The sequence below is a fragment of the Phycodurus eques genome, chromosome 20, assembly GCF_024500275.1.
Source record: "Phycodurus eques isolate BA_2022a chromosome 20, UOR_Pequ_1.1, whole genome shotgun sequence".
Taxonomy (NCBI): domain Eukaryota; kingdom Metazoa; phylum Chordata; class Actinopteri; order Syngnathiformes; family Syngnathidae; genus Phycodurus; species Phycodurus eques.
The window spans coordinates 13,669,035-13,792,106 of NC_084544.1; the positions used below are offsets into that span (position 1 = coordinate 13,669,035).

The 123,072-nt window shown below is 41.8% G+C and overlaps 9 protein-coding genes across 21 annotated transcripts; 5 read left to right on the plus strand and 4 right to left on the minus strand.

The window, feature by feature from the left end:
- The first annotated feature begins 16,217 nt into the window (after positions 1–16,217).
- Positions 16,218–35,327, plus strand: LOC133395513 (adhesion G protein-coupled receptor B1-like). The gene is made up of 31 exons (XM_061664473.1): positions 16,218–16,926; positions 18,200–18,349; positions 18,436–18,534; positions 18,625–18,789; positions 18,890–19,054; positions 19,533–19,697; positions 19,818–19,982; positions 20,068–20,169; positions 20,318–20,424; positions 20,519–20,713; positions 21,096–21,164; positions 22,827–22,935; positions 23,302–23,445; positions 23,551–23,620; positions 23,942–24,044; positions 24,440–24,483; positions 26,452–26,578; positions 29,516–29,619; positions 29,720–29,822; positions 29,908–30,058; positions 30,185–30,254; positions 31,718–31,784; positions 31,890–31,975; positions 32,321–32,492; positions 32,590–32,685; positions 32,780–32,819; positions 32,936–33,552; positions 33,652–33,687; positions 33,784–33,888; positions 34,132–34,182; positions 34,427–35,327. Exons 1-31 carry the CDS (start codon positions 16,218–16,220, stop codon positions 34,625–34,627), a joined length of 4,587 nt encoding a protein of 1,528 aa, XP_061520457.1. The 3' UTR covers positions 34,628–35,327.
- An 8,951-nt stretch (positions 35,328–44,278) lies between these two features.
- atp5if1a (ATP synthase inhibitory factor subunit 1a) lies at positions 44,279–48,886 on the plus strand. Its single transcript, XM_061665680.1, has 3 exons — positions 44,279–44,468; positions 48,446–48,558; positions 48,634–48,886. Exons 1-3 carry the CDS (start codon positions 44,397–44,399, stop codon positions 48,773–48,775), a joined length of 327 nt encoding a protein of 108 aa, XP_061521664.1. The 5' UTR covers positions 44,279–44,396; the 3' UTR covers positions 48,776–48,886.
- On the plus strand, positions 44,394–59,030 carry LOC133396170 (heterogeneous nuclear ribonucleoprotein R-like). Of its 8 annotated transcripts, XM_061665676.1 has the most exons (17): positions 48,985–49,285; positions 50,054–50,214; positions 50,283–50,401; positions 50,485–50,592; positions 50,678–50,791; positions 52,105–52,281; positions 52,580–52,715; positions 52,843–53,048; positions 53,685–53,834; positions 53,893–54,014; positions 54,103–54,638; positions 55,431–55,469; positions 57,034–57,094; positions 57,577–57,711; positions 57,852–57,915; positions 58,550–58,616; positions 58,736–59,030. In XM_061665676.1, the coding sequence occupies exons 2-13, from the start codon at positions 50,058–50,060 to the stop codon at positions 57,063–57,065; spliced, it is 1,896 nt and encodes a 631-aa protein (XP_061521660.1). In that variant the 5' UTR covers positions 48,985–49,285; positions 50,054–50,057; the 3' UTR covers positions 57,066–57,094; positions 57,577–57,711; positions 57,852–57,915; positions 58,550–58,616; positions 58,736–59,030. The 8 variants fall into 8 exon arrangements, with proteins under 8 accessions (XP_061521654.1, XP_061521660.1, XP_061521658.1 ...); XM_061665674.1 differs by having other exon boundaries at positions 57,852–58,616; XM_061665675.1 differs by having other exon boundaries at positions 58,550–59,030.
- Positions 59,031–59,125: 95 nt separating this feature from the next.
- dnajc8 (DnaJ (Hsp40) homolog, subfamily C, member 8) lies at positions 59,126–64,173 on the plus strand. The gene is made up of 9 exons (XM_061665678.1): positions 59,126–59,706; positions 60,106–60,207; positions 60,301–60,357; positions 60,451–60,517; positions 60,622–60,716; positions 61,710–61,781; positions 61,870–61,961; positions 62,042–62,117; positions 62,206–64,173. Exons 1-9 carry the CDS (start codon positions 59,632–59,634, stop codon positions 62,323–62,325), a joined length of 756 nt encoding a protein of 251 aa, XP_061521662.1. The 5' UTR covers positions 59,126–59,631; the 3' UTR covers positions 62,326–64,173.
- Positions 62,112–66,896, minus strand: si:ch211-81a5.8 (uncharacterized protein LOC560648 homolog). Its single transcript, XM_061665679.1, has 4 exons — positions 66,797–66,896; positions 66,435–66,699; positions 64,884–64,971; positions 62,112–62,849 (listed from the first exon to the last, which is right to left on the minus strand). Exons 2-4 carry the CDS (start codon positions 66,650–66,652, stop codon positions 62,709–62,711), a joined length of 447 nt encoding a protein of 148 aa, XP_061521663.1. The 5' UTR covers positions 66,653–66,699; positions 66,797–66,896; the 3' UTR covers positions 62,112–62,708.
- Positions 66,897–67,342: 446 nt separating this feature from the next.
- Positions 67,343–79,395, minus strand: clk2a (CDC-like kinase 2a). 2 transcript variants are annotated; one of them, XM_061665038.1, is made up of 14 exons: positions 79,155–79,395; positions 78,217–78,416; positions 76,655–76,946; positions 75,567–75,657; positions 74,732–74,798; positions 74,378–74,494; positions 73,812–73,978; positions 72,198–72,292; positions 71,290–71,419; positions 71,018–71,100; positions 70,268–70,347; positions 70,052–70,142; positions 67,635–69,952; positions 67,343–67,410 (listed from the first exon to the last, which is right to left on the minus strand). In XM_061665038.1, exons 2-13 carry the CDS (start codon positions 78,414–78,416, stop codon positions 69,764–69,766), a joined length of 1,602 nt encoding a protein of 533 aa, XP_061521022.1. In that variant the 5' UTR covers positions 79,155–79,395; the 3' UTR covers positions 67,343–67,410; positions 67,635–69,763. The 2 variants fall into 2 exon arrangements, with proteins under 2 accessions (XP_061521022.1, XP_061521023.1); XM_061665039.1 differs by lacking the exons at positions 75,567–75,657; positions 78,217–78,416; positions 79,155–79,395 and having other exon boundaries at positions 76,655–76,746.
- Positions 79,396–79,599: 204 nt separating this feature from the next.
- On the plus strand, positions 79,600–100,378 carry mcm3ap (minichromosome maintenance complex component 3 associated protein). Its single transcript, XM_061664863.1, has 29 exons — positions 79,600–79,676; positions 79,805–81,359; positions 84,599–84,846; positions 85,802–85,883; positions 86,384–86,513; positions 87,235–87,413; positions 87,506–87,645; positions 88,272–88,469; positions 88,685–88,953; positions 89,041–89,203; positions 90,694–90,851; positions 91,611–91,831; positions 92,817–93,055; positions 93,160–93,260; positions 93,422–93,553; positions 93,726–93,839; positions 93,983–94,135; positions 94,225–94,422; positions 94,536–94,604; positions 94,741–94,875; positions 95,341–95,494; positions 95,701–95,965; positions 96,107–96,204; positions 96,596–96,986; positions 97,494–97,790; positions 97,877–98,006; positions 98,297–98,482; positions 99,245–99,398; positions 99,588–100,378. Exons 2-29 carry the CDS (start codon positions 79,874–79,876, stop codon positions 99,753–99,755), a joined length of 6,258 nt encoding a protein of 2,085 aa, XP_061520847.1. The 5' UTR covers positions 79,600–79,676; positions 79,805–79,873; the 3' UTR covers positions 99,756–100,378.
- LOC133395722 (histone-lysine N-methyltransferase SETDB1-A-like) lies at positions 100,233–109,268 on the minus strand. 5 transcript variants are annotated; one of them, XR_009767275.1, is made up of 10 exons: positions 109,198–109,268; positions 107,833–108,007; positions 107,036–107,337; positions 106,163–106,912; positions 105,433–105,628; positions 105,287–105,360; positions 105,017–105,040; positions 101,210–101,400; positions 100,407–100,632; positions 100,233–100,253 (listed from the first exon to the last, which is right to left on the minus strand). XR_009767275.1 is itself a non-coding variant. In XM_061664864.1 (9 exons), the coding sequence occupies exons 2-9, from the start codon at positions 108,000–108,002 to the stop codon at positions 100,546–100,548; spliced, it is 1,794 nt and encodes a 597-aa protein (XP_061520848.1). In that variant the 5' UTR covers positions 108,003–108,007; positions 109,198–109,268; the 3' UTR covers positions 100,345–100,545. The 5 variants fall into 5 exon arrangements, 4 of the variants coding, with proteins under 4 accessions (XP_061520848.1, XP_061520849.1, XP_061520850.1 ...); XM_061664864.1 differs by lacking the exon at positions 100,233–100,253 and having other exon boundaries at positions 100,345–100,632; XM_061664865.1 differs by lacking the exons at positions 100,233–100,253; positions 109,198–109,268 and adding an exon at positions 109,020–109,103 and having other exon boundaries at positions 100,345–100,632.
- A 737-nt stretch (positions 109,269–110,005) lies between these two features.
- On the minus strand, positions 110,006–121,306 carry LOC133395371 (histone-lysine N-methyltransferase SETDB1-B-like). Its single transcript, XM_061664173.1, has 8 exons — positions 121,062–121,306; positions 119,674–119,760; positions 119,225–119,515; positions 116,601–116,768; positions 114,526–114,727; positions 113,276–113,349; positions 111,554–111,744; positions 110,006–111,459 (listed from the first exon to the last, which is right to left on the minus strand). Exons 1-8 carry the CDS (start codon positions 121,123–121,125, stop codon positions 111,355–111,357), a joined length of 1,182 nt encoding a protein of 393 aa, XP_061520157.1. The 5' UTR covers positions 121,126–121,306; the 3' UTR covers positions 110,006–111,354.
- Positions 121,307–123,072: the final 1,766 nt, after the last annotated feature.

Consider the following 123,072-nt stretch of genomic DNA (forward strand, 5'->3'; position numbering starts at 1 on the left):
AACCACGTTAGTCCAGCGATCTATCTACTGCGGCCAGACTTAGACGTGGTCCCAGCAGGCGTAAGTTATTAGACTGACATCTGCCACCAAATTGTCACTTGGTTGGGCGCACCTTGTTGCACCGAAACGCCTAGCTTGTAGCAGCCTGGTCTGCCAAATTGGGAAAAACACTTGCCCAAAAATCGGGATACGCCAGGAATTCAGTTTTTTTTTAATTTGAACAGTAAAAGTGAGTTTAAACTGGTTCTTTGTGGTTGATTTCTTGTGGATGAATCTCGTCTTCATCCTGCTTGTTTTCCAGGCGGTACGTGGTATATGGATAAAGCTCCTTGTGGGGAGCTCAGAAGGTTTCAGGTTCGTTGTGTCATACATGACGAACACAAAGGACATCAGAGTAAATAGCAGGGAATAAGGTCGGTGACGTCCTTTCTAATTACATCGATAATGTTGAGTGGGAAGTCCTGCCATAATGAGCCATGATGATAAATGACTCAACCTTCATGGCACATTTCTTCCCGGAGGACCAAAATCTCTCTCTTACTGTGGTCCTTCGAGCCACTCGGTCCAATGCCCGTTATGGGTTCCCGTGGAGCTATGGGTCGTATATGACGTGTACAACGCCGTAGCAGGGTTGGTCAGCGACAGTTGGGTCTGAGCCCAGCGTAATGTGGGAGGAGGTGTGAGCTAATTCATCATTGAACTCCCCACTGCGGTTCTTCATCATCACACACTGCCTTGTGCGCCAGCCATCTTCGTCACAGGGTGTCTGAACAACATTTATTTTAGGCGCTGATAGATGAATATTTCCAGTCACAAGACACCCACAAATATAATCTACAAAAAGGAAGAGTCATTGTGCAATAAATACGTTTTTGACAATGGGGCCTTAAACCATCCCATTGTCTTCGCTAGGGTCGCGGTTGATCCAATCTGACTTCAGGTGAGTTATGGGGTAAATCCTGGACTGGTCACTAGTCAATCGTAGGGCACAGGTAGACAAAACACCACGTACACTCACATTAGCGCATTATGAAGCGCAAAGTACGACAACGAAGTCCCCGGACTGTTAACCAACTGAAGTTGTACGTCAAGAAAGAAGGGAAAGAATTCCACCCACAAAGCTTCAACAATTTGTGTACTCAATTCCCAAACTCTTACTGAGTGTTGTGAAAAGGAAAGGTGATGTAACACAAAGGTAAACATGCTCCTGTCCCAGATTTTTGGGATTGTGTTGTAGGCATCAAATTCAAAATGAGTGAATATTTGCAACAACAACAAAACAAGTATATCAGTTTGAACATGAAATATCTGAAATATCTAATATAGCTAAAGGATTTGCAAATCATTGTATTTTTAGCTATATTTTTACACAACATCACAACTTCATTGGAATTGGGGTTTGTACAATAAATAATGTAGACTATATTAAATACAATTATAACAAATGGCTCGAGACAGGTTAGTCATCATCATTATTTTATCGATGACACCGTTACCGTTACTGCCAAATTATTGTAACACAGTGCCGTACTTTAATTACTAGATGCAGGTCTCATATTAAACACATATAAACTAAACTGTCTAGAAGTATATCTGTCTTTACTAAAGCAAAGCAAGTACTGAACCACAAATCAATAAAAAAAAAAAAAAAAAAAAAAAAAGTATAATTCTTTGATTGGACCACATTTAGATTACTGTTTAGAGATTTGGGGGAAAACAAAACGTAACTTTATTAATTATGTGCACTATACTTCAAGAAACAGCCATGCAAATAATTCACAATGCTGGTTAGCTACTGTAGATCACACCAAATATTTATTTTTACACTGCATTTTACATGATCTGCTTGACTGAAAAACGGCACAACTAATTTACACAGTAAGAAATCCTTTCTCGGCACGCTGATTAAGCGGTAAAGAAAATGGATCGATGGATAGAATAATTTATTACCATGGTCACATGACACACACAAAGAAATTCTATTAAACCGTAAATCATTATGTATATGCATTTTGAACTGTAGTTCATGCAGTGAAATTATAGGTTGAGCGAAAACATAACACAAGCATCAAATAATTTAAAAAGAAATATAAAGATGTTATTTTTGAGAAGTACAAGTATCTGCTTCAAATGGGTTGTCATGTCACCTAAAGAAAAACGATGACTTTTTATGAAATTGTATTGATTCATTTTGAGACAAACAATGGAAGTAATTAGGTCAATATATTTTAGGGTTATGTACTATATATGTTCATATATATTCAAGTAACTCAACTGGCCCAAAAGGAGCTTTCCCCCAATGAGGTCTGTTTTGTTCTCATTATTTTCAAGATTCTGTTCTCACCTACTTTATTACAATACATTTAGTACCAATTTATGAAACCTACAAAAGAAAAGTGTCTCCAGCAGAGTGTCTTTTCAAGTTTACCATTAACCACAACAACAACAAATAAATCAGAATATATTCCAACAGCCTAAATGTGCTGAGAGTAATTTCTCGTCATTTCAGAGAAAGCATGCCGCCGCTTCCACTGATTGGAAACACTCAAACAATCATACCAAAATAGAGAGGAAATAACTTGTTCATGGTTTTTCTCAGGTTAAAATATATATATATAGACAATTTTTGCTCCTTTAAAATGCCTTAAAAAAACAAAAACAATTTTAAATGCAAAGGATTTCGACAGGGCTGTGATACAAAACCTATATTTATCATATATGGCCATCATGACCTGGAATATGTCACAAAAGGACATTTCGATTGTGTGGCAACTTGCGTGCCATACTCAGCCTGGCAGTTGTAACTAGTTTTGCAAAATAGTACATTTCATACTGTGGCGATTATGTATGAAATAAGAATTGTAATTCATTTAGGAGAAAGTAATAAGCCGGGAGCGACGTCTGCGTTACTTCCGGTTTATCGTCAAATTTGATTAGATTGTTAAAATCAAACTTATGTCTCTAAAAGGGCACCACGTCGGATTTTTCAAGTTTAACTTCAGGCGAAATGACGACAAACCTTTTTAAATCAGTCTCATGATCTGTAGGTTGCTACACTCTACGACATTTTGAGTCCTAGGTTACAGAGGTTTACTCAAATTCAGAACACACACAAAATACGACCACGAGTGGAATTTTATGGTATATTTCATGAAACACACAACTACAACTACAAACTACGATGCCGGCAGTTGCTCGTTGAGGCCCCGCCGACCGATCGTGGCTAGGAAAAGCGATCGGAGCCGCATGGTCGACTTCTTTGATCGAATACAATAATAATAAATAATAGTCATCTCAAACGCTCCCAACTTTGTACTCCCACGCATAGAATGATTATTTAAACTTTGGTCGTGGCGGATGGGTTGCTTATTGTTCAATACAACATTTTGTACTGTTTGATTTCAAATCATGAACAGCTTTCAAAATCATGGAGAGGAGCATGTCAACGTGAGAATGGGGACACAGACACCAAGGCCTACATTTGGAATAGTTCTACTTTGCAAGATATAGAAACGGACATTTTATCTTCTGTTAACAAACATCAGAGGCACGTCCACACGTTCTGGCGCTTGCAGTTCCTCTCAACGCCAGTGGGTGGAGTTTGTCTTCCCCGAACATGCGGTTCGGGAAGGGGTCTTTTGAAGACAGGAATCAAGATTTGACGGGAAGCTGCTATTTAAGTTAAGGTCCACTTGACATACACCAGGCATTGTCCTAGTCGCCGTCTCACAGCAGGGCAGCGTGGAGGAGTGGGAGTTCTCAGGTGGTCGCGAGTCTCTGTGACACCACAAAGTTATTTGCTGCATCCACTGAGTTACAAAATGTATGTTTTATATATACCAAATATTACTTCTATTAGTTTTATACAACCTCCGCATGCTTTATTTTTCTATGTTGTGACTACTAGCTCTTTTACAGCCATTTTGTGCGTCCTAGTTGTGAGTACTAGCTGTTTTTCGACAAAGATAAGCCGAGTGCAGCTGGACAAAGATAATTGTTTTGTTTTCCTTTGTTTCTCTCACTTCTGGATAACGGAGGTGATTGTTTTGCTTAGACTTCAGTAAGGGTTGACAACTCGGAAGACTTGTACCTTTTCCTCTCTTTGCCGAAAAGGACAACAAAAAAAAAAAAAAAAAAAAAAAAAAACCCACCAAAGAAAAACAATCGGACCGACGGCCAGTCCATCGCAGGGTGTGGACAAGCATTAACACTCCCATCGGTCATGAACGAACAGAGGATAGGACCCAAAAATGCACGACTCCAAAACAAATGGACAGCTTCAAAAAAAAGAGAGGTTTAATATACGGTCAGAGGTCAGTACACAGGCAGGCAATCCAAAAAAAGGCAACAGTATCCAAAAACATGAGGCAAAAAGGCGAGGTCGATAATCGGAACAGGGTCTAGTCTTACTGTGGGTCTTTGACGTGGAAACAAGGAATGCCGGAACGCGACGACAAGGTACAACGAACTGGCGACGAGAACGAATGAGACACGAGGTTAAATGCACGGGGTAATTAGGGTGAACGAGGCACAGGTGGTGAAGACGCTCTCTCAGGAGCAGCTGTGTGTGAAACAGGGGGAAGACAAAAACCGGAACACACACCCATGACACCATCACACCGTCGCCGGATGGGAAATAAACCAAAACTGCCTGCACGAATGTCGGGCGAGTGAATCGCCACGCCATCAGTGGAAGGAAACCTACCAAAGGCAAAGGTGACAACAGCACTATGTACTTGAGTATAAGTACAAATACTGAAAAAGTTCTGAGTTAACTCCTTTACTTAAATAAAAGTTAAATAAAAGTGTAGTACAGACACCCCGAAATGTACCACAAAATCGGCAAGATAAGGTGTTAAACCATGTAATATTTATGAGTACGTAACAAAATCTTAAAATTGTCCAGGGTCTCAAGTGGAACAATATAGGGGTAATATGATCAAACGTTCTCATCCTCCTCAAAGGTCTTGTTGCAGGATTTTGTACTAACTGCAGACATGGGAAGACCAGAAAGCAGCACATTACGCTAGTCAAGCCGAGCTGTAACAAATGCATGAATTATGGTCTCTACGTCACTAGCGGATAAAATGGGCTGGATCTTAGCGAAATTGAAAAGATGAAAAAAAACAATAAACGGTTCCTGTAATATTCTTGATGTGCTTTTGAAATAAAAAAGTTGAGTCAATTGTATTGTCAAGATTTTTTTGCTGAGTCCCTTTTAGCTAATGGTACTTTTATCAGAACTCGGAGTTGTGTCTTTAAACCAGTGCCTGTGTCGAACAGGGCTAATAATCAACATCTCCGTTTTCTCAATGTTAAGAAGCAAAAGGAGGGCATCTATTGACCCCGACGATGTAAGAAAACATTTTTTTTTTAAAAGTGGATTAAAACCCATCCATCCATTTGCCCGACTGCTTATCCTCACTAGGGTCGCAGGCGTGCTGGCTGGCGCCTATCCCGGCTGACTCCGGGTAAGAGGCGGGGTACACCCTGAACTGGTCGCCAGGCAATCGAAGGGCACATATAGACAAACAATCATTCGCACTCACGTTCACACCGACGGGCGATTGAGAGTCTCCAACCCATGCGCGTTTTGGGGATGTGGGAGGAAACCGGAGTGCCCGGAGAAAACCCGCGCAGGCACGGGGAGAACATGCAAACTCCACACAGGCGGGGGCCGGGGATTGAACCCGGGTCCTCGGAACTGTGGGGCTGACGCTCTAACCTTTTTTGTTTGTTATTGCACATCGAAATAAACCGAGCTTAATTGACTGCCACGGATCTTGTGTTTACATCACAAATGTTTTGATGACCTGACCGTTTTCACTGTTTGAGGCTATTTTCACCCAAGAAAATCATCCCATCAAATGAACATGGGTCAAGGAATATGCCAGTGAGTCTCTGGAAATAAAGTGTTGGCAATAACAGATTTGCTATCATCTTGTGCAATTGACATGATTGTTTTTGGTCCTGAAAATAGACAGGATAATAACTAAAACCCATTGGCATATTTGTCTGCTTTTTGACTCCAAGTAGCAATTCAATTTCCTTGTGAGCAGAATGACCTTACACAGACACTAATGGGTTCGCCCATCCTATGATAACAACTCAATTTGAACTCTTTTTAATAGCATTTAATTGTGAAACATTTGAACACATGCAGTATAGAGATGACTCCTAAACTCCCCGTAAGTAAAAACCCTAGAAAAATATGAGTTAGATAAGACGAGGAGCATGACTCAATCTTTTAAACAAACGAGTCTCACAAACACAAGATACCCATTGTATCATTCATGGATTCATTACAACACTTAGCAGTCAACAGTAAAAAGGGTTAAGACCTAACAAATACATCCAATCATTGCTGAACCAGCCAACTAACCCCTTCGAACAAATTATACTGCATTATCTGATGACAAAATGTGAACACACAATCACACCGTGGGGAAAATATTAGAATCTACAGTACAAAGCGCGGTGAAGCAGGTGGTCATCATGTCGAGCTCCCAATCGAGAGGAATATTGGCTCAGGCCTTTTTTTATGTGTAGTATGCATATTCTTTCCGCGGTTGTGTGTTGTCTCTCCAGGTACTCCCACATTTCAAAAACATGCATATTAGGTGAATTGAAGCCTCTCAATTGCCTTAACTCTGAATAGTATGAACGGTATAAAATGAATAAGTTAATAACGTCGATAAAATCTTCAAACGTTTGCCCTTTTTTTCCTTCACTGACTCAGCGAGAAGAGCGTCTCTGTCATTGCCATGGCAACCTCAGATCACCCACCGCAGCAGTCTAAAATGTTGGTGAACGAGGAGGGTTCATTTGCAGACCGGAAAACATAGACTATCCCAAATGTTATACAGGATTTCTAAAAACACTCTATAATTTTTGATGTCAATGTTGCTGCTATGGCAACACACTATCTCTTATGACCTATGCAGCGGTCCTTCCTTTGAAATCCTCTCTTATCATATTTCATTCGGGCACACCGCATCTCTAAAACTTGTCTAGGAGTCCAGAAAAGATTGGCTCAGATTATCTTGAACTATCCCTCAGTCACGCTGCCAATGGTTCACACCCCCTTTGAGCCCTTTAACCTAAGAACATCTTTTTTTTTTTTCTTTTTAAATGCAGCACGCAGTTCGGCATGTCTTGAATAATCTCGTGTTTGTTACGTCGCCACACGTTTCATTTCGAAAACATCTCCGCCAGACCATCTTTTGGCTAAACGTTTGTCGCTTGGATTGTCTTAAATGAGTCCTTGGTTCGTGTACGTCGCCATTGGCCGACACGCCCTCTCTTTATAGACTGTACTCAGTCAATAAGATTCCTCCCTAAGACCTTTTCTGTTCCGCCTGTATTGAATCATCTCTCAGTTATGCTGCCATAGACGTTTGCCACCCAAGACCTTCCTTTTGAGGTCGGGTCCTTGTAGTTGTAGCCTGTGTCTGTAATGCATATATACAAGCTATCGCGGCTTGTCTTGTATTATCTCAGTAATGCTATCATAGGCCTAGATACCATATCCAAAACCACTGTAAAACATATTCGTATTAGTATATATATTAGTATCCATCTGATTGTATAGTGTAGTCCTATACTTTGTAAGTTTAAAGATCATTATCAGTGTGTTATAGTGACTCTTGCTGCTAACCGATGAAGCATTTCTCCAGTCCATTGGTTCTATATTATGGATATTTGAACACAAGGAATTTGGCTAAGCCTACAGAGCCCCCAGGCAGTTGATGGGAATCTCTTCAATGCGCTACTGTGACTCAACGTTCTGCACGGTGGGCACAGGAAACAGCAGAAAGACAAATCAAAGTGGTTTGATGGTTGAAGATAAAGCTGAAGTGGAGTGTCCGCAATTGTTACATTAACTGAGGGCCGTGGGTGTAAGTATTGTTTTTATGTAAGCATCCACATAGAAAGAGGATGAAATAGTCACAGATCATCATTGACTTCCGTGTTTTTGTTTCAGCCGATTTCCATTGTCAGAGCAAATATCTGCCTCTCCAATTTCATTCGATTCCCTTCATTTTTGCCACTAGCACACTTCATTCTATGCCAGTAACAATTTTCTTGTCTTCCGTTGAAATGGTGGACATTCAATAAACTCCGCATTTTATGCAACTTTACAAAGCATCCTTCAATGAAAAATCAGTCAAGGATGACAGATTTTGAGGTCAATTGGAAGTGGGCAAAAATGAAAGTACATGCATTTTATATTTTCAAGGACGCCTTTTTTAAATATTGAAAATACTGTATCGTATAATATGCACAGGTTAGTTGTATGTTCAATAACCTATGTTAGGATTGGTCTCCGAGATCATTATGAATCTCATCAAAGTTGACCGAACTGCAAGCTGCAGATGCTCACATTAGCAATAGCAGTGTTCATATACAGTATTAGGTACCATTTAGTCAAAAAGGTCAGTGTCGTTAGGTATTAATAGAAATTCAACTGGAAAGGTGGAAGAGATCTCATCATGCTGTCTCCGATGTGCCTGTTCCTCTCCCCGGCACAGGTGCAGAAAAAGAGGTTTCCGGGCAGCCCATATATGGTTGGACAGCGATGAGGTGTGCAACAGATGAGTCATCCCTTAGACTCCCACACGCTCTGTCCTTGCATGTGTGCAAGACAAAGAAAGAGGGGGGAAACCAAGTGAGGCAGTGAAAGGATGAAAAATGAAAAGCCCTGCGAAAGCAGGAGAGAAAGCACGAGCAATGGCGCTCGCTGAATGACATCGTCACATTTACACAGAGGACGAGCCAGACCGCGTGTAGTGCAAAATGAATTTAAAACATTTTGCTCTCTTCAGATGCACCCCAGCAAAATACAAAGAGTCCACCAGAAACTGAAATCATTCACGCATTACGTGGTCAATTTTAATACGGAATTACCATATCATATCATATGCCCGTCTGACGTTATTGGGTGTGTGTTTGTTTAATGAATTGCATTACGAAATATGTGTTACTCCTCTACTCGCTCGTCTCGTCCTGACATCGTTTTGTTCTCTACGGACAGAATAAGAAGTCCTCTTGGACAATCGAACAGGAACCATATGAATCGCAGCTCTCGAGGCGAGCCCGGTGAAGGTTCGCTGTGGTTTTACACCTCCTGCTGTTCGTTCTTCGGGATTCACTGCGCTAATCATCATTTGGTAGCACCGTGTATGTCTTCCCTGCTCTCACATCACTTTCCTCTCAGGGAACCTGTTGTCGGGGAGGCCTCCTCAGCCACCGTCTGAAGAGAAAAAGCACTTACTGTTTAGTCAAGTCACACCACCTGCTCCATTAATTCCGAATCAGGAGGTGTTGTTGTTGTTCTTTTATTCAATTTCCAAAACAAGGGGGACAGTTGAGAACAGGATGCTGTTATTGTTGATGAAGCACAGGCAAGCATGCACTGCGTTTAGAGTGGACACGCTGTTCTTGGCCAAATTCTCATCATACACACATGAGCAAGAATAATGATGTGCCGGAACAATCTGCCCACAATCTTTGCAAACGTCCCCACTTCTGTCAGACAAAAAAAAAAAAAAAAAGCTTTGACTTCCATACTTTATTGATTATCAAAATAACTGTTCAGACCCCCCAGGGTGTTGAGTAGGCACCGCAATGGGTGTCCGAGCGATCAAAAGACTTTACAATGAGTTGATGAGACCTGAGAGACTGATTATGAGAGTCGGACTCATTCTATTAATACTCCCTGCTGAGTCTGGAAAAAAGGTTTTTGTAAGTATGAAAGGGACAGTCATTCATTTTTCATCTTTATGAAGACTTGAAAGGAGACATAGTAAGAATTGTTTTTTTTTTTAATGGTTTAAAACAGTTTCCAGATGTCTTAATAACTTTTCTGTGGCATGCTTTTGTCAAAATACTTCAGTGATCAAGAATGATCACACTCGAACACCAGATTTTTTTTTTTCTCTTGCTTAAAGTGGAAGTTTGACTGCTGCTCGAAAAATGTTTTGTTTTTTTGACAGTAGCCTCACTTCAATAAAATACTCGGAATAAATCGCGGGCGGTACGGCGCAGAGGGGACGGTCCTGTCTCATGCAAAGGAACCACGGAGAATTCCACTTTTCGTTACCCTGAACACCAAGGGAACTCTGAACCGCAAGTCTAAAAAAAGGCAAAGCGCACCCAAGCTCCCAAAAAGAGTGAAAGCATCCATTGTATTCTCACTCATGGAGGCGACGCGTCATCACCAAACTACATTTGTCATTTCATCCGCAGACCTACAGTATGTAGGGGGACAAATGTCTTCTTTATCACTTACAATTAGGGCGCCACATCCTCACGTTTTGCCCTTTGCCTTCACACGGGGCCACTTTATTTTGGAGCTGAAAAACCGGGGCAGTCAGTACTCAAAAATGACTTCCACATGTAGCCCTTCTCGAGCGAAAGGAGCTTAAGGCGTGAGAAGGCCCGAAAGTGCCAGCATGTGATGTGGCCATAAACACAGCAAAGCACAGCGCAGTTGGTTCTGAGAAGCCACGTTTTATACAATGCTTGCTTTGGGATTGTAAAGCCGGACTTTATCTGGGCTAATTTCAGCGTTGGCACAAACAAATCTGTACCGTCGTGTATGAGTTTGCTTGCACTTTGACCAGGATATTGACACTTTTTATGGGTCCCCCGCTGTTTGCTACCGTTATCATACCTGCCCTGTGTAAGCGATGTCCTGCGGAGGCCAAAACTTTTATGCTTGCATTTACTTTTATGGTCATTTGTTCATATAATTGTGTCTGCGGCAGCCCACGCCTAAATCTTAAATGAGCCGTGGACAACCGAAGGGTACTAAATGTTGAAGTTGTTTTTAATAGATTGCCCTTTATGGCTGCATTGTATAATGGTAGACACTTTTTGTGACTCCCACGTCACCTGCCCAGACCACCTCCAATTATTGGAAACCCAAACTACCCAACTAAAGGGTCATTTTTCCACTGGAACAAAAATGAATACCTCCCCCCAAATAAGCAACCTTGGGGAAAATATGATGCTACTAGGTAGCTGTAACTGCCTTTTACTACATCCACATTTCCACCAAGTTGTAGGTGACAGTTCATTTGGTTCACATGGGCACACAGTTTGCTGTGATTTGGTTCGTCGATGGCAGAGCAGCAAAGCAAATAGCTACATGAGCCCTGTAAATAGGGTGAAATTATAGCTATAGGGTGGAACTTGCCAGTCAATTGAGCAGAAAAGAAGACAAGAAGCACAAACATTGTTAAAACAGCTTAACCCACACGTCATTTTTAAAACGATGCCTTTGTTGTTGACCAATCAGTCATCGAGGACTTGTACAAATGAGCTCATTGGCTAAACTCTACGCCACCTTCGAATAAATGCTTGGTACTTTTTGCCGTTGAGTTAACACCCGGAGTATTAAAAAAACAACAACATACATTTGTATGTTATAAACAGCTCTCGATATGATGAAGTGATGTTGTACACGACTGTAAACTACTGTACTGTGATCGGCAATCAACCATTAAATTCATCAGGAAAACTCAATCAAAATGAAGCATCATTGAATTTGTTTTAAAAAAAAACGGGGTTAGTTCGTCCAGTTATCATATTTTATACCGCTCGTCGTCTTTCGCTGTCGTGAGCTGCAGCCTATCCCGGCTGACTTTGGTCAAAGGGCACGCGTACATTGACAACAATCAGCACTACATTGTTTTAACAGAGGACGAATGCCGTATATTTATATACTGTGCATCCCCATGTGGCGATGACACAATGACACTCCACCCCCGTTTTCTTCTTCGGGAATCTGTGGGAAAATACCGAGCGGGAAAATCGACTCACGCTTCTGTTTTAGACTTCCTGATTCACGCTGATCCGAAAAGTGATCCCTCTCTCACTGTTGAAACGGAGCCAACAGAACTTCAACAGGCAGACGCCCACATTAGGTGATTGCTTTTCACACCCAGAGAACCACCCGAGCTCGCCGACGTCACCGAAAGAAGAGGCAGGGACGGATGGCGAGGGACGCCTGTTCAGTGTGCGCGGGTGCGGTTGTGTGCGTTTTGAGACGGAGGCCCACAGGAGGAGTCTGTGCAGGGTAGCCTAACCTTTTTTTTTTTTTTTTTTTATTCTTTTGTTTTTCAAGTGGGCAGACACCATTTGAACTACTGGAACAGCCTGTACGCACACTGTATGTTTTGACATGCTGGAGTGGCAAAATAATTCACAGGAACAGTTCGATAAATATCCCATTTGACATGATGAGACATATTGAGGCTTACTTTCAAACAGACAAAAGTTGGAAAATATTAAACACAACCAACAACCAGCTTCAATTTAAAGGTTTTTACTCATGTGGGGTCTTCAACCTGCTTGCCCATTTAAGGACCGAACTGCTGCCATTTTAAATTGAAAAAAAAAAAATAATAATAATAATAATAATAATCATCATTCTCAAATTCTCTGAAAATAAAAGTCCTTTTAATTTACTTAATCGTACGTGGTAAAAATGTGTTAAACTAACATTATTTCATTATCTTCGAGGAAAAGAGGAAATGTTGTCAGTTGACCACATTTTAATCATGCGCGATCGAAAAGCAAGTACTTTTTTCAGTCGAAGAAGATATTTCCCTCATTGGTGATGTAGTTCGACAGAATATTGTCTCATAATAGCTCCAGTATATGCCTGAAATCAATGATTCCGAAACAACCGCGCCATGGCACATTAGTTAATATCCAATTTCAATGAATTATCCTGAAAATTCTTACATATTTATCGACTAACTATAGTATCCGTAATTCATTGATCTATGCCAGCGACGTATAGTGACAGAAAGAACAATGAAATGCTCTCAGAAGGTAAAAAATTAACCAGTGCACCCGTTGCCACGCAACAGAATAACAGTTTTGCGTTGAAAGATTTACACTGAGTAAGTGAATTGACATGAGACCACCATCCTTTCACGATGCAGAAAGTACTCCTTGCTACTTCTTTGTTTGGTGGTGTGCCAAACGTCTGCTCTGGTTCAATGAAGGTGGGGAAACATTGCTCAAAAGGATTATATATGTTGCCAGAAGTGATTTTTTTTGTTTTTTTGTTTTTTTTTATGCGAGAAGCACATTGGCTTCAGTCCAATAGCTTCATCCCCTCGCTGACAGATTGTCCTCATCCTCCTTCCGGTGCCTTTGGCTCTGCGTTGATATCTGCGTCGTTTGGTGTTCATAATCGCCTGTATCTATGCGCGCACGCCTCCCTCCTTCCCTCCCTCCCTCCCTCCCTCCCGCCTTCTCCATCATCATCGCATCCCCTCCCTGCCTGCGCACCTCGTGGCTCCGTGCGCAAACACGCTCACTCTCACACTTCCAGGCGCGCGCGCGCAAACCCTTCTCCCACGCACACTCCTCCCCTCCCCTCCCGTCTTGGTGCTGTCTCATTCACTTCATCCACGCACTGACTGCGACTGCAAGGGGCGGGGGGGGCGGGGTTGGATATATACGGCGAGGAGAAGGCCACACGCTACACTGAGACTGAACTCGCTTTCAGTGCCACAAGCAAGAAGACTCTAAAGCCGGGAGTACAAGTACCAACATTGATTCTGGAGCGCGGACAAGCGAGACTACACTCCGTTTGGTTCTCCGGACTGTCTACTGGAGCTCCATTACAAGTTGCAACGCGCGCTATACGCCAGTTTCTCTGGATATAGCTGCTGCACAAAGTTGGTAGTAAACTCTTTGGAGTTTGGTAAGAGTCGCCTTTAAATAATAGTAATAATAATAATAATAATAATAATTGCTTGTCGGCATAACGGACACTTAGGGCTTGACCCACTCGGGCCAGAAGTGGACCTGGCGCATCTTTTCTCTTTTTTTTTTTTTTTTTTTTTTTTTTTTTACTTACGTTGCAAAAACAAAAACAAAAGTTTTGGCCACAGCGCCGCAGTTCCGAAGACCTCACGTTTGAAGTTGAAGCGCACGGTAAGAAAGAAAACACTCTTCATCTTGATTTTGGACGCGTGTTTATCAGTGTTCCGTGCTGATAAGAGTATCGAGCGGGTTGTTCTGCAACTTCTGCTGCGTGTTGGAACGTTCCGTTTGCTGTCCATGGTGCTGAGACGTCACGCCAGTTCTCAGCTTCCGCGCGCTTAAGTGCTCGAAGGTTGACAGTGCAGAACTTTGCTGTGGCGTGCAAAGGTGTGTTGAAGCCCTTCGGAAACCAATCGTTTGGTTGCTGCAACTTTTCTTTGCCCCCGACGGACGGGTTTACCCCCCCCCCCCACCCCCCTGCACGCCACTGGAACTTTGCCGTGTATCCTCCACGCTGTTATCAAATATGGTGCATTTGATTGCTGGTGCACTAGTTTCACGTTTCTGACAAGTTGCTGGAACTTTCCATTCTGTCCGCATTGTCAGTTGGCTGTTGGGCGGGTTTGAGGTCATTTTGTTTTTGGTGGGGTGTTTTTTTTTTTTCTTCTCAAAACGTGAGTAATTTGAGTGTGACATTTGACCTATAATGACGGGTCTTTCCCGGGAAAAGGAGAGCGCCTCACAAAGAACAGGAGGAGATCAGAAGACATGCAGTGAATGCTTTGTTTATGTTCCTCGTACACGTGCTGCAAATGCAGCATCCAGGGATAAGAGGCTCAATGTCTGATGTTGCTTAAGGTAAAATACAGTACAGTTTTGCGGTCTCGTCAGCAACATAGTCATCCATTTGCAAGTACAGCATTGAAGAAAGATGAGAGCAAAGAAAAGAAATTGCTTATATATTTTTTTGCAATGCTGTTCAGCTTTCTCTTGCACTTCAATACTGTGAACTGCAGCATGAAGAGTGACCATGCTGCAGCAGTTCAGTTTTCAGGCCAAATTTCCAGAACCGCATCTCCATGACAACAGTCACCCGCTTACTCCCTTGACGATACTCGTTTTGCCGAAATTTCGCCCACAGCAACGAATGGTCAGGCGCAAGAGAAAAGGTCAGGAGGGAAAGTGGGCAACGTGCGTAGACGACAGCTGGACCTCCTTTCTTTTCACCGCGTGCTTCCTCCGATGCGCATTCATGGAGCTTCCGGTTGCTGAGAGGCGGGGGGAGATAGAGACAGAGAGACAGAGAGAGAGACAGAGGGATGAAGAGAGAGAGCGTCCTATACAAAGCAGATGTCTTTTGCTATGCTGCTCACAGAGTGGAAACCTTGGAGAGGGAGAAACACATGTGAGGAACTGAAGCCTGAAAAGTGCAGGTGTCGGTCTGAGTGAATGACACGGCAAACACCAAATCATATTGCGCTGTTGCTCTCTACGTTGTATATTCAGATATATTTATGACGGGCTCGCTCACCAGCCACAACCTATGAATTGTGAACCTGCTGAACTGAAATACACGACGGATGACTCAGCGGAGACAAATTGCAGTGAACGCGAGTGAGTGACGTTGCCGCGCAACCAGTCGAAGCGTCTCCTGTCCATTCAGCTCGGGCAGGTCAAGTAGAGATCTTGAAAGTGACTCTGCGCACTTTTTGCACAGTGCACGGTTGCATAGTCTTAAGAAAATGCAGTCTGCCTTAAGCATAGCTGCGAGATGTGTGAAAAGAAAATGAAAAGTTCATTCATCTGCACGCATTTGCATTATGATTCAGACTCGTGCGTGTATATATTCATCTCAGGTGCGCTTTGGCATGAAACTCATTAGTGATACCCGAGCAGGCATGCAATCAGTCTCTGACACGAGCTAATCATTTGTCTTGTTCATATAAGCCGTGCCTTGTGCAAAAATAAAGAAAGAAATCCAAATGCATCGAAGTGGCCGCCGTCGCTAGTGGTAATGCGTCGACGGACGTCAGACTGACGCAGATGCTTCACAGTTTAGTAGTGTGTGGGAGGAAAGACTAAGAGCTTGGTGACACCAGGCTTCTGTGAAGGGGCTGTAATTGCAGTTTCATCACAATTATCCTGCAGAGAACTAGCCGGTTTGGTTTCATTCACGCTATACTAAAGCACTATGATCCTATACAGAGGCAGGTAAAGTCTAACTTTTCTTAGTTGCATGTGTTGTGGTTGATTGTCCATATTTGAGAATTATAATCATCATTATAATCAACTATAATCAATTATAATCGTATTGTATACTGTACTTTCCCTCTGCAGCTCCCTCCTTGACATCGCAGGTTGCCTGACGCACGGAAACCTGCAAAAGACGAAGCAAACGGCGATTTAGATTCTCAGCCCGAGCTGAGCCAATGGCGTCGTCAGCTCTTTCCGGGCCCTGTGTGGCTCTTGTCCTCCTCTTCTTCGGTTTGACCTCCTGCACTCCTTCCAGCCCGCCCTCCGACCACTGCGCAGCCCTCGAACAGAGTCGCTTCTTCGGCGTGTTCTCGTCCACGACCAACCTGCCCTCTGCGCCGTGCTCCTGGACCCTGCAGAACCCCGACCCCCGCCGCTACACCGTCTACATGAAGATCACCAAACCGACCGATTCCTGCACTCCGAGGCAGATCAGAACCTTCCAGTTCGACTCTTTCATCGAGACGTCGCGTACCTACCTGGGCATGGAGAGCTATGATGAGGTAGTCAGGCTGTGTGACGCTTCAACCACCGTCACCTACATTGAATCCAGCAAGCAGTTCCTGCAGATCCGCAAGGTGGCCTCGAGTAACGGCCCGGAGATTGCGAATACACGGGACAAGAATGCCGTCAGCGAGTTCAAGGCTGAGTTTCTAGTTGTGGGGAAAAGGAACCCGAGTATGCCCGCCTGCCAGATGCTGTGCCAGTGGCTGGAGAAGTGCCTGTCTACGAGTACCCACGAGTATCCCTGTGGCATCATGAACACCCCTTGCCAGTGTTGGGAGACCCCAAAAAGAAAGCCGGGGAGCTGCTTCAGGGGTGGTGTCTACGTTGAGAAATGCGTTCCAGTGCCCAGAAACAACGAACAAAACGCTGAAATCATCAGTAAGTGTGGCACACGATTGTAAAACAAACAACATCTTCTCCAGTTGTTTTGTAATGTCGCCCGCAGGGCTCTACTGCTTGAAGCAGGTTATGTTCTGCCAGCTCCCCAGAACCTCCTTCTCACTCAGTGACCCTTTAATTTGTGTCTTGGAACTACTTTGTCAATGCTGATGATGACTGTCTGTAGCGCACAAGTTCAGGCAAGGGATGTGCACTCTGCTGCCACAAACTATTAAGAAGCAAATCGAAGGTGTTACAGGAGTGCACCTTAAGCCTAATCGAGTGAACTACCTGAAGCACACGCATCATTAACTGGCGGCTGTGTTGCAAGTCGAGCATGTTAACTTTGGTGCTCGGATGCGGCGGCTGTGGGCGCGTTTATGTCGGAGAAAAGGCGGAAAGGGGCACAAAGACCTCACAGTCAGCTGGCGGTGAAAATCGAAGCACACTTGCGGTTGGCGTAGCAACGCTGCTGTCGGCCCCTGCAGTGATTTGAAGCAATTTCAGGCCGAACAACTGTCAGCTTTGAGTGCTCAGACAAAAAGTGTCGTTAAACACAGTCTATGCGCTTCCGCTCTGAGGGAAGACATGACAGAATTGGTTGAGTCGTACGCTGTATGCATTGCATTTTTGCGATTCGATCATATCCACTCCCATGCACAACATTGAATACATCGCAAACTTGACGTGTGTTGACCTTCAAACTCTGCGGATACAAGAGCGTAAAGGATCCCAGCTACTCATGAAACCCACCACACTATTGTCTTTGTACAATTGTAATTACGGTAAAGACGTGCTTTGACATACAGTAGTTCCTACACTTTCACAAGTTCATACATATTCATTCATATCTCAGAACTAACAGCACTTACTTTGCTGTCCGCTGTTTGGATGAATGCCAAACGGTTGCCTCATCCTGGCACTTCAGCGGCATGAACGGGAACGACAGCTCGAGTGACGAAGAAGGTCCATTTGTAAAAGAACCAAGAAAGGAACTCTGAAGACACTAGAATGCATTGACGTTTATCCCAAAATGTAATTAACATCTTCAGAAAACATGGTGCAAATCATGTCTGACCTTTTGATGGCTAAAAACTGCCAAGCATTCATATACTCATATCAGTAAAAGTACTGGTAATTCATTTTCTAAAGGAAATTCAGTGGTTGTATGTCTTTGCCGTTGTTGATCAAAATATGACCCACATACAGTACAGTACACTGTACATACACGTTCCTGTAGATATCTACTCAATGGCTCCATTTTGCGCTGCAGAGGGCTGGGCTGGTTGGAGCCGTTGGTCCGTTTGCAGTCAGGAATGCGGGGGTGGCGTCCAGGTGCGCAGCCGAGCCTGTCAGCCCGATGACGCTGTATGCGAGGGCACCGTTGAGGAAGGGCGGGCATGCAACCCACGGCCCTGTATAGGTAATGCCACGTTGGATCGTTTCGCTGGGGCGTTTGGCTGTAGCTGGACTCCCCTTCAATCCAATAAACACTTTCTTCTTTTCCAGGCAATGAACGTAGCAAGAGCCAGGGTCTGAGGGCCATTGTTGGTATGGGGAGAGACCATGCCGACGATTTTAGCTTCGGAGGAGCTGCAACCCAAATCGGTAAAATAATCCTGGTTTAGTTTGCGCTTACTTTATGCTAGTTTGATTAGGTTTCCCAAAGTTTACCAACGGAACCGTGTTTTTGTTCAGCAACTACTAAGACAGACGAGTGGTCCCCTTGGAGCGCATGTTCAGTGACGTGCGGAGAAGGCTGGCAAAGCCGCACCCGTGTCTGCGCGACTTCCTCCTTCGCCACCCAGTGCACCGGCCCCCTGCGTGAAAACAGACCTTGCAACAACACGGCCGTCTGCCCAGGTGACTTCCTGATTCCCCCTATATGGCAACGCAGATGAGTGGGATTTCGTAATACTGCATATTGTGGCCGTTGCATGACGTTCATTTGTTCGACTCGCAGTTGATGGCACCTGGGACGAATGGACCCCGTGGAGCTTGTGTTCATCCACATGTGGTCGGGGTTACCGTGACCGCACCCGCACATGCAGGCTGCCCCAAAATGGAGGAGAGCCTTGCAAGGGCCCTTCAAGACAGAACAAGCTCTGCAACATTGCTGTATGCCCCGGTGAGTTGTTTGTGTCAATGTCCTCTTCCTGTTCCTGTTCCTGTTCCTGTTCCTGCTAGTAAAGATTACAAATCCCGGTGAATTTATCACACTGAATGAGGCACAACCGCAGATCCGAACTCTCTCCACAGTATTGATTGAACAATAGGCAATGCTTATAAAATTGTGGTTGAAGAACCACACTGCCTCAGGTTTGATCAGGTTTTCTTATTCAGGTGAAACATATGACAAACATCATAGGATTTGCACTACTGCCAAGTGCAACCACAATAATAAACATATTGCAAGTCGAATACATGTTCTCCTTAGATCGTACAGGCGTGGTGGTGCACAGTATAACAATTGACAGCAGTGAATTTAAAGGTATATAATCAATCAAAACTCTCAAGCGCACCCAAAGTTGGTGAGGTCAGCGAAGCATCAGCGCCAATTGTGTTGTCCTTGTTCTCACCAAACATGCTTCTGTGCTTCCATCTAGTGGACGGACACTGGAACGAGTGGTCGGTGTGGAGCCCTTGTTCTGCTTCTTGCTCCAACGGTACCATGCAGAGAACACGAGAATGCAACGGCCCATCCTACGGAGGCTCAGAGTGCCACGGGGGCTGGAAAGAAGTCATCAACTGCTTCCTGAAAGAGTGCCCTGGTAAAGAACACAAAATCAACGTTGTCTTTAGATTTGGCGTGAAAAAAAATATAGAGAGAGTTACATAACTCATAAGACATACGAATCCAGATTTCACAGTGTGTGCTACTGTCTGTTTAGTTGATGGGCGCTGGCATGCTTGGAGCTCGTGGGGCAGCTGCAGCAGGACTTGCGGTGGCGGCATCCAGCAGAGACAAAGAGTTTGTGAAGGGCCTTTCTTTGGTGGGGAGCCTTGCCCTGGTGAAAGAGGAGAGCAGAAGCGCTGCAATGAGAAGAGATGCCCCGGTTAGTCATGTAAATGTATTCCAAAATAAATAGCTCCCGGTCAAAGATCGTTTTAGACGCTAACGTGATTTGGGCAATCCTTTAGAGCCCCATGAGATTTGCCCTGAGCAGAACGACGGAGATGTTGTGTGGAAGAAAACTCCCGCTGGAGACATGGCTGCCATCTCGTGTCCGGCTGACACCGCAGGTACAGTGGCAGCAGACGGTCGGGTCGCCGCAAAACCTCAAAATCGAGGTTCTGTAGAGATACCAGTATGAGTCAAAAGAGTTTTTGTCGCGTTCGATTTAATCATATCTCTGTATATGTATTTACCTGTATGCTTTCTGTCACACAGGTCTGATTCTTCGCCGGTGCAGTCTTAATGCTGTCGGCCTCGCCACCTGGGAGAGCCCAACCTACATCAAGTGTGTCTCTAAGAACTATGAGAACATTCAGATGCTGGTAAGTTCCCCCCCAAAAAAAGGAGCCCCGTAGGAAATGACAGCTCCCAAAAGCAAAATCATCGCGGTGAACATTTCCACTCTCCGCCCTGTAGTCACGAGACTACAGCTCCAAAGCAAAGACGGCACAAAGCGTAGATGGCATCGCTGAGGCGATTTCACGTCTGAGGTTCTTAACCGACGAAGGCGCAACATTCAGCGGCGACCTCATGGCCGTCATGGAAATCCTCGAGAACATCACCGAGACGTACAAGGCGACGAGGCTGAGGCTCAGCAACGCGGATGTAGAGGTAATTCCCCCCCCCAAAAAAAAATGGCTTTGAAATTTTGTTTGCGGGGAAAATTGGGAGTCAGGCCCAACATCAGTGGCCTCAGATAACTACCGAATGTACACTTTACTTCACATCTGCCCTATACTAACAGCATTGCTTTTCACATTGCTGAAAAAAATTGGAACTACATTTAAATTGACAGTTTCCTTTAAAGCACACGTGATGCTGTGTGTGTCCTCCTTTTTTGTCTTTTTTTTTTGGACAGATGGTCCTATAAATGTCACAGAGCACTGTATATGTTTTATGTATCTGCGTCGAAAAAAGATTTTACTTGATGAAGCTGTCTTTGCTAGACAGCTTCTTATACATTGGTCTAAATTTATTTTTTATTTTTTTGCAGAACTATGTCCAGACCATCAGCAACCTGTTGAAAGAGGAACATCATGACAAATGGGAAGAGGCACAGCTGGTACGTGAGAAGAGGGTGTCTGACATTCTTTTTTTGGGGGGGGGGGGGGGGGGGGGGGGGTGTGATGGACATATTCAAAGGGTGTCAGCGTGAATGACAGTTTGGTGTGAAAAGAAGTCTGAGCTCATCAGAAGGCAACAAATTGCAACATCAGACGTGTTAACGACTTGAACACTTTCTTTAAACTTCTCAATCTGAAGGTGAAGGTTCACAACTTCCTTCTGCCTGCTCCTATTGAGCTATTCAATTGCTCCAGGCAAAATGGCTGCAGAAAAAAAAACAAACCCCAAACTGCATGACAAATCGGAATGGCGAGTGAAAGTAAACACTTGACGGTGAGCATGAGAGAGAGAGATTGACTCAGGGAAATACACAGCGCCCACCCGCCAATCTGTGACTTTTCCACGCCATCCTACAAAGCCGTGAGAGGCTGAGAGGGGACACAGACGGCACGCATCTCATAGAAACACACACCTTGCGCCCACGTCGCTGCGGTTTGTGCGTCAGAGACACGCAAGTCGGGGACAGCCCTCCCCTCTGCTAAGTGAGATGGTGAGGAAATTCTGTAGAGATACCAGTATGAGTCAACAGCCAGTCCATTTATGACTTTAAGGAAGTTCGGGTTGCCTAGCAGCAAGCAAGGCTTTCACTGCAGCGGGCGGACTTCGGCATAGAAAACACATAATGGATAGTTAGTCATGACGGAAAGTCTCCGCTTTCTTTTGACCATGTTCACATTTTGAAGCGATCGTTTTTCATTGTTCACGAAGTCATCACATTTTGTGCTCGGTTTTTCCCGACAGTGACAGACTTTGTCACGACTTATCCGGTCAAGGCATCCATAGAGGCGTCACAAGGATGCGCGGGAAAAAAATACTACAATCACCAAAATTGAAATACAAGTGGTCGTGAAAAGCGAGGCATGTTTTATTCCTCGAAAGTATCTTAAATATTGTTGTAAGCTGCTGTAACATTATGCACTGTTTCAACATTAGCACGACACTCACACGTAGAAAGGTTTTACTTTAAGAAAAAGAAAGAAAAAATAGACATGTATTGCACATGTTTGAAAACAAACAGTGTCAAAATGTATTGCACTTCCAAAAAAAAAGTTAGATACAACTGAACTGTATTTAACAAATGTACTGTACTGGATTCCCCTCAAAACGTAAACCACCGTAATATGATGCACAATTGAAACATTTAATTCAGTGAATCACTGCGTAATACTACAGCAAGCCAGTGTACTACTGGTACTAGTAGCACACGTTAAGAACCACTGCTATATTTCGTGCAGGATAACTTCACTTAAATAGCACGTCTGCCCTAAGGTCAAGAGGTTCTGTGTTTGAATCTCGGCTCAGGCCCTCCGGCGTGCGGTTTGCGTGTTCTTGTGTTTTTCACACTTCCTCACACATTGAAAAATGTGCGTGTTAGGTTCATCAAAGACTTGAAATTGCCCGTAGGTGTGACTGCTTGTTTGTCAAAATGCGCGCTGCAATTGACCACGACCGCTCCAGGACGTGCACCGCCTTTCTCGGCTCGTTCCAACAAGCAGTATTTATAAAAAAAAATAAAAAATAAAAAAAAATGAATGATGGTAGTCATCTGCAGTTATGTATCTATAGTTGTCATGATTCCCCTCCTGCATTTCTCATACAGATGGGTGCCAATGTTAAGGAATTCTTCCGTCTCGTCGAGGAGTCGGTGAACATGATCGGTATGCAAATGAGCGGCTTCCAGGACATTTACGAAGTCACCGAGAATTTAGGTGAGTCCCTAATTTCAACCGGCGGCGGCTCTTTCCCGCTCACGGCTTGTCAGGGTGATTTGTCCTCACGCCAGCTGCCGTCCGAGTGCGTCGAAACATCCCTTTGACAGTGTGTCACATCCATCGGTCAAATAAATGACTTGCTGTCTCCGAGCTTGTCTGCATCAGGCGTGAACGCGTATGACTTTGAGATGAAACAATCTGTCTGTCGGAATAACTGTAAACTTCACACTGTGAATCATCGCTCCGTGTGACTTTCGAGCTGTGGGAACCGAAACGTACTTGGCAGTTCTTCCTCATCATTCTTCATCCCAATACTGAAGTCGTCCTAAGTGTTGTGCAACTGGGCATCTGTTTCCGTTTCAGTGCTGAGCATCCATAAGCGGCCGACGACGACAAGCAACAACTTCACTTTCCCTGCTAAGGGCTGGAGGGGCATGTTAGACTGGGTCAGGACCGCTGAGGAGAAAATATCAGTTTCCAGAGATGCTTTGGCCATTGAGCACAGTGGTAAGATGCACATTAAAAAAAGAAAAAAAAAAAGATTATTTTCACAGATATTCCAACGTGAAGTAGGATAAGTCTGTTTTTAAGCAACCATTTTCTTCATTTCAGATGGAAATGATGCATTTGTGACTGGCATTGTCCTCTACAGAAACCTCACTTCCTTTCTTTCCTTTCAGAGGTAAAGCATTTTTCAATTTCATGTTTTTTGGGGGTTTTTTTTGTTTTTGTTTTGGTACATTTTAATGTAATTTCTATTCAAGACACAAGATGGCACTCACACTACTTCTTCCTCTGTATTAGCAGTTTATATTACACGATGGATGGATGGATGGATGGATGGATGGATGATGGATGGATGGACATTCTGTTTTGCCAAACATGGAGTTAGTTCGCCACTCCCAAAACAAAATGTCTTTGGGAAAGATGAGTTAAGATTTCAGAGTGGGTTACACATACAGTGGACGCATTATTGACTTGTATCTTTTTTGTCTTTTTGTAGCAACAGCACTCTGCTCAATTCAAAGGTAGTGACAGTGATCGTCAAGCCTACACCTGCCCTTTTGTCTTCTCCCGTCGAGATTGAGTTCCCGCATCTCCACAACGTAAGTCCGTGACAGTCGGCCAAACTCATAAAGCCTCGGAAAATATACCAGCTTCCCCTCAGGGTGTTTTCGCACCGCGCCGCACACGGAGCCTGACATTTTGTTGACATTTGCGTTGAAACTGTGACATTTGCTAATAATCTTGCCAGCTGAAACCTGCCACAATCACAGCCAAACCAGCTGGTCAGCTGGTGATGAGGAATCACAGTAATTGGCCCAATAATGAGCTTCTGTAACTGATAAGAAGATTATAGATGCATGCATATGTGGCGAGAAATGTGGGGAGGTGGACAGCGAGGTGTTGCTTCTCACACATGACATATCAAACGACACATTTCTTTTTGATGCAGAATTTCTCACAATGTTGTCTCTATCTGCCCCTCCCTTTTTTTTAGGGCACTATGAATGAGACATGCCTCTCGTGGGACGAAAGTGAAACGTAAGTTTTGACTTGTGTATTCCTTTTAGTGTCCAAATCATTACTCACACATCTATTTTCTCTCACGGGTGGCGATGTCACGGGCCCCAGCCTTCTTTTAGTCATGCATCTGTCACTGCATAGAACATTCATCCACCTCGAGACTCACCAGAGGGGGACTGAAAATGTTGTTTCATCCCTCTTTCATGGCACACAGGACAGAAAAATGTTGGCCTTTCCTTTCCAGCTCAAGCATCTTTTGACATGCTTGCTGTCAGGCAGATGCTTGCAGAAGGGTCGTTTAGTGTAGAGCTGGGCTGGTTCAGTTAGTCACATGTCCATCTGTACAATACACGGACGGCAATACTATGCGCATTCGTTTGCACACTGAACGTGAATGACACTTGAGAAAAACCCGATTCCCAGAGAATCTGTTTACTGGGAAGATAGAGGCGGTGCAAATGGAAGAGAGTGAAGCTGTGGCTCGGGGCCAACAGGGTCGGCGCCTCAAACAAAGTATGTGGAGCGCTGAGCTGACTGGAAGCGTTCCATTAGCTCCTCAAATGAACAAAGGCAAGATGCAACATTTTTAAATGAGCAAACACGTCCGTGCACGTTGAATAATGCAGACAACACGTTAATGCAGAGGTCAAACCCCCGAAAGACCACCCGTGACACTTTGTATTAGCTTTGACCTCCAAACTGATGCCCCATTGTATTCACATCAGATTCATCCTGATAGTTGCTTCTAACATTTTGGTTGATTTAATATATTATAGCACCAGAACAGCTCTTGGTGTGGTGCCATGCGGTGCAATTCTACACCAATGCAAACAATAAACAAAGTATAAATCATACTTTGCAGTGTCAATCCCAATTCAGCATTGTCATCTTTGATTTTAGAAAAAAAACAACAACTGTTTGATACACCTCTTGTATTAGATCTCCTTAGTGTCCGCTAGTGGTCATAATGTGTGTATATTGTACGGTTGCAACCGTACGAGCTTTTTTAAAGAATCGATTCATCTGTCGATTGAATCAGAGTTTTAAACAATAACTTCCATCCCTTTATTCAAAAAACAGCACATTATTTCAAATTTACATTGCAGTAAAAGCACAAACATAAATTGACCATAATTTAGTTACTGGTTTGGTCCGTAACATGTCAGAAAATAGGCAAAAATGTGGATTATTCCGTTGTAAAGTAAAAGCAGATGTTTGCGAATATCTTATTTTAGGTAAACACAGATAATAATCAGTTAGCTTTCATGGAGAACGACAGAAATGTGACAATATTTACCGTTGAAAGGCTGAAACTCTGAGGATTTGGACAATTTTAAGTTGAACATGATCGTTAAACGATGAATCGATTATCAAAATAGCTATTGATTAATTTGATAATCGATTAGGTGTCAATTAATCTATTAAATGTCGCACCTCTAGTATATTGTATTTTTGTGTTTGTTCTACTATTTACTACACAATTTACTATTATTTGGTTGATATTAATTGTATTTTCTTTATTTTTATTTTTTTCTATAGATGACCAAGCATTGTTTGGTTTTGTCTTTAGCTTTATGTTTCTATTCCAAAACAGTGTTTTTGGCCCACAGTGGCTCGGTATTGCCGGTAAAAAAATGATGACTTTAACAAAAGATGGTCCTCATGATATAAACATAGATGTTTTATGGAGACCCATCACGCCTGCTAATTAGAGGACGTGAAATAGTTTAGCACATAAATGCAAAAGTATCGCTAATGCACGCAAATGACCACCTTATATTCAATGATCGAATAGCTTTCAAATATAATTCTTGTCACTAAAAATGTAAAGCACATATGTCAAATGTGTCAATAGCGTTGAATCTGTGCCTCCAAATACATAATGAAGACGCATTTTTAATGAGCTGTGTCAGCTCTCAAAGCAGCCTGTCCTTCCCTCTCTTCTCCTCACACCGGTGGGTGCCTTTGCTCTCCTCCCCTGTGCAGATCCTCCCTGCTTGGATCGTGGTCTGCTCGGAGCTGCAGAGCCGTAGCCGTTCATTCATTCAGAACCAAATGCGTGTGTGACAGCCCCTCCACCTTCGCCATTTTAGCGCGCGTCAACTTCGACTCGGTAAGTCTTTGAAATCCGATCCCGCAAAAGCTTTTTGTCTCCTACTGTAAAGGTTTGGTGCTGTGTGCAAATGCGATGCAGCATGTACTTGTGGTTTTTCGAGCCATTTGTATCTCGCCTCTTTGTGTCGGTGCGGCAGTCACTAGTATGAAAATGAGATTTTAATATGAAAGAGGGCGGAAACTGATCATGTAAAGGCGTGAAAACATATCATCCCATTGCATGAGGTGCTCGGATTTTGTGTTCAGCATCTTTTGTACTACCATGAGTAGTCTTATTTGTTTGCATGATCATTTAGAATCAAAAAAAGATGTTTATAGATAGCTATAAATGACATACATGATTATTTTTGTAATCTCTATCTTTCTTGTTTTGCATGGAATCAATGCTGATGTGCTTTGTGTGCAAATAACCTCTGTGCTCACAGTGGTCTTTTTGTCACGCGCAAAAACAAACAAACAAACAAACAAATAAAATTACAACGTTATTTCCCCTGTAGACTGTGTTGCCCCAGAAGCTGCTCAAGCCAGTTGCCATGGTAATGGCTTCTGCAGCACAAACTGGGCCTGGGGGATTTTTCATAACTGAGAAGCTGGGGGCCAGAAAAAACACAGCCCCCCTTCCTTTGCCCCTCCTCTGACAGAGGAGTTGATCTGGCCATCTCTGCCATGCACCAATTGCTGCTTCTGACAGTAAACAAACAACAGTTAAATATTATTTTTTTTGCATCCTCATCAAAAATACACACTGGTTAAGAGCTGTTGACTGCAGTGTTTTTGTGCTGCCAGATCCATTCAGTGCCCGTCGTTTACATCCGAAATTTGAGTCTGCATTCGCTCTCTCTTGGCCACCTCAAACTCCTTCTTCTTGGCCTTAAGCTGTTGAAATAGGCAGTCTCACCAATCATCGGCCATTATCTCCAAAGTCTCAATTATGAACGCCGCCCCTCCCCGCATCGCCTTCTCTCCTTCTTCAGCCTCAGTGTGTCTGACAATGCCAAAGATGTGAACCAATGAGAGGCAGATGTCTGGTTATGCCTTGACGGCTCCCTTTCCTCTACCACCCACACTTGCCGCCGTCTACTCTTTAATGTGCACTGTGGACATTTGCAACAACATTGCCCTGCGAGCGTTATGAGAATACCAGCATGAGGCAGAGAGGGAGCGGGGATGCGGGAACAAAGCGAGACGTTGCAGTGTTTTAGCTCAATTTTGATGTTGTCCCATTTCAGTAGCTTTCGTACGATTCGATACAAAATGTTGGTCTAACAGAATTGCCCTTGTCCATTCTATCAAGCGGTTATTTCTGTTCCAAAAGAAAACATGTGATCCAGGCAAGGACAGACATAAGACATGCTTCATATTTAGGTCAAAGCCAGACACATATAGAGCAACCCAGATAGAGAGGCCTCGAGATTCGATGGGAGCTGATGCAAAAGATGCAAGGGTGGCACGCTGATATCGCCCATCTGTTTACTTGTAATGCTCCTGGGTTGAGTGAAATAAATTAGAAAGTAGATAACTAAAATAGAGATCCTTGAGTGCTGTTTCGTACCATCCACCCAAATTTGCAGACACAAGTGACCAAGGTATTAGAAAAGAACGTCACTTGCCATTTATGGGCTCTATAAATCCAATGAAGGCCAAAGCAATGTATACTTCTTCCCGCGATCCATTAGCTCATTTGATATCACATAACACATGACAGCAACAAATGTCAGCGCATTTCTGTCTCTCATGTTGCTTTTGTCATCACCCTAAATCATCTTTTCCTTTCAGTATACAATACTGATGTGATACTGTATTTCCTCCAGATAGCTTGATCAGTGCGTTGGATCAACTCAAGCCTTATTTATATTGAGAGCACTGTAGATGCAAGACGACAGCGATCTGCATCATAATCACGTCTGCTTGCCTGCAACCAGTAAAGATGCTAATAATTCAGTGGTACAGTGTTGAACTACAGCCACGCAAACCTCCACTGGCCTGTTGTGCACATCAAAACATGACTTCAGAACCATCCATCCATCCATCCATTTTCTGAGGCGCTTCTCCTCACTAGGGTCGCGGGCGCGCTGGAGCCTATCCCAGCTGTCATCGGGCAGGAGGCGGGGTACACCCTGAACTGGTTGCCAGCCAATCGCAGGACTTCAGAACCAGAGAGAGATTTTCTCACTCGTTTAGAAAATGGCAATTAATGGGAGTAATACCTCTGGTGGCTCAAAGACATTTGCTCCATTGCGATCACTAATCTACAGTTCAGTGAGCTGGGCAATCTGCCACCTCAAGGGTGTTGTGGCGCCGTTCAAAGGTGAAATTTGTGTATGCAACATCGCCGTTTGAGAGGAAACAATTGCTGCTCCACTTCTTCCACCAGAGGGGAGGAGTTTAAATCATGAGCTTGTCAATGCCACTGGCAACGGCAGGTGCTAAAATGCTGTCAGAGATGAGAATAGGGCAGGTGGTGACAGATTAATGCATTGCTGATAATGCTCCACCTGTTCACCCCTGCAGGGTTGAAGCTTGGCATAAACCCATTGTAGGGAAATGATAAGCAAACAGCTGAAGCGCAGAGGAAAGACAAGCTCAAGTTGTCTGTTAGAAGGTTGCTGCCTACAAGCTAATTGTTTAATGTGAACAATCTCTTTTCTTGGTGAAAGGGGATAACTGTGCTGTATCTTTGATTGAAAAGCTCATGCAGAAATGAAGTGTGCCCGACCATTTGTTTAATTTGCACCTTCATCTTTACGACATGTTCACCTTGAGGTCACCTTGTCCGAGCTGTGGCCCGATTGTGCCATTCAGATGTTTCCCTTCAGGGAGCCGTCTGCTGTTCCAGATAATGCACATCTGCAGGCTTCACTTGTATGCGTATGTGGATCTCAGTGCTGGTTTTGTGCATCTCTTAGAGGCCATGTCTTTTGTCTCCTCTCTACAGATCATGGACAAGGCGCTTCTCCCGTCCGTGACTCTCATAGTTGGCTGCGGGGTGTCTTCTCTCACCCTGCTCCTCCTCATCATCATCTACGTCTCCGTGTGGAAGTAAGTCAACCTATGAGCAAACTCTGAAAGGTCGTTGGCTCTCTCTCCTCTGTAGCCAAACTCACACATTTCTTTTCTCTTCTCTTCCAACTAACCCCAGGTATATCCGCTCTGAGCGCTCTGTTATCTTGATAAACTTCTGCCTGTCTATTATTTGCTCCAATGCGCTCATTCTCATTGGACAAACTCAGGCCCGCAATCAGGTTGGTGCTCCGCTCTTTTCCCAATTCCAAGGCTATCTAAAGCTCACTGCTTTGGGTAACAGCCATCTCCACTTCCCCCCTTCAGGTGGTGTGCACACTGGTAGCAGCTTTCCTGCACTTCTTTTTCCTTTCCTCTTTCTGCTGGGTGCTGACAGAAGCTTGGCAGTCCTACATGGCCGTCACTGGTCGTCTGCGCAACCGCATCATCCGCAAGCGCTTCTTGTGCTTGGGATGGGGTAAGCGCACCTGTCTTTCACTTCTTTCTTTTCTCTCTTTCTTTGCCTCATCTTGCTTGAATGCTTTTCAGTTTTTTGTCTTCATGAAATACTCTAACCCTTTTGGCAAATTGCTTATTTTTATAGGCCTCCCTGCATTGGTGGTGGCCGTGTCTGTGGGTTTCACAAAAGCCAAGGGATATGGCACCGTCAACTAGTAAGTCTTATGCTGCTTTTTTATACTTTCAAATTTGAACTTCTTTTTAAATTATGCCGACTTGAAGGCACTTGGGAGTTTTTGCCTATTGTTTGTAAATCACAAATTGTACAATCTTTAGAGCAGAGGTTCTCAATCATTTTACACCAAGTACCACATCAAAAAATACGTAGCTCTCCAAGTATCTCCGTCAGGACCAGTAGCGTGGTACTTGTAATACTAATAAGTTAATTTCATATTGTAAACCCCTGTAACGTGCATTCTGAACATTAGCTCTGCGGTTAAATGCTCAATCTCATCGAATACCAATGACCTATGGGGTCCCTCAAGGGTCAGTTTTTGTACCCCTCCTGTTCAGCCTGTATATGCTACCCTTGGGTCAAATTCTTCAGAACTTTAATCTTGACTATCATAGCTATGCAGATGACACACAGTTATATCTAGCAGTCTCTCCAGATGACTACAGTTCAATTGAGGTGTTGTGTCACTGTCTAAAACAGATGAAGAACTGGATGCACCAAAGGTTTCTTCAATTAAAACACAACAAAGCTGAGATAATTGTTGTTGCCAATAAAGAAAAGAGTATTCCTATTCGTAAATACCTGGAGTCACTCTCTTTAAAAACCAAAGACCAAGTCCGAAACCTTGGTGTTCTTATAGATTCCGACCTGACTTTCAACAGTCATATCAAATCCATTACTAAAACTGCCTTCTGCCATCTGAAGAACCTATCCAGAGTGAAGGCTTGCATGTGTCAAGCATACCAGGAGAAGCTCATCCATGCTTTTATCTCCAGTAGACTTGATTATTGTAATGGTCTTCTGACTGGACTGTTTAAAGAGCATTAAACAGCTGCAGCTCATTCAGAATGCTGCGCCTCGGGTTCTGAACAGAACAAAGACGTCAGAGCATATTACTCGAATTCTAAAGTCTTTACACTGGCTTCCAGTCAGCTTGAGAATAGATTTTAAAGTTCTGCTACTGGTCTATAAATCACTAAACGGTTTAAGTCCTGAACACATGAATGAAATGCTTATGGAATATAAACCCCGTAGGGCTCTGAGATCGACAGAGCAAAGCAAACATGGCGAAGCAACATTTAGCTATTATGCTGCACACAAATGGAATAAGTTGCCAACAGAATTGACGTCAGCCCCAAGTGTGCATGTTTTTAAGTCCGACATGAGTGTCGAGATGAGTAAGAAATGTACCTAAATTAATGTTTGAAAACAAACAGTTCTTAAAGATGAAATGCAAAGAAATAGAATTTAAAAGTTAAATACAACTGAACTGTTCATAGGTAGTGAGTCTTTGCATACCACTAAAGATAACCCATGTACCAGTACTAGTACTGCACTTTGCAAATCACCACTTTAGAGTCATTGACTTTGGAAGTTACACTCTATTTTGAAAACAAATGTGTTTGGTCAAGTATTAAAGTATGCTAAAAAAAATTTCTTTAGCTGTTGGCTCTCTCTTGAGGGCGGGCTCCTCTACTCCTTTGTTGGCCCGGCTGCAGCTGTTGTTTTGGTATGTATCTGATCAAATTACCAGATCTTAATCCATCCCAATGTGTGTTCTATTACTCCATGTAATTCCCATTATAACACTAACGCTCTCTTTTTTCCTAAACAGGTGAATATGGTCATTGGTATTCTGGTCTTTAACAAGCTCGTATCCAAGGACGGCATTACCGACGTGAAGCTGAAGGAGAGAGCTGGGTAGGTTCTATTGACCTTGCATTAAGGTTTTGTGCTTATCGCCCACATCAGTGCCATCACAGCTGTATTGATAATGTGTAGCGATGTCAAGGCCCTCAATCAAACTCCTGAAGGACATAAACTATATGGACAAAACTAAAACTTAATCAATTGGCAGTTGGCCTTAGTTCCAACTACATGCTAATTCTTCACCCTTCTATGTGGGAATAGTTTGGATCCCAGTGTATAAAACAAGGGTAATTTTGGACAAGGTAACTCCAAAAAGGCAAAAATAAAGGGTGACTTACGAAAACAAGTGTCTGTCAATAGTCATGCTGAAAATCTCTATCACCCCAACCCTTGCAGGGCATCACTGTGGAGCTCCTGTGTGGTTCTGCCTCTCTTGGCCCTCACGTGGATGTCTGCTGTACTGGCCATCACAGACCGCCGTTCTGCCCTCTTCCAAATCCTCTTTGCTGTTTTCGACTCCCTGGAAGGTTTCATCATTGTCATGGTCCACTGCATCCTCCGTAGAGAGGTGAGGGAGATTTGATAAAGTTCTTTCAATTAGTTTTGCTCATGTGCTTCTTCTGAGCTGTGGTTTTAATGCAATTTCCTGAATAATTCCTCTTTAGGTTCAGGAAGCTGTTAAGTGCAGAGTAGTTGACCGCAAGGATGACGGCAATGGAGATTCTGGAAGCTCACATCACAATGGCCACAACCAGTTTACGGTACATTTCTTTGCTTTATTAATGTATTGAAGACGTCCTGAATTTTCTCCCCTAATGAACATGTGCATTGATGGAATATCTATTCCCATTTCAGCAGTCGGATAATGAAAAGGATGGAGATTCATGCAGACAAGGTAAGCGTAAACATTTACATCCACTGTTTGCATTCAAATGCAAATGAAACAATGTTTCATTTGCATTTCATTTCATTATGAATGCCTTTCATTATGATTCTCATTTTTCTTCAAAGGAATGAGCGGCTCATCAGAAGAGAAGATGTCCCCCCCTCAAATGCCTCTTCCCATGGGCCCCAACTTCCACACCCTGCCATCCAACAAGACCCACATGCAAGCAGTTCCTGAATATTCCAGCCACACTCTCACCTTGAAGAGAGAGAAGAGCCGCCTGGGTGGGGGAGGCGACCCATCCTGTGGAAAACCCGTGTACGTGTGTGAGGGTGAGCTCTTCCAGCAGTTGGATGTTGATCTCGCTCGGGTTCAGGCAGAGGGCGGAGTCTCTGACGGCAGCGGTTACGTGCTCATGCCCAACACGACGTCCACCCTGAGATCCAAGCCCAAAGACGACCCGACGAAGTACACCATCAGCGTCGAACAACTACCGCAGGCCAGACTCATGCACCTAAGTGGCCCCTTTGCTGAGCCGCAAGCTGCCTTCGGGATCAAGCCAATTCCCTGCGACCAGGTCAGCGTGTCCTATTCCGAGAGGGACTCACCCATCCAAAACATCCACAACATGTCCAGCGAGTCTCACATCACTCACAGCAGCCTGGAGAATACCTTTGAGTCGATGAACTCGATGATGTCCAAAAGCGAGACCATCTCCACCTTGTCCATGAGCTCCTTGGAGGTAAGACTGAAATAATCAAATGGATTTATTTGAATTCCTATGTTTCTGACCTTCTAGTTTAACTAAACTAACCTGTCTTTGTTATATCTTATTTTGCAGCGACAAAAGTCCCGGTATGCTGAGCTTGACTTTGAGGTAACTATCAATCAAACGTTTTCAAACACCATCTTTATGATTATAATCCATTATTTAAATGTGAATTATTATTTTTTGTATAAATGTGTTCTATAGAAAATAATGCACACAAAGAAGCGTCACCAGAACATGTTCCAGGACCTGAACAGGAAGTTACATCATGCGGATAAAGACAGAGAGTCGCCAGCCTCTGACAGCAAGGTAACATACAGTATTATCCACTCTATATACTCATTACTCATCATCGTACCAAAATTAATTTCTAGTTAATATAGTGTAAGAAAAAATGGACTAAAAATATGGTATCAGAGGCAAGGTGAATGTTATTATGATAAAGGAGTTTGGTGGTGGAAAAATGCCCCTAAAAAGAGCAAAGGATATTTGTATTGAGTTACAGTTAACATGAGGTCATTTGGATTACATTTTCTTCCTTGCTTCCTACAGTCTGTGAGATGGAGCGTATCATCAGCAGGAAGTGACAAAACGAACCACAGCGTGAGTGTTTTTAATATAACCTCACAATTTCAAATTAACTACCTGTCAAGACAAGGCACACCATCAGATTGAGGATTACACTTGCCTCAAAGGAGGAATAGTTTCCTCCATAGACAAATTTCATTATTTGATAATCACCTCTGATGGAATGAAGCTCATTTCATTTTGATTAGATCAGACATTTCTCTCAGATGATGAGTGACACCGTTGCTTCACTGAGTCTCGTCCTATTGTTCTCCATCAGGACAAACAGCAGGGTCCCTTGGAGAGGCCATGGGAAGGGGTACGGGGCTTACCGCAGCAGTCTCCCCCCGCGTGGGTCCGCAAAGACTTGGAGCCTCTGGCTGCCTCACCGCTGGAGCTGCACTCTGTGGAGTGGGAGAAGAGCAGCACCCCCATCCCCCTGGTGGGTCAGGACATCATTGACCTGCAGACAGAAGTCTGAGGGCAAGGGGCTAGCAAGCAAGGCCGCGTTATTTTACCTCGGTTACCTTTTGGGCTTGGGCTCCTGTATTGGTAAAATACGAAAAAGTACGAAAGTTAGAAAGTGAGAAAGTAGGTCCGAGAATCAATGTCTTCAAATCCTCAGCCAGAGCAGGAAGAAGGGAGTGGGTGGGTTAAGATTGGAAGATAGAGTGGGGTGGTTTATTATCGTTGCCTCTCTGAGTGGACTTGGCTCGGGAGGTCAAGGGGCTGGCGGAGAGTTCCGGGGTCCAAATAGAGCAGAACTGGCTGTGGTTCCCTTAGTGTTCCTAAAACCTGGAGTTTAGATGGTGTGGCTCATGACATCTGCTGTGCTTCTTCTGACACTCAGCTCAACTTCAGAGACAAACAAAACAATATATTATGGGATCTCCTCCCTGCTTTTGGGGAGGAACAACCAGAACTCTTGGATGCTCCTCTTCCAGCCCAGTCCCCTTCCAAAATGGGATAGAGCAAAAGCAGCCCGGTTCATATTTGGAGTTTGATAGGCACAGATTTTGTTTCTTGTTCAATTTTATCCTTTCGATTGGTTTTCACACCTGGAAGTCTTTTTTTTTTTTTTTTTAAGCTCTTAAGACTGTTCTGTGATACATTATACTAAGATCTATTTAGGCTGTTTGTTAATGATTATTTTACAGTTATCATTACCACTGTTATCTTGTTTGAGCTATGTTTTTTCATTCCTTTCATAAAATGTCAGTGTATTTTTCTTTTTTTTTTTTTTTTTTACTGTGACCTACAACTTTAAGCTGAAAAAAGTGGAACACATCTGTAATGTGTTGTGATCCATTATGCTCTGCATTGGGACAAACCTACTGAGTGGTGATGGAGGTGGTTATGTGTGTGTTCCTGGTTTCTATTGCATTTTGCCTCGATACCAAAACACCAGCGCCACAATACAGACTCTGAACACGGAGCAGTACAATGTGGGAATTGCTGGGTGTGTGTTTGAAGAGAAAATGTGGATCCAAGGGTCACGGTGAGACCTTTCATCATCACCCATTTGTTTCTCAGCCTTGCAGGACTCTTTGGACAAAGCTGAGGCTCCTGGCACTGATGTGACAGTGCGGTCTCAGGGCGTCAAGCCTTCAACACATTTGTGTTTTAACCATCAGTGTGAAATGGTGCAATATGATGGGCGCTTGATGCTCAAGCAGGACTGATACTGTATTAGGATTTAAGCAGTTTTTTCTTACCGATGATTCCGATATTTTATACCATCTTCCTCATATTTACGGAGCATATAGACGCTTTATGAGAATATTGTATAACAAATCTGTTTTAGTAATTCAAGGAATTTATTGACTAGAGATTTGTTAGCATAAGACTCCATATTTGGAGGTGTCTGTGACAGGTAGATAATTGTACTTCTATAAATGCAAACAGTGTATAGAATGAATGAATATCTCTAAAAATGTGCTTCAGGATATTTGGTATTACTCTCCACTGTGTCGCGATGAGTAATGGAACCTCATGTCTACTGTAAAAGTGTTTTTGATAATAGAATTTTGTCACTTGTTGTCAGTAATTGTAACCTTCCGATTCTATTTGAGATTTTCTCATTTTTTGTACTACCCTCAGTCCAATTCATTCCTCAACAGACTTAACCATTTGTAATCTCTTGTCATGACTTAATTTTTGTTTTTATCCCTTCCCCTAAGTGTACATTTTTCACAGCACAAAATGAATGTTATTAAGTTTAATAAAAATACAGATATATTACATGAATGAGGTGTTATGTGGATTGTTAAAATCATAAAAGTTGAATCAGATTAGGCCTCTTAGTATAACAATTGACATGATTGTTTTGGATTGAAATGTGTTGCTGGAACAAAAGAGCGCCTATAAAAAAAGGATCGGCAAAAGGGAGACATTTTGTAGATGCACAGAGAAACTGATTTTGCATTTGTAATCTTTTTTTAATCACTTTCCTAAAGCCTCCAGGAATATTTCTATCTCTAAATATAGTCGTAATTTGTTGGTACCAAAAAAAGCAAGCTCTTGAGTTGATAAAAGAGCATCTTTCCTCTGTTCTATTTTCATCCTTTGCAAGGAGGCAAATCATGACAAAGGGAAACATATCTGTGATTCGAGATCAGGGGTTGACACCCGTAGGCTCCAGAGCCGCATGTGTCTCTTTCATCCTTCGGCTGTGGCTCTCTGTGTCTTTGCAAAATAAATCATGAGTATTCAATTTAAATTTGCTATTATAATAGTTGGTCTGCTTTTCAAACGTCACTCTGGATCTGAAGATGACGCTACTCTTGTATCATTCAAATAAAAAGGTTTTGGTCTTTTTCGTTGCTCGAAATATGCATCCAATGTACGACACCTGACGCCAAAATTTATGGAGCTAATCGACCCCTGTTCGGTAAACCATGGATAAATCCAGGAAAAGAAATGTTTCTGAAGAAAAACTAACTTTTAATGTTATGTACGATCAGGGGTGTCAAACTCATTTTTGTCCCAGGCCATATTGTCGTTATGGTTTCCCACAGAGGGCCATTATGACTGTGAACCCATATAGATCATTATTCGACTCATCAAATTATTACATACAGTATACACAACAACTTGATGGATAACTAGTTTTGAAATCAGAAGTCAATGATAATTAGTTTGTTCAAATATTGTTCAAGTTACTGTAAAAAAGTGGTTTGTATACATATACATATAAAGGGGGGAAATGCAGCATTATCCTCCCTTTAGATGTGAAAATGGTTTTGTGGCTCCCGGTGTTTTTTTTTTTGTTTGGTTGTTTTTTTTTCTGTTCTGTGGGAGACATTCCAAATGGATCTTTGTGCATTTGTAGTGCCGTGAAAAATTGTTGGCCCCCTTCTCAAATACTTATATTTTTGCACAGTTTCCCCACTTTAATGTTGAACATTATCAATTAACTGTAAATATCAGACACATATAACCCAAGAGAACTTAAAAAGCTGTTTTGAAATGGAGATTTCATTTATTAAGGTAAAAAAAAAAAAACTATTCAGTTACCTGGCCCTGTGTGTAAATGTAAAGGCCCCCTAGACCTAATAACTGATTGGGCCATCCTCAGCAGCAACAACTTTTCTAGAACCGCCCTCCTTCAGGATTTTTTGTTCAAGAGCAGAATTCAGGGTTCCATCAACCACAGCAAGTTGTCCAGGTACTGAAGGTGCTAAGCAGCCCAAGATCATCACACTACCACCACTATGTTTGTCTCTTGGTATGATGTTCTTTTTCTGAAATCTTCTTTTCCTTTCGGCTTGTCATCCTTTTCCATGTAAGCCTATCTCCTGCATCCTTCTACTCGAACACCAACTGCCCTCGTGTCTTCCCTCACGACATCCATCAACCTTCTCTTTGGTCTTCCTCTAGCTCTCTTGCCTGGCAACTCCATCCTCATCATCCTTCTACCAATATACTCACTATTTCTCCTCTGGACGTGTCCAAACCATCGTAGTCTGCTCTCTCCAACTTTGTCTCCAAAACATCGAACCTTGCCAGTCCCTCTGAAGAGCTCATTTCTAATTTTATCCAACCTGGTCACTCCGAGAGCGAACCTCAACATCTTCATTTCCGCCACCTCCAACTCTGCTTCCTGTTGTCTCTTCAGTGCCACTGTCTCTAATCCGTACATCATGGCTGGCCTCACCACTGTTTTATAAACTTTGCACTTCCTCCTAGCAGGGACTCTTCTTTCACGTAACACAACTGACACCTTCTCCACCCGTTCCAACCTGCTTGGACCCGTTTCTTCACTTCCTGACCACACTCACCATTGCTCTGGATGGTTGACCACAAGTATTTAAAGTCATCCACCCTTGCTATCGCTTCTCTGTAATCCACCTGCGGGCTTCTACCTCCGCTCTTGTAGGTCACCCCATGTTCCTGCCTCTTCTGGAAAGACGTGTTCACGACAGCCATTTGCATCCTTTTTGCAAAGTCTACCACCATCTGTCCCTCCAAGTTCCTTTCCTGGATGCCGTACTTACCCATCACTTCTTCATCACCCCTATTTCCTTCACCAACATGTCCATTCCAATCTGCACCAATCACGACTCTCTCTCTGTCTGGGATGCTCAGAACTACTTCGTCTAGCTCCTTCCAGAATTTCTCTTTCACCTCTAGGTCACATCCTACCTGAGGGGCATAGCCACTAATCACATTATACATAACACCCTCAATTTCAAGGTTCAGCCTCATCGCTCGATCTGATACTCTTGTCACCTCCAAGACATTTTTAGCCAACTATTTTTTTTAAATAACCCCGACTCCATTTCTCTTCCCATCTACACCATGATAAAATAATTTAAACCCTGCCCCTAAATTTCTAGCCTTACTGCCTTTCCACCTGGTCTCCTGGACACACAATATATCAACTTGTCTACTAATCAGAATCAGAATCATTTTTATTTGCCAAGTATGTCCAAAACACACAAGGATTTTTTCTCCAGTAGTTGGAGCCGCTCTAGTACAGCAACAGACAGTCCATTTACAGAGAACACCTTTGAGACATAAAGACATTGACAAAAACAATCACTGAGCAATAAAGGGTTGCTGGTTATCTGGTAATGCCGGGACCATTTTTTTTTTTTTTTTTTGGGACAATTGTCCTCTAGCACTTAGAGCAGTTTGAATAACTAATATAGCAATTCACCGGACATCATCATGTCAACCAACTCCCGAGATTTTCCTGTCATAGTCCCAACATACAAAGTCCCCACATTCAATTCTAGGCTCTGTGCTTTCCTCTTCTCTTTCTGCCAAAGAACCCGCTTTCCACCTCTTCTTCGACTTCATGACATGAACATGTGACCAGAAAACGAGAAGAACTAGAGAAATTGATGCAAATGAAAGTGTATCCCCGCAAGGAAGAAACAGATATAATCACTCAGGGCACAATCCTGCACTGCGCGATAACATCGTTTTCATTCACAATGAACGACTATCTCAGGGCAGAATCAGTAAGTGTGGTCGTTCACTGAGTGATGTCGCGCGTGTGTGTGTGTGTGTGTGTGTGTGCGCGAGTATACATAATGTACTTGTATAGCCTAAAAGGTCCTGTGCAGTGTTTATGTATATTTAATCTTTGTGATTTCTGCTAATATTCACACCAAAGGCATTCTCCACATTCTGCACCACCGCATGATAAGCACGACTCCTGGAGTCAGTTTTGTAGCATCATAATAAAGGTTCTTAAAATAAGCAATAAGTAATTGAGTGTACTTATTTTCTTCTTTAAAGTCGTCACTTGCAGATGAAACAGGCAGACAATAGCTGTCAGTGAGCTTGATGTCAAACTGACTGACAATTACACTGACAAATCAGCATGAGTACAAGGGACAATGTGGGAAAACAATTCTACTTTATTTTATGCACACTTATTTTAGGCACACTCCATACAGTTTTCCACAATCATGCAACCAGCCTAATTTGACATAGTTAAATACGCACATATTGTATACATACAGGTATGTGTGCAGGCTCTTTGCTGATGTCAAAGTGCCCAGCCCCAAATGTCTCATCACAATTCTGCACATCCATATTAAAGCATGCACATACATACCAAGTCCCAAGTCTTGCCCCAACCTCCACCCCCTTCCATACCCCCTAATGTGAAATGCAGTATCAATTAGCACCTTGCTGGCAGTAGCAGTGAGATCTTGGGTTGCTCTTAAATTAAGGCTGTTGCTATAGAAACAACAAATGCTGATGTTCACCCTTGATGAACGAGCAATGAAGACTTTACAGAGAGAGAAATTAATCTATTCATTTCTTACTTATTAAAAGCAAGTCCAAAGTCAGTTCAGGTTCGGGTCGCTGGTTGTCTGCCATGTTGTTCCATTTTATTTAATTGTATAACACATAAAGTGAACTAAAATAAGTCAACATTCCAAACTGTCATAAAAGTATGCAGAGAATGAAAATACTGTATTATAAAACTAAAATAAAGTAAAAGCACAGACCCTTTGAAGACACCCAGGTACGTGCTCAGGTACATTTTTGGGGGCAGGTGCTCAAGTAAAAAAAAAAAAAAAAAAAACAGGGCATCCATCACCAAAATTATTCATATGATTAAGAAAAAACTAGAGATGTAACAATTTGTTTTAACAACGATTCGATTCCTGTGATTGGCTCGCAACCTGTTCAGGGTGTACCCCGCCTCTCGCCCAAAGATAGCTGGGATAGGCTCCAGCACTCCCACGACCCTTGTAAGGATAAGCGGTACAGAAAATGGATGGATGGCTGGATCGATGTACGATTCGATTCGTATGACGATTCACAGTTGCCGATACGATTCAATGGCAACGTTTGGTTGATCTTGAATGATACAACACAAAACGAGTGGCTTGAAATCAATTCGGTAACTTTTTAGCCAAACATTCAACCTGTGTGACTGTGAAATAAATACCTGGATACTGGACAGCCCATTGGCTGCTTTGATCTAGCACAATCGGGTCGACTTCGTGCAGTGCTGGAGACTGGTCCAGAGATGCATGAGGTTGAGCCATGTGTAGCATTGGAAAGGACAGTGAAACTGTAACTGCAAAGGTTGACTGCGTGAGCTGTTAAGCGCTGCATTGGGAGAGAAGCAAAACAAAACAGTGACTTCCACTTTTCAGTTTTGCCTCAGCATGAGGCAAACTCAGACAGAAAAGCACTTGCAATGAATTTAACGCAATAACAAATGTTTGTTGTTATCATGTAAACATAAACAATGTGGGCTTTCTCACCCCCCCCCCCCCCCCCCCCCCCTAGCTCTGCCCCTCATCATCATGGTAACAAAAGCAGTTGTGGGGCCGTGGTGACCAGTGGCTCATTTGCATGAGACATGGGGTATTCTGATGAAAGCATTTCACAGACACATCATTAAGAAACCTGGGAACTGTTTTATAAATAGAATGTAATAATAGTCCCTGAGGATATAGTGGTTTACTAGTTGACTTCTCTGCAGGAGTGGGTTCGATTGTGGTTTCAATTCCTACTCAGTGAGGGTATGAATATGAGTGTGAATAGATGTCTGTCTCTATGTGCCAGCTGGAATAGGCTCCATCTTCCTGTGACCCTGAATAGGATAAGCAGTGTAGACAGTGGATGGATGCATATTATATCTCCTTGAAACAAATAATTCTAGAACAAACTATAGTATTGCAGTCCAGTAGAGAACGCAGTGTGTGTGTGTGTGTGTCTCCTATGTGGTGGAATGTTAATGTGTCATTATGTGTGTTCGCTAGAATGGTTTTATGGAAGGATAGTCAACTCACAGTTTTTCATACATAGTGCCAACTCATATTAGAATTTTCTTTCAGGGATGTTTCATGCGGCGGCACGGTGGACGACTGGTTAGAGCGTCAGCCTCACAGTTCTGAGGACCCGGGTTCAATCCCCGGCCCCGCCTGTGTGGAGTTTGCATGTTCTCCCCGTGTCTGCGTGGGTTTTCTCCGGGCACTCCGGTTTCCTCCCACATCCCAAAAACATGCATGAATTGGAGACTCTAAATTGCCCGTAGGCGTGACTGTGAGTGCGAATGGTTGTTTGTTTCTATGTGCCCTGCGATGGGCTGGCAACCAGTTCAGGGTGTACCCCGCCTCCTGCCCGATGACAGCTGGGATAGGCTCCAGCACGCCCGCGACCCGAGTGAGGAGAAGCGGCTCAGAACATGGATGGATGGATGGATGTTTCATGCAGAGCTAGGACCACACTACTCAAATATTTAAAGAGACCAAAGAAATCCCCAGTTAGTAACCCTTTGGCAACAATGACAACAAAAAGCCTGACTGAAGGAAATGTATCTTGATGGAGTATTTAGGGCATGTGATGTCAGGTTGGAGAGAGCTGATAGAACTGCTGGCAGCCTTCATGGCTGACTTATTTAGTGCAAAATAAGTGACTTTAATTACAGCCAACCTGCTCGGGAATCTGCTAAAAAAAAAAAAAAGGTATGCCAGATGTTCCTTGGCTAAAACGACCTTGTGCGTTCAGAAAACAAAGACTCTGCATGGACCCCGATAGCGGCACTGACGGTCACCATGGCAACATCCAGGCAACTCTGGGGGCTATTACAATAAGGGAATCGCAGCTCCAGCATTCTTGAAAGCATGTGAGCTGAATGCATGCGCAGAATAAAGGTCCTACATAATATCTTGCAGACTTTAAAAACAATTTCATTGACTATAGTAAGCAACCATCTACATGTAATAAATGTTTTGTAAATGTGCTCGACTATATATTGTAGGTATACAATACAATATATGCAGTAATTGTACTCTTCAATTCAGTTTCCATGACAAGCACATTGTTCCTTGGAATCCTTGAAATTTGTGACCATGCCCATCCCCAGAGGCATGAATACATTCCGCATTATATTTTGAACAATTATTCATACTGCACTGGTTTAGGTGTGGTGGTTATATACCCTGCATATTTTCTCTCTCTCTCTCTCTCTCTCTCTCTCTCTCTATATATATATATATATATATATATATATATATATATATATATATATAAAGGGTAATGTTCTCGAAATACAGTTAAACTGTGCCATGCAAGTGGAATGTGAATACATTAATACTTCCATTTAATGAGATCAATATGTAAATGGGTAGGATAACGTGATTAACAGAATGTTTTAGCAAGCAGAGGTTATGAAAAGGAATTCATAGAACGACATCTTGTTGTGTGCATGACCTTACTATGTCTTTGCACAGGTTAGTGCTGTTGCCAGGATACTATTTCCTATGGCAACACTTGAGCAGTTGAGGTGAAAGGACCCAGGTAACTGGCTGCTCTGCATCCAGTGCACTGGAAATCTGTGAATGACCATAAAATATCATGCACAAAACCCACACAACAAAAACAGTGTGGCAGCTGATGTTTTCCCTCACACGAATTTTTTTTTAAATCTGTTCGTATATCCTTAAAGCTACATTTTAACAATCAATATTTATTGAGGAATGCACTACCTACAGAAACAAAACAGTTCCTTGCATTATAAAGTACTACCACACAGTTTCTATTGGTAGTTTCTATAGCATGCGTTAGCATCAGTTTATGAGTTGCGTATATTAAATCAAGTACAGTAATTAGACAGAATGGCTTCTGTAATGATGAGGGAGTATCAAGTGAAACATTATTTCATCCTGCAGAAGGATTCATTTGTAAAGGAAAGATGGACCTATCATACTGTATGTGAATGGTATGTATCCCATAGTGAAAGAGTTGGATCCATCTTTATTGCTATACTGCCACCATTTGTTGCCGAACTGTAACTACCGTGCTCGCACAAACTGAATCAGAAAACCTCTAAAATGCGGAGTGGATCAGCAACACATGAGGTTCACCAGTCAAATAAATGCTGACCCTGTTTATGACCTTCTGTGTTTTTCCATCCACAGTGGTCATTACAAGAAATAATCCAAGGGCACTTCAGCACAACAGAAGCAAAGTTAAGTTATTTATTGATTATCTGCTTTTTTCCCTGTTTATATATATATGTGTGTATATAAAATACTTATTACTAATAATTCAATTGAAATTTCAGATTGGAGACTTGCTCTGGTGTTCAGGGTGAATACAAATATTGAAATACTGTTGCGTTTCTCATCCTGACCTGACGTTGGCAGTAACACGCCTGTTTCCGCCCAGATGCTCTTCAAAAATTTCCGCTTTTTGTGTCGAGAAGGGAGAACGGCCACGTAAAAACACCTGCTCCGGTGTGGCAAGGTCTCACCACAGCCTCGGGCAATATGGCTCGGCTTCTGTTAAGATTGAACGTGAGGGGCTGCGTCTCATCTCAAACGCGAATGGCATCTGATCAGGTAAACCGTGTTGGACTGTTGACGTAATGACACTGACGAGTGTTAGCATTAGCTTGCTAATGTTTTTTTTTTTTTTTTTTTTTGGGGAAATCCAACCTTGGAACTTTGCCTCAAAGTTCAACCGGAGGCACACATGTGTTGTTATTGCGATCTAAAGTGAGTTTACCCGTGCCAATCTAAAAGTATGACTTCGTGTTAGCATGGGATGTTCTGGCATGATGCCGACAAATACTACACGACGTTTTAACAGTTGACAAGTTCGAGTAAACATCAGTGCATGACCTAATGTGTGCAAATATAAACGCGTGTATACTTGCTTGGTTTGTTTAAAAAAAATACATTACATAACACTAAGGCGTAGCAGTAGTATTCTTATGACAAGAGTTTTTAAAAAAAGTATCAAGAAAGTAGTTGGATTATCTGTTTATAAGCATACAACCGTTGTGTTATAATTATTAGATTCGATATTGAGATTACAGTTTTGGCAATAACCCCAATACAAAAAAAAAAAAAGACAAGAAAACGATTATTGGCAGAGGCGCTTTTAAACTTTGAGCAGTGGAATCACGTGTCAATGTAATCTTGAATGTAACTGGTGTTATTTTATGATTTAATGTGGATTCAAGATGGAGTACACGAAGCACAATTGTCAATTCTACGGTTATGTAGTAGACGTGCAGAGAATTATTTTTTTCCCTGAATTGAACCACAGTGCACAGATAAAGGTGTGAAAGAGTTTGAGTGTGCACATATAAAGTTAGCAATGTGACATAGCAAGTCAGTCAACATACACAAGTCAGTCAACATCCTAAATCTGGTGGGAAGGGCTGCTTCAAACTGAGTACAACACACCAAGAATGTTGAAAATATGTTCATGGTTTCCGAACAAATGGTTTTTTTGGGTTTTTTTCTCTGCAAAAAAAAAAGGGCTTTTTGAGGAATGTTTTTGTGCAATAGAAAAAAAAAATATGAAAAAAAAATGCTTTCAAATTAGAGTAAAAGAGACCACTCATATGACTGCAATTATAAAATGGTACGATTGTTGCTTGAATGAGGTAGACGTCCAAATACACAAACACTGCAGCTGTGTTTGGAATCATTGACTCCCTACTCGAATCATTGTACAGTATTGTGATTTTTATATAGTGGACTATATAGTTCAACTATTGTCAGTCAAATAAAAAATTGTTTTCAAACACTACTTGGACACTCTGTTAATTACATCATTGTTGCTGCATAATTACAATGAACCGAACTAACATCAATTGGTGGACCTTTCGTAAAAAATTTAAAATTAGAACATTAGATTGTTTAAACTGTGTATTTAGCAAATCAATACAAACAAAGCTCTTCTTCCATCTGTGTTGTGGTGTTGCTCTACTTATATTAAAGATAATTGCACGCCACAACTCGTGAATTTGTCTTAGGTGGAAAATCAAACACCACAGAAACGGAACATATGTTTTGTTATCGCCAATATGCATTATGGGATACAGTACATTTGATTTTCAAGTGACCATCGTCGTCCACTACTTTTCAAGATGCATTCCAGGTTATGTCAAGGGCACTATGTAGGCGATACAGTGGATAGGGACCGACCGCAAATGGCCAGTTTCTGCAAAGTGCCTACAGTCTATTAACAGTTTAAACCATAAATATACCACAAACTATGATCCCAAAGTACTTTAATACCATTTCAAACACTAGTGTGCCCTTAAAAATACACCACACTATAAACAGCTCCCACAAACCACACTCTCTTTAGTCTTGTAATAGCGACCTGCATGGCGAATATATTTGCGATGTCTTCCCGACACTGACTTTTGTTCTTGTTGGTCCTGCTGCTATTATGTGCATCTTGAGTTCGATGCCTTCGCTGTCATATTTTGCATGAACGTGTTCAATCTAGAGGTGCAACATTTAATCAATTTAATCAAACCATTTTGATATTGATTAATCGTTCAGAGCAATTGTTTAATTTAAAATAGCCCAAATCCACTGATATCAGCCTTATAACAGTAAATGTTCTCTGATTTCTGTAGTCCTCCGTGAAAGCAGGCTAATTATCTTTGTGTTTAATCAAAATAAGACATTTGCAAACATCTGCCTTTACTTTGGAAAACAATGATGAATATTTTTCACTATTTTCTGACATGTTACGGACCAAACCAGTCACTGGATTATAATCAGTTTATGGAAAAAAATAGTAGTTTTTTTAATCTGTTAGGAAAATAATCGTTATTAGCAGCCATTGCATGAATAACCTGCAATTGATATGTAGTTGAACCTGAAGTAGCCTCAGAAGTGTATATCATTAAACTAATAGCCTTTGGCATTAATCAGTATCCGAGAAGTATCTGTTTTTAAAAACATTGGCGAGTACAACATCATTCACTCTCATGATATTGCTTGGTTGATGTTTATTTGATTGTTAAACAAAACCAAATAAACAACCATGACTGCTTAAATAGGAATCGGCAATAAAATTTAGTGCAACAGAATTTTTTATTTGATTAAACGATTGAATAATCAATAGAATAATCTTCTACAAATATTTGATAGTGGCAGCTACTGTGCATTAAGAACCTCTCGATTCGATTGGATTTGGATTTTTTTTTAGGTTGCAATTCGATTCGATAATGATTCTTTAGGTTTCAATTTGATTCAATATTGATTTAAATGCTCCAATATCAATTAATTAAGGATGAATAAACAAATAATAAAGACGACATTTTTAAATATTTATTTTTGATGCCATGTAAAAATAATTCGTATGTCATGTCACATTTTAAGCAATAAAACATCTTGAGTAAAAATGTGCACAACTTATTTGTGCACATGAAGTACAAAAGTAAAAAAAAAAAACATGAACGTTCTGTATATACACTGTAAAGGTAGATGCATGTAAACTTAAATGTTCACTTCCTCTTGGTAATTGTAATACAGATTTTACAAAATTGCACAATAACTTATTTGTGCACGTACAGTACAAAAGTAAAAAGATATACTCAGGACATTGAATCAATCGCAGCTGGACTGTTCTGGTTGTCTTCGAAACTGTGTAAGACAACCAGAGCACGGGATAACGATCGATTTAATGCTCTGAGAATGATATGACCTGGATAAATGAGAATATTCACAGGCATGTAAAAAACATGAAGACAGCTTTTTATTGAAAAAGTAAAGTGCATGTAGACTGAAACAATATGTCTTTATACTTGTTAGGCTTAGGCTTACTATTATTATTTGCAGCGTTGTTAAGTAATACCTGATTAAGTAGCATGTTTGCGGCATTGTGACAATTGCTGGTATTTTCTTCGTCAAACCCCATTCATTTATTGCCTTTTGTCAACAAGTTTGCTATATTGCTCCCTTGTGTGGCTTCCGTTGCAGGGCTTCAATCTACAGAATTCCCACTTGTTAGAAATGAAATGAGAAGCGATAGTTATGTACGGGCTAGTCGCTCCGGGAAGTCCAACCATCACATGTAAGTGCCTCTCTTTTTGCTAACTTAAACGACTCCAACCCGCTGTGATCTGTGTACAGCTTCTGGATGGCAACCTCTGACGTGTTTTCGTATTGATATTGCGTATCGTGGTTTGAGTGTCAACTGTCTTTTGTTCCGTATTTACAATGGAATCCAAAATGAACGTAAAAGTCAGATTGAAGTTGAAGTCTCGTTAAAGGCGTTTTGCTGTTGCTTGGTCGAGTGAAGCTTCCGTCCGTACAATGCCAAGCACATGTAGGGCGCCCCCCACTGGCCAGGAGGTGAATCGATACAGAGGATTTGCTGAATCGATATTGAATTGCAGGGGGAAGAATTGCAATGCATTGAGAAATCTTTAATCCCACCCCTAGTGACAGCCCTAGCAGCAGACGGCAAGCTTTTATTCACAACTCAAGGCAACGAGTCATTGCCAGTGAGTCTTCGTGTTCGTGCTGCAATAATATTTTTTTGGAAACAAATCTTATTCCAGCTTGGTGAGCTAGGCAAGGGAGCGGGGAAAGGTGGAGGTGGAGGAGGCTCAGTGAGGGAAGCAGGAGGTGCCTTTGGAAAACGGGAAGTAGCAGAAGAGGAGCGGTACTTCAGGTGAGACCCCGTATGTCGAATCCCTCTCCTGTGCTCTTCCGCCAGTCGTTTACAAAATTCCCCATCCAATCGTAGGCAAAAGGAGAAGGAGCAGATGGAAGCGCTGAGGAAGCACCACACAGGGGAGATTGAGCACCACAAAAAGGAGATTGAGCGCCTACAAAAGGAGATTGACCGTCATAAAGGCAAAATTAGAAGGCTCCAACATGATGACTGAGCCATCCATGGTATACGAGTCAAAGCAATGATAATTAGTGATTGATTTACCCAAGATTGTGATGAGACCTTTTTGAATACAAAACTACCAATAAAGTGAAACTGGATTAGAGGTGTTTTCTTATTTTCACAAAGTTATTTGGAATAACACTTGTTACATCTGAAGTATTGTGCTCTTTCATTGTCATATTATCACGCAGTTAACGCACCACTTTTTTTGTCTTTTGGTAGTTTATGGAACGTTGGCTTTTCAAATGAAGAGCAATGACGACAACGTATCCCTTCAGTAGGGGAAGAGGAACGCCCCTCCAAGTAGTTCATGTGGGTCTCGCGATATTTGCCCATGGTGGCGTTGTTCTCGCTCGCCGACGACGGGACTAGCTGTCTGGAAATTTATCTCGTTGGTTCGACGCAATAACATTTTTCTAACTGTTAGTTTTATCCCACCGCCAGACACGTTAGTTGTTTCACATTTCAAAGCGCACTGCTGTTTATTTCCGGAATCCAGCTGGTGAGTGTTGCTAACTATCTTTTAAGCCGCTTTTACGGCTCGTGTATGTTGGACATGTTGACGGTATTTATTAGCACGGCGCGGCCTTCATACTCCTTAGCTGCCTCGCTAGCTTAGCCTATAGGATCAAACGTCGACGTCTTTGAATAGCTCGATGCAATTCGCGTATCGTTCGAAGCAGCTGATGTTTGTGGCTGCAAGTCCTTGGGTATGATTTAAAATCGAGCTTTACTTAAATTTAGTAGTTAGCAAGTGCTAAGGAGGCGGGGGTGGGACGGTGGGTCTTCAGGAAAGAGACCGAAGTAGGGTAAATGCAGTACGGTAAAATACTGCAATGTTTACATCACTGTAATGAAACATACTTGTAAAAATCATTACAAATGTCACTTGGTTCCTTTCAAATGTCTATTAAACACAATTTCGTATTTATGAACCATGCTTAGCCTAGTCGCCACCGTGTTATAGGATAGAAGAGCCACAAAAGGACATTTTGTTTACATGGCTTCCATACAATACCCGTATTTGGAGACAACTAGCCATCGCAAACCTCGTAATGTTGCGTTTTGTTGATGTATTTGTTTATTATGAGAGACGTTTAGTCACAAAGCTCTCTTACAGTGTCTTGAAAATATTATTTCATAAATATTTTTGCATTGACTCGTGTTTTGGGATTCGATTATGGAAGTGTAATGATAATTGTGGCCAGTGAGTGCCTCCGTCGCAGCAAAACAGCCCTCACTGAAGAATCCTTAATTAACTTTGAATCAGGAAAATGGCTGCCGCTGAAGTGAACGGTAGTTCTGCCCTGCTGAAGGAGGAAGAAGAACCCATGGATGTTACAGGACCACTCACGGAGAACTACCAGACACTGATTAACGCGGGACTCTCACAGAATGTCGCTGAAAACCTAGATAACATCTTTCAGACAGGTGAGGGGCTGTCCTGGTATATAGCTTTTCTAAGTGTGACAAAATTAACTTTGCTATTGGAATTAAAGGCCTGGTAGCGTATGCTGAATTGGACGAGAGGGCCATCGACGCTCTCCGGGAGTTCAGTGAGGACGGAGCACTCGCTGTGCTGCAGCAGTTCAGAGAAAGTGACCTGTCTCATGTACAGGTAACAATCAAAATGGAGCCCCTTTAACATGCTGTTGTATTCCATATGAATGTGATTTGTTGAATGTCTCCTATTTCATACAGAATAAGAGCGCTTTTCTTTGTGGAGTGATGAAAACCTACCGACAGAGAGAGAAGCAAGGTAACAAAGTACAAGAGTCCACTAAAGGGCCAGATGAGACAAAAATAAAGGTATGGCAGTTCTCCTAAGTTTTTGTTGTAAAAATTTAGTTCTCATCACGTAATTGGGTTAATGTTTTGTTTGTTTGAATTTAAGGCACTTTTGGAGCAGACAGGATACACTTTGGATGTCACCACGGGGCAGAGGAAATATGGAGGCCCTCCACCTGAGGAGGTTTTCAAAGGATTACAACCAGGGATTGGGACAGAGGTAAACGTGTGAAATACCCTTTAACGTCCAAAAATTAAATCCCTGATGCTGGTCAATATCAGAACAATTGGTCCCATAGAAAATAGGTGATGATATTCATATTTAATGATAATGATATTTTATTTCCAGCATCAAACTGTTGCATCCGTAAACTTTTAACTGTAAAAAAAAAAAAAAAAAAGTAACATTTTTCTTAACATTATCGGACAAATGTCAAAATAATTTGCAACGATAAAACTCCGTGCCTTAACTCAAATTAATGTCACGCTGCTTACTTTATGTAAATTCTGGTGTATCATATTTGGGGCCAAACAAAAAAAGATGAAGCAAAAGCTCTGTATCTGTGTTCATATTTTTGTCACCCACGTTATGTGGCCTGGTCTGCTCAGGGATCATTTACCATACAGACTGTTAAAAAAGATGGCACGGTGGCAACAAGCCAGGTTTCTTCCACACAACGGACATACACAAACACACACCTTTTGTCATGCGTAGCTTTGGTTACCACCACACCATATAGACCTACTCCAAACATTATGAATAATTTATTTGGTGGTAATGGTTATTACTGCAGAATTTCAGGGGATACAATCTTTTTTTGTTGTTGATAATAGAACATATATGGCAAAATAGCTTTTACTATTAAACTTGTATTTCATAATTAAATCTTGTACATGTTCCATAGTAAATTGACTTTGTACTTTTATTTGTTTCTACAATGTCAATTGGCACTTAATACACTAAATGGCCAAAATGCAATAAGTGGGCTTTGTCAAAAAAGCAAAACAGAAGAGATGACGGACAGTTATGTTGTTAAACTCATTCTCATGTTGACTGTTTTGATATTTTCTGTTGGGCTAACTGGTTACCATCAATGTTTTTTTTTTTTTGGAATGTTTTCAGTATTCCAATAACCTTACAAAAGTGGGTAATTTTAAAATTAATGTGATTGGGGACCCCCCCCCCCCCAGCTAGTCATGATTATTGCAATCAGCTCTTGTGAGAGAGAAGTCCATTTGTGTGTCAAAGAGTCAGTGCGAGTTAATCCTTTTATGCACAATGAACTGAGCTCCTGTATGGTAGGTACCCTGTCATCTTGAACGGTAAATATGTTGATGTTTTGTGACAATATGCACAACAGTGTTTCCAACCCTGATGTTTTCAGACTTAGGAGGTGTTTTTCCCCCCGTAAATTGTAGTCAAATTTGTACGACAGGGGCATTCGACTTTAACGATTTAACAGTTGCTGTGTTTTCTTCAACATATTTATTGTTATACACATATTCAAACTAGTCTGTTTGTGTCATTGTTAGGTGTTTGTGGGAAAGATCCCGAGGGACTTGTACGAAGATGAGTTGGTGCCACTGTTTGAGTCTGCTGGACCCATCTGGGACCTCAGATTAATGATGGACCCGCTTTCTGGTCAGAATAGAGGTTACGCCTTCATCACATTCTGCAATAAGGATGACGCACAAAAAGCTGTGAAGCTTGTAAGTATTGCGATTGCATCCTGAACAAAATGCATCAACTTTGTAACAAGGACATAATCTGCAATGTTTGGGGCGTGTCTAACCATTTGGCACAGCGGTAGCTTCACTGGCCGAGATAGATGCAAGTGGGACTTAACACATTGTCCACATAGCAGTTATAGTCTTGATGCAATAGTAGTAGGTAATCTCTTTTGAATAGTATAGTGTATGTGAGTGTCACTCATTTCTTGACTTTTTTTTTTTTTTTTTTTTTTTTTTTTTTTTTTTCTCCTCTCCTCCTTTCTTTTTCGTGTTCCAGTGTGATAACTACGAAATCCGGCCTGGCAAGTATTTGGGAGTGTGCGTATCTGTTGCCAACAATCGCCTGTTTGTTGGCTCTATCCCAAAGAACAAGACTCGAGAAAGTATATTGGAAGACTTTGGCAAAGTTACAGGTCAGTTTCTAGGTTACAGATAAGGAGCACAAATAACAAGTAGTACAAATAATCCTTAATGAAATGTGATTTTGTTACCTTTTTAAAGACATTTTATTAAGAGTTATTTTTTAAATAAATCTTTCAGAGGGTCTCCAAGAAGTGATCTTGTACCACCAGCCAGATGATAAGAAGAAGAACCGAGGCTTCTGTTTCCTGGAGTACGAGGACCACAAGTCCGCCGCGCAGGCCCGTCGCCGCCTCATGAGTGGCAAGGTCAAAGTGTGGGGGAATCCAGTGACTGTGGAGTGGGCTGACCCTGTCGCTGAGCCAGACCCTGAAGTCATGGCGAAGGTTAGGAAGACCAAAATACATAGCAATAAATTGATGATAATAGTAAATATAGTAATTTTGTTTATTTGATAATTGAAATCGAATGTCCAATGGGTAGATGCATAGTGCTGGATAGATGGAGTAAGGAAGACAAAAAGAAAACTACAGCAGAATCGCTTAAGGTTCAACGCAAGGCGTTTGCAGAATTATTTTGCAAATCAGAGCTTTTTTCCCCCTGGAGAAAATTAAAATAGGGGAACAAAATGAATTCTGTTCGAGGGTCAAATTGATTAACTGTAAACACAGTAAGTAACATTTGGGGATTCTTAATTGTTATGCAAATGGAGAAGAATGAAGTAATTAAAAATTACTCAGTATACAGTACAAATGAACATACTGTAAATGAACAACTCATTTAAATAGACAAATTGCTCCATCTTGTGATCGAATTGGTTATTGTTTTTTTTTTGTTTTTTTTTTAAACTCTGATCGGCCCCAAAAATCCTGATCATGTAAAGCCTACCGACAACGGTAAAATGTATTCACCATGTGATGATGTGCAACAAACATGGACAGAGTAGGGACTATAAATTGCCTGACAAAGAAGAAATGGGCTCTAATTTGACTGTTGTTGTGACACAATTGTCTATGGTTCAGGTAAAAGTGCTCTTTGTAAGGAAGCTGGCCACTGCAGTGACAGAAGAGCTCCTTGAAAAGACCTTCTCTCAGTTTGGAAAGCTGGAGCGAGTGAAGAAATTGAAAGACTACGCTTTTGTTCATTTTGAAGAAAGGGATGCTGCTGTAAAGGTGAGTTAGATGTGCTTTACACACTATGTCCCACATGAACTCATTCAATTCTGAATAGGCTATGGATGAGATGAACGGGAAGGAGCTCGGCGGGGATGAAATCGAGATTGTCTTGGCCAAACCTCCAGATAAGAAGAGGAAAGAGCGGCAAGCAGCTCGGCAGACATCCAGGAGTGCTGGGTGAGTTCAAGAGGGGTGGGGGACAAGATGTCTGGTAACCTGCTTGACGTGTTCTCAAATTACAAGCTAACATTCTGTATCTTTGTAGGTATGACGACTACTATTACTACCCAGCTCCCCGCATGCCACCACCAGGGCGTGGCAGAGGTCGTGGTGGTCGTGGGGGCTATTCCTATCAAACAGATTACTATGGCTATGAAGACTATTACGATGACTACTATGGCTACGACTATCATGACTATCGTGGGGGCTACGAAGACCCTTACTACAGCTACGACGACGTATACAGCGGCAGGGGGCGTGGCAGCCGTCCCAGTAGGGGCGGGCCTCCGTCCAGGGCCCGCGGTGCGCCACCGACCCGAGGCAGGGGGAGCTACTCCCAGAGAGGGCCGCCCCTCGGAGCGCCGAGGGGTAGCCGAGGAGGGCGGGGGACCCCTTTCCAGCCCCAGAGGGGCCGCGGGCCTCGTGGGCCCCGGGGCAATCGCGGGGGGAATGTCGGAGGCAAGAGGAAGGCAGATGTGTTTAACCAGCCCGACTCCAAGCGTCGCCAGACCAACAACCAGCAGAACTGGGGGTCCCAGCCCATCGCCCAGCAGCCCCTGCAGCAAGGGGCCGACTATTCCGGTAACTATGGTTACAGTAATGACACCATGGAGTTTTCACAGGATTCTTATGGGCAACAGTGGAAGTAAAGACACCACAAGATTTTGGCTATATGATGGCAACAAAAAAATTGATTGGCCATATTTGTTGATTGACTTTTTATTCATTGCCCCTCATTAATTACAAATCTGTATGTCGTTAAAGAAAAACAATCCCCCAGAATTGGCTCGAGATGATTACAGGTACCTGGAAAGGCTGAAGAATGAAGGTTAAGTTGTGGTGAATAATTTATCCCCCCCAAAAAATTTAATCATGTATATTGTTACTTTTTCTTCCTGATTACCTAAAAGCCAACAGTGAACATTACCCAAAGTGGACATTCATTGTCAGTAGTCTGAGAAGACCCCCCCTCCCCCAAAAAAGAGACATTGCCTTGCAGGACATTTGTGTCCGTGTCCCTTCCCCTCCCCCTCTTGTACTCCCTTTATTTGTGCTTCTCCTGGCAAAAATACACCAGGCACGTAGGTGGCATGACAGAGCTGTAATAGAATACTTATTTGATTTGATTGAACTGAAGCTAACGACACTACACGCGGGAGTTGTGGCCACACAATCACATGCTCCTCTGGACGACATAGGAATGTCTATAATAATAACAAATAGTCTGAACAATTAAAGGCAGCTTTGTGGGTTGTTTGCTGTGTCTGTTGTCTACATGCCTGGTGTATTTTAAGCATCATAGTTGCTTAGGGACTTGCTTGTATATAAATGCTTATGGTTAGAGCTTCAGAATTCATTTTTCTTTTTGCAAAGGTGGAGAAAAGAATCCACAAAGGAGGAAATCGACATTTTGTAAGTGTATGCTTAGCGTTTCTAGAGAGCATCAAATTGTGATTTTTATTTTAATTGATACCATCATTTCCTGTTTTCTTTCAAATTGCCCAATAGAATTTGGTTTGGCTTACCTTAAGAGCCAATAGCAGTTTGTTCTCTGATGTTATTTGTATTTATAACTTCTACATCTGTTCCATTTCAATAAAACTCAGCTGAGAATCAATCAGTCAATTGTCAAATTCTCAAATTCAGTCTTTTTCATTCAACCACACGATTAAAGCTCAAGCTCAATTCTCACATTGGGATGAAGATCTTCTAATTCATTTGCCTCAAGGACAATCAGAAGGCTGCAATTGGTACCCGCTACCGGACAAGAAAACCGAATTGTGTTTGGATACAATTATTAAAGAGGATTTTTAACCCTTTATTACTGCAGTCAATCTTTGTGCTCATAATTATTGTCATAGCAGTACCAAATAATCTAAAGTCCCTCGTGTGTAGATGTACAGTGTATGATTTAATGACCTCAGCTGACTTCTTAAGATCTTACAATGATGTGGAATAGTGAGTTGCATTCGAAATGCTTGAATAATAAAAGGCCAAATCTACAACGGTTTTTCAGTGAAGGTATGGGAATACACTCACTTCCCAGTAAAAAATAAAAATAGGTGGACCTGTGCAATCTAATAAAGCGCCATCAAAATGTGCCTTTGAAGATGGAATTTAAGTTTACTTTTGTGCTTGTAGATTGCAATGTCGTACAACTGCACTGCATCAAGCAGAGAGCTGTTCCTAATATTTATTTAGCTGTAGCGTACAGGTACATCTCAATATATTTAAATATTGTGGAATAATTAATTTGGTGTTCAATTTGAAAAGAGCAAAACATTCAAAATGTAGTGATGTAATGATTTTTTTTAATACATAATTTTTAATTTTGTATTATTTTACAGCTAAGGACGACCCAAAATTCTCACCATCTCAAGGAATAAGCATTGGCCTTGTGAAAAGTATTTTCTTGTGCTTCATGAATCTGTAATATGAGTTTCACTTTTAGTTAATTGAGCTACTGAAATCAATTTTCTTTTCTACAATATTCCAATTTCTTCAGATGCACTTGTACGTGAGAGAGGCAAAATATTGGTCTGCTCTAATCTCATACATGGTGCGGTGCAGTTTTACAGCATTGCAAATGACAAAGATTGTTGGTGTTCGAAAACAGTCTTAGAAGGAAAATGTCAACATAATTCTCATAGAGGTCAAATGTCTTCTTCTCAACACTGTACATCTGTCCACATAACAGTATGTGGAAAGACCAAGCTTTGATAATGATGTAGCAGTTCACGCATTAAAATATCCATTGATTTGTGATCTATATTGATTGAATCTTCAAATGTGCATATCCGCTCCTCCGCTCCCTTTGAAGACACCAAGGATCTGACCACCCAAAAGGGTTAAAATTCTTCAAATTCACAGGTTCTTCAGAAACAATGCACTTGTGATTGTTTGCCTTTTGATTTCTGTAGTAGCCACCATTTGTCTTTTGTTTTACGTGACTGTCCTCTTATTCCAACCTGCCCAGGTGGAGGAGCATTGAGAGGGCGACGCCGCTAGAGCGAAGAACACCTGAACGGTACTCCAGGGTGAGCTCGCCTAGTCTCCCCTCTTGTACCTCATTGTGATTACTCGCCATCATTATGCTTTCTTACCCCCCTCCTCCTGTTTCCTTACTGCTGTCTTTCACTCTCTGAGGGTTTATTATTATTATTGGAATTGAGCGAGCCACCTGGGTGTTGCAAATCAGTGCAAATTCTCTTCCCGACCAATGAAAAGCTTTAAAAGCATTGAGAGACAAATGTCTTGTTTAAAGTGCATTTCTCCAGTATATGGTAAGCACCTGCAAATATCAGACTTATTTCAAATTAGATGTCCTTTTCCACTTAACCAGTAAATGGGGTGAGATGCATTTTCTCGTCCTTTTCCTATGAGGGAAGCTGTGTTAACTCAGCACTGCCTCCATTGTTCTTTCATGAGATGCTGCATTTGCTGGGTCTTCACTTCCGGGTACATAATGATTTGTATTTGCTTAATGTGAACTAAATGAGATGTTTTTGCATTTGCTCAGTTTTCACTAGGGATTCTCGATGACACTGACCTAAAATGCACTCCTCTTGAAACAATGGATGTGGCACACCCCGGTGATTTTACTGTTGCACGCCACAAGATGGCACAAGTGGGCTGTGCAAATTAAATCACTCAGGTAAGCTTGGAATGGATGGAGCCAGACTGAGCATATCTTGAAATTCTATCAATAATATAGTCAATTACCATCCAGTGTTCCTTTCAAAGAAAACAAAGTAACAGAATCATGTATTTTTTGTGTGTGCCTTTTGTCACCAGGCAATGGGAGCAAAACTCTTGGGATCGACATCAAGGAGTTTTTCCAAATGGAAGGAACTAATGGGTAATATGTAGTCTGGATTTAGACTGCAGGTCCAAGTGCCTAATTACAATGTGATGGCTATATCCAAGTGGCACACTCATAAAACAACCTGCAGGCGCAGATGTCCAAATTGCTGTTAAAACAAGAACAAACTGCACAAGGCATTGACAATACAAAAGGACAAATTCATTCAACAATACAAATAGTAAATGTTCCATATTTATTTCACATGGACTAACACACACACCCCTCCCCACCATACCCACTGATTTTAAGGGTAACTTTTACATTACTCTGCAAGTATTTTGCTTATTTAATAATGCAGATAGCTCTGGTTTGTTTTGACCATGTTTACTGGTCTGCTTTGGCTGCACTTTATTTACAGTCGGCATATTTTCCTCCAATGTTTTTAGGCAGACTTGGGTGTGTATGTCAGCGATCAGTGTATTTCGATGACATCAAGCCCGCAGTAAAGGTGTACATCCGATCTGTGCATTTACGCTGCATTGGCAGATATCCAATACGTAACAGTTTTTTTTAAATCCACATCTGGAAGTGGAGGAGACATCAGCTGTAAATCCAGTGTTGGGCATCGGCAGATGTGTTGATGTACATATTCATCTGGCAATTATTAACACGCCTGTTTCTTCTGTAGAGAAGGCTCTCCACAAGGTGCAAGAAAGTGTCATACCACACAATATATGCAACTAATGACGTACTGGGTAAGGAAAAAAATGCTATCATGCTGATAATGGTGAGCAGCATGGCTCTGTGTCACGCTGAATGAAATATTTTCCAAGAAAGCATCCATCCATTTTCTATACTGTTTGTCTTCATTTAGGGTCGCAGGTGAACTGTAGCCTATCCTAGCTGACTTTGGGCGACACCCTCAGCTGGTCGCCAGTGACGACCAGGAGTGCCATCCAAGCAGCCTCTGCAAAGTGCAGTCATTTTATTGTTACATATTAACATTTCTTATTGGATGAAGTCCATACATTTTACTCGCGTTCCCGTTCATTTTACTAGATCAAGCAAGGATTTTTTTCTTTTAAGTAGTAACTCTTTGTATTACTTCGCTCTCTTACAAGACTTTACTGCATATTTAAGTCAAAAATAAATTGGGCTTTTATTGTTAACCCTCGTGAAAAGGTCAGTTCACTTTTCTCCCCACACACCTACAAAACAACTTGGGGTCCAAATTTGTACAAAAGCAAAAGTCTTTCGCTAACGAATTTCACAGCTAATTTATGAAAAACACTTGCAGGCCATGAATAAATAAAAATAATAATAATCAAATTCGTGTGTGTACATCGATAGGGCGGGTTTACATTTGCTGACCAGCAGGAGGTGCTGTATGACAGCCATTCCAAGTATAATGGACCCTCTTAAGTATTTTATGTTTTCCGAAATTCAATTCAATTAATAATGCATTGTGCAATATCATGAACCACTGTCTGTATTAGCTAATGTGTATCGAAAACCGACAATTCGGCAACCTCGTTTGATGACTGAACATGCTGCAGCACACCATACACTGACTCCAACTCGTCCCATACTTAAGAATATGATGTAGGTGGTAATTAAAAAGCAGAGAGCAGCTCTTAATTTTTCGTGTGAGCGTGAGAGGTCCAAGGACGCTCCATACAAAAAGTAAAAATAACGTTAAATATGGCGCATGTGGGGCGTGAGCGACGTGATGACGTACGTGGTTAACGTCCGACGTCAATCGGGACGAAGATGGCGGCGAGCGGCGGCGGCGGCGAGCCTTCTCAGGCTGGGTCCGATGATTTATTTCAAAACTTTTACACGGAGGTATGGTGGAATGGAGTTGCCATTGTTGAATTTGTCGTCGTCTAAACAACACGAAGCATGTAGAGCTTTTGTGTTCATGGGTGCAGGCCGGCGGGGCCTCGCGCAAACGTGACTAAGCTAGCGACTAGCTAAACAGTGCTAACGATGGGGTAGTCTTCAGTTGTGAGTGTTTCTGCATCGCAAATGATAAGTAAGACTTGTGTACTGTTAGGTTTGCATGCGTATGTTCAGTCTAACGAAATGGTGCAGCGCCGCCTTGTTTGGGCACGTTTGATCATGACTCCGGTCACCGTTGACAACACAATGGATATTTTGGGAAAACGTTTTATATAGTTTGTTCTCTGGTGAGACTTAACGTTCTGTTGTGGCGTAAACGCATGTTTTAAATGTGTATTACAGGTGAAGCAGATCGAGAAAAGAGACTCTGTGTTAACCTCCAAGCAGCAGATCGATCGACTGCTCAGGCCTGGCTCGTCCTACTTTAATCTAAACCCCTTCGAGGTAGACATGCAACCTCGCTGACGGTCTCGTTTCTAATTACGTCCTTCACGCATTTTATTGTTCCAATTCCTAAATGTTAATTCGCGTATTTAGGTGCTGCAAATTGATCCGGATGCAACAGATGTCGAATTGAAGAAAAGGTTCAGAGCGGTAAGTAAAACACACGTTATTAAGTTTGTCGTATTTCATCAAGCTGCAGTATTCTATTTTCATCTTCCTTACTGCAACTCCCTTTATCACTAGTTATCCATTTTGGTCCATCCAGACAAAAATCAGGATGATGCAGACCGAGCACAGCAAGCATTTGAAGGTATGCGTTCTCAAAGTAAAACATTGTTTTCTGTTTCGCCATTACTGTGCCTGATATCAGTTACAACACTTGTACAGGTTTAAATTTGTTTGTGTTTATTGTAGCGGTGGACAAGGCGTACAAACTCCTTCAAGATCCAGACCAGAAGAAGAGGGCTTTAGATGTAATTCAGGCAGGAAGGGAATATGTGGAGCACATGGTAAGTGGCCACCCATACTAACCCAACATATGTCAGGAAGGGTTCTGCTGTGTACTTGGGCGACTGGCCTCCCAGTTCTGAGGACCGGGGTTCAATCCCCGGCCCCGCCTGTGTGGAGTTTGCATGTTCTCCCCGTCCGTGCCTGCGTGGGGTTTCTCCAGGCACTCCGGTTTCCTCCCACATCCCAAAAGCATGCATGCTAGGTTCATTGAAGACTCTGAATATCCCGTAGGTGTGAATGTGAGTGCGAATGGTTGTTTGCTTGTATGTGCCCTGCGATTGGCTGGCAACCAGTTCAGGGTGTACCCCGCCCGCCTCCTGCCCGATGATGGCTGGGATGGGATCCAGCACGCCCGTGACCCCAGTGAGGAGAAGCGGCTCAGAAAATGGATGGGATGGATAACTCTACCTCCCAGATGTTTAGTAAAAGGCATTTAAGAAAGTTTCACTTTGACCAGACAATTTGTAGCAGTAAGCATAATTCTGGTTGGATTATTGGACTACTCTTCTCGGTGTAATTGGTAGAATTCATTGATTCACATTTCATTCGGTTTCTTGACACATAACTGCCTTTGAGCATAGTCCACAAAGGTTTTAGTTGAGGGCTTTTGGAAGGCCTTTGCACAATTCCATTCGAAAACCAGTTTTGATGAGTCTTGCGTCATTATCCTGCAGCAACACCCAATTGTGTCAAAGTTTCAACCTTGCAGCTGTTGATTTGAGATGAATTTGAATAATTTGGCATGAACATTTTGCCTTTGACAAGACATTGAAGCTTCAGCGCCATTCATAAATCTATTTTGGCTGCTGTATGTATATATTTGAGCAAGTCTATAGTTTTGACCCTGACCCTGAAAGCTTGAAATGAATTCAAACTTAAACCCAATTCTTGTTTTTAGAAATCAGTTTAAAAAAAAAAAAAAAAATTCATGCCCATAATTGTGTGTACTACAATTGGATTTAGTTATCATGGTCATCCTTTTTCCACTACAGGTAAAAGAGAAAAAGAAACAGTTAAAGAAGGACGGGAAACCTCAACTCGTGGAAGAGGATGACCCTGAAGTTGTAAGTGCTGTCAAACTCTGCCTGTGTTTCAGTCAAACCTCTGTTTGTATGTAGTGGTCTAGAAGTAATGTCTTCTTTCTTCCACCAGTTCAGGCAAGCAGTGTATAAGCAGACCATGAAACTATTTGCAGAGCTTGCCATTAAGAGAAAGGAACGAGAAGCAAAGGATATGCATGAAAGGTAGGTCAGTGTCAGTGTTGCATGCTAGGGGGGGGGAAAAAACAAATTGAATATTCACAACTTGTTCCCTTCTCCTGCAGGAAACGGGCAAGAGAGGAAGAAATTGAAGCAGCAGAGAAAGCAAAGCGAGACAGAGAATGGCAGAAAAACTTCGAGGTAATTTTACTGTTTAATAGTATGTAGTTTAGTGCATGTTTTTGTTGTTGTTTAACCATTTTGGTAATCGTGTGATAACACTTCACAGGAAACAAGAGATGGCCGTGTGGACAGTTGGAGGACGTTCCAGGCTAAAGGCAAGAGCAAGGAGAAGAAGAACCGGTCCTTCCTCAAGCCCCCCAAAGTAAAGATGGAGCAGAGAGAATGATGTAAAAATGGGACTTGATTAACTTAAAACCTGATGTTTTCCATACCGTGTACCCCTTATACCCCCCCCCCTCATTCACACGTTCTTGGATTATACCTGCCTCATGTAAGTAAATAGTACAGCTTCCATATCTTAGGAAACAACCAAATGGTTGGTGACATTTTTTTTATATACATAAAATAAAAGTTGGTCTTAAGAAGCCAATCTTTTTTGTGGTGTCTATCACTGTATATGTCCACATTGGCAGCTACTTCACGATGCTGCATTTAATGTCATCTTGCTGCGGTTATTTTGGCATTTGTGTTTAAATAAATGACAAGCCATGTAAGTGGAACTTTTTGTCAGCTGGCTCCTTGTTGTCAGTAAAGGGGTCATTCAGTGGTTCACATGACGTTGCACTGGTCTCCCCCTGCTGCAGCAGATGTAGTCACACCTCCAATCACACCATCCAGACTGAGGCTCTGGAAGGCTCCAAAGAGAGAATCCTCCTTTTTCGTTGCTGGTTTTCTGGTCGTGGTTGTTTTCTATATGTAGAAGAGAAGATTATCAACAACGGACTGAAATAAAATGCACACAGCACCAAACGTAAGGAAATTTGTCTTTTTGGGGGGGTAACAATGCTACTTGGCAATTTATACTGTTGTTGAAAAGCCTATTATTGCCAGATTGTGGCTGTGTATGGTTAATCCAACACGCTACTGGGGGTCTTGATTGTTGAATTAGCAATGTTTTCAAACTTCAATCAAGTAAACAAGATTCAACAGATAAAAGCAAATTTTGCTCTTTCGGTATTGGCACAGAAGGTTTGCCAATTTTTTCTTATTTCTTAGACACAACCCACAAATGTGGCATTTAAACAGGCTAACCAAAAGCAAAGAAGCATTGTTACAACAACGAAATCTATAAAATTCAAATGTCTTTACTTTTTGTGCTGTTTACATAAACTACTCATAAGAAGTTAGGGACGCTTTCAGGTGAACCTAAACAGCACAATGACTTTAACAGGTCAACTTTATTTGAGCTTTAAACTTTTGAATGCACATCCATTTTGCACAACTTGCTGTTATCTTGTGAACAGCAACATTCACAACAGGTGTTTGATCCATGAGTGGCCCGATACATTTCCTGCTTCAATTAGAATTGGCATTTAAACACTCACCTAAACATCCAACATTGTCATCTTGTGTAAAACAAAAGACATCGTAGATGTTTAAAGTTCTTAGAGGTGCTTTGTGCCAGTCCAATTCTGCCATTTACTTGTTTCGCCTAATGTTGGAAGTATCTTGCGCATATACGGGATTGGGAAACTTATCAATACATACGGTCAGAACTGTAAGGACAGCACCAATTCTCATGCGTGTACACAGGATTCCACACACAGGCACAGGACTTTAAGACAAAAATCTGCACATGTGGGTGTAAAGCTCAGCTAGCACAGTACGCCATCCATCCAGACATTATCTGAGCCGCTTATCCTCACAAGGGTTGCGGGAGGGCTGGAGCCTATCCCAGCCGTCATCGGGCAGGAGGCGGGGTACACCCTGAACTGGTTGCCAGCCTATCGCAGGGCACATACAAACAAACAACCATTCGCACCTACTGGCAATTTAGAGTCCACAGTACGGTAAAAACACAAAATTCCCCGCACAGGTGCAGCACCTAATTTAAAAAAAGATATATCTACAGTGGTGGGAAATGCCAGAAAAGAATTAAAGGTCCCATTTCGCTTACACTTGTAAACAATTCCAGGCATAACATCAGTCCTACCAATCAGAGAGGAGTGCATTTTTGTATTCAAATAACATAATGTATTTGGCATGCAGTACTTCTGTATTCTCCCGCCCGGATGATGCTCAAAAATGAATTTGTGATTGATGTTTTTTAAGAATAAATTGTTTTGTGACCGGAACTTGCTCTACCTCCCATCTCCGTTTCTTGGACTTGGACAATTTTTCGGCTCCAAAAAACCTTTAGAATTCTTGATCTTACAAATCAAATGATTTATCCAGAAAACCCCATTTTTTTACCTAAATTTCATAGTCTTGAGGTGTTGGAACCGGAGGACGGGACCCTGATTCCATGTGGCCCTGCCTGTGGTCCCAGTTAGCCTGACCTCAGCGTTTTCCCGACATCAACGACACCAAACAATTAATCAAAAGTAACTCACCACTGTGAAGCCTCAAACAAGACTTTCTCAGAGGGAAGTGATCGCCGAGCTAAAACTGTCTAGCATTGTCATGAACAGAGACTGGAAGAGTCACAGAAAGGCATGGATGTGAACGTTTGTTGGAATTTTCATGGATCAAACACCTGTTGTACATTTTAAAATTCAGTTCCATATAAGAGAAGAGCAACTTGTGCAAAAAGTACTGAAACATTGAACAGTTGTACATTTGCATTGCAAAGTTTCAAATTAAGTTCACCTTCAAAAGGGTGCACCGATAGTGCATTTGAAGTTCATCTTAAAATTTCACAAGTCGAATATCCCAAACTTTTTTTTTTTCTTGGAGTAGTGTATATTTAAATTGCATTTTTCTAATTAAATAATGCCCACGCACCCTAGGCAGGCAGTGATGGCTCCTGAAGTAGGTTTTCCTGACAGACCGCTCCGCGTTCTTCTTGGCGAGCACGGCCTGTTGTCGTTTCCTTTGAGACAAACAGCGGCATTAGGTACAGCACGTGGCCAAGCAGATTATTCGTGTGAGCAAAGTCCTCGGTAAGCCAAGACTGTCTGGCCAAATGTTTCAGCAAAGTCACCAATATAAATAACCTTAAGCCAGTCGAAACTGCAACTCAGAAGGCTGGTGTGGCTGGTTAACACATCACAGCAACACCATCTTAATCCCATGAGACCATGGATGTACGCTGCCCCCTAGGGGTTATGACTATAGGAGCTATTTTGCAGATTTTAAAGCGATTTTTTTTTTTTTTTTTAACGTGTTTTTATAGTATACCGTACAGGCAAGTTGGAATCTAGTTGCACGCCTTTAGTGTAGTACCACGCTTGTACCACAACGTGAGGTCTACTGGTAGAGATGCAGCGTATTTAGGAGCAAGAAGAAGAGGCAGAGAAGGTTGGCAACTAGGCTCCAATAATCTGTACCCGCAGGGCAGAGAGTATATGTGTCATTTTCATAGAATTTGATCAATAACAGTAAATACGTCACTGAATTTCCTTTTGAAAAATCACGACATTTTACTAATATGAGTACAGGTATTTGAATTATTGCACTTATCGTTCAAACGGTAATAACTGTTCCTGAGGGGAAAATCAGATGTCAGATTCTAAGGAAGGGGGAAAGGTCAAATACTCGGGCTGAGAAAAGTAAGTTTCCCCGCCCCAGTCAAACATTTTGCCCAAAAATTGGGGACTATAATTATGCTTGGTGAACATTACAACATATCAGAGGGAAACATTTGGTGGACACAACAGCATCATTGCTTGTCTTTTATTCATAAATTATATTGTAAGACAATGTATCCAACTAGAAATTCAATCTTAAGGAGTATTGGGGCCATTACACTACAAAATTAAAGTCATAATCATAAAAGAAGAGTTGTATATTTGATTTTAAATAGTTGCATATTTTTAAGATGGCATTGTATATTTTGATATTTGTTGACAAGACACTTTAACATCAAAACAATGTACTGTTTTCTCGTAAGATTTTAATCTTGTGGTCTATATTTTTCTTTTCAGTTTGGCTGTTATGCTACTTTAAAATCCAACTAAAACGCCACAAACGTTGAGTTAAGTTTGACTATCACAACAAAAATGTAAGGGAAAAAAAGAGTTGATTGATATTTGTTAAAAATACGCTTCATCTGGAAAAAAAAGAATAATAAATAAAATGGACTTATTCTCATAAGATTAGAAATTAAATTTTGCAGTGTATTTTCTTTCCTGTCGCTGTAAAATATTCAAATCAAAGTAAACATTTAAATCTGAGAGCAAAACCATTTTTTTTTGCTGTTGTTGTCGATTTCCAAAATGGAACTTCCGCAGTGAGGGACGGATGTTATCCTTATTCACATTCAGTATATAAAGCAGAATTATATGACTCAATAAATAACGGCTGATCACCAATGTACAACTTGGACCACTTTACCTCTCTCTCTTCAGTTCAGCCTGGTACACTCTGAGCCAGTGTGAGTCTGGAACTTCCTGCCCTGTGCAAGGCATACTTCTCCGCCTGCTGATGCTCCTCCGGCGCGTGAAGCTGCTTCTGCGGTCCTTGGCCCCTTTTGGGGGCAAGCTGCTCTTTCCAGTCACATACGTGCTGGTGAACTGCTTGAGGGGGGCACCCAGTGACAAGATGGAATCCATCCTCCAAAGTGTCGCCTGTTTCCTAAACTGCTTTGCCAATATTTCTCCTGTCAATGGAAAGGAAGAAAATCATTAGAGTAACACGAGTGTCCTGCAGACTACCTAATTAGCAATCCGAAACGTTTTCTAATAAGAATAACACACCTATAAGTGGTATGTATACGCCCTCACAGAGCACATCCAATGTATCGCTTTGAGCTGAACTGAACCTGGTCCATTGATTAATTCACATCCAATAGTCCAATGCTTGAGTGTGTGTGTGTTAGTGTATGGGAGTCTCCTTTTAAGGATTTGACCAAGTGGATTAGCAGATGACTCAATTCCTGCTCATCCAATTAAACAGCAAGACAATAAAAGCAAGAATAGCCCCGCAGCTGCTGGTTTGCCGTGGAAATGACTATGTGACAAAAGTCTCGACATTATTAAACATTGAAACAATCAAGAGATTGGCCTTAAAATAAAAATAAATCAATCTTTCAATCTTTCATTTTAATCTTACCAACAGCTTTTCATTTTCATCTTGTGGCACTGGCTTTGTTGAATTGAATGAATTCAAACTGTTTTACCGCACGTCACTCTCCCTCTCTCGTTCAAATTACTGGACAATGAGGGCAGCGAGTGACATCAATGCAAGGCAGAACTGGCACAGAATGAGTCAGCAGATGGGGAAGCTTACTTGAAAGGGCCACACCTGTCCATGCAGATCGCCCTTAGGTTTTAAATTGGAGCTTCCGGCGCTGACGAGGTGACAGCAGTACCTTGTACATGTAACCGGGAAGGGGGTGGGGGGGGACGTGAGAAAGAGATGTCAAATGAAGTGAATAACCTGCAAGGCAGTTATCACAATTTCAACTGAAAAAGAAAAGTTGCATTAGTAACTGCATAAAGAAAACCAAAAAAAAAAAAAAAAAAGGTTAGTAAAACAGAGCAATTATCTTGATGGGTTAGAGTTCGGTCATTTCTACAGAGTCCTGGAGCTCACTTTTTTCTCTTCCTCTACATGGCTCTGGTTTTGAAGTGAGGCAGGCCTTCTTCTCTAGGGAGAAACCAGCATCACAAAAGCAGAAAAATAAATTACAATTTTAAAACCTAGAGCTAACGTCAGCTATGCGTTGTCGAGTTGTAGTCGTACGATGAGGACAGCGTCAAAGATCCAGAAAATCCGTTTTTTTGTTTTTTTTTCGTTAGTTTTTTTTGGTAAATGGCTAAATCGAGCTTGGAGTGTCACAGAATGTCCGTTTCAAGTTGCAACAGAAATACAGAGAGACAGGAAGAATTACAGAAGGGCATACAAGCGCACATCCGTGGAAATCTTCATGGCTTTAACACCAGTTGTGAATTTTACCGTTCGGCTGCTTGTTAGAGAAACGCAAGTTGTTCAAAAAGTACTGAAACACCAGAGGTGGGTAGTAACGCGCGACATTTACTCCGTTACATTCACTCAAGTAACATTTTCCATAAACTGTACTCGTCAGAGTACTTTAAATGTACCTTACTTTTCACTTTCACTTCAGTATTTCTGTGAAGCAGGATCGATACCTTGACTCCGTTACAATGACCGACATCCCATTCGCTACTTTTATTTATCCATTCCTGCATGTGCGCGTCTATTTTCCGACTCCATCTTCGACTTCCGCATAGGGTACTCCTACTTGAGTACGATATTTGGCTACTCGACCCACCTCTGTGAAACGCTGCATACTTGGAATTACATGTCGAAAAGGTCAAATTAAGTTCAGCTGTAAAGTTTGAAATGCATTTGAGGCCCATCCGGAAATTTCACCCAAAAGCCAAATATGCCGGACATTTTGTGAGTGACTTACATCCACAGCGTACATTAAGATTTAAGACAAGTCCTCAAACAAAATTCCAACAGCAGTTTACCTTGGGAAAGGAGGACTTTGACTTTAATTCTACAACATCATACATACATATATACACTTTTATAGGCTTTTAATTTCATACAAAAAAAACAATCCCTGTATATATGGGAGGCGAGGACTGTGACCTATTTGAATGGATTTGAATCCCAAAAACACACACAAATAAATATCAAAACAGTTGTGTGCATCGCATCTGGACAGCCCACCAGACATGTGCTTAGCTTCAGTGGGGGCAACCCCAGGTGTGATATATCATCACACCTGGGGAAAGGCAATTTACACGTTTAGTTTTTAAGTTTGAGACGATTACCTCATCCTGGGCAAGCGACAAGTCACAGCGCAGGGCATGAATATAAATGTGTCGTACCCGGCGCACACATCCCCACATGTCGAAAGCAACCCAGAATGTACAAACAAAACAGCAAATCACGCACACAAACAAATAGATAAACAAAGCCATGGTCATGGAAACGTTACCTTCTTGTCTCGCGTGGTGGAGTTCACAATCAATAAGACCATAGCGGGTGCGGAGTGCGTCTTACTGGTGAACAATAAAGGCCTTTTCATGGCCAAGATGATCCATTTATGCTTAAAATCTCAATTTGGCGCAAGTGCTCATTATCAAAAACTAAACATTCTACAAACACTTGCCGCTTGCATTATTTTGGAAATTCCATGAGAAGACGTATTAGTATTTAGTTTGCCACCTTTGAGCATGGTAACTATGGATTTAAGATGTTTTCTGCAGTGATGGATGCTTCTTGTGGGTGACGTGTGCACCAAAGGGATGACGACTTGGGACTGCATGCTTGTTTTTTCCTCTTTCTTCATCAACCCTCCCCGAGAGGAAGACGTTTGTTCGCCATAAGTGACTTTGCATGGCACCGGTTTCCTTGAGAAAGTCTTGGCTATTCCAAAAAATAACAATGGTTGGACGGGAGGAGGATGACTTCAGGAGGAAGATGAGAGCTGCATAGAGGGCTCCTTTGGGTGCGCAAGTCTGTTCGTCATAGTTGTCCTCTTGAAGCCTTGACCATTGAAGATTCCTAATTGAGAAACCAACCCAAGTCTTATGGCAATCTCGGCACACTTTGCTTGGCAGCACAGGTGGAAACTGAAGAAGCAGGAAGGTGTCCCTGCTTTCATGATGACCAACAGAAACCGTAAGAGTTCCCCTGCCCCGTGTTTCAAATGCTGCTGTACCAGACTTTGGAGGAGGCGCTTCGGATCACCGGCTGATGTCCCGGTTTGCTTCCCAGCTCCTACTGCCCACTGCCTCGCCGCTCCCCCCAAAGTCAAAGAAAGGGTGCTTGAGAGAGTCTGCAAGAAGCAGCCTCTTGGACGGCTCATACTCGAGCATGCTTTCGATGAGGTCAAACAACTGATGGTGATCCTCCGCCTCTGACAGCAAGTATCGCTGGAGGAGGACAAACAAAAAGAAACAAACGCATTGTTATCGCACTGTTACATTGGAGTCGTTGCATTCTTTGCCCCTCTTCCCACCCGCTGCTCTCACCCTCAGAGGTTTGCAGTTTTCCCGGACGTATTTCCCCGCCGAGGAGCTCTCGTCCCAGTCGAGACGGCCTCGATAGAAATACTTCTGCTTCCTAAAAAAAAAAAAAAAAGGTGGTCCGCATTGGAAGTGTGTATTACAACCATTCAGACAGACCTATACAAGTCTGTGCATCAAATGTGTTAGAAAGGCTTTTATTAGCCTGTAGAGTGTATGCACCTCGTCTTGCGGATCATTCTGGATGGCACAGGTCCAAGGATTCGCTCCATCATAGCCAAATGCTCCCTGTTGTCATGAGTCTAATGGAAACAGATTGAAATGAACTTAAATATTCGTGTACTGTATGCCTGACAGCAACCTACTGCTCTCTCTCTCTCTGTAGTAGGTGCCCTGTAGTTGGTATTTAGGTATACAATACAGTGCTCACCGAATTTTCTCAATTCGCAGATTTCTTTTCCTTAATCACTAAAAAAGAAAAAAAAAAAAAAAAAAAGAAACCTCACCCGTTTGCGGTTTTTGTGCTCAGGCCAAAGCCTTGTCTAAAGCAAAAGTGTTGCTTTGGTGATTCAAAATTCAACCAAATCTACTACTACGCTGAAGTTTGAACTTTGCGGTGGAGCCGCCGTCATGCACGACCTCATGTCCCGACATACACAGAGATCCTTCATCATGCAACTAGACAACTCAAAACGCACATAATAAAAATAAAACAAAACAAAGACTTTTATTAGGGGTTACAAGTGGAAGGACATACACCCTACGGGAATGCATTTGACCTGCTAAAGTGAAGTAGGCGGCGTGTGTATTCGGCCATGTGACCACATTCATCATATACTGTATGTCAAATATGACCCAAAGCTATCTTTTAAATCATTTTCATTTACATTAAGCATCAATATATTTTACGGATATTTGCTGAATAATGCCTACTCTTCATATTGTATTGGTAACTGACAAGTAGTAGTGTACCTGAAACAAGGTGAAGCCCAGATAATACTCAAACAGGATACAGCCAATGCTCCACACGTCACAAGGATGGCTCCAGCCCATTTCTGAGCACCAAAAACGTGGCGTAAACGGATATAAAACAATGTGTCCCAGTACAGAGCATACACGCAAATGTTTGAGCATAAATGACAGCTGAGACAAAGCTGCTGTTCCTCATTAATCCAAATTCCCCCAGCAAATTCAATTACACTGAGTTAATGAATTTCAATACGTTTACTTGCGGTCATCCTCACCTAAGATGACCTCAGGGGCACGGTAATGCCTGGTGGACACAATAGTGCTGTGATGCTCATGGTCGAAAGTGGCGCTGCCGAAGTCCACCACGCGTACGGCTGTGCTCTTAACTGTCCTCTCTTCTCGTTTCTGACACACACAAAAAACATTGTCTTCAAGTGTATCGTTCAACAAAACAAACATGAACAATTGGCTCCTTAACTTACTTCAGCTCATTTCCAGTATATTAGAGAAAACTGTACCAGCTGATATTTCACATTTCTTCAGATAAACTCACAATTGCAAATTTTTTTTAGAGAGCTTCTTAGGGTGACCTTAACAAAAGTTTACTCTTCACACTGCAGTTCATTTCCGATTCTTTTGCCCAATGTGACATGGATCTGATTTTTTCATGTCATAGATAACAGTACATTTTTCATATTCAGGCCTCTTTCATATGTGGATATAAATCAAGATATGTATCCGACACGAGTGCAGTAGAGACGCTCACAGCGCACTCATCCGACCTCGACGAAACAGCCAACGGCAGACAAAGGAGCAGAAAACAGTCAGTGGCGAAAAGAAGATGCTTTAGAACTCAAAAGTATAAGGAAATGTTGTCTGCGGTAGCACAAATTCCTGGAAATTACCACAAATGCGTCATGACGAGACCTACGAGAGGGCTTGTATTTACTTCGGTAAACAGACGGCACATCATGTTTGTGCGCATGTGCAATGTGACGTCCTGTTTTGTGCGCTCGCGTGTGACGTCACGGACGCGTTCCATCTCCAGGAGAAGTCGCATTTGTTTTTTCCTAATGTGAACGACTACATAAAAAGATCTGATTTAATCAAACAAATAATAATAATTGAATTGGGCATCATACACTGCAGTGTGAACTTTAGTTATTCTTCAACTGTGTCTTACCTTCTCCACATTGTAGGACATTGTGAAATCTGAGTTGACAAATAGGATGTTTTCAGGCTTTAGGTCTGTGTGCGTCAACTTATTGTCATGGAGAACTGTGAAGTAGGACAAGAAATATGCTGTTTTTACTGCCATGGGTTTGACAAGAATGGTGTATTTGCACAAAATGGTAACTCAAGCAGGTCTGTTTTAGCTTGAAACTCGGGAGTAGTAGCCTTTACTTGTTTAAGGAGCATCTCAGAGGTTCAAAGTGATAATAAAAAGGCGATGTTCATTATTTAGTAAATATCCAAAGTGTAGGTTGCGTAAGTGTTGTAGTTTTGAAAGGTTCTGGGTTTGAATTTTGACTGGGGAGTGTCACGTCGGGTTTTTACATGTCCTCTCCCTGCTTTCGGCAGGTTTTCACCGGAACTGCAGCTTCCTCCCATATTCGGAAAACATTGGAAGGATATTGTCTACACCTCCTTGAGCAGTCACCTTATCGTGGTGGAGGGGTTTGTGTGTCCTAATGATCCTAGGAGCTGTTGTCTGGGGCTTTATGCCCCTGGCAGGGTCACCCATGACAAACAGGTCCTAGGTGAGGGACCAGACAAAGCACGGCTCAAAGACCCCTTATGATGACGACAAACAATGGACTTGGTTTTCCCTTGCCCGGACGCGGGTCACCGGGGCCCCCCACTGGAGCCAGGCCTGGTGGTGGGTCTCGAAGGCGAGCGCCTGGTGGCCGGGCCTGCGCCCGTGGGGCCCGGCCGGGCACAGCCCGAAAGGGTAACGTGGGTCCCCCTTCCCATGGGCTCACCACCTGTGGGAGGGGCCATAGGGGTCGGGTGCAGTGCGAGGTGGGCGGTGGCCGAAGGCGGGGACCTTAGCGATCTGATGCCCGGCTACAGAAGCTGGCTCTAGGGACGTGGAATGTCACCTCTCTGGCAGGGAAGGAGCCCGAGCTGGTGTGTGAGGTCGAGAAGTTCCGACTAGATATAGTCGCACTCGCCTCCACGCACAGCTTGGGCTCTGGTACCAGTTGGACTCTCTTCCACACTGGAGTTGCCCACGGTGAGAGGCACCGAGCAGGTGTGGGTATACTTATTGCCCCCCGGCTCGCGCCTTTACGTTGGGGTTCACCCCGGTGGACGAGAGGGTACCCTCCCTCCGCCTTTGGGTGGGGGGACGGGTCCTGACTGTTGTTTGTGCCTATGCACCAAAGAGCAGTTCAGAGTACCCACCCTTTTTGGAGTCCTTGGAGGGGGTGCTGGAGAGCGCTCCCGCTGGGGACTCCATCGTTCTGCTGGGGGACTTCAATGCTCACGTGAGCAATGACAGTGAGACCTGGAAGGGCGTGATTGGGAGCGACCCACCCTCGGATAACCGGTAGAAAATGGATGGATGGATGTTGTCTCTAGGGGTGAATGTGAGTGTGCATGGTTGTTTGTCTAATCGTGGCCTGCGACTAACCAGTGGCCAGTCCAGGGTGTACTCGTACCGCCTACCCAAAGTCATCTTAGATAGGCTCCTGCTCACCACGTGAGGATAAGTGGTATAACATATGGATGGATCTTGCAAATTATGGGATTTGCCTCTTTGCTTTCCTGAAAATGAGAAGACTTCTGAACTTACACTTCACAGCGAGACAGACTTGGTAGGCCATGTGTCTGACTTGACCAATGGAGTAGGGCAGGTAGTTGTTTTCTTTGAGGAAATCGAACGTGCTGAGCGCAAGCAGCTCAAAGGAGATACACATGTGACCATGGTAGTCAAACCAGTCATACATCTGCACGCACAGGCTGCAAGATAAACAGGATGGAAGGACTTCAATAGCGGGCCCTTGATGAAAACATTAGTACAATTATAATATGGTACTAATACTGATCAAGCACAATATCTCAAAATTATGAAAACCACAATCATGTTTATCCTGCAAACAAGCACGAAATTCAGTCAGAACAGTCTGAACAAAGCAGAAAGAAATATTTTAGAATTCTTGGGGGAATTTTATTTTACAATTAAAATATCTGTGTAGTTAACAAACATCTAATGTATGTTAATTCTTTACAATGCTCAAAAAGGTTTTCTTTTAATGTTGTTTTCAAGGATATAACAAAAGCTCCAAAGACAAATGTTGATTTTTTTAGAGAAGATGGTCCTTCAATTGCTTTACCACACCAGTGAGTCTTTTAACTTACAATCTGTTGTCAGGATCTTTCTCGTTGATCTTCTCAAGTACGTTGATCTCAAGGCGAGCTGCTTCTTTGTACTTCTCCACATTCTTGATAATTTTCAAAGCAACACTGGACGCGCCCCTGAAACAAAACAAAAGAGAATGTTTGGCCACATTCAAATAAAAAAACAAAAAACAAACTGCAACATCATATCATTCAAATTATGTACACTTTGAACATAGCTTGTTGCAGTTGAAGTAGCAACAATACACATTTTAAATCTGACAGCCATTGTTCTGATCACAATTGCAGCAATAGCATTCATTGCACACAAAAAAAACATCGGTACTTTTGTAGCACGTTTTAACTGCCACACACCTGCGATGGTCAATACACTGCATCACCCTGCCAAAGGTGCCTTCGCCCAAAGTGCTGACAATCTCGTCTGCAACATAGCACAAAGAGAAGAGGGGAAAAGGGAACAACAAGTGGGGGAAGAGAGAACAGGAGAATTAGACAAATGAATCTATGAAGGTGAACGCATCCTATAACCTATCCTGTTTACACAGGGCTGCCTATTCAATCGGGCAGGCTTGAAATACAAAGGTAAGCTATGATAAATAACACTATGATACATGAAGGGTAAAAAGGGAAGGGATATGTGAAGTGCCCCTTTCCTTTGATGACCCATTTGCAGCCATCAAAACGTTGGCACATCCCCTGCCCCCTTCCCAAATTGGAAAATAAACTAAAAACATAGTTTTAAAATTTAGATGTGTAAGTGCATATGTGTATGTGAGCTACAACCAGCTCAATGTCAAATTGGAAAAGTAACATGGGCTTCTAGAATTTAATAATAAATTAAAAAAAACACTTAAACCTAGCTAGCTTTTGCAATTGACCAGGGAAACAATTGCAAGTGAGATACAATCGCAAGTGAGATTCTATTTTTATAAAGTAACGTGAAACAAAAAAAATGCTCCACAGTTTAAATTCCAATAAAACAAAACAAAACAAAAAAAAACAAAAAAAAACGTAGAACATATCTAAAGTCCCTCAAAGAATCTTCGTTCTTCCAATCCACCCTAATTCAGCTAGAGCGAAGAGCGTTCTAGCAAGGCATCATCATCATCATCAGGCACTCCCATTTAAATGCTCTATGCTTTAATACTCATACGGAGAAGGGTTACGATAGAGTAGTGGCAGTGAGTACATCTCTCTTGCAGGACGTCCCCACTCCGACAGATCAGGTGCCCTTCCTCGTCGTCCCTCACACTCAGTGCCCGCGTCCGGCTGTTGCTCCGCTGTTTTCACACCCAAACCGCCATCAGCAGGTCACGACACAACCAAGGGGAACATGGGGGTATTCAGGGGCAGCCGTGGCGTCAGGCGGCACAGGCAGACGAGGAGGGCGAAGGAGGGCGTTGATGTAGTTGTTGGTGGGTTTGGTGGTCATGGGGCGATTCGCGCATGACACCACGTGAAGAAAATATATAACGATAGGGATATAGTGCAAGGGAACAAGTCAAAGATCACATGATGTCCTCTGCTTCCCCCCCCCCCCCTCTACCTTTAAAACCACAGCTGCTTATAAACAAGTAAGCAACTTGCACATCTATCCATTCATTCAACGCAAAGACCAAACAAGAAAACATTAAAATCAGAGCTTATTAGCTTGACTTGTCAGCTTTCATAAGATGATCATGACGATGAGCAGGAATGTTACTTCCTGCTCATTTGAAATCTATATTGCTGGATAGACATGAGGTGATACAATAATGCATTTTAACAAATATACTTAAATGCCAATATGACCAAACATAAAATCTTGTTGAATCGGAATTAAGCATTAGCATTTTTGGGAGAACATTTTCTTCCCCCCCCCCCCAACAACAATTAATTCTCCAACACACGATAAATTAACATCATGATGGACTACAGCCACAAAATTATACTTGACCCAAACACAAAAGCTGAGGAAATTGGACAGAGCATTTTTTTTTCAAACTTTTTATTTGACAAAAACTAATTTATCAGTTCATTATCAATAATGTGTCAGGGCCGTTTGCATTCAAATGAAAATGTTCTCCCAAAGTGACACGCCTAGAGAAAACAAAATAAAATGCTTTTGGCAGAAGAAAAACAAATCAGAAGGATTGCACTACTTACCAAGTCCAGGGGCTGTGAAGAACAAATGGTTAGAGAAGGAAAGAGGCAGAGAGAGCTGAGCGCAAGAGATAGAGATAGAGAAAAAGAGGGTGAAGAGAGTTAAAAGACTCTCAAAGGTCTGGCTGTACTCACCGAGGATGATGGGCTATAGGACCTGGTTCTACGCCGCCTTCGTTTGTGCTTACGCCTGCTGCCCTTTCGTCGGTATGATTCATCGCGCTCCCTTTCCCTTTCTCGGCCCCGCCGGTAGTCGTACATGCTTGGCGAGAAGTCGCGTGGATAGTAACTTTCGGCGGCTCCATGTGGCTCCTTTTCTCGGTCATGGTCGCGTTCTTCATCGCGGCTCTGATCCAATCTTCTGTATCCCTCGCAGTATCTTCGGTCAAACGGCCTGTGCTCTGTTGAGCGATTGTCATAGCTTCGACTGCATCGGAGCACAAAAATAGATTTTGAAGGTCAGTGACAACTGGGACACAATTATGTTGCATTTCAAACAAGTGGCAAGTCAGATGTCCAACTTTTAACGACAAAGTAGGAGAATTCGCTTTCTCATCAGCATCTCTCAACTGTGGAGAACCTCGTGGGTCCAAGCTTTCAGCTTCTGATGGGCTCCACGAAAAAAACATGGCATCTCTTTGCAGATGACTCTCAAATCCATATCCCTCTATAGTGAAAAACACCAAAGTCTCAAAGCCTCGCTTGATTTTCTGTAGAATGCTAAACGTTAAATATTTGTGCAAATGCAGTTTAATGACAAATATTTTTTTATACTTTGCAAAATCATTTTTTACAAACGCAAAATGATATTTCATTGACATAATACATCAAATATGAAACCATTATTTATACGTAAGTATTTTCCTCTCTCTACTGTCCCGCATTTAACCTGCACTGCATAACGCTTATGTACGCCATCACTTTGTGATACAACATTACATTACTGCCACTGTCTTGACTTTGTGGCTTATTTTGTGTCGTCCTACTTATTTTGATTCACCAAGGTGGTCATTATCATAGCTCGCAGAGGGAATGTTTTCAAATACATCTACTCTGCGTGCCTCAGTATGTGCCTGTGCATGAGCAACTGTACCATCCCCAAGCACGCCTCTTCAGAGGAAAGTGCTCACACAAGTAAAACAACCAAACGTTTTAGGGTCAAGCATGCAGAATATGATTGCCTAGAGTGCTCCTGCTCTCTTAAAGCTTTCTGTCCAACTCCTCACAAACCTGTTCTCCCCTCAAAGGATGCACCACACATCTGGTATGGTACTTTTGAATTTAAAGCACTTTGTGCGTGTTGAATTTAAGCAGGAGTGCTTTGCAACCCAAAATCTGAACACCCCCCCCCCCCCCCCCAAAAAAAATTTTGATTGAAAGGGAGAAAAAAAGAATGATCTGATGAACACTGACAAAAGAGCTGGCAGTAAATATGTCTATGAAGACACATTAAAAAAAAATGGTTTGTTATCCAGACTGCTGATAGTCAAATTTTCTCTGCACAGAGCAAATAGCAGTTAATTGCAATCATCTGCCCTTTTTTGTTTACATTTGATGAGAACACTTTAGTGCTGGATCTTGTAAACTCCCAGTAGATCATTTCTGACTTCCCAGTAGTTTTGAATGCAGCATTATTATCCACATATATCCTTTTCGGGGTTAAAAAAAAAAAAAAAAAAGAGCAGACAAAAACATACCTCCTTGAGCGTACATAACTTGCATCCTGTCTCTGAGCTCGTCCCCTTCGGTCCCGATCCCTGTCACTGCTCGAAGAGTATGTGGGCGATCTTCTGTGTCGATGTCTGCGCCATCTATCCCTTTCTTTCTCTCTGTAACGATCATGATAGCTGCTGCGACTGTCTCTCTCAGAGGATGAGTACCGTCTGGTGTGAGGCATCTGTTAGGTTTTCGAAATGACAAACATGATGTTAGGGGAAGGGCCCACTGCGCCTGTAACTGAAGCATGACACTTTGAAACTACATTTTAGTTGCGCAAAGAAAAACAACAACAGATTTGCATGTGGTACAGAAATAGATTAAAATCTATTTGTAGATAGATTAAAATCTATTTGTCGTTTAAAAATGCAAACATGATCGCAGGTTTTAGTATCTTATTTTGTCTGAGGAAGAGAGGCAGCACTTTTAGCACGCCTAAAAGTGGGTTAACATGAAATGACACCATGCACAATGTGGAAAGCATGTAAATAGCCAACATAAATGTTTAATCTCGAACACCCACGAACGACCCACACACACAGTAAGAGATTTGGAAACCTTAACAAACTGGAGCTACACGACTCTGAACTATGTTTGGAACTCAAATCTGGGTTTTATACTGTTATATATTGAAGTTTATTTATTTCATGCGAAGAAATTATGATACTCATGCTAGAAACACTGCAAACAATGTTTCCGTATATTTGACTAAACATTTACGATTATTTAAAATATTTTGCTCCAAGTATGACAATGTGTCAACCAGTGGAGGCATAAAGTTAACAAATCAGCAAGCAGCATTCGCTAATGTAAATAATTTGACCGCCATCTTAGCAGCTATGCAGTTAGCACTTGTGCTAGCCATTAGAGCTGGATGTGGTTCTTTAACTGCACATTTTACTTAAATTTCAACGTCTACCGTTTTAGCAGCGAGCCCTGTACGCTTGTCCCACAAGAAATCCGTGGTGCTGGCGTTCTTGTCACATGTATATTGTCATTCGCTCGGCATTCCAAGCTCCGTTGCTAGCAAAAATCTTGACGTTTGGCGTGCCCGACTAGTGCGGCGTTCCGTGTTACTGGGAAATTTGGTTCGCCGACCCACTAACAGGGAACAAAATGCATTGGATGCCTGAAGTCGTAAACTCAGGTGAGGAAATCGGTGCACCCGACTTAATCGAAATGTTGAAATATTACGTCACACAACGATGACGCCCATCGTAAAACGCCAATTAAAATAACTTGAGATGTGCTGGTGCCAGAACGATTTGCTTTTCGTCAGCGTGAATATTAATTCCTTTCCGCGTAGCTGACTTTGACGCTAAATTGGGTAATTCCGACTCTCAATAAGTTTTGAACGCATCTTTGGAACGGAACCGGATGTGCTACTTGTTTTTGTATGTAACGTTACTTTGGAAGGTGTTAACAGCATTAATGGAGCATTGTGAGTAGTTTTGGTCTTGGGTATTTTCTGCATGTCCACGATACGATGATATTTGCTGGGTTATTTATATGTATGTGACGGTGATACATGCTAGGTGCTTTCGTGACTTTGTTGTGGTTGTCTGACAGGCGCGAAGCTGCTTCTTGCCGTTTAACCGGCTGGAGTTTTCGAACAAATTGGACACCATTGCTGGCGACATGAATCCATCTAACCCATTTGGAAGTCCACAAGATGTCGGTTTCCAAGCGACGAGCAACACTAACGCCAGTTTGTTCCAGTCATTTGGACAGCAAACCCCCAGCGGTGTACCTCAGAATGTGGGCAATTTTCACTCATCAGCGTTTAGCCTACCATCGGCCTCAAAACTGCCCGGGACGAACATGTTTGGACAGGCCCCTTCATTTGGGCAGCAATCAGCACAAGCGTCATCGCTTCCCAGCCATACTCCAGCTTTTACGGTGGGAGCAACGAACTCGGGCTTTGGTAGCAGTGCACCTCCAGCTTTTGGGTCAGTTAGTGGACCGAGCCAGAGTTCAGCTTTTGGAAAGACGCCTGCATTTGGTCAGCAGGCTGCATTAGGTCACGACCCAAGTTTTGGACAGCCATCTCCAGGCTTTGGACAAACGCTCTCAGGCTTTGGACAGCAGGCTCCAGGATTTGGAAACACGCAACTGGCCTCTAGCTCCACAACTTCTTCAGGGCCACCTCAGCAGATAGGTTTTGGACAGTCTGTATTTGGACAACCACCAACTACCACTGTTGCCAGTAGCGTGTTTGGTACGACTCAGACCCAGGTCAAAGGATTTGGATCAGAATTCAGTTTTAAGCCCGCCAGGGAAGTTCTTTTCAAACCCATCTACAGTGGCAGTCCTGAGCCCTCTAACCCTCAAACCACATCACTGTCCAGCTTACCTTTTGGCAGCACCGCAGAAAAGGTCAGTTTCAGCACTGCTGCTAGCAGCAGCACCACCACTGGCTTCTCGGGAGCAAAGTCTGGGTTGCTGGGCTTCAGTTTCTCTCAGCCTGCTGCTGCTCCATCCCTTCCAGTCCAAAACAACCCACTAACAACCATCAATAACAGCGGTCTGCAGTTCACCTTTTCCCAACCCGCTGCACCCTGTGGTTCCAACACCAATGCATCCATCGCCCAGCCCAAAACACCATCCACTTTCAGCTTTTCAACCAAAACCCTCCAACCCCAGACGGCACAACTTTTTGGAGGAACCGGTGTTGTTCTACCCTCCGCTTTCGTCGACAATAAATCTAAAGCAGAGTCGACTTTGGACAATAAAATGAGCCAGGAGGGTGACACAAATGTCTTTGCACAATTTAGAAAAGGTATGAAGCGTAAAGAAGAGCCCGCACCAACTGTGTCCAGTGCTACTCTCGAAGCTGTTGCAGAGGAGGACGAAACATCAGAAACCGCTTCACTGAGACAGCCCCCAAAGAGGCCTCTGATGAGGTCTCGTGCCCCTATGGGGTTATTCACCAGAGCACTAAGTGGACTGCGAAAAGCTGTGGCCAATCCAGTTAGACAAGAGGCAAAGGAGCCTCTGCAACAGAAACAACAGCAGGAGGAGCTGATGAGCGAGCATTCCAAAGTACTGCATGAAAACCCGACTGCTACCACATCTGCGGTACAAACTCTGAGCCCTGAGATACCGGAAAAAGATGAACAGTCAGGTGAGATTTCACACACAGTCGCAATTTCTTTTGCAATGGTTAAGGTTTATAAAGTTGAAAAGCAAAAATTGCTCACAAAAGTATGAAAGAGAATTGGACTGTTTATGGGTCATTTTCATATAATTGTGTCACTAACAGTAAAGACACTTAAAATTCAAGTTTACAATTCTTCATATGCTGCCTTGGTTTGATATGGTTAAGTGTCTCCTATACTGAAACAGCCACTCCTAAAGTCCTTTTTTCAAAAAGTAAAGACAAAAATACATATAAAATATAACGCTAGTGAACTTAAAATGCTGTTTTTAAATGGTGACTTTATTTATTAAGGAAAAAATACCATTCAAAGTTAGGCGCCCCTGTGTGAAAAATGAATGGCCCCCTATACCTAATAACTGGTTGGGCCCTCCTCAGCAGCAACAACTGAAATACAGTGTTTTCTATAACCTGGCATTGAGTCTTTCGCGTCTCTGGGAAGATATTTTGATCCACTCGTCCTTGGAGAATAGTTGGAATTCAGCAAAAAATTGAGTGTTTTTGAGCATGAATGGCCTTTTTAAGGTCATGCCACTGCATTTCAATTAGATTCAAGTCTGGACTTTGACTAGGCCGTTCCAAAAACTTCATTTTGTTATTTTAAGCCATTCAGAAGTTGACTTGCTGGTGTGCTTTGGATCATTATCCTGCTGCATAACCCAAGTGCGCTTCAGCTTGAGGGGACAAATTGATGGCTGAACATTCCCTTTGAGGAGTTTCTGTTAAAGAGCAGAATTCATGGTTCCGTCAGTCACAGCAAGTTGTCCAGGTCCTGAAGGAGCTATGCAGCCCAAGACCATCACACTCACACTGTACCACCACCACTGTTGGTATGACGTTCTATTTCTGAAATGCTGTGTTACATTTAGCCAGATGTAACGAGACACACACCTTTCAAAATGCTCAACTTTCCTCTCGTCATTCCATATCTTCTCCCAAAAGTCTTGGGAAACATTCAGATTTGTTATTTATTTATTTGCGCAAAAAAATAAGACGAGACTTTTATATTTTTGGTCAGCATTGGTTTCCGTCTTGGAACTCCGCTATGGATGCCATTTTTGCCCAGTCCCTTCCTTATTGTTGTGTTCTGAACACTGACCTGGACTGAGGCAACGGAGGCCTGCAGTTCTTGAGAAGTTTTCCTGAGTTCCTTTTTGGCCTCCTGGATGAGTCATTGCTGTTCTCTCTTGTAATCTTTGTAGGCTGGCCACTCCTGGGAAGCTTCACGACTGTTCCGTGTTTTCTCCATGTGAGGATAATGGCTCTCCCTATAGCTCGCTGGAATCCTAAAGCTTTAGAAATTGCTTTTGGAACTCTTTGCAGACGGATGTCAATTTATTTCTCAACTGTTCTCAAATTAATTTGGATTGTGTAATTTTGTTGCAGCTTTTTTAGAGATTTGTCGGGACAGATTCTGTTTCAGTGATTCCTTACTCGAACAGGTCTGGAGGTAATCAGGCATGGGTGTTATCAGTGAAAATTAACCCAAAATTGGGATTAGCCACAATTAATCATGACTTAACAAGGAGTAATTACTTTTTTTTACACAGGGTCAGGTAGCTTTGAATAGTTTTTTTCCCCCCTTAATAAATGAAATCACCATATAAAAACAGCATTTTATGTTCACTTGGGTTATAATTGTCTGATAGTTAAATTATTTATTATTATTATTATTTTTTTTTTTTTTATAATCCTAAACATTAAACTCTGCAAAAATAATTTGAGAAGGGTGCCAATACTTTTTCACGGCACTTTATAAACAACTCACATACACCTACAGGCAATTTAGTGTTTTCAGTTAACCGACCGTGTGAGTTTTGGGGCTGTGGGAGGAATTGAACCTGGGTCCTCAGAACTGTGAGGCAGATTTGTGAACCAGTCTTTATATCAAGACATGCAATAATTCTGGCACCCACAAATTCATACATACCTCAGAAATAACACAATTTATTTTGCTGTCTGCTTTTGTGTGACAGCAAAATGGCTGCCCCATCCTGGCACTTCAGCTCACAGATCCCTCAGGTGTATTGTAACAATATAATGAGGCTCTCTCCAGTGGCATTAACGGTAAAGACAGCTTGAGTGACAAAGATTAAGACTAAAGGCTGTTTGTGAAAGAAGCAAAAGAAAAAAGGGAACTCTGAAGACGCTAATGCCTGGATCAGCTTATAAGACAAATGTGGTCTTTCCCGATGGCACTATGTCAGACTATAAAAACGTGCTGTATCTTGGTGGCGACTCAACACAACATTTATTGCGATACCACTGTATCCCGTCTTTTTACTCAATTCTACCAACACGCCTTCCCAGCAGGAAGCAGAGTCTGGGGCCTCTGCGGCGGGTTCCCCTATATCTGGGGTTGAAGTCACCAAGGTGGTTAAAAAGCTCCTTGGTGGCAAGGCCCCAGGGATGAATGAGATCCGCCCGGAGTTCCTGAGGGCTCTGGATGTTGTAGGGCTGTCCTGGTTGACACACCTCTGCAACATTGCATGGACAATTGGGGTCAGTGCCTCTCGATTAGCAGACCAGGATGGTGGTCCCCCTTAAACAAGAGGGACCGTAGGGTGTGTTACAACTATAGGGGGATCACACTCCTGAGCTGCCCTGGTGAAGTCTATACAGGGGTTCTGGAGAGGAGGGTCCATCAGGAAGTCGAATCTCAGATTCAGGAGCAGCTGTATCGTTTTCATCCTGGCCATGGAACAGTGGATCAGGTCTACACACTCAGCTGGGTCTTCGAGGGTGCATGGGAATTTGCCCTACCAGTCTAAATTTGTTTTGGGAACTTGGAAAAGGCGTTCGACCGTGTCCCTCGGAGTCCTGTGGGGGGCGCTCGGGGGATATTGGGTACCGGGCCCCCTGATACGGGCTGTCCGGTCCCTGTACAACCGGTGTCAGAGTTTGTTTGGTCTGCATTGCCGGCAGTACGTGGAATATGTTTCCCGTGAGTCTATATCAGTCTGTCGTGGTAAAGACGGAGCTGAGCCAAAAGGTAAAGCTCTCAATTTACTGGTCGATCTACGTTCCTACCCTCACCTATGGTCACAAGCTGTGGGTCGTGACTGAAGTGGCTGGGGAGAGGGAAGTCTGGGCTTCCCTGCTTGAGCTGCTGCCCCCGGAATCTGACCTCGGACAAGTGGCAATAAATGGATGGATGGATGGATGCACGCACTGTGCCCGTAACTTCTCCACTCATCTCATTCTAGATATACCACACCCGCAAGAACAGATGGCTAAAACCAAGACGCCAGTGAGAGCTGCCGAACGAAGCGAGAGCTTGGACAGCCTCAGCGGAATGTGTCCCACTGACTGCACTACCATTCAGTGCAAGAATATGCCTAAGGCCCTCAACAAAAGGGACATCATCCAGAAGCATTTTTCTCGCTTTGGCAAAGTCTGCAAGGTGTACTGCCGGCCTGCTCGGAACACAGCCGTCGTGCACTTCGACAACCATGTGAGTTAAATCAATCTTTGCAAAATTGACTCTTGGTAAAAGTAGTTTTCTTCACTGCTATGTTCACTTGCCAACTCTCAATGACTACAGATGATGATTTTCATATCTGTGCTAACATTCAGTTAAAATCAATGACCCATTCAGACTACAAGAAGTCCTCGATTTACGAACGAGTTCCGTTCCTATGCTGGCGACGTAACCCGTATTTCCGCGCAAGTCGGATTTCACCGTTAAAGTCGAAATTCACGTCGAAATACTTCTGTTACGGGTATTGTCCCACCTGATTGTGACAGAAAGCCCAGTGTGTGTGGGCGTGGATGTGTGAGTGAGACGGGACTGCGCAGGCGTCGTCCGGCGGGACTGCGAAGGAGAAAGGAGTGCGCGCAGGTGCGAGTGTGTATAGTGGCAAGTGTAGTGACGGCGACCGGGGAAGATTAGCGGAGGACCCGTTGACGTTGAATGTGCAGGGGAGCTAATAAAGCCAATAAAGCAGCAAATCGGTGCTTCGTGCCTTTATTGTTGCCGCCACCCAGCTCCGCTGTGCCACGAGAGAAGGGAGTTAAGCCCGAGGAGGACAACCTCGGCCCTGGAGAAGGCGTCTCCCGACCACGGTCAGGTGACCGTAGCAGGAAAGGTTAACACTTCGAATAAAGAAACTAAAATAGATTTAAAATTACAAAAAATAATAATAAGATTCTGGACTTACCATTACTGCAGAGAGTGTGAAAAAAGGAGGGCGAAAAAGGCAAAGATACTCCTGGCGCACAAGCACTATGCACTAGCTAAGCAGAAACACTATGGTGCTGGGGACACAATGGCGGACGAGGCACGGGCGTCGTAAAGTCGAAACGTCGTAGGTCGCGTACGTCGTAACTCGAGGACTTCCTGTACTTGTGTGTTGACAGTTCATAACAATACCCTTTTTGTCTTCCTTAAATATAATTCTTTCTTCTAGGCATCTGCAGCCAAAGCTAAGAAGAGAGGGAAACTCCTGCATCATCATGAACTCCTCCTCTTGTGGCAGAGAAAGAAGCAAAGTGCGAGTCAAGCCAATACGATAAATCTGTTCATGAATATATTCTGAATTCTAATATATACGTGCCTGTACTTAAGAGCCAGATGTATGCTTAACCCTTTAAAGGAGGGGTCACCAACCTTTTTTTGAAACAGGTACCTCTTTGCTACTGATTAATGCAAAGAGCTACCATTTTGATACACACTTCTGAAGTAACGAATTTGCTCAATTTACCTTTAACTGTGTTATTATTAATAATTATGAATATTTTCAAATTATCACTTCTAGAATATTCTGAGGAAAACACAGTGCAACATCACTGGTGAGCTATTATTAGAGGAGGCCCGCCCCAGCGGGCTACTCATGTGGTCCTTGGGGGGGGGGGGTCTAACTGCTGCCCGCGAGCCCCATGTTGGTGACCCCAGTATTAAAGTATTGACTCACAATTTAAAGCTTTATTTAATTTATTTTATCTTCTCACTTCATTCTGGAATGATTTTATCTATTTATACGATGAATCAGGTCCAGGGGAAAAAAGCAGTAGACCTGTGGCAAGAAAAGAGGAGGATGAGGGCAAAAATCAGGACAAAGCAAATTTCAAGGTGTCATCTCCTCTCATAAGACCTCTACTCAGCAACACCTTCAGCCGCAGGTAGCAGCCCAAAAATCTGTTATTATTGCAGCAGATACAGTCAAGTACAGTGACTCCTCTGAAGTTAGATGCCCCATAAGTTGTAAGATTTTGGATCTTCTGGAAATGGACTTGTCCGGCCACAACATTATGATGCCGTGCATAATATAATGATATCCAATACGAGAGCTGTATAAAATGTTCTGTCTTTAAAAATATAATAATGCTCTGTTTGGATTGAGACTGCCAGAGAGGTATTTGTTAATACATGTTTGTCCATTATTTTAGTTTAGTTTGCAAAGACATAGAACTACATTGTATCATAACAAGAGCTTTGTCTAATATTTGGTTCCCTCCATTAGATCGTACTTACCTAGCTACTTGTTTATCAGCGTAAAAAAATATTTGAAACAGTTCTCATTATCATGCAGTTGAGTTCTACTCCACTCCAAATTTTAATTATTAACATATTGTTAAATCAATCAATCCCTCTCTGACAGTGTCCGCCAAAACTGATAACAAACAAAAGTTGATTGTTGAAATAGATTTAAAAGAGAATGCACTTTAGCATGTTCAGTGTCCCTAAACTGGCAGCTAATGCTGCTTGTGACTTTTAATTATAAGTGCCAATGCTTTAGGAGAGTAACTGTACTTGCCCTTGTTGTGGAATGTTGTTGGCCCATCCTTATGGTTACTACATCTTTCCAACACAACTTAGTCTGATATTCTGTGTGTCTGATAGCTCACCAGTGAAGAAGCCACTGATAGGCAAGGCTCTTCAGTTTGACGCTAAACTTCAGAAAGAAAATGTCACGATGACTCAGTGCTCAGAGTGCCTCGTCCCCCTTATCGGCATTGTGGCTGAGACATCCGAGGACAAGTACCGCCTTCTAGAGCAGAGGGACAAAATTCTGCGGCAAGGTATGGCTACCATTTTCACCCACCTGGTGTTAGGTTCTGTTTGCCCATTTATGTAGGTGTCACAAACACGCTCTTACTTTTATGCCCATTAGGTCGACCCAAAGGTATGGACATGGACCTCTCTAAAGTGTTTGTCGGAACATGTCCCGACATGTGTCCAGAGAAGGAGCGATACATGAGGGAAACAAGGAATCAGCTCAGCATATATGAAGTCCTCCCCAACACAGAGATGGTATTGTTTGCAGTATTTTATCACGATCCTGTAATATTATTTGGAGTACATTTGTAGTACAGTGTAAGTGAACTGTACGCTTCAACAAATTTGTTACGTGAATCATAAAAATGCAAATGTGAACAATTGATCACTATTGATTGTCAATGTGTACACACAAATATCGTCTTTCTAATTATTTAATATTGCAAAATGAGTACATGATCAAAATTTTGATAATTGTTTGTGTGTTCACTGAGGAATTGATAAATCCTGTGTTCACCGACAATCCCTTCTGAGACGCAGGCTGACCTACAATTTGTTTTGATAAAGCCACAGGAAATATTGGAAATACAAATAAATCTGTCCCAGTGTTATATTAGCCACCTTTAACTTGAACCTTTTGGAATATCAAGTAAGTGTGAAAATAAGTTTTCCTCTGTCATTAGTGAAATGTGAAAAGGGCTCATGCGTTTAGCTCAAGTCTTGCGTGATAGCGGTCCCAACCCGTGTTAACTGCTGGGCTATTTGAACTTAGGAGATTCCAATATATTTCTTCATGCTGTTGATGCACAATGAATATATTGAAATGTTGAGTATAGTTGTAAAAAGGCCAATAAATAGTGTATTTCTATTGACATGTCTAGGTGGATCACGCAGCCTCAATTAAAGAGTACAGTCGTTCATCTGCTGACCAGGAAGAGCCCCTTCCCCATGAGTTACGCCCCTTGCCAGTACTCAGCATGACCATGGACTATCTGGTCACTCAGATCATGGACCAGGGTCATGACAGCTTGCGAGATTGGTATGATTTTGTTTGGAACAGGACCCGGAGCATCCGAAAGGTAGGAACTATGTGGACTGGCTGACTGGGCACAAATGAATTTGCAAAATGTGATGACTGATCACTCCGCCCCCGTTATGTTCCAAGATAGAGATGTTTAAAATGTTTGACGTGATGTAATTGCAACATATTAAGGATCTTGTAACATCATGTTACTAACTGTATAGGTTATGTTTCTTTTAGATAAAAGTGGCCTGTTTTCCTCTTTTAACGTAGGACATCACCCAGCAGCATCTGTGCTGCCCACACACGGTCTCACTGATCGAGAAGTGCACACGCTTCCACTTGCATTGCGCACACCATCTCTGCGAAGAGCCAATGTCCGTTTTTGACATTAAGATCAACAACGAGAACTTGACAAAGTGCCTGCAGAGCCTGAAAGAAATGTACGAGGACCTGAAGGACCGTCACATCTACTGCCCCCGCGAAGCCGAGTTCCGCCAGTACAGTGTGTTGCTGCAGCTCAACGATGGGGACATCCTCCGGTCAGCGTGCAAAGTCACACTTGCTCAAATGCAACGTATGCCTTCAGTATACTGTATTGAATAACTTTTTCAATTTTGTCTGTACAGTGAGGTCCAACAATTCCGTGATGAAGTGCGCAACTCCCCCGAAGTGTATTTTGCAGTGCAGGCATTTGCCGCACTCAACAGCAACAACTTTGTGCGTTTCTTCAAGCTGGTGAAAAGAGCATCTTACCTGGCTAGTTGCCTCCTCCACAGATACTTCAATCAGGTCAGAAAAAAATGAGCCTTCATTTATTGAATCTAATAACTATTCAGTTCTGATGTTGATGGTTAACAATACAATCTATTGTGCTGCTCTTTTTATTATACTTTATACTTTTTATAAAAGCGTTTAATACAGTAGACCATACGTTACTGAAAGAGAGACTTGTCAGTATTGGTTTCTCAGATCATATAGTGTTGGCTGATTTGGTAATTACCTTTCTCACAGAACACAATGTGTACGGGCAGATGGTCTCACATCCATCACTGTAATAAATGGTGTTTCTCAAGGTTCGGTCTTTGGACCACTCCTCTTTATCCTCCACGTCACAGTCAATAACATTGATTGCAACATCTCAAGGGCAAATTAAAATTTGTATGCCAACAATAGTGATTTACTCTTCTGCACCCATACCTCACTTAGCCCTTTCTGAGCTGCAGCAAGCTTTTAAGATTGTTCGATCACATCTTTATTACTTAAAACGTTTTGAAAATGCAGACAAGACAAAACTCATGTTAGTCTCAAAATCAGTCACTGAACCTGCCATCAATTAGCACGTTTGATGCTTCACAGATTTGAGTTTGTATGTAAGTATAATTGTCTGGGATTTTTAATTGATGATTCCTTGTCTTTTTTTTACCTCAATTTGAGATGTTGATGAAAAGGCTAAAGTTGAAGCTTGACTTTTATTTTCAAATATACTCATGTCTCTCCTTTGATGCAAAGTACAGACCAATTGTTGCCACTTTTATGTCGGTATTGGACTCTGGTGGTGATTTATATATTCATGCTTCGATGAAACGCCTGTGTGAACTGGACACAATTTATCATTTCATCATCATTGTGTCCTTTATGCACGTGTAGGATCGTCAAACTGCAGACTACAACGTTATAAAGCCATCTTGGGTCCCCTCGTACTGCAGAGCTACATCTGCCATAGAAATTCTGGCAGTTATGGGATGTGATCCCTGGCCCTCATGCTTTCAACTGTACCTAACATCTGTACTGAGCTGGGGAAACATTTTTTTTTTATTATTATTTTTTTTAAAATATGCAGCTCTTTCCTCATGGAACAATCTTCAGCAACTGCTGAAACTGAAGGATCTGGTCTCAATTTTAAAGGACTTTTAAGCAGCTTGGAGGCTTAAACATCAGGCTGTCAAAGCTTCATTTAATTGGGTTTTAAAGAGTTTGGTTGGGAACGCTGCAGATTTTTGTATTATGAGATTGTTTGAATGTTTTTAGCCTGTCAAACCTGTTTTATGTGTTTGTTGTCTGTCTTGACCAGGACACTCTTGTAAAAGAGATTTTTACTCAATAAGGTGGAGTAAAAATGGAAAGAAAAGAAAAAAAACATGTAATTTAATTGGGCAATATTAAGTTGAAATAAGAGTACATTGAGGTACAAGCTTGGTCACTGAACAAATTACACTCATAAGTCAAGGTACCACTGTGTTGTTTTATTCATACCCCAGTGTGTGTGTGTGTTTGTGCAGGTCAGAGGAAAGGCATTAAAAACCTTGACCATTGCTCACACAGTGGGTCCACGGGCAACTGCTTTTCCACTGGAGGACATTGTTCGGATGTTGATGTTCCGCAGTGCTAAAGAAGCAACTGACTTCATCCAGCAGTACAGCCTCAATGTCAGCGAGGGGTGAGTGTCAGTGGTTTTCTTTGTAGTACAATGGATATAAACATCTGCAAAACCTCTGTTCAAATGCCAGGTTTTTGTATATAAATAAATGAGACCAACCACAATTAATGTGACTTATAACCTGTAAAACTTAAGGGGGGGGGGGGGCGACTGTAATCATTTAGAGAGGGGGAGTAAAAATAAGTAACTGAGATAATGTGGATGCACAAGTGTACCTCCCCTTTTATAAATGGGAACGTGGCTGTGTTCAAAATGAACCAGTCACATCTAAACTCAAGTTAAATTGGAGTCAGCACACGCCTGCCACTGTTTCACCCAAAATAAATTTCAGGTGTTCTAGTCGGGTATTCCTGACATTTTTGCAGTCGCATCTTCTGGCATGGTCCCCAGTGAGTTTCCACAGCATCAGAAGGATCTCATTGTTGAAAGGTAATAGTCATGAGGGGGGTACAAAAGAATTTTCAAGGCATTAACTATATCATGGAACCCAGTGTAGACAGTCATAATCAAGTGGAAAAAAATATGGCACAACAGTGACGTTAACAAGAACCGGACGTACCTCCAAAATTGATGAAAAGGCGAGATTTCAGGGAAGCTGCCAAGAGGCCGACAGCTACATTGAAGGCTTTGGTCGACTTTTTCTAGCCACTGTACATTATCAGAGCCATCTTTGATGATCACATGTAATGAGATCAACATGGAGGTACAGTACTGTAGCTTGCTCTGTACTTGACAGACTGTCCAAAATTCTGTTGACAGTGTGGTCGATCTGAATCGGATAGCCTATCAGGAGCCAGAGCTGCTATCCCAGAAGAAGTCCGAGATCATTCAGGCTAAAAAAAAAACGTTGACTGGTGAAGTTGTGAATGGAGGCCCCCTCCCCAGTCCTCCCCAGCATAAACCTGTCTGCACCTTTGACTCCCAGAACAAGTACAGAGGAGAAGGCCCTCTGGCTGAGCCTGCACCCAATCCATTTAAAGGTATTCTGTCACACTCATGCATTGATGATGATGATTATGCATTTATCGTAACCATTGATTCAGAGATGAGACCACAAGCTGTGGAAACCATCCTCCTTATTGTGCCTCAAATTAAGCATTTTTATGTACAATGGAGCCTCCAAAGTAAAGCAGTTCAGGAAGGCTGGTTGCGCTCAGGTCTGTGTGTATTCTAAAAACATGCCCATAATGTAAAATAATATAGTATGTTCCAGAGTCAAATAGTCACCATTCATCTTTTAAGTAACATTGTTAACAATTGTAATTGGAGTAAAATACAATTTCTCACCCAGTGAGGACGTGTGATGTAAGCGGAGTGAACATGAAAGTGAGGTGAGGGGAATGCTGAAGGAGAGTCATAAATGTTTTGACCACTTGCAAAACATAAACAACAAATGATTAATATTAGCCTTAACTTTGATTACGCGACACTGTGGTGATCGTTTTCTTTTGTTAGTAATGTCTACACGTGGAGCGCATCCTTTGCATTTTTCAACAAGTTACCCCATACAGTATACAGGTGCATCTCAATAAAAGTCCATATGTTTCAGTACTCATACTTAGATTCATTAAGCACTTGGGAAAATACTGTACTTTTCCGAAGGCAAATTGCTGCCTAATTCCTAAATTAAAAGTAATTTTCATTGTTTCTTGATTGTTTGTAACGTATTGTACTTTCTCGAGATGGTGAATTTTGGGTTTTCGTTTGCTGTAAAGCTATAATCATCAAAATTATACATATTTAAAAAAAGATAATGAAACATTTCACTCTGTGTGAGTAGTGCATCTCTATGACACAAGTTTCCCTTTTTGAATAGAACTACCTAACTAAATGAAGCTTTTGACACTATTCTAATTTATTGAGATGTACCTGTATACCGGGACCTTTTTCCTCATAGTAATAGCTCATTAACAATTTTCATTTCATTTTTTTTTTTTTTTTTTTTTTTTTTTTTTTTTTATATAGCCATTGCTCCCAAGGTGGAGGTTAAGGCCCCACCCAGCGTGCAGTTGCAAACACAGGATTCGCCAGTCAGGCATCCTGATGTCCCCAATGTTTTTGGGCTGAGACGAGCCGTTCCAGAAAAGACAGAGTCTAGCGATTCCTTAAACAGTTTGGCCCTCCAGGCTGGAGCCCAGCAACTATTCCAGTCTCCACCCGTCAAAGCACCCGAACCGGAACCTCAGCCAGTGTTCAGCGATGAGGTGGGGATGACTTATTTTGCATTTCATCTGTTCACATCTTGCTCGGATCCTCACTTTCTTAGTTTAACACACCGCATTTGGTGCAATTGGTTTTCTTTCCCCAGGACATTCTGGCTGAAGTGGACTCTTTGATTGACGAAATGGTTGGGATGTCTGCGATGGAGGTAGCTGCTGATGGAGCCAGTTATGCCACAACAGCTCTTGGGTAAGTTGGCTTTATCTGTCATGCATATATGTGCTAAAGATTGCTGACTGTAAATGTCTTTAAATCTTAAATACAACTGACTGTGCCTTCTACATTTTCTTTAGTAAGCGTTTATCGTTACCAGTGAATGTCATTTTTTTTTTTCAACGCTATGTTTGCAGTGAAAGCAGTGTGCAGGCTGGATCCGTACTGGATGAGGTTTTAGAAGAAATGCTGCAAGAATTGTCCTCTACCGAGATCCATCTAGAACAAGAGCGTGTCGCTGAAGAGAAACGCAGGATTGAGGAAGCAAGGTTTGTCTAGTATTGCCTTATTTGAATAAATAAAATTATACACAATATTTACTTCTCGCTTGCAAGAATGTCTGGCTAAGATTTAACATCATCATACCACATCATCAATCGATCAATTCTGATTTGCGCAGTGATCACAGTGCAAGTTAATAGGTGGCTTTGTCTATCCCAGGAGGAAACGGGAGCACGAGGCCTTCTTGGCCCAGTGCAGACTTTCTTTATACACGGAGCTCATGGGGGAAGTATTAGATGAGACTGTCAAGGAGACTGCCACCACAGTGTTGCAGTAAGGCTCTGTTTATTCCGAATGGTTTTTGAACTCCTCTCATTTTATTGTTGTTTAATAAGCTGGTTGAAAGAAACAATGCTATCGGATAATACAGTAGGTACGTTGGCTAACATAAGACTGTACCGAAATTTCTTTTTCAGACATGCAGTGGATGAGAAAGCACGTTGTGTCGCTAAATGTTCTCAAGATGTCTGCACCGGTCTCATTGAGGAGACTTTAGAAGCAGATATTGCCCTGCTGGTCGGAGAAGTCCTTGCGGCTGAGCTGCAGCGTGCTCACAAGTACATCAAAAGGTAGGCGAAGGAGTCTAAACTTGGGGTAATTAGTGTGATAAGGGTAAGGGTACACGTCATTTCCTTTGTCCCCTTATCTTTCCAACCAGGTGGCGTGATGTGGTAGCAGTGCGCCGGCAGCTGAAGAGACAGATGAGAGGCTTCCCAGCAGCTCCTTGCTTCGTGGACCCTCACTTCAAATTAAAGGCGCTGGCTCCAAGTGCTCCGGCACAGCAGTCCATAGAGGATCTGACTCGTGGAATGGTAAACCTGGGAAACGCAGGAAGGTTATCGCTGTCCAGCACCAGGTATTGTGTCTCTTGAATGGCTGTTTCTCTTTTTCTTTTTGATGTGTTCCAACCTCGTCTTGAATTGTGAGTAACTGAGTCTCATTGCATCGTTCTTGTGTGTCTATCTTCAGGGTGTTGAAAATGAGACATTTGGCAGTCCACCAAATGAGAGTCCAGTATTTCTATCAGCACCTTCTTGAGTAAGTCAGGATTTCATTTTGTTCTGCTGGCTTGTGGTTTTTCATTTCGAACAGATGAACTGTGATGTCTGTATTTTTTATTTGTATTGATTTATTTACTATTATTATTTATTTAATTCGTTTTTTTGTGTCGCAGTGAGTTGGTGTGGGCGCCACTTGACCTGCCAACACTGGTAATGGAAACTCTCCACAAACCGCCTGATAGAATCTTCTGGAAAGCTGTTGTCCTATTACCGAGTGACCATGAGAGTGTAGCCAGCCTGGCAGACAGGTGAGTGGCAGGTTGTGACAATGGCGATTGCATTAAGAAATAACTTAGGCGGGATTTACATTTCAGCTCCAAGTTCCCAATTCCGCATGTTTTAATTATTTTTTTAAATCACATTTATAGTATACTTCAAGTGACCCATAGCCAATATTACTGTGTTTCCATTCACGGAGTACATGAAACAACCTGATTGCCCAGATGCCTGTGAAATTAAACTCAGCTTTCCAAAAACCAAAACGTAACTTATGATTTAACAAGGGGGCCAATTACAATGATCACATTCAATTCCTATTCTAACGCAGTTGACTAAACGTCGAATATTTGTATGAATAAAGGCCTCGGTAAACTGCACTCTCTGCAGTAACTGACACTATTGTAGGAAATCTCGTACAGGTGCTGTCTATGCCTTGAGTTAGTTATGAAAGTTAGTTGTATTCACGAAACATTTGGGTGTCGTTTCCTCTCCAGGATTCTGTCTGATTGGCTAGAAGCGAAGCTTGGCGGCGGCCAGGGTTCAAAGTTCATGGAGGAGCAAAGGGGTGGCACATTGCAGACCCTCTGCCTGTCCAACACCATAAAGGACAATGGACACCGCACCCATAACGTCCATGTCAGCATCAAGGTTTGTCCATTTTGTTTTGTGTTTTACACCATCGATTCTCAACTTGGGGGTAGTAAAAAATGTGTCATGCTTTAGGCTACTATATTATGGTATTTTATAATATGAAGTTTGTTGTATCTTGTAAATAAACTATTGCACTTTTCTTGCCTTCCCTCTTATTTGTTTGCTTCGTGATCCGTGTGTGACCTTTTTGAGGCGTCTTCCAGGTGTCCCGAGGTCCGCTGACTGCAGATGGCTTATCTAAAATGGAGGAGTGCTGTGAGCTGCAGGGGGCAGGAGCTCTGATCATGTTGCTGCCCGCACTGCCCGTCTCGGAGCCCGATCGCGACGGGCGGGACGTCCCTCTGCTCTCGGCCTTGCTTCAGCTCAAACAGTTGCAGCAAGCCAGCACCTGGCACTGCCCGCTGCCTCTGGTCGTTTTGGTGCCAGGCCCTGACCGCGGCACCTGCAACACTCAACAACTTGCAGACGGTAACTAAGTGAATCACACTTGTGTGTACATTGGCGGGTTTCCAGTCATGCATTAAAATCTCTGTCGCTCTATATTATGAGTGTGGCAAAAGGTACTGACGTTTGCCTTTTTGTCTATTTTTGTCCCTGGTGTCCTTACAGACCTGATGCTGCCTATGCTAATAACGGATGGTCTCATATCTGAATACACATTGTTGTTCATACCAGAAACCACAAATGATATGCAAGGATCCAAACAGGTAATTCATGTTTGCGAATGAGTACTTGGTATGACCTTCTTATCAATACTAATGTTATGCCTCAAATGATCATTGATTGCCTGACGCACTGAAAGACTGTCAGTGCTTTCAAACTAGCACCGTTTAAGATGTCTTAATTTTTTTCTGTGTAGAAGGGGATCATTTGGCTCGAGACATCCTCTTAAAGTGCAGTCAGCTATTAGTCAAAGTCAACAGCAAAGTCTGAGCTGCAATAGCTGTCATTATGATGCAATACAGTACTTAACCACCATTTTACTCTTGATTGAAATAGTAAACATGCTGTATTGTTAAATTAACACCACACCTATCGAAACGTTTGTAGAAGGCAACTATTTACATCATGACTTCTTGTGCCCTGCTGTCTTTTTAGCTCAGCTGCGCTGTGCGTTGGCTTCTGCCCCGTGCACCTCCACCCATCCCACTCTCCTGCCAGACCCTGGAGCAGCTTGCAGAGGCCATCCTGAGTCGTGAGTTCAGTCGCAGGGTTTCAGCTCACTGCCAGGAGCGTGCCGCCGCTGGTCTCCCTCCGCAGGATCCCGCTCCCGTCATCCAGCTGTACAACGCCGTCATCAGTCACATTGCCGACAAAGTGTCGTCGGAGGAGCTCGCCATAATCTCGTGGCCGCCCGCAGAGTTCTGCCTGCCCGAGACCGACGGATTTGTTCCACATCTGGGCTGGAACACTGGCCCACACCTGGCCTGGTTGCGTAAAACCGTCCTCAACTTGCAGCTGCCACAGTGGAGGAATTCTTCGACCACAGGTCAGTGTGCCAGTGAACAGCACTGCAGCTGGAAGGTCATGTTTTACAAATACTTTTGAGGTCCAATAGCTGTGAAGGTGCGCAATCTGGAATTCAGCACAATGTTAGGGAAAAATGTCCCTAAAATAAAGTGTGTGGTGCATGCAGCGGACAGATAGAGAATTAAAATGTAAAGAATGAAGTAATGCATTTCATTTCCTATTATACCGAGTGTGGGAAGTGTTTTTTGTTTGCTTTGTTTGTTTTACGTTAACAGTGGTGAACTTTCCATTTGTGCAACATTAACAATGTTACAAACACGTAAACGAGGAGTGTAAGGTACACCAAATCTTAAAAACAAGATGCCCTTTGACTCCTTGGCATTGCATCATTCATCATTAGATGACATCATTTGTCATTAAAGTCAAGCCAGTTTTATTTAGAGCGCCCCAGGGGAAGGTGCCCCCGGTCATCCAACTCACGACTCATTGTTTATCTTCCTAAATGTATTCTTTGTTGTTTTTCTAGACTCCTGGTCTGAGCTGTGCTCGACCATCTATCGCTATGCCGATCAGCTCGTAGTGACACGCGGCGGTCAGCCCCTACTCATGTCACGTCTGGAAAATCTACTCGAGCGTGTCAGAATTAAAGAGCACCACAGGAGAACTTCTGCTTCCAAGCGAAGCTTGAACTTCTGGCATGATGATACTCACGATGCCGTGTGTCCAGCATATAGTACTCCGATCCCTTGGGTTGACGTGCTCGTCATCTGCATTGACCACAAACTCAAAGACTGGCAGCTCCCTGGACCACCCGTCTGTGAAGGTGGGGGTACTGTATTTTCTTTGTTTACCCCCTGTTGTTCCCAATGAAACGTGATCATAACAATAGAGCTTCTTTCTCTCGACAAGATGCTACGACAAAAGATGGGGAGATCCTGGTTTACTATCTTAGCGAGTCATCGAAGGGCTTCCACCCGCCCGAGGACTGGATCGAGGCTGTCCGAATGACTCACAGGGAGAAACAGCGAGATGACAAAGGGTACGCACGTTCTCTAAAGCTCCTTTTACGCTGCATTGTACCTCTGCTCTTTTCACCTTTTAACACTTTTCAATTGGAAAAAGCAGGGAAAGTGATCTGTCGCATAATCTTGGTTCATCTTTTTGTCATGTTATTAGATAAGTATCCACTCTTAACTCGCCCTACATTATTTACGCCGCACAGTTCGTGCCTCTTATTGTGTGGTCACAGAACAAATTAAAGGTGTAAGTTAGGCTACCTCAGTACTGTCATGAAAAAAGCCGTCTCTCTCACTTTCTCCCTCCCTGAAGGACAAGTTCATCTGCCTGCCCTACACCCAACAGCCTGCCAGTCAGGCAGATATTGTTCCCGAGTTTGCTGGAGCCCCTGGAGGCTCAGGAAGCCCCTCTGGACATCTCCCACACCCCCAAAGCAGTAGAGGTGCTCACCCATAAGGTGTTCCAGACTTTAGAAGAGGAGAAGGCTCAAAGCAGAAGGTACAGTTCCTGCCCAATTAGTACAATTATTTGCAAGCATACAGTGAAGCCTAGTTTATTGCAGGGGTAAGTTCTAGGCCCACCCACGATTGGTGAAAAACATAACGCATAGAGACCATATAAAAACATTTATTTCTATGTTCGTTTCCTCCAACGTACTTTAAACGCATTCAAACCTATTAAACCACACAAACTTATGAGAACACACTTTTTTGCGGATGCAAGATCCCAACTACTCGTGAAACCCCTTACACGCTTGTCTTTATTCAATCGTAAAACCGGTAAAGACACTGTTCTGACACTTTTGCAAATTATTACATACCTCAGAAATAACACCATCTATTTTACGGTCTGTGAGTGTAAAATGGCTGCCACATCCTTGATGCCTCAGCTGTAATTGCAACAACATAATGAGTTTCTCTCCCGTGCCGTTAACGGTAAAGACAGCTTGAGTGACAAAGACGGACCATTTGTAATAGAACCGGGAAAAGGAACCCCGAAGACACTAACATGCGTTTGCGTTAGTTTTAATTGACTAAGGCATCTTAAGCAAAAGGAGCTAAATCCTGTATAACCGTGGCATTACCAAGAAGTGGGTGTGCCTCCAAAATTGAGGAAAATATTAACATAAAAAATGCTTCAAAATCTACAGCGAGTCAGTGCAAGAACGATGAACCGTGATCTAGCAGGGGTTTGCTATTTTTCCTTCAATTAAAGCTGTATCATTTTGCACACATGAATTGCCGCTGCACGTCTTTACAGGAGCACACAGCAGCTCCAGCGCTGGCTCGACGGTGGCGACTGTGTGGACGACTGGTCTACGCCGCTCCTCCTCCCATCCTCCATCTTGCTCTCCATGCCCGCTTTTCTAAAGCACGCACCCTCAGGCAAGCCTTCGGGTGCTGTTTTCACTAAGGTTTGACATCTCCATTCGTTCCACCCACTTCACTTATTCACAGACATACAGTTCATTGTATCCCAGTAAGGGAGTAGTACACTGATTCATATTTTGAAACGGTACTTCTCAAGAAAGATCCAAATTTCATCCATTTTTTTATAGCGAACAGGATTGAGAATGAAAAGCATTTATGGCCATTGTTTCCAGGAAGCACACAGCTTTGCGCCACAGAAGGAAGACAAGTGGTGCCAGAGGAGTCGTTTGTCACTGACTGAGCGAGTGAAGGACCTTCAGCAGCAGATTGAAGCAAGCCAAGAGGAAGAGTTGGCCTGTAAACTGAAACTGAGTGCGATGATGAGCATTGTTGAAGACTGAATGAAAATACTTGGATTTGTTTTTATAAGGCCCTAGTTTTCTACGTTCTTTCATTATCAACTCATGCGTTTGCATTGAAAGTGTTTTATGTGATTACGAAACTTTTCTTTGACCATTGTAAGTTGTTGAGCCAACATTAAAAGCGAAAACTGTATTCATTTCAGCCACTCAAGTAAATTAATTGGTGGACCCTGCAGTGGATTAGCACATGTTGCTCACACCATCTATGACTTACACCACCTGATTTACTGGAAGGTGTAGTCTAATAATAGCGTCTTGTAAGATTTAAGACTAAATACTTTGGCTCCCCTGAAAGCCATCCACTAGTTAAGAGTGGATGTACGAAGTGTCAGAAAAGCTCCAGGACTGGTGTAATAAAGTATGTAGTTCACATCCAAACTGCAGGTTTCCACTTTGGTTGTCTGCCTCAACTCTTGCCTCTTGCACACTGAACAAGGCAAATGCCGCTGGATCGCTTTGTAGACGAGCTGGCCCACGCTGAAGAGGAAAAGTCGCAGTATTTGACCATATGTTCAGGTGTACCTAATGGATCAACTTGTCATTTGTGTCAAATTAGGCATGACAAAAATTAAGAAATGCTTTTTTATTCTTAATAAAACAATACAAGAAATAACTATTAAAATAGTTTACCTTTCAGCTTGCTTTATCCTTTGATGTACTTCTGAAATGACTGACTAAAACCTCATCCAACACAAAAAAGCGATGATGGCTGTGATCGGACACAGCGGAAAGGTCACAAGAGGCACGTGGCTTCCATTGTCCAAAAACATTAAGAGTCCTTTTGCAAGTTCTTCATTTTAGCCATGTATTCCAAGCGCCACGAGCCCCTGTAGATCCATTCCTTACGTTGACTTCCCTAAAATTGACAACACAAACATTTTATTCCCTCAAATAATGTGAAACCCCTGTATATTCGCTGTTTGGACTTCGCACTTAAATCATAAAGATTAACATATCGCCTTAAACGATAACTTAGTTTGTGGCCATGACTACAGTCTGACTGCAGACAACTGATCAAACTGACAGACAGCCGGCATGGCACACAGCATGAAGCGGAGTAAACACAGTTGGGAAAGCATGCGCGGATTTGAGGGCGCACAGCGTTTGTTTGAGAGAGCCGTGTGCCCTCTTGCCCCTCATACTTTGGGCACCGCTGTATTACTTTGGTGCGATCTTGTGACATATTGGTGTCAAGGAACCACGGTGAAGTGAATTGAGGAGTTTCATTTCGCCCAAAATTGTGCTTTCCTGCCGTCTGGTGCCATCTTGGTGTCAAGGAATTATGTTGCAGTGAGTTGAAGAGTTTCATGTAAACAGAAACACTGCTTTGCCACCATTATGTGGCATCTATAGCCAATTACAAACCAAATGGAGTGGACTTGTAGATTTTCCCTATTCGCAGCAGGGCTCGGCAATATTGTGATTATACTGACCACAAAGAGGACCTGCATCAGGCTACAGTCGACCAGCAGGACCACACAGATTTGCTGAACTCCATCAAGCTCCACATTTAGGCTTTGTCCATTTTTGCACTGGGCGAGGGGAGGGTAAGGCCAGACCTTTATATAGTCCTTCACAAACTCCCGATGAGAAGTGTTGGTTATGTCATCCATAGGGTCCTCCACTGTCACAGAACAAGAATGAGTCAGGGAAAGCTACTCTGAATGAATGCATGCATACATGTAAACAAGTACAACATACATACACACATCATTAGCTTAATAACATAATTGCATTATATAAAAAAGTATTTAGTCAGCCACCAATTGTGCAAGTTCTCCCACGTAAAAAGATGACAGAGGCCTGTCATTTTCATCATAGGTATACCTCACCAATGACAGATCAAATGAGGGAACAAAAAAAAACACAAAAACAAAACCCAGAAAATCTCATTGTCTGCTTTTCGAAGAATTTATTCGCACATTATGGTCAAAAAAGGAGTATTTGGTCAATAACAAAAGTTCATCTCAATACTTTGTTATATAGCCTTTGGTGGCAATGACAGAGGTCAAACATTTCCTCAGTCTTCACTAGGTTTTCATACACTTGCTGCCCATTCCTCCAGTGATGTTTTGGGGCTGTCGCTGAGCAACACAGACTTTTCAACTCCCTCCACATTTTCTATGCGGTCGAGATCTGGAGACTGGCTAGGCCACTAGCCAGGACCTTGAAATACATCTTACGAAGCCACTCCTTCGTTGCCCGGCTGGTGTGTTTGGGATCATTGTCAGGCTGAAAGACGCAGCCACGTTTAGTCTTCAATGCCCTTGCTGATGGTGGAGGTTTTCACTCAAATCCTCACAATACATGGTCCCATTCATTCTTTCCTTTACACGGCTCCGTCTTCCTGGTCCCTTTGCAAAAAAAACAACAACAACAAAAAACAGCTCCAAAGCATGATGTTTCCGCCCCCATGCTTCACAGTAGCTATGGTGTTCTTTGGATGCAACACAGCATTCTTTCTCCTCAAAACACGACAAGTTGAGTTTTTACCAAAAACTTCTATTTTGGTTTCATATGACATTCTCCCAATCCTCTTCTGGATCATCCAAATGCTCTCTAGCAAACTTCAGACGGGCCTGGACATGAACTGGCTTAAGCAGGGGGACACGTCTGGCACTGCAGGATTTGAGTCCCTGGCCGCGTGGTGTGTTACTGATGGTAGCCTTAGTTGCTTTGGTCCCAGCTTTCTGCAGGTCATTCATTAGGTCCCCCCCGTGTGGTTCAGGGATTTTTGCTCACGGTTCTTGTGATCATTTTGACCCCAAGGGGTGAGATCTTGCGTGGAGCCAAAGATCGGGGGAGCTTATCAGTGGTCTTGTATGTCTTCCATTTTCTAATAATTGCGCCCACAGTTGATTTCTTCACACCAAGCTGCTTACCTATTGGAGATTCAGTCTTCCCAGCCTGGTGCAGGTCTACAATTTGGACCAAATACTTATTTTCCATCATAATTTGCTAATAAATTCTACAAAATCAGACAATTTTCAGCATTTTTTTTCTTATTTTGTCTCTCATAGGTGAGGTATACCTATGATGAAAATTACAGACCTCTCATCTTTTTAAGTGGGAGAACTTGCACAATTGCTGGCTCAGTAAAAACCTTTTTTCCCCACTGTATATATGTGTGGGTTCAAACAAAACGCGCTCTGTCCTGAGTTGTTTAACACATCTAGATGTAAATACTATGAAATAGAAGCTGGAATTCTGGACTTTTGTCTCATATTCATCTTTTGATCTGAAACCCAAAACCAAAACGTCTTCAGTATACAACAAAAACAAAGGAATTGACCTTGCCGTTCCAGTACTTTGAGGGGACTGAATAGATACACACACATATATACATACATACATAAATATATACGCAGACCCGTTCCAAAAGAATCTGAATATCATGGAAAAGTTTATTTCCATAATTCCTTCAAAAAGTTAAACATTTATAGATTATAGATTCAGGGCCCACAACTTAAAACAATTTTTAGTATCATAATACAACCCCAATTCCAATTAAGTTGGGCCATTGTGTTAAACATAAATAAAAAGACTACAATGATTTGCAAATCATGTTCAACCTATATTTAATTGAATACACTACAAAGACAAGCTATTTCATGTTCAAATTGATGAACTTGATTGTTTTTAGCAAATAATCATTAACTTGGAATTTTATGGCTGCAACACGTTCCATAAAAGCTGGGACAGGTGGCAAAAAAGACTGAGAAAGTTGAGGAATGCTCATCCAACACCTGTTTGGAACATCCCACAGGTGAACAGGCTCATTGGGAACAGGTGGGGGCCATGATTGGGTGGAAAAGGAGCTTCCTTGAATTGCTCAGTCATTCACAAGCAAAGATGGGGCGAGGTTCTCCTCTTTGTGAACAAGTGCGTGAGAAAATAGTCCAACAGTTTAAGGACAATGTTCCTCAACGTACAATTGCAAGGAATTTAGGGATTTTATCATCTACGGTCCATAATATCATCAAAAGGTTCAGAGAATCTGGAGAAATCACTGCATGTAAGCGGCAAGGCCGAAAACCAACATTGAATGCCCGTGACCTTCGATCCCTCGGCCGGCACTGCATCAAAAACCGACATCAATGTGTAAAAGGTATCACCGCATGGGCTCAGGAACACTTCAGAAAACCAATGTCAGTAAATACAGTTCGGCGCTACATCTGTAAGTGCAACTTAAAACTCTACAATGCAAAGCAAAACCCAATTATCAACAACACCCAGAAACGCCGCCGGCTTCTCAGGGCCTGAGCTTATCTAAGATGGACTGATGAAAACTGTTCTGTGGTCTGAAGAGACTACATTTAAAATTGTTTTTGGAAATTGTAGACGTCGTGTCCTCCGGGCCAAAGAGGAAAAGAACCATCCGGACTGTTATGGACGCAAAGTTCAAAAGCCAGCATCTGTGATGGTATGGGCGGTGTTAGTGCCAATGGCATGGGTAACTTACACCTCTGTCATGGCACCATTAATGCTGAAAGGTACATACAAGTTTTGGAGAAACATATGCTGCCATCCAAGCAACGTCTTTTTCATGGACACCCCTGCTTATTTCAGCAAGACAATGCCAAACCACATTCTGCACGTGTTACAAGGGCGTGGCTTCGTCGTAAAAGAGTGCGGGTACGAGACTGACCTGCCTGCAGTCCAGACCTGTCTCCCATTGAAAATGTGTGGCGCATTATGAAGCGTAAAATACGACGACGGAGACCCCGGACTGTTGAACAGCTGAAGCTGTACATCAAGCAAGAATGGGAAAGAATTCCACCGACAACGCTTCAACAATTAGCCCAATTTATTGAATGTTGTGAAAAGAAAAGGTGATGTAACACAGTGGTAAACATGACCCTGTCCCAGCTTTTTTGGAACGTGTTGCAGCCATAAAATTCTAAGTTAATGATTATTTGCTAAAAACAAGTTGATCAGTTTGAACATTAAATATCTTGTCTTTGTAGTGTATTCAATTAAATATAGGTTGAACATGATTTGCAAATCATTGTATTCTGTTTTTATTTATGTTTAACACAACGTCCCAACTTCTTTGGAATGGGGGTTGTCTATACACACACACACACACACAAACATATACATACATACATATACAGATATATACATATATACACACACACAAACACATGTGTATATAATATATATATATACATTATATACACACACATACACAAACATTTACATGCGTGTACACAGATACATCAAATCCTTACACTGACCTTTAAACATACCAACAGTCAGCCCTCAACATGTTGAAAAATATAAGTAGTATTAGAACTTAGTTTATGTACAGTGTTTATGAGTGGTTAAAATGAAACCAAACTCTAACCAATATCTAAACCTTTTATCAAGTTAAACACTTTCTGTAAAGTACGCCCTAGTGTTAGTATTATTCTTCATGGGGCAGTTTAAGTTTTCAAACGGCCACGTCTTCCAACGTTGCCCCTCATATAAATGCTCTGCGCTCAGAGAAAAAGGCCCAAACTTACAAGGTATGCACACCAGGTGAAGATGAGGCAGTCCAACGTACACTGGTGTCTGATCGTCAATAAAGACCAGAAACCTAAACAACGTGTCGAATCAGAAGTTGTTGAGAGTTATTCAAAAGATGATGCACACTATGTATTTAACATACCTCTGTTGGTTCTTTCTGCTCGGAAGCTCTGCCACAATGCCTGGCCGGAAAACTTCACCTTCGCTGCGGCCGACCACCACTCGAGCGCCGACGTACAAGTACTCCAGCTTGGATGTGACGCGAAAGGCGATGTGGTGTGAGGAGATGAGGCACTTGGTGTCGTTGTCAAACTGGATCTTATATTTGAGCCTATCATCTGGAGGAAAAAAAGAAGCACACTTTCATTTTGTGACAGCCTGGCCTCCGGTGTAAACCAAATTCCCAGAGAACGTAAAATTCTGATTTTGAGGGACGAGGAAGGGGTCCTTTCGGGCCTCTTAGGCCTGTGGGACTTGGAGAAAGCCGAGGGAATGGCGCGTGTACCACTACACCATCAGTGACCGACAAATAGTCCTCTATGAAGTAAAACTTTATAAACAATAAAATCAAATCAAAACAATCACATAAATGGAGTGTGAAGCATTAAACAGTCCGTGGTTCACGATGTAATGCTGCATCCAATTCAGTGCGTTGCGCTGTCTGGATAATACATGTATAATACACTCATGCAAACAAAAAGAATAGACTTCTTCTTCTACTGTACTACGTACGACGCAGTAAATTGGTGTAATATTACTCTTTTTTGCAGGGGATGAATAATAAATGCCTGCGAGTATTGTTATATTTAAATATAAATATGATATATTTGAACCCATTACTTGTGCAAAACCAGAACACAAATTCTCCTTACCCATTTTGATCATTCCCACCACTTTCCCTGGCAGCCAACACATGGATTTCATCTTGGCCAAGACCTTCAGATTGACTTTGATCTTAATTTTGGGCACTTTAGTGGGCACCTTACAGGATCCCTCTGGTGACTGGCAGCATGTTGATATTACGCACACAGTTTCTACTGTGCCCACTGACTTAGTGTTGCTCACAATAGCACTTTCTGTTGACTTTGAGTTACAGGAGGATTTTTGCATATCCACTGTCTTAGTGTTGCTCACGGTGTCCTTCGTTATTGGGCTCGTTTTCCACGAGGATTTTTTTGCAACCTTTGTCTTCGTGTCCACCGATGATTCTGATGTTTGCCTCGCACGACTCTTCACAGGCCATTTAACGTTGAAACGCCGTCTTTTGTTTGGTGACGGCGCCACTGAATAAACTGAATCGTTTGTGCTGTCATTCAACTCAGAGTCACTGTTTGATGAGCGCTCCACTACATAATCGGAATCGTTTATTCTGTGATCTGACTCAGATTCAACAAGGCTTGAGTGCTCATCGTTACTGCTGCAATCTTCAGGACTTTGTCGACGTGAAGCCCGAAGTTCGCATTCGGGAAGTCTGGTCAAGACAACCTTTGCCTGTCTCGTTAAAGAGACTTTAACAAGGCCGTGACGGTCATTTAAGTTGCCGTTGGGTATAGGAGTGCAACGTCTTGATGGACTACTACAAACGTCTACTTCAGCATCACATGGCGATGAAGGGGAGATCCCTGCAAATAGAAAAAGTACATCATGAACACAAATGAATTGAAAAATTCTATGGATCTGAGCCAAACTAAAGTAGCTTGCTTGGTGGAAATATAGGCTTTGGATGAATTCATTTACTAATTTACCAGCACTTGATGACTTGATTTTGTTGGCATCGTTATCATGATGACTTGATTTCGAGGGCATCTGCATTTTGATGACATCTTCTTCATCATGATGACTTGATTTTGATGACAGCCTCATTTCGATGACATCCTCCTCATCAGGACTCGATTCCGATGACATCATTTCAATGACATCCTCCTCGTCACGGTGACTTGATTTCGATGACACGCTGGTTTCGATGACCTCCTCGTCATCATCGGTGTCTTCCCAACCCAGAAAAGCGTACTGCTCCTTCACGATGGCTTCATACGCTGCCACAGAGCTGCAAGACACCGACGTACCGAGGGGAGAAAGGAAGAAGAAATGAAAACCAAAGTACCTCTCATATACAAGAAGAAGAGATAAATAATTTGATCTACGGTGCCGTGAAAAAGTCTTGGACCCCTTCTCAAATTCGTATGTTTTTGCATAGTTTCCCCACTTTAATGTTTAAGATTATCAAACACAAGAAAATATCAGAAAGAGATATAACCCAAGTAAACATAAAATGCTTTTTTTTTTTTTTTTTTTTTTAAAAAGGTGATGCTATTTATTAAGGGAAAAATACTATTCAAAGCTATCTGGCCCTGTGTGCAAAAGTAATGGCTCCCCTTGTTATGTTGTGAATTAACAGTGGCTAAACTGTTTGGAAAAGGGCGCACCATTTAAAGGATAATTTGACTTACATTTACAACTTTTCCAGGTTTTGGAAATGACCGCTGCTCTAATTCATAAGTCAAAGAATAATTGTACCTACGCCAAGTCACGTCACACTCACTTGCTGAGTTCCAGGAGTCGGTCAGCTTGTTTCTTCCACTTTTCCAGAAGAGGCTGCAAAAGATTGCATTGCTCCAGCACATCAGGGGGGATCACGCCCATATTTTGTACAGTCTCCGAAATCCAACTCTGGAGGTCTTCTTGGGTCATCGCCATCTCATTCCCCTCCATAATCACTGAAATATGCAAAGAGACAGATTTTAGTTGAGCGCAGGCGTGATTGCAAGCAAGGATTTGGAACTAAAAGTGATGTCACAATATTCACAATATCGTTGTGGTCTTGCATCGGTACAAAATAATGAACAGTTGTGCTTAAAATTTGGTTTTGGGACGGCAATACGAAGCCACGCCGCTTCGCGAGAATGCTTTGCTAAGAGGAGGAAAAGAAACTATGTACCAGTCCCATGATTATGGTATTGATTTTTATTTGGCTGTTTCTGAACCAGCGTTGCCTTTCAGAGTGTTACTGAATTTCTGATTTCACTTGTATTTTTTGACTCAATTAACAATAAATAATCACTGTTAATAGACAGTATGCCATTTCTAATGTTATAAAATAAAAAAATAAAAATAAAAAATAAAAAAATCTGACAATGAATACTGTCAAATTCGTGACCAGACAATTACTCAATGGAAAGTTTTGTTATTGTGAGCGTAGCATGATTATTGCTGTTGCAATAATAGCACTTTGCAGATACAGTATACGATTGTAAACATCGGATGCCTTTTTCCACACAAACCTCTGGGAAAACGTACAGAAATTACTAAAGTCTACCGAGAAGGACTCGGCTAGCAAGAAAAAAAAAAAGAAACAAAAAAAAAAAGAACAAACTTGACTCCACTTGTACCGTGAAGCTTCCCGCAGTATCATGAGTCGTAGTGCGAGTGTTAAAAATGATTGAAGCAATTGTGCTAACGGTGTACAGGTTGGGAGAGCATCACAACAATCACGTGTTAACCCTCCTGCCAACATTCAAACGGTTAGCCAAGTTTCTGTTTCAGGTCCGGTTTGTATGTGGAGGTCGTTTTCAGTTGATCAAGAAGACGAGTTTGGGCAAGCCTTAAAGGTTTCATCCACCCTATTTTGTCTCGTGATAGACGAGTGACCGCAACATAAGCATCACGACACAAAATGTGTGTAAAATTAAATCATTATTATTGTATTACGAGGGTTAAAACTAAACAAACCTGAAAATGGCGGTCGGCAATTAGAACGCAAAGGCCCACATACACGCACCCGTAGGTACGTCCCCCCCCCAATTTGTCGCTTGTGGATACGATGTTCAGGTATGGTGCCATGCGTTTCACGTGCAGCCCGATACCGTGCAGTAACGATATAAAAACGAAACACGAAAACCTGCCTCACCTTCGACGTTTTTCCATCCCCCGAAAAACTACACGCAGTGCTGCATGATGGGTCGTCGTCTTCTTCATTCAACATTCAAGCCACGGCTGCCCCCCCGTGGTCATATGTACAAACAACATGCCTTTTTGTGATCCATTATGCATTGTTGGACCCAATCAGGGAAGATTCAACAAGCAAACGTTTTGGTTATCAAGGTTATTTAGAGGTCGAGCCACATGGAGTAGTAAAAATATCAAAAATGGATCTTGAAATATTGGCTCCTAGGATCAACGGGATTTGCAAATCATTGTATTCTGTTATTTATTTATGTTTAACACAACGTCCCAACTTCATTGGAATTGGGGTTGTATAAACAAAAAAAACATTCACAACTACGGGCAATTTAGAGTTTCAATTAACCTACCATGCATCTTTTTGAATGTGGGAGGAAACCGGAGCACCCGGAGAAAACCCACGCAGGGACGGGGAGAACATGCAAACTCCAAATAGGTGAGGTACTCAGCTACTCAGAACTGTGAGGAAGATGTGCTAACCAGTTGGTTACCGTGCCTCCTGAAACAAAAAATGAAAATCTTTCAAATTTTAGGGGTGCGGGGATGCAATTTAGGGGGTCCTTGAGCACCTCCAAAACAGTCTAGAAACACCTATGGACCAAATCATGGAACATTTGGTCGTGATTAAAAATAAATAAATAAATAAAATAAATAAATAAATTTTTTAAAAAAAAGTATTTTTGACATACATTTGGTATTTCTACTTCCACATCCCCCCCACCCCCCAGAAAAGGCAATTTCTACATTTTCTACAATGACTTTCAGTTTGTTTTATTAGGATATTGTAAATGCTGCAACATACAAGAAATAATAGCATTGATGGATAAAGGAACAAGAACTGCATACAATTCAATTTAAACAGTTTTTGAACTAAATTCTAACATTTAGCAACTAAAAACATCATGAAATATTTTAAATACAGAAGAACCTTGGTTTACGAATTTACTCTGTTCTGACTTTGTTCACGAATCAAAACATTAGCAAACTAAGATAATGTTGCCAGAAGTAAATATGCAATCCGCTCTCTGCGAAATGTAACGACAAAACAGGTCAGCGAACCTCCTGTGTAAGAAACTGAACTTGCTAAAATTGTGTTTTCTTTATGGCTGGTGTCTTAGGGTAAATACATAGTTATTTTAACAAATATGATTTATGTAAACACGCACAAAGCCTGCAGATGTTTAAAAGTTCTTAAGGCGTTTTGTCAGTCCTCTTCGCCATTCATCCGAGCGAGGAGTAAGTGCTTCGACCTGTTTCACCGAATGCGGAAGTAGGTTGTGCATATACCGGATTAATTCGTTCCAGCACCAGAACCAAGTTAGAATTTTTTTTTTTTTTTTTTAATAGCTGTGTGGATAAAAATAGATACTGTTGGATATAAAAATAAGGAAATACCTTCACTATACTGATGCCCATTTCGAGCAAATAAACAGCTGCAATTAACGACGCATGATGGAGCCAATGTTTACATGGCATGAGGAAAAGCACAACTGAGCCTCTGCAGCCATCCCAAAACAGTTATAAATAGAGCTTGAACAGGTAATTTTTCTGTAAAAATGTCATTGGTAAACCACAATGTTCATCAAGCTGGTAATTCGTAAACCGAGGTTCCACTATATAACATTTTATCAATAAGAATGCACAACAGAGAACATTAGTCTTTGTCTTCAGGTGAACCTCTTTACCTTAAAAAAAAATAAAAAATAAAATAAAATAAAAAATCATAAAAAAAAAAAAAAAAACTTCGGAAGATTCATTAACCTCTATTGTTACTGGGTTTCCTCAGTTGCATTAAATATAATGCACATGGTTGCCTAAAACACAGCTGCTCTGGAATGACTATATACACAATTTACACCTTTCCAGAAAAACAAACCCTAAACACTGACAAAAATCTTTTAGTAGTTGTTTAAATTGAAATATAGCAATCCACCCAGTAATTCACCAAGCACATTTGTACAATCCACTGGAGAGAAATCTAACTCAAACAAATAAAAAGTCAGCCAATTACGGTTTTAAAAAAAAAAAAAAAAAAAAAGGTATTTTCCAGAGAAATTCAAAGTCAGGTCGTAGTTACAATGACAGACTTGTAACTGGAGTCAGATCACTGTTCACCTGCTTCAGCTTCTCGTCTCCTCAGTTCCAAAAACCTCGGCATATGCGACAGTCGTAAGGAGCCACGGTGAATCCACTCTTTGTGCTGATTACACTGAGGGCATGACAAAATAACAAGTGTCATCCAAACCAATCGGGCAAAGGAGTATGAGTATTAGACAAACGGACAAGTAAAAGGTGGGACGAACCTCCGAAACCACCATTATCAAGCTGCAGTCGACCATCTCCACTTTGCACCTCTGCTGGACTCCATTAAACTCCACGGAGGCATTCTGACCAGGCTTGTACTGAGTTAAATGAGGGTATGGCCAGTCCCTTATGTACTGCTTCATAAAACGTTTGTGAGTGTCGTCCTGAATGTCATCTGTGGGGTCTGGTACTGTTGGGAGACAAAGGTAGCATTGTAATTACCACACAGTTATGCAGGTTTAAACCAAATGCAGCTTGAAGACCACGACAGAAGTATACCGTTATTTTTTTGTTTTTTTTTTGACCGCTTGACTGACTGGGAGCATTTCCTGCCGACACGTTTGCTTATACAGAGGAAAAGCGGACGTGGCTCAGGACAGCATGCAGGGGGAAGGGTGCGTGACGGAGGACGCTAAAGCCACGCCCCCAGTAGGCATATAGTGCCGGGGTGTGCATTGTGCAAAACAACATCGGTTTGGCTAAGGACCCCCGAAAATGGCACCTACGAAGAGACACGCTTACAAAGCACAGTTTAAACTGCAAGCTATCAGTTACGCGGAGGAACATGGGAATCGAGCAGCCGCGAGAGAATTCAAGATCAACGAATCCATGGTTCGCAAGTGGAGGAAGCAGGAAAATGAGCTTCGCCAAGTCAAGAAGACGAAGCCGAGCTTCCGCGGAAACGAGGCGAGGTGGCCTTTACTAAGACTAGGAGGCAGCGGCGAGCGAGTTGCGCCACAATTTGTGAACGGATTGTGGATGCTTGGGCAGACACGTTAGTCTGCTTGGACTGTTGTTCGAGCTTTCGTAAAAGTCGGCATCATTTCTGAGGAGCCGCACGGCAACGAGGCTGACTCGAACCTGCCGTGTTTGTTGGAGAACTTGCCCAGCTGTTCATTTCGGATACAGAACATGAGGACTTTGATGGATTTGTGGATGAGGATTGATCAAAAAAATAACGTGAGTACATTGTTAAATACGTCAATAAAGTAGAACCAAACTCAGTTTTGCGCCTGCTGCCTTATTAAAAACATTGCATGCATGCTACCGTATGTTTTACCATGCCTGCGCCCAATAATACGGTGCGCCTTATGTATGTGTTAAATACAGAAATAGACCCCGTAACTGAGACTGCGCCTTTTAATACGGTGCGCCTTGTGGTCGTGAAAATACGGACGGTACAGGAAACTCTGGTGTGGAAAACGTCACAATCTAATGAGATCTGTATATAGAGGTATTTTAGAGTAGGGTTGTCAAACGTCCGGCTCACGGGCCAAAACTAGCCCGTGAGGGGGTTTAATTCAGTCCACAGGATAAATTTGAAAGTTATTGAAGTTGATTTAATTTGAAGTACAATACTATATTTTTCAGTTCCAAACACCTCTGATGTAAAGTTTTGTGTCTTTAAATACAATCACTGTGATCAGATAATATGCACATGTAGATGATAAACTGAAGCAATTATTTTTAAAGAAATATTTGAGGTTGTTTTGTAAAATAAAAAAAGGTTATCTAAAAATATTTTCCTTATATACTTGTGTGGATCAAACGAATCAATTACTTGTCGATTAATAGTTGCACATCTATTGACATTACAGCCGATCATATAAATTTGCATAAAAATGCAAAATATCGGCCGATGCGTAAAGTGAGTTTTCTATGTAGTTATGTGAATCAAGTCAGGTTTTATAGTAAGTACTGTATGAAATTGTCAAACTTACATGGTCTGCACACCAGGTAAAACAATGTTAAGCCAACATAGACAGGTCTGTGGTTATCCAAGAACACCAAAAACCTGAAAATGGAATCAAAATTTTGGTCATTTAAAAATGTGATTTTTCCAAATAAAAACAACTACTTGAAGCACTACACGCTTGAACACGAGTTTCAAATCAAAACACTGCATCTAGAATGTACCTCATTGTAACTGCCCCCCCTTTAGACCCATTTTTATTCATATTTCTGTATTTATAATCTGTATGCGTTTGTTTCCGCCAGAGGCTGTGTTGATCGGGTTGGGATTTAAATGGCGCACATTTTCGTGTACATGTACTCAGATTGACAGACATTTAACGCTGCAGAGTTTAATTAGCAGGCAGTTATGTGTTGGTTTAGCAAAACTTGTAGAAATCATGTAATTATGAATTGGTATAGTGAATAGTAGTAATATAAGTAAATTGGATTTTTTGCCGTAATTGATTTTCACTACGGATCATCTTGTAATGTAATATTTTCTGCTTGTTTAGTTTCACAGTGCCAAGTAAATAAAAAGGACTTTTTGGCCCCCGTCGAGCTTTTCTGCTTTCTTCGTTCGGGCCAAGGGCAGCTACACACATGATTTTATTCAATTACTAGTCAGAGGGCTACGGGTTGATTCATTTACAAATGTATCACATTTTCCAATATTTTTTTTTCTTCGTACTGTGTGACCGCTTACTCAATTTGGAACTGTACTTGAAATTACAAATATTTCCAAGATTAAATAAATTGAAAACATTTACTTCCAATAGGGATTCATTGTGCTAGTGAGAGGAGTGAAGAAGAGAAGCTGTGTGCACCTTTGGCTGTACACCAAGACACGAGTGACGGATATACATTTCACGTCACAATCATATCTGTTTTAGTTAGTATGACTGTTCCCAGTTCCCAGTATGTTCCCATGATGAGCGTGTATGTACTACATTACATTTTGGCATGGTGGAGGAAAAAAATACTATTACAATTGTGGATGGTATGATATGGCACAGCCATATCACTCACTTGCACGACATGTGCCACGTTTACTGTGTCGTGGGCACTGCACTACCATGTTCTAACAGTATTTTTTTTTACTAACCAATTATAGTATTACGTTAGAATCATTGCATCATGAAGAATGGAAATTAGCAGATAATCACCAACATAACTGGAACTTGTGAAAATTCTTTTTTACATGCTCCTTACACACACACACACACACACGTACACACACCTTAGGCGGTTCTTTCTGGTGGGGAGCTCTGCCAAGATACCAGCTCGGAACCGAGTCGTGTCATCCTGACAGTTGACCACCACACGTGCACCGACGTACACCTGCTCCAGCCTCGGTGTGACTTCAAAAGCAATGTGGTGTCCTGACACCAGGCTCCTTCCCTTTTCGTCAAACATAATTTTGTACTTTAATCGTCCATCTTCTATAATGACAAAAAAAAATAATAATAACACAATCAGTGATATACTGTGAAAAATAATTTGCCCTTTCCCGACTTCAGAATTTTTTTTGCTGTGAAGAAAATTTGCCCCTTCTCGATTTCTGAGGGTTGTTTTGCACATTTATTGCACTTAAATGTTTTGAATCATCCAGTTAATTTTAATACCTCAAGGACACCTACCAAGTAAATACAAAGTTCAGTTTCTAAATTAAAATTTTATTTATTAAGGTGAAAAAAAAATCTAAAACTAACTGGCCCTATGTGGAAAAGAGTTAATTGGCTCCCTTGTTAAACTGTGATTAACCAGTTTTTGGAAAGTTTGGAAAGAGTTCAGCCAGGCCTGTTTACTGCCAGATTTGTTGAATCAAGACATCGCTTAAATATGCCCTGTCAGACAAAGTAGACTGCAAGATCAAATAGAAAACAATTCAAAGAAATTAAAAAGCAAATGAGAAACAAGGGATTTTAAATCAATGTGGAAAAGGTTACAAAGCCATTTCCAAAGCTTTGAGACACCAGCAAATCACAGTCAGAATCATTATCCATGAATGAAATAAACTGGGAACAGTGCTAAACTTTGTCAGGAGCGGTCAGCCAACCAAATTTACTCAAGTGTGACGACGACACATCCAGGTCACAAAAGAACCCGGAACGACTTCCGAAGAATTGCAGGCCTCACTGGCCTCGATTAAGGAGAGTGTTCATGACTCAGTCATAAGACACTGGGCAAAAACGGCATCTATGGAAGAGTTCCAGGGCAAACATAGGGCTCATTTGACATTTGCCAAGAAACATCTTGCTGATCCCAAGACCAAAAACATCATGCCAACAGTGGAACATGGGGTGGAAGTGTGATGGTCTTGAGTTGCTTCACTTTTTCAGGACCTGGACAACGTCCTGTGATCAATGGATCAATGAAATGTGCGGTCTACCGCAAAACGCTGCAAGAGATCATCAGGCCATCAGTTCATGCCTTCAAACTCAAGCGCTCTTGGTTATTGGAGCAGGACAACGACTCGAAACATACCAGCAAGATCATCTCTAAATGCTTTAAAACATTTTTCTTTAGCCTAAGTCTGGACTTAAATCGACTGATGCTCTGGTCTTAAACAAGGAGCTCATGCTTAAAAAACCTACAGTAATTAGGTTAAGGGAGCATATACGTTTTCCACATAGGTTTGGCTTTTTCCCCCCTAAATACAAATAAATCGTTCAGAAACGAGATCTATTTGCTTTTGTTATCCCTGTGAGATAAAATTGGTTCGATGATCTTAGACATCTAAGTGTTATAAATATACAGAAAAACTGGAACAGGGTAGGGGCAATTACTTTTTCAAAGCACTGTATATTACATATTTCACACAAAGATTTTGACAACAGATAATACTTGAAATAGCTCCTATTTTAATTGAAGCAATAAAGGGTTGGCTGCTGTGGGTTGGCGACAATTATTTCAGCGGAAGCACTTATTTTCTTACTATTTGTAAAGAAAAAACATTTCTAGTATTTCTGTGGAGGTTGATCCTAGTTAAGGCTCTTGTTTTTTGTTTAAAAAAAAAAGGGAATTATTTGTTTTTCTATCATTAAAAGGGGAAAGAAAATATGGTTCTCCTAAGTTCTAACTAACCCTTAACTACTATGAAATTAACATTGCACATGTAATTACAGCATGTGGAATAAACAAAAAGGTGAAAAATGCTTTTTCAAAGGTGATTTAAAAATAATAAAACTCAACTTGACTTCAATAAAAATGTTTCACAATTTAATTACAAGGGGAAATGTCACAGGGTGAGAGCAGTTGGTACCCATAGAGTATATCATTACCTTTCAAAAGTGAGTTCTAAATTATTCCCACCTTTAGTAACAACCTCCACAATCTGCCCCCGTTGCCACCTCAAGTTCTTCTTCCTGGCCAGCACGGTCGAGCCCACGCTGATTTCCTCCTCGGGGAGGTCAGGGCGCGTCTTACTTGTTTCTTGAGGCACGTAGGCAAATGCTGATGAATCAATTATGGGGGTGTGGTCTGTAAAAAAGGGGGTTAGCACAAAATGTGAATAGCTGTCCATCGATGTCTATACCCCTTATTATGTTCAGAGGTGTGGGGAGATGGAGCCTATCCCAGCTGACTTCAAGCGAAAGGGATTCTGAATCGTGGACTGGTCGCCAGTTAATCACAAGGCACACAGAGAAACAACTATTCACACTCCCATTTACACCATCAGCCAGTGGGAACTGCTATGAAAATCAGGTGAATTAACCACAAAGCCGTCAGTTACCTAAACACGAACACGATAACGCCATTGAGATACAGAGCCCAAACGAAAAGGTTTTAGACCGTGTGGAACCATTTTTGTCTCCTAATCAATATGTGATTCATGTTTTTCAAATTTAGTGTAAGTAAAACCATTTTCTAAGCGTTGACCAGCGCTCTCTCTCTCTCTCTCAAAAAAAAAACAAAAAAAAAACAAAAAAAAAGATTGAACCGTTTATTTCTCGTAACTCAGCGAAAAGCGTGTGGATTATTAACAGAAATTGCGTGGCAGGCAGATGTAAACAGAAAGGCGATTACCGATTGGCACAGAGCTGTCAAATGTTAGGGAACGGCCATATTTTGTTATGTAAATCATTGAATGTTGACTCATTCCAGCCGTAACACTTGCGTACAAATTTTTAAAATGAATTTGCCGAAATAAACACGATATTAAAACAAACAAACGGCTCGCTCACATTGAACGGTCGACCAACCTCCCTGCTTTCAGGGTACTACCACCGGTGAATGCTTAGTCCACGCCATTTTATTACGCCTCCCATCTCGGAGGCGAAAGCTCTCTTTGCGCCCGGTGTCAATGCATTATAAGTCACAAACCATCGCCTCCATGCACCGTGTCGTTATCACCAAAGGAGGATGGGGGGGAAGAACATTAACTAGCACAGTCAGAGATATACAGTGGTTACTGTTTTTCTTTGTTAATAAATCAGCAAAACAACCGCAAGCAATTACGTTTTTTTTCTGTCAACATGGGGTGCCGTGTGTACGTTAATAAGGAAACACATCAACTTAAATGATTTTAACATATGGCTGAAATATAATTAATTAAGTGAAATGGCTGATTTCTTTCTTGTGTATTCAGAATTGCTCTTTAACCAAGCAAAAATTACAACTATTTTATTGAAATAATAACAAAAAAATCTAACATCTGAACACTTGATAACTCGATAACATTTTTAGTAGGCTACTCGAGAACTGCAGCGCTGATTGCTATAAAACATACTTTTGTATTGCAATAAATGCTACACAATTCTTGGGGGGAGTATTTCTAATTCTGTCCGTTGTAGGCAGGTGCTGGTAGGATATGAAGTAGGCTTGACACGATCAGGATTTTTTTGAATGACTTGTTCATTTAACTGTAAATACTTGTGTACTTAATTGCTCGAAGAAATATATTTACAATAAATAACGTATCTTTGTTCAGCCATTTATGCCAGTGAGGCATAGTGACAGGCAGAACAAATAAATGGTCTTCTATTAGATGGCAGGAAGTAAATACAGTAATTAATGTATCCACTTTTTGTGACATGTTTGTTTGTTGGTGTGCCGTGAGATTTTTCAATTGTAAAATATGTGCCTTGGCTCCATTAAGGTTGGAAATCACTGCTCTAGTCACATCGTGTATTCTAATCAGTCAGGTCAAACCAACATCACAACATGATGGAAATTATGGGTGCTAACCTACTGTAATTAAATTACGTTATTGTAATAAAATTTATTCGCACACACCAAAACTTCAGAGCATGATTCAACAGAACGACTGCATGTTCGCTTACAACCGTTAGTGCTAGCACGAGCTTGCTAGGCTACGTAACGTTTTGTTGCCTGCTTACAAGCCGTATCGTATTAAAGGTACGTGAACATACCTCAAGCAAGCCTTAAACGAACGTCCTCTCCCAAGCACCGGTGACAACCAACACACGTTTTCCCCCATTTTGTTCTTATAAACGCACGGCGCAATCCATTGTTGTCGTCGCCATGGTAACAAGTTTATCCGGTCGCGTTTGAGTTGACAAGATGAAGCCCAGTGATCGTAAAAAACGTGATGCAGTGGTATCGGAATACAAGATTTTATTGCAGTCGTGACATAGTACAATCGTGAAACGCCAAATTTGTCTTGTAGTCTGATCCACGCATTACATGTCGTCTGTCTCAGACGTGTTGTCTATCCCACGTTTAAAAAAAAAAAAAAAAAAAAAACTTTATTGGTAGTCAGATATTTACAGCCCTACGTCAAAAGACCCGCGACAAGATTAAAAATGAACTAGCTTTTAGATTCGAATATACTGTACACGACGGCGACGTGGAATAAATGTCTTTTGCGGAGCCGATCAATCGGTGAATTTTGACATTAAAGCCGATCAGCATAAAATGCTAATTATCGGCCAATACCGATCAAATTGCTGTAAAGTCTAATAAGAAGTACTTACCAATGTTGGTGACTTTTTTTTTTTTTTTAGCTTTTGATCTCTTTGCTGATGGATTATCCGAATCACTGGATTCATCATGTTGCTCCATATCAGAATCTGAACTGCTGAGAGATTCATCTTCGCTGTAAAATTGCGGGGGCGTCGGTGGTCGAAGAGCGCTGATCTTATAATCAGGAAGCCTGACCAAAGACACCTCCAGTCTTTTTGATAATCCGTATTCCAAGCGTGTCCTTTTGCACGGAGATCCACTTGTGGAAGGTTCTGACTCACATTGGGATTCAGGCAAGTTTTCTTAAATGATATAATAAAAATGAAAAGGAATATGCTAAAAGCACACATACAAAATACCAGAATATTTGTAGACAAGTAAACTTAACTGGATTTTTCACAAATGATAGAACATTGAGATTGTTTTTCCACGACGCCATAAAAACTCATCCACAACTTACCAAATTCAAACCTTCCCCTCTTTGCACTGGTCTCCTCAAACTGTGACATCGTCACCTCCAACTGATCATCCATCTCCATCATCTCCACTAAAACATACAGAATCCATCAGTCCGTAAAGAAAGAAAACCCCACAATGCTCAGTATGAAAACTTCACAAATAAATCAGGCACTGCTTATCAATTTTGGTCCAAGAGCATTATTTAAAAAACAAATTCATAAAACTGACCCGGACCAAAAATGATAGTACCGTTAACATATTTTGTTGTACAACCTTTTAAGCTAATCACTGCTATTCAACAATTTCTTTCACAGAAAAGTTAAAGAAAAATTTAAAAAGTAACACATTATTATCTGATTAAGGTGTCCGCAGCAGAGCCTGCACCAACTACGCACTTAATGTTGCTGCAGCTGGATAGTCTTTTTTTTTTTTTTTACATGGTCTAATTATGTATGTTATTCTTTTAGCATTAACAGTATATATTATTCAAGTATCTAATATATATATTTTGAGGTGCAACCACCAGTCAATTAATCAAAAACGAATCGGGGATCATATTAATCGTCAACTGTCTTGATCATTTTCGTTTAATCAATTAGATTAACTTTTTTAACCTAAAATCGTCCAAATCCTTGGAATTTCAGCTTCTCAACTGTAAATATTCTCAGATTCCTGTAGTCCTGCATGACAGCTGACTTATTTTGTTTCATTGAAATAAGACATTTGCAAAAATCTGCTTTTATTTTGGAAAAAAAAAAGATCAACATTTTTGCTTAATTTCTGTTACACACCAAATCAGGAACTGATTCATTATCAATTTATGTGTGTTTTATTTTTGCATTGTCAATTTGAAATAATTTAAAAATGTTTTACATACAGTATTTCCATATCTACATCGCTCTCTCTCTGTATATATATATATATATATATATATATATATACACATTAATGTATTACTATCATTTCTGTCCAAAGAACACACAACTTGTTACATCAACAAAACTATTGTGATTACATTTGTTTCGTTTGTATTACAAAGACGTAAAAAGCCAAGAGCGGGAACAACGTCGTGCGTGAAAAAAGTACCACACAAAACCCCAAAATGGACAGATCCAGCGACACATTTTTTTATAATACAGTAACAAGTACTGCACATTTCAAATGTATTTCAAGCCATGTTGTTAAAAATATCCTTACAAAAATAGGCTCAACCTTATTGTTTCTACTTACAGCAGCACCGTTAAAATTGCGAGGCTCATCAATGCACTCTTATGGTAAAGTGACGACAAAAAGAATCAAAAAATCCGACACTCCGCTGCTGAAACGTTGTGACATGTCAACATGCATAAATGGATGCGTTAAGCAATGCGGTACATTTGACTAGCTTACCTGATTTAACGTTACACTCGTCTTCAGAATCGTTGGGCCTGCGAGTTTGTAGCGCAGATAGCATTTAGAGGTAGTTAGAGCTGAAATCAAAGCGTTCCCACCTCGACGACTACTGACTAATATAAATATCCACAAACCAACAAGATTTTTGAGAAGCAATTTTTCTTCTTTTCCCTCTCCTTCGTTCTCCTCCTCTTCTTCTTCTTCTTGTTCTTCTTCTTCGGCGTCTTCTTCTTCTTTTTTAGTTTCTGTTAATTTAATGCCGCTTGGGAAACAACTTTAGTTGAGCATTTATCGCCACCTTGCGAAAAGGAGTGTGAAATGAAATGGCTTTTTTCGATAATCAGATCCGTGGTTTTCTTTTTTTCTCTTTATTTCTCTTTTTTTTTTTTACATCAAATCACCTCCTCGAAAAAAATACTGTCTCCAAGTGCCAGCATAATGATCAACATTAAAATACTGATGCGCAGTCGGCCCACGTTTTCATTAAATTAAAAAAAAAAAAAAAAACGGGCATTTGTTTCTCCTAAAAAGTATAGCCACTGTAACATTATGTACAATCACGTTTAAATATGGGCGGAAACAGTACTTAATTGATTACATATAAACTAATCGCACATAAAAAAAAATAAAAATTGTACAATAATACACGTTTGAAGACAAAAATGTCTAAATGATTAAATGCAAATGTATTGTTCTTAAAAGTTAAATACAACTGAAATGTACTCAGCTAATGTCCTGCACTGGATTACAAAAAAAAAAAAGGTGAGGTCACTGTATACACAGTTTGAACATTGAATTTATTTATTAATATTAATTAATTATTTTTGCATACTTCTACAAGGGGCCATTCTCATAACACACTTTGAGAATCACTGCATTCGATCTTATATCAAGTTTTTTTAATTTATTAGTTTGCTGTTTGACCAGGTAAATGAATACAGTATTGTAAACAACTATAAACAACATGATTTGCTTTTAAGTTGTGAATCAACAAATTTTAGCTTTTCTTTCCACGTTGTACTTATTGTACTCATAATCACTCGAGAGGAAATTAAAACTCAGAAACTGCTGCATATTTATATGCTGATAAACCACACATCAGGCACATGCACACATAGACACCAAGTGGTGCCCTGGATGGGAAAAAAAAAAAAAGTGCCCTTTTTGGTGCAGCCCATTTTTCTTAATTAAATTTTTTTTTTCTTCAGGTGGAACTGGAGCTTTAGTCAAGGTGGAGGGAATAATGAACAGTTCCACAAACCAAAGCACAACAAATTCAGGCTTCTGCTAGAAAGCAAAAAAAAAAAAAAAAGTCAGTAAAAGCCTACCAGAACATCTTAACTTGTATTTTGTGTTAATTAGAGGCACTTGTGTCTGCTGAATCCCATTTAAGATTTTAATGTGATTGTTTAATTCTGAACACAGCCACGTTCCCAGTTATAATAGGGTGTGCAGACTTGTGCAACCACATTATCACGTTATTTTTATTTCCCTTCTTGAAAACATTTCTTCTTTTTTTTTTTTTCAATTGAGTTATACAGGTTATAGTTCACTTCAACGGTGGAATTTTTTTTGAAATGATTGATCACAAAAATCTGGCATTTGAGCAGGGGTGTGTGGACAATTTATACCCACTGTACAATATAAAAACTACTGTAAATCCAATAATGACCACTTGCACTGTACAATGTTGTCCAATATGAGAGCTGTACGAAGTAGTCTGTCTTTACAAACGTGATAATGTTTTAATTGACACTGTCAGAGAGGTATTCATTTAACAATGTTTATTGTTGTGCTTGGAGTTTGTAGTGGTGTCGAACTGGAGTACATTATTAGAGACATTTTAGCATTAACAATATCATTGCAGTTAAAGAGTTTCTACTACTACTACTGGTGGTGGTGTATTAACTATTAAACAAAACATTAAAAATAGCAATGCTCTTAATGATGGTTAGCTGTGTTATAAACCTTAAATTGGACGGTGGTCTAATGAATCTATTAAGCACCG

Coding starts and splice junctions, on each gene's coding strand:
- atp5if1a (XM_061665680.1), top strand. CDS start 44,397: ATGGCTCGGCTTCTGTTAAGATTGAACGTGAGGGGCTGCGTCTCATCT. Junction 44,469..48,445: donor CGCGAATGGCATCTGATCAG/GTAAACCGTGTT, acceptor ATCTTATTCCAG/CTTGGTGAGCTAGGCAAGGG. Junction 48,559..48,633: donor GAAGAGGAGCGGTACTTCAG/GTGAGACCCCGT, acceptor ATCCAATCGTAG/GCAAAAGGAGAAGGAGCAGA.
- mcm3ap (XM_061664863.1), top strand. CDS start 79,874: ATGAATCCATCTAACCCATTTGGAAGTCCACAAGATGTCGGTTTCCAA. Junction 94,876..95,340: donor GTAGCCAGCCTGGCAGACAG/GTGAGTGGCAGG, acceptor TTTCCTCTCCAG/GATTCTGTCTGATTGGCTAG. Junction 97,791..97,876: donor TGGACCACCCGTCTGTGAAG/GTGGGGGTACTG, acceptor TCTCTCGACAAG/ATGCTACGACAAAAGATGGG.
- clk2a (XM_061665038.1), bottom strand. CDS start 78,416: ATGCCTCACACCAGACGGTACTCATCCTCTGAGAGAGACAGTCGCAGC. Junction 72,293..73,811: donor AGTCTGTCTCGCTGTGAAGT/GTAAGTTCAGAA, acceptor CCTACTTCACAG/TTCTCCATGACAATAAGTTG. Junction 70,143..70,267: donor AGAATGATCCGCAAGACGAG/GTGCATACACTC, acceptor TTTTTTTTTTAG/GAAGCAGAAGTATTTCTATC.
- LOC133396170 (XM_061665670.1), top strand. CDS start 50,058: ATGGCTGCCGCTGAAGTGAACGGTAGTTCTGCCCTGCTGAAGGAGGAA. Junction 50,402..50,484: donor GTGACCTGTCTCATGTACAG/GTAACAATCAAA, acceptor TATTTCATACAG/AATAAGAGCGCTTTTCTTTG. Junction 50,792..52,104: donor AACCAGGGATTGGGACAGAG/GTAAACGTGTGA, acceptor TGTCATTGTTAG/GTGTTTGTGGGAAAGATCCC.
- LOC133395513 (XM_061664473.1), top strand. CDS start 16,218: ATGGCGTCGTCAGCTCTTTCCGGGCCCTGTGTGGCTCTTGTCCTCCTC. Junction 18,790..18,889: donor CAACACGGCCGTCTGCCCAG/GTGACTTCCTGA, acceptor TTCGACTCGCAG/TTGATGGCACCTGGGACGAA. Junction 32,493..32,589: donor ACTGCATCCTCCGTAGAGAG/GTGAGGGAGATT, acceptor ATTCCTCTTTAG/GTTCAGGAAGCTGTTAAGTG.
- dnajc8 (XM_061665678.1), top strand. CDS start 59,632: ATGGCGGCGAGCGGCGGCGGCGGCGAGCCTTCTCAGGCTGGGTCCGAT. Junction 59,707..60,105: donor TTCAAAACTTTTACACGGAG/GTATGGTGGAAT, acceptor TGTGTATTACAG/GTGAAGCAGATCGAGAAAAG. Junction 61,782..61,869: donor AAGAGGATGACCCTGAAGTT/GTAAGTGCTGTC, acceptor TTCTTCCACCAG/TTCAGGCAAGCAGTGTATAA.
- LOC133395722 (XM_061664864.1), bottom strand. CDS start 108,002: ATGGAGGGGAATGAGATGGCGATGACCCAAGAAGACCTCCAGAGTTGG. Junction 101,401..105,016: donor GACTGTTGGTATGTTTAAAG/GTCAGTGTAAGG, acceptor GTTCTGTGACAG/TGGAGGACCCTATGGATGAC. Junction 100,633..101,209: donor TGATGCAGGTCCTCTTTGTG/GTCAGTATAATC, acceptor TGTCAATTTTAG/GGAAGTCAACGTAAGGAATG.
- LOC133395371 (XM_061664173.1), bottom strand. CDS start 121,125: ATGCTATCTGCGCTACAAACTCGCAGGCCCAACGATTCTGAAGACGAG. Junction 119,761..121,061: donor CGAGTGTAACGTTAAATCAG/GTAAGCTAGTCA, acceptor TGTATGTTTTAG/TGGAGATGATGGAGATGGAT. Junction 114,728..116,600: donor TGTGGAGGTTGTTACTAAAG/GTGGGAATAATT, acceptor TTGTCATTATAG/AAGATGGACGATTAAAGTAC.
- si:ch211-81a5.8 (XM_061665679.1), bottom strand. CDS start 66,652: ATGGATTCCATCTTGTCACTGGGTGCCCCCCTCAAGCAGTTCACCAGC. Junction 64,972..66,434: donor GCTGAACTGAAGAGAGAGAG/GTAAAGTGGTCC, acceptor TTTGTCTCAAAG/GAAACGACAACAGGCCGTGC. Junction 62,850..64,883: donor GCCATCACTGCCTGCCTAGG/GTGCGTGGGCAT, acceptor TTCTACATATAG/AAAACAACCACGACCAGAAA.